At 37.1% G+C, this 144,179-nt stretch overlaps 1 protein-coding gene and 1 long non-coding RNA gene across 17 annotated transcripts; one reads left to right on the top strand and one right to left on the bottom strand.

The window, feature by feature from the left end:
• Positions 1-51,663: 51,663 nt before the first annotated feature.
• Positions 51,664-57,780, bottom strand: LOC132110635 (uncharacterized). Its single transcript, XR_009424667.1, has 3 exons — positions 57,646-57,780; positions 55,661-55,959; positions 51,664-55,062 (listed from the first exon to the last, which is right to left on the bottom strand). It is a non-coding gene; the product is annotated as an uncharacterized LOC132110635 (long non-coding RNA).
• Positions 57,781-63,025: 5,245 nt separating this feature from the next.
• Positions 63,026-96,719, top strand: LOC132110634 (paired box protein Pax-2a-like). 16 transcript variants are annotated; one of them, XM_059517387.1, is made up of 12 exons: positions 63,026-63,440; positions 69,424-69,589; positions 70,336-70,533; positions 73,556-73,641; positions 73,732-73,902; positions 74,726-74,770; positions 82,756-82,931; positions 84,838-84,958; positions 89,866-90,075; positions 91,828-91,929; positions 94,295-94,381; positions 94,731-96,719. In XM_059517387.1, exons 1-12 carry the CDS (start codon positions 63,416-63,418, stop codon positions 94,850-94,852), a joined length of 1,509 nt encoding a protein of 502 aa, XP_059373370.1. In that variant the 5' UTR covers positions 63,026-63,415; the 3' UTR covers positions 94,853-96,719. The 16 variants fall into 16 exon arrangements, with proteins under 16 accessions (XP_059373370.1, XP_059373374.1, XP_059373385.1 ...); XM_059517391.1 differs by having other exon boundaries at positions 63,039-63,440; positions 73,783-73,902; XM_059517402.1 differs by having other exon boundaries at positions 63,401-63,440; positions 73,783-73,902; positions 94,712-96,719.
• The last annotated feature ends 47,460 nt before the right edge of the window (positions 96,720-144,179 follow it).

Raw genomic sequence — 144,179 nt, 5'->3', positions numbered from 1 at the left:
AAAATTAAGAGCTAATTATGCAAATAAATTATGGAGAGGAGCAAGGGGTTGGTTTTTATCCCAATTTAGGAGACAATAGTCACTTGATAGTCCGAACGACATGGTACGCATTTTGCTTTAGACCCAAACAGTGGTGTTAAATATTCAAGTGGTATTTAATTACCAAAAATTAGGAGCTTATAATTTACAAGTGCTGCTTCTTAAGTACAGCAAGACAAACTCCCTCCCAGAGGACTAAGGTTTTCTTCATTCATATTCCCCCGATTCATTTAACATCGTAAGAGGATGACTGTGAAATACACACAAAACATGCAGGCTTCCTCTGAGCAAACAAACCACGTTTGCACAGTATGTTTTAATTGAACAAGATGAGACGAACCACCATTTCATTATATTTGAACCATTTTGATAATAAAGTTGACTATAAATCCATCAGTGTTTAAAAATGTGTTGAGTTGGTTTTGCAATCTGCTAGTGAAACAAGACCCCGGAGCCTTAACAAAGGGAAGCTCTGTGCATGGTTTGAACTCCACATCTCTACAGCTGACCATGCTGACAGAATACAATTTTAAGCTTAAGCAATAGATAAAACTAATGTGGGAAAAGATTTGAGGAAGCCTTTAACAAAAGACTTTTTGTCACCATAAAATTGCATGTAATGATGATTCTATGTTTTCTTTGGTTGTTATGTTTCAGCTGTTACAAAGTTGCAATTGCAATTGGACTGGTTGCCCGAGCTCTGACGGTGACCTACAAATGAAATGATGTAAAGTATTTTAAGGTATTATTTCAATAATTCACAGTTTTACTGCTCACCTCATCAACAATGTGACAGCAAGTCTGTAATTATTCAGATAAACATCAGTCCAAAACAGTAGCAAATGTTGGGTCGTCTGTATATTAAAACCTGTGATGAAATACAAGATGATGTAAAGAAAAAAAAAAAAAAAAAAAAAAAAAAGTGCTTCTGTAAAAACATTCGCACTCCTGCCCAAAATATCAAGAGATTTTAACTGACTTCCCTTTTAGAATAATAAAGCATTTAAATATCAAGCATGAAGTAAAACACTAGAAGTCCAAATGTAACAGATCCCGGTGGCACAGAGAAAATGTTGAGCCTCCAGCAGGGGTCCTCTCAAAAACAGTGAGCAGGAGGTACCTGCTTTAAAGCAAAGCCAACAGCAGTCAAATCTCTCTGTCTGTGTAAGGTATGACATCATACTGTATATTTTACTCAGTTAAGTTAGTAGGATTTAATACCATGCCATTAGGAAGCAGGAGCCTAAGATTCTGAGCTGGCAAATAACTTTTATATCGCAAAGGTCTTTTGGCAAAAATGAATAATTTAAAAAGCATACAGTTAAGGATATGTGTAGTCGGAAAGAGACAGGCTGAGTCTAAAATTAAATTGTTCCATTTAAGATTAGAAAGCAGCTAAAAATATATATTGTCCAACAGTGTGTGATAGTCTAAAAAGAAATAAAATAAATACATTTCACACACACACACACACACATAGTTTTTATATTTACATCATACAAATCATGTTAATATAATAAGGAATTAAGAGGTACTTTTTAAAACATATTAGAAATATGTTTTTATTTTGATTTCCTATTAATGGAGAAACACTTTGTCTAATACAATAAAACAATTAAGAAATATAAAAGGAAACTAATGTGAGATTAAAAGCCCCCTATAGCAAGCTGAAAAGGGGAATATAGATGCAACAGTGATATGGAAATAAAAATGTCACAAAATACTGTAAAAATAATTTGAAAGACATTTTCTCAGTAATAAGTACATCCTTCAATAAAACTACTTAAGAAAAGGTTAACAAACAGTGAATTTCTAAAGTACATTTTAATTTCTGTAGAAAAAAATACAGTGCTGAAGAATTTTCTTTTGTGTGATAATTTGGGTGGCTAAATATTTTTTTTTATAATTTTTTATACGCACTACAATACAAAAAGCCAATAAGAGTCCTGAATCTTGAGTCACATGTATCTCTCCTATTCATACTGGTAATTGACTATGGTCTAATGGAAAAGCTCCACAAACTTGATAAATGAATACTATTGTATCGTTTTGTGGAACTGTGATTCTTCGGTCTCTTGCTTTATTTCCACCTTTACTGTGATCTATGTGCTGTCAAAAAGCTCTGATTGTAAACATCTTTGCTCTGCATCATTGTTAACATGCCTCGTTCCTTGGCTAATTTCATAGGTTTGCTTTCAGAAATGAATCCTCTTAATCAAACTCCCTCGTCCTAACTCTATCAAAGGGAAATGTTTCAGTTTATGAAACAAATTGCCTGATAATGAGGATAATCTTGCAAATAAAAAAGGAGAGTGGGGGAAAAAGAAAAACTTGTGCTGTTCTGCCACAAGGGTTGAGTTAATTTAAAACATTTATAGAAGGAAATGAGCATCTCCATCAACCAGCCTTTCCTATTTACATCTCTTGCATATAAGTCAATTTGTGAGTGCCCTGTATCATAAATCAATGCCAGCGGATTCCTGTGTTTATGCCAACAGACACTGGCACATTTGAGGTACCTGGGAAAGACTGTTCATACTGATCATTTAAAAATTAATCGATACAAATTTTGTGAGCAATTACACATCTCATGAGGAAAGCCCTAAAATAAGATGTTCAGTGTCACACATTTAATGAAGAGCTTGTTGTATCAGTGTTTGACATATAAATGTTAAAAGAAGGTGTAAGCAGAATTCAGTCAACAAGTGCTCCCTTTGTTGAAGTAAACCATGTAGACACAGCAGGTGCGAAGTGGTCATGAGAGAGCTAGAAAAACACAGCCCCTCACACAGGGAACTGGAAAATAATTTGCCGTCTTAGTCATAGAAGAGAAGAGTGCTGCAGGCTTTCTCTGTCAATTCCACTCCTTTGGGTCAAACAAACAGCCTTCCCAGAGCCAGCTCAAAGCCTAGTGTCTGGTCAGCCAAGCTGAAAATGTCTGTTGTCCTGTGCTGCAATGTAGCATTTCATCTACCAGCTGTTTGCTCTTTGTCAGTGACAAAGAGTTGTAGTATGAAGCATCATATTTATTGATCTGATAACCCTAGTGTTCTCACAGGCCTTTCATCCTGCCACAACGGAGAGGCTTTGTTACTTTTTCATCAATTCAGATTCACAAATGTGTGTACAGAAACAATCCCGGAGGGTGGAAGGACAGCACACACACACACACACACACACACACACACAAAGGTGAAAAAAGGTATGTCTTGTGAGCATTGAATCAAAGGTTTGTGTTCGGAGTATGAAAGCGACAAAAATAAAACTTCAGTGGCACATATGTGACCTCAAGGCCAATTAAATGTTTGCACATTTTTGGTAACTTTTTTTTTTTTCATTTTACCTATCGAAATGAACCTACATGTTATGACTATTCATGCCACTGTACATTTTAATATGTTAATGTTCCTTGAACAAAATTTACAAGCTTTTAAATCTCGTTAAGAAATCTATTTAAGGTTGCTCAGTATATTAAGTAAATATATTGAGTAAACTAAACTAGACTTTAAGGCAATAAGTTTGCAAGATTTTGCCAAATAAATTTAACAAGCTGAAATTTACAATGATGGAAATTTTCCATCTAATGGAAAAAGCTCCATTTGTTAAATGAATAAATCAATAAACTTTTTTATGCAGTCTTGCAAAGGCAAATGCTGAATTTATCTGAAACTGGACACATGCAAAATTTTAAACAACTAGTATAATTTCCAAACACTATGTATAATATACAAATAAATGATAGAATCAGTGTGTCAGAATAATTTACAGATTAAATGAAAAAATGTCTTGCATGGCACAAAGTAATGCAGCAATGTTGAACAATAATTCGATTTGCGTACTAAAATAACTTCACTGTCAGAATAAGTTAGTCTCAAAATGATATCCCAGCTTAATATGTAAATGCATGACAGTAGCTTTTGACCTTCTATTTTATCAGGTTTGCATCTTAAATAACATCATAACACATTAGGCTTAAATGTTTTTAATTACTTCTAATAATTTTGATGTGGGAAAGAACATGAAAGGTTGGGTTACTGCATCATCCCACTACTTAGTTTACATTATCAAACTGACTCCTACATCTTATGAGCTGACACTCTTGATGTCCTCTAGCAATTAATTTTTCCATTAACAATGAACTATTCGGCAGCCAAGCAAACAGATCAAATTGGCGGACACTACAAGACAACTTCAACAAACAGAAAAAAAGGAGAGAGCATCAACTGCTAATGATAGATTATAAATCATATTATCTCTCAGGCAGGACAACGTGGTTAATTTTTTAAACAGCCACGATGAAATCATATGAATATTTGCAAATGCAGCACATTTTTTTTATGATTGTGCATCTACATAATATAATGGTCTTCTTTAAATTATTTTCTAATTATTTTAGTGAGTCCCATTAGTCATTTAGGCTAATGCACACTCTTGATTGAGATGCTGCCTCAAGGGTGACACACTGATTTTCTAAGTTTTCACTTTTTTAGGATTAAACTTGCATTTTTAATAAAACCTCTGGAAATTGGGGAAAAAAGGCCAACTGAAAAATGTACATGTACAAACAAGCAAATTAAAAATTATGAAGCACAAGTACTCAGACTCAAAATCACTGAAAGTACTTTTGGAAAAAATTATGATTGGCATGATTACAAAATGCAAAGAAAGACATGAACAGCCAAAAGGCTGTATGATGTATTCCCGCCATACAGGGCACAATGAGGTTGGCTTTCCCTTTCAGAACCCCCAAGAGCTATGCATCCTTCCTTTCAGGCTGCCTCTGCTTTTTTTCTGTTTGGCTAAGGGCCCTCTCAGGCTGTGGCAGTGGGGGTGGCAGGGCGCCACACGCTGAAAGACCCCCAGCTCAGAGAGTAGCATCTCCCCCAGGCCATAGGCTTGCCTCCAGGGGCTCCGAGAGAAAAAGTGAAACCAATAGTTTATCCTCTAGCAGCAGGGCCTGCAGCACGCTCCAAGGGGGGGCATTGTAGCACATTACCAAGACAATGCTGCCATATGGGGAACAGAAGGAACTCCAACTTGCAGCCCACCAATAGCAAGGCAAACAACCCAGCCTGATATGCAGAGAGTGGTCATTTTGGGTTAGCTGTTTTTAACATAACAACAGAATGAAACAGAGGAGTCATTTTGTTTCCATTAAGACTTATTATCGGGGTGGTGGGGTCTCAAATTCATAGGCCTCAACCGTATAACTGGGGAAGAGGTTCGGGGCAATAACAATAGAGCTTTGGTTACATTGGGCTTTAAATCCTATCTTAAATCCTATCTAGAGAAGACACTTCAATCCTTTTCATCTTTGGTGAAAATAAGCTTAAAAGGTACAAAGAGGAGGAAATGAATTCATGTGATATTGTCTGATTTAATGGGACACTTTTCTTCAATTTGCAGCTTAGAGTCACCTTCTTTGCACAGCGTTGTTATGATATAGACAGAGTGGAGAAAGAACAAAGCAAATTATGATTGTGTCGCTAATGATGGCAATGTAAACATTTTAAACTGAACAAATATATATATATATATATATATATATATATATATATATATATATATATATATATATATATATATATATATATATATAAATTAAAGACTGAAATAGGATCAATTTAATTTAATAATATAACTATTATTATTATTATTATACACTAAATCTATAATTAATAATACAATATTGATCAGAAAAGTGCTCAGAAAAAAAAAATTAAGTACATTATATCTACTATTAAAACTATTAAAATAATAATAATTTAGTAAAAAAAATACATTATACAGAAGATTATTGGATTACATTAGATTGCCAATCACAATACAACTAAAACAAATAAAAGAATTCAGAATCATATCAGCATTTTATATCGAAAATATAATTAACGCTTTTGACATTTTCGAGAAAAAAGAAAAGTTTATCCAATACGGTTGGGCAGGAGGTTAAAAGGGGGTTCAGTCATTAGTTTCCAAGCTGTCAATAATTATTGCTCCATCTGTAAGCCAAAAAAAGGACTCTTCTCATAGTCTGCCTCATGATTGTTTAAAAACACTATAGACTCCAGGAAAGAACAGCAGAACACATTGATCCCCAAGACAAATGCTCCTTAGAATGTTTACAGTCTCATTTGTTTTAATGATTTCCTTCCCTCCTAAGGATCATCAAGGGTCTAGTGTGCCAGACTAAGAATAAGTAAATAAAAGCAATCAGCAAACAATCCATATGTTTAGAAAAAAATATGAAATCTGAATTTATTTTCAATCACGTTTGTCAAATTCTCTATGTAATATATTCCATGGATATATCATAATATATCAAACTGGCTTCTTATACTGCTCATAATGCCCTTTCATTTTAATAGCAAATGAAAAAAAAGTATTAAAGATTTGTGTTTCCTTTCAGAATCGTGTGAATGCCTGATGGCAGATCTCTTGATCTTTCTGAAAATCCTTGCAACTGTTTAACATCTCTCCTTCTAATGCACCAACATCTTCAGTTGACAAACAGCTGAGGTGCAGCCTGAGTCCATGTTCTTTTTACTAGCAATTCTTACTTTTTATCATTGAAAGCAATGAGCCAATCTGCAATTTATGCTATCCCGAGCACTATGGGTGTATTCAGAACCTGGTCACACAGCCTATCTCTTGCTAAGGAGCAGCGATAATGTAATAATGCCTCACTGATGTGCGACCAGTAATGGAGCTGAACACCTCGCATTCATCTAACACTACCTGATCATTACTTGAACAGAATAATACATTACCCCTGCAAATAACTCAAGAGTCTGCATCTCTATCTCCTAAATGTGCACTTCTTTATTGTGAGGTGAGGGGAAAGCTTCTGTGTGTGTCTGCACTCACTATGGAAGACAAAGACTGAGAAAGATTATGCATTTAGTATTTGCTGCTAAATGTATAATATTTGTTTGTCTAAACATACACTGCACAAAGAAAAGCCTTTTCTTATTATCACAATAAAATATGGATTTACAATAAACATCACAACAATTAATAATTAGGAACAGGTGAAAAATAAACAAGAAAAAAAATTTAGAAAAAAAATAATATCAACAATTAGTAATGTCTAAATGATTAAATACATATAATGAATTACCATTTGCATTTACACAACTCAAATGAATGTGTAAGAATAAACTATTGATGATTTTTGTTGTTGTTATTAACATTTTATTAGAACAAAAAATGTAGTAATGAAAAAGTAAATGGAAAAAGTAATGAAACCCAGAATAGAATAAAATAGAATAGAATAGAGAATATAATTTTTTTAATGTATTTATCCTTTATTTAACCAGAAAAGTCACATTGAGATACAAATCTCTTCTTCCAGGGAGTCCTCATCAATACAGAACAATAAATAAATAAGTAAATAAATAAATAAAGCATTACACACATGGAAACAAAGAAAACACACAACTACTGAAATGACTAGAATGAAAACAGCCTTTTAAAGAATTTTTTTAATCATTTAAAAAATATACTGAAGTAGGGATGTGTCTCTAAATGAATATTTTTGCAGCTACTATAATAGAGAGAAACTGTAATAAATATATTTTAATGAGGAAAAAGATTTAAATCCAGAGAGTTACAACACCTGAAATACAAGATAGATTAGTCATCAACTGTATTTCCCAGTGACAGGTAACCTAACCTCAAAGCAGAGACAAGCTACCGGCACAAGACATCAGCTGTCGAAACTAAAAAACAGAGAGGGTTTATTTAGTCTCTCTATTGCTCTGCATTTAACCCACAACATACAATATCACAAAGTGCAAACAGTTTTTAATAACCAGAGGGTGTCAGGCTGCATCAGGAGGGCAGTCGACTGCTGCAGCATAACCAAATGTTACTGAGGAAAACAGCATGTCACAGTGCCGTTTGACATGGTGAAATGATATTAGATGGAATTCATTTCTAAGTGGAGAAAATTACAGGCCTACTCGTGCTCCCTGCACTCTGGCCCACCCCCCTCGCCCCACAACAGAAGCAGTCAGGCATGAAAGCTGACATGCTCGTGGAATGACCTGACCGCTACTGCCACAACCGTGACTACAGGAGTAAACTGTATTGTTTAAACTCTGGGAGATGCACTTTTCCGTTATAAATGGGAAATAATAAAATATTAAATATAATTTACAAAAATGCTATTTAAATATTATTATGAAGATTATAATGTGTTCAATGGCAGCCAGCTGGCTGGAGCATCATGACAAACAATAAATAAAAAAATAAAATAGAACAGAACAGAACAGAACATGCAATTTAAGTACAATATATATAAAATATATAGCTTATAATTTTGCTAATACACATTTTAGGGCAATTTGTGATATTCAAAATCTTCCAAGGAGACCTTCACCTCCTTGGAATTTAAATTCATGTCTCAGTAAAGCTCAAGCATCAAAATGACACCTTATGAAAGGGCCCCCAATCTTGTCCGAGCTTAGAAAAAAGAGGTGTCAGCCTCCCACAGAGAAGGGTCTGCTTGAAGGTGAGAAGGTTAGCAAGTCTTATTGGCCACACAGATCTTGGCCTTGGAGAGGCTGCCATAATGAATGCTAATTATATAGCCATCTGTGAGGTGGGCTGTGTTATGAAGACACCTGTTCATTAAGACAAAACAGAAGATTTTGTGAAAAACTTTCTTCTTCTTCTTTTTTTTTTCTCCGAAAGAGCTTAAGCGAGAATGATCAATGCATAAGCTATTGTGTACTTAAACAGATTTTAAAAATACATCTTCTAGCTGTATCAAAAATACTAAATCCTGGCAAATTGACAAAGCATCTACTTTCATAACTAGAATGAACATAAACACAACAAGTCTGACTGATGTCCTAATTTAAATGATTCATCCTAAAATGCCTGGACAGCAGGTGATTGATTTTTTTTTTTTTCTGTGATACCTTTACAACTTTTGGGCCTCATTGGGCTAACCACATTAGGTGGAGGAGTTGAAGAGGAAGCCAATAAAATCCTCATGGATGTTTGCGCACTAGAATTGGAGTCTGTCAATTGACTGCCCCTAAGAGGTGATTTGCCATTACTGAGCCATCGGAAACAAATGAGGCCATTTCCTCTGCCAGCTTCCCATCTGAGCTGTCAATACACACTCACACATGGCAAGATGCTGAGAGAAAACCTTTCCATTCCAGCCAGAGGTGGTATACATTCGCTTTTTTCTTTAAAACAGAAACAAAGGAAATTAACGTTGTAAAGAAATGTTTCAATAAACAACAAAATGCAGTATTTGAATGTTGCTAAAAATATTCCCAGTCAAATAATTTTGTATAATTTTACATAGCTTTTTATTGTATTAAAATAATTTTTTTTTTTTTAAATCATACAAAACTGGTATTCCTAGCCAAACATATTCTTCACTTATCAGGATAAGGTGGAAGGTATTAAGCTGTTAAATCTCTAAATCAGAAAGATATGCACAGCTAAAGCGATAACATCATCTTTAAAACTAAAGTGGTACAAATCTTGTTCGTATCAGTGTTAAAAACATCTCAAATACAGACAGCTCCAACTGGATGGAATGTGTTAAACTAAATGAACTGGAGGCATGAAAAATAAGCATTTAGCTTTAAATCCAGTTTAGTATTTTTAGATACGTTTATCTGTCTTAATGCCTTCATCTCAGATTTAAGAGGCTGAAGATGCCTAAATGTCACATAATTCAAGATGTTAGCTTATGACTGCTCAGTTTCAAATTACCCCAGCATGTGATTCAAAACAGAAAACACGTTAAAGCAGCCCAATTACAGCACTGATTTATTGATTTTACAGAGTGAGATGAGGTTAAGTTGATGACAGGCTCTTTGACATATCAGTGCCGCACTTCAAATTAAGCACCAAAGGACTATATTTCACAGCGATCACATGTGACGATTCCCAGTAAGGATATATTTTTAAAAGGGTTTGGAAAACAGTAAATCGACTTAATATCTGCCTCACAAAATATATCACCCAACCTGGTTACTCTGATACATGGAATTAAATATTACCAACATGCAGTTATCTGACCTTTACAATAATAATGCAATGCAGCAAGAGCGACAAATGTAACTGGGAAAAAAAAGAGTGAAATCATTCTGTCGTACAATCCCACAGCAGATTACAAAAATAGGGCAAAATGTTATAACGTCTGCCACCACATACAAAAAAAAAAAAAGCCTGATTCTAACATATGCTCAGGTGAATTGAGTCCTCAGGCTCCAATCTGCCTTTTCCGGATCTCAAAGACAAATTGAAGTGGCCATCTCTCTCATTAAAAAGTCTAAATAACCACCATATGCATTGCTATTATTAGAAGAGTAACAGAACACTTCCCATTTTCAAAGTTAAATTACCAAGTATAACCTTAATTGGTGGCAAGCGTTGTTTAGTGGATAGCATCAAGAGGACATAGAGAAGAAAATTCAACAGATGGCTTAGTCTTATGACTTGTGTTAACACCTTCGATGTTTAATGAAGTGATAATTGCTTTTCTAATATATAATGGGACTACCAGAATAACAGCAGTAATGCAAACAGATTAACGCACTGAAGACAGATAAACACACATGGTATTCAATGTCACTGTTAAGTAGCATGAAAAACAAAACAAGACGGGGGACACAAAGACCGGTCACACTGAGAAGCACATAAACAATAAGGCTGAAGTTTCTATTCACTTCCAGCGGCATTCTGGCCTCAAATGCTCAGGAGATTAGACCGAGCACAAGATGACATGAGAGGAGAAAAAAAAGAGCAAGGAGACCTTCTTTATCCATGTCAACTAACATCTCAAAGGATCATTCAACTCTAAAAGCGAGCTGAAGGAGGATGGTTAGTGAGCTACAAAAGGATGTAAAAAAATTAGTATGTTAATAGATTTACTCTCAAGGCCTGCCTCCATGACCATACGAATTAATTATATACTTAATCGTGTGTTCTTTACAATTATGAGACCTATTCCTGCAATATTTCAGTACAACAATACAATATCTTGATGCCACACACACACACACACACACACACACAAATAAATACAATGTGGACACCTTAAAAACAGCAAGTAGCATTATGGAGAACTATGTATGAAAACACAAATTTTAAGCCCCCCAATTTTTCATATCACTGGCAATTCTGTAAGAAAAATAATTAAATTGACAAACTATTAAATTGTTGCCTTACCTTTAGCATTAAGAAACAGCTTTTACACTTGAATGCCATTTCAGGAATAAGAAGAAAAGTCCATTGTTAACAGTCCAGCTAACTCCAGTTCATTCCAACAGATACTGAAAATGTAGATAACATTGAAAGTTAAACAAAAGCGCTAAAGTCACCAACCCAAACTTTCTGATTTCACTAGTTGCATTTAAAACATTTTGAAATAGACTTTTTTTTCTCAAGTAAAATGCTTTACCTGAAAAGCAGCCATCTTGATGCTACAAGTGCTGACAATAACTGGAAAATTGTCACTATTAAATAAACAGCTCAGAACAGTTGTACAGTCTTTAAACAGAGGATAAAATAATTGAAATCATTGTTGTCAGAGCATTATATATGTTCAATTACTATCAATTCTACACCGGAGGTGGTGGGGGTGGGGTGTTACATTATTTTAAATATTTATAATTAATGATTAATAGTGCCAATAAATAGTAACACAGAGAACTGTATAAACAGTCCACATTTAGTGGATATAAACATAAAAACTGAATTAATAATAGTATAGTCAGCTCTGAATAAAGTGTTCAAAATCAAACAAATTATTTATCCTAAAACATCCCTCTGTAAAATAGTGATTTTCTATCATTGTCCTTTTTTTTTTTGGCCAGTCTCAGAGTAATGCCACCTGTGCAAACTGCGGTTTATTAAATTAAGTGCTTTTTAAGGTCAATATACTTTCCTTATAGCTTGTCACTTTTTATCACCATGGGTTTAGCTGTACCTTGACCCCCGTCCCCCCCTTCAGTAATTGTGCTCAACTCTGTCAGAGCTAATAGGCTCACCCTGTAATGTTTTTCAAATTTCAGCGTAGACCGAGCAAGTAATGCTTTGCATGCTTAAAATCTATTTCCATAAGTAAGTGCAATTTCCGTACAGTTTGTTGCTGTTTAATGAAGTGAAATCTTGTTTGTATTCATCCCCATTTCACAAGAAAAGCCACTGGAGCATAAGTGTCAGAATTAAAACAAATTAAAATTAAAGCTCTCGCTATCTTCAACCGAACACAACTCCACTATTCAACTGAAACATGAGCCTTTGCATCAAATGCATTAAGAAAATTTAAAGACCTGCTTTCCACTCTTTAAATGCAACCGGTACTTTTATTATTATTTTATTATCAGAACTATTTAAGTAGCTTTAATGATTGAATATGCAAATGGTGTGGAGTAGAGAAAATGGCTAACATTTATTTATCCTAGCTGTTCCCATGTCTTGTTGGTGCCATTAGAACAGCTCGCTGCATCCCATTCGCTCCCATTATCTCAGCTATCAGCGAAGCCCAACCAGATTCAAGCAGGGCCATAAATACTTCCCTTGGACCACATACGGCTTCCACATCATCTCCCGGGCACAGCTTAATGACAGGGAAAAAACACAATGGGTTTTTGCTCTCTTTTCCACCCTTCCTTCTCGTGCATTTCATATCGATGGCACAAAATATGTACAGAGGCATCAACAAAGTTACATGTAGTTAAAAAGGTACATTAAACCATCATTTCCAAATTCTCTGACATGATTGATGGATGCAATCATGGGGCCCTAATGCACAATACAGGCATTTATGTTTTACAGCACCGGGGTAACAGACCAGAAGGTACATAGGGATTGAAACAGCACTGGAGGGGGAAAAAAAGAAAGAGTGAGAGAAGAGAGGGGAACTGCTGGCATCAAAAAAGCAGAGTTGGGCATACACAATGCTTTAAATGGTGAATCTAGGAGTGTGGATTCTTTCATTATAGTTAATGAATCCAAGCAAATGATATTTGATGAGTTAAATGTCTGCTAGACAATTAGACATCACAATGAGCCTCATTAGAGCTCTCTAGAAGATGGCATTACAAAAGCACTCAGGTACAGCTCTCAACTGGAGGGTCAAATAAATGGTCAATGATAGAGCATTGTTAAACAGATTGTTAATGGGATGAAAAAGAGAGAGAAAAAAATTGGTTGGTGTTTACCAGTGTTGGGCAGTAACCCAAGGGTAGTGACACTACTAACTTAACACTTTCAGTATTTTGTGTAATAAATTCATCTGTTTTTAAGTATCCTGGTGTAGCTCATCCATTTAACATGTTCCTTTAACAAGCTACATCGCTCAACCCTCCTTTAGCAGAAAAGGGTTTCTGTTGTGCCCCAGTAAAGTTAGGCCTACTGAAAAATCCCTGATGGTGGAGATTACATTATAGCCTACTGAACTGATAAGCAATCGTGTAAAGTGTGTTTCTATCATTATCAGCTGTTTAAAACCAGAACTAGTGATTTGCATATGAATCCCTAATACGAGTTTGCAACAACAACTAAAAAAAGGTAATAGTGTGCAATTCAGTTTGATTCATCCGGACAGTTCACTTGTGCACTGAATCGTCTGCATCGGTTTCTCAAACTGATAGAAAAGTGCTGTTACTGGGGACACTCGCAAATATCTTCTATTGTTCGTATGTCAGCAAAGAAGCAGTTCTATCGCGCTTGCAGCTTGTGAACAACACGCCCTGGTTTGGAGATAAAGACAAATCCATATGTCCAAAAGTAGTATCAACAATATATAGGGTGAATTCGGGTAAATTAGGACACTTTTTCATCAGCAATGCATCAGTGAACTAACTACATATAAAGTTATATTCCTTATCAATATACGACTCATATAATATCAATGAATGTTCACTGTACCAACTTCAGGAACTTTTTGATTTATTATCATTAACCATAATGCGTGCTCGCTCCAATGTATACATCAAGTAATTTAATCAAGTAATCAAATAACGGTGTTGCTCCCTAGTAGAAAAAGAAATTGTAAAGTAAAATATGCCAACTTTCCTGGGTTGGCACCATTTCCTAAAGAGAACCATCGCACCAGAGGCTGTTGAACTGTCTGAGATGAGGAAAATGAGGAAATGATTTCAATTTCTCAGAAAGTCCGATTCATCTGACGTTGCCAAAAATAACGTTATTTGGTGTAATGCAAAGGTTAAAAAAGTATTATTTTCCACAAAATTTATATTATTGTAGCTCCTCTGCGCCCCACCTTTCTGAAACGCATCGATTTTTACAAAGCTCATCTTTCTGAAAAGCGAGGTGTGTGCTGATTGGCCAGCTATCCAGTGCGTGTTGATTGGCCAAATACCTCAAAAAGATGGCATCTGAGAGTTGCATTTGGTGGTCAACTTGTGTGTAAATGTATATTTCTGACAAAATTTTTGAACTTTTGATGGTAGTTCAAGTGAGAAATCAGTAATAGTAATTAAATATTTGTTTAGTTATTTTCATGAGATGCTTTCATGCAAAAAGCTGCCTGGAAAGTTATTGCCTCATACGGCAGCGAGCAGGGCTGGACTGGGACAAAAAATCGGCCCGGGCATTTTTGCCCAGACCGGCCCACTATATGATCATAAACACCACCCATCTTTGCACGCCCTTAATTATATGCATACCAACTCCTATTCATTAAAACCACTAATGCCATGTAATGAGTGAGTATAGGAACGAGTGAGAGTTAACAGATGAAATAAGTCAAAATTTTATATTTATTAATACAGTTGAACTATACTCCACAGCAGTGAATCCTAAAACAAGCTATAAGCGGCTCTGGCATAGCAATACCAGTGTTTCTTACAGGATTTTTGTTAAAACTATGGTGGTGTGTCCTCGGTCCTTCTAGGGGGGTTCGGGGGCATGCCCCACCGTGAGAAAAGTTTGTGCATTTTAATGTTAAATTCATTAATTTGGCGCACTTTGAGAGTTCAAAATTAAAAGCTCCAACCCATATTCAGTGTGCAAATTAAACAAAGAAAAATTCAAACCTCTTTTAGTTACAGTGTCTATTTACATTACACCTATACATAATAATAGTTATAATATTAATCCAATGACAGTAATAGCCATATTTTGTAAAACAAATGCACAAAAAAATAAAGGAAACTTTCTTAATTAGTTGTACCAATTTCTATACTTGAAAGAGATAAGCACATGATCTTTTATTTTGACGCAAACTGCATCAAGCTTTTATTTTGGCGGAAAACATGGTTTACAAACGCCTCTTATTAAATTTCTAGTGAATTGCGGTAATCGTCAACTATAGAGATGTGGAAATAATCTACACTCATGACATGGCCTAAGTGTTTTGAAAGTAGTTATGCTTACCGCAGGCTCTAAACTTTCTCATCTCTCTCCTGATCCTCCGTCCTCACTACCATCATCTGCCACAGGAGCTGATGAAGGTCAGAAAACATATATTTTGACACAGTTTACAGTGTCTGCTTTAAGGGCCTGGTTCTATTTTTTCACGCTATTTATCTGCACATTCCTTGCGTTTCTTCTCCATCTTTTTTTACAGGTACACACTGACACTGCTGCCGCTCGCTCACTCGTTTAAAGTTGTGATTGGGCCAGCCCAGTGTCAATCAAGAAAAGAGACAATGGGCCGCTGATCTACGTGTTTCATGGGCTGGTCTGTCAGAAAAAAAACTAACACTGACTTTGACCAATGCATTAAACCGGCACAAACCCAGCGCCGCCAATTAAGCAAAACAAAACAAAACGAATGGGCCGCCGATGTACAAATTTTATGGGCCGTTTAAAAAAAAAAAAAGAAAGTAGTAGTATGAGATATCGGCCCAAAAAGCACGTCGGCCCACCGGGCAAATGCCCGGTATGCCCAATTGCCAGTCCAGCCATGGCAGCGAGGCAGCATGTCAGCTACCGTTTTCGGATGCAACCCGTGTGACCCAGCGCAATGAAACCAAACCAATAAAACCCAATACAAACTAGGCATTTGTTGCATCCAGTGGGGACATAATTACTGATTATAATGACTTATACTGTCTTTTAGGCATTGCATTGCATATCGCACTGCGTAAACATAAAACCATGTCTACATATGTGATCGAAGAAATGACAAACAACAAGCTCTAACAGTTACTCAGTGGCAAATCCTTTACATTTGAAAACGTAATCACAGACTGTGTGTCAGAAGCGCCAGACTGTTCTTGCAAAGTTAGAACTGCCCCACTTTATAGAAACAAATACTTTAGTGTATTGTAGGCTACTCTCACAGGAAACAGTCCTTGTCCACTGTAAAATTCACTGCATACATGGGTTGAACTGTTCTGAAACAGTGTTGTAAATACAACTTAATCACTGATTTCTAGTTGTGTCCACTTTTGGAAGGCCAAACAATGTAGTTTCACTTTCACAACAAAACACAGCGTCTTCACAACATGGCGCCGGCGGCAACAGCGAGAATCAAAGTAATGCCTTCTTTCTTTGCATGAACATTTTGAGAGCATTATGCAAATCTTCCCACATTGTGATGTAGACATGTGGGGCGTGTTAGAATGAGCCGTTTTAGGTAGGAGTGGTTCACTCTTAACTTTGATAAAAAATATCTATTTGGATTTAAGACTTTAGTCTTTGCAACTTTACAGATTTTCTTTATGCACCAAGAGCTTGTAACACTCCTAAGAGAAATGAAAAATTTAAATGCATCATATGACCCCTTTGAATCAAATTTACCGGTTCCATTGCCTCTACAAATCGATGTACTGCATATTCAATTCGGCTATGCATATATGCTTTGTCTTATTTGAATCATGTTTCTGGATCATTTGAACCTATACAATCTATACTTAATGTAAAACTGCTTATTGATTTTGTGCCTGCCCTCATTTTGACCCCCTTAATAACTTAAAGATACTTTTTTGTTTGTAGCCTGTAGCTAATTACACAGATAAAAAAAAAAAAAAAAACTAGACAGCTTGTAGTAAATTATGATTTGATTGTATCTTGGCAAGATACAGTTTCAAAGCATCTTCCCCACCATTTCGATTTACTAAATTCACTAAGAAAAACATTTTATTGTTACTAATGGGTTATGAGAGGAGGTTCAGGAAATACTTTGTAATGACATGATTTGGGGAAATTGTCTAAGATAAATGTCATACAAACACTGTGCAGGAAACACTTTCATTAGATAGGGGTGAAGAAGTAGAGAAGAAGTCCTGCACCTTGACCTTTTGGTGGTATATTTGGCCCCTTGTGCATTGCAGGGAAAAATACACGGTAAATGCACTGGGCTCCTATATTAATTTGCCTCCCGTTGCAGGTGACACTCGAAAATGTGTTTAAAAACATACCAGTAGAACTTAACTAAGCAATCATTTCCAGCCAATCCACATTTGTTTTGTGGGGAAAAGCATGCACTATGACTTCCGTGTTCGTGAGTGACACAGGTCTGAAAGATACTCAGTGACAAGTCTGAGCTTGTCACTCAAGCAGCGCTGTGGCACAATGTCATGTGTTTGTTTGGGTAATGCTTGAGAGGCGTATCTAACGCCACCCTCTAAAATGCGCTCAGGTGTTGAGGACTGTACACATTAGGACCATGAGCCTTCCTCTTCATCAACCCAAAGACCCTGACACAGAGGACAAAGTGTGTGCCTAATTTCCTGCTCCTAATCAATGTTTACACCCATTGGCGTGGCGACAAGCTCATAGGGGTGCATATAAATCACCAGCTGACGGCGCTGTGCAAAGCATCAAGAGATCTGGCGCTTCTCTTTTCCTCTCTCTCGCCCCTTTTTACTGCTTATCTGTTTCAGTGGTGACTCTCTCTCTCTCTCTCTCTCTCTCTCTCTCTCTCACTCGCTAATGGGTGCAGTGGAATTACAGCTAATTATGGATGTAAATGGACCCGAAGAGTGACAAAGAGCCTGCTTGTAATTCCACTCTAAATTGTCTCTTACCTCAGCAGAAAATTTATCACAGGAGACAATGTCAATTTTTACAGGGAAGGGCTATTTGCATTTGCGCATTCATTAGCAGGACATGATCACAGGGCTGGCAGCAATGGCAGGAGAAATGCTGCCCACCCGCTCCCCACCAAGGCACCTGATAGGGGATAATCTGATAAGTTCCCCCTCAACAGACTCAAAGGGAGCAGGAGAATATTATGGGATGGGCGGAATGGGATCTGACACAAATGCCTGATGTTCTGACAGCCTCTGAAAGCCAAAGCGAAGCACTGTGTAATCACATTCCATTTTACATGGCAAAAGACCAGTGAGCACAGCGCCACACAGACAGACACAGAGCGCAGTCAAACCCTGATCCGAGATCCACACAAAAAAAGACGCTCTCTACCACGATGACTGGTGCGACAGGGAACCTTGTCGTGATTTATGTTGCTTTAGATATGACTGCTACTTACGCAGTAGCAAGACATCGATCTGACAAAGAAAAGCAAACAATAAAGAGAGAAGGAAGATGATGTGCTTAGTGAAGTGAAGAAATGGAAAGTGTACCTATAAGAGCTAATTATCTGCACACATAATTCTTCAGGTTAAGACAGGGGGCTTGAATGCAGGCCAACAGCCTTCGGTTCTGGGAGATGACTGTGTCAGAGGTCAGGAATGAAAGAGGGGGGAACTCTGAGACCCTGGCCAACCAGACAAAAATGCATTACAGCAGAAAGACGCATTTATATCACCCCACAGACTGTCATCTAGATCACAGTCATCTGAAAATATATACATAGCTCTTAAATTTTCTTGTGATCTCACAAGGCATGTTGTCTTCCAAAGAGACTTACGTTGCATTCAAGTTCTACGTTTTATCAGTTCATGTATTCCCTGGGAAGCAAACCCATGACTCGCTAGCACGATGCTAATTGTTTGGTAGACAGGTGTGGACTACAGTGACAAAGTTTTAAGTTTAGGTTTCAATAATTTACCTCATTCCCAAATAAACAATCTGTAATAAATAAAAAGAGGCTTTGAAATAAGAGAGCTGGTAGTAATAAAAGCTGCTGCAGAAACCCGCAACTTTTACAGTGCTCTATAACAATCATTGAGTGAGGTCACAACCCACAGTGCGAATACAGATAGCCCATTACAACCCAACGTCCAGAGGCAGTGTGGAAAAAAAAAATCACATTATTTGCTATGATTATATCATATCTTTTGGATTCATTCCTCGCTATAACTGTTGGAGGTTTTAATTAGATGTACACTCTGGGCGGTTAGCATTGTGTCATTAATAATAGTATATAAAAGCAATAGAAGACAACCGCTGACACTTTTAATAGTTGGAGAAACAAGATGCAGTATGCCAGTGGTGCCAGGAACAGCTCTATACTTCATGAGAGCAAGATTATATCAAAAGCTTAGTCATTAACACTGAGTTACACAGCACAGCATAGAGGTCAATAGATGATTACTAGATTCTGTCGGGAAGTTCCATAACAGGTGCTTCACATAATGACATCAACTCAGAACCATGAAAGATTCACTTACATTCTTAAACAGATTTCAGCATAATTCTGATACCATTATTTTTAAATAAATGCTCTAAATCAAATTAATTGCAGTGTAACTGTTGGAGTGGTTTAGGGGGAAGATGTTAACTAGCCTATAACATTGCTATTTGTCCTTTTTTTTTTTTTTTTTGCACTGAATTAATTCATGATTTACATAAATCATACATTCTGAGAATCCTGTATTCCCACATTAACAAAGACTTGAATCCTGGGAAAATATCCAACTGAACATTGGCAGCAAGTTTACTTGGACATGTCCTTGCACTACAGAGGAGTGCTAAACAGTATATTTTTTCAACACAATTGCACCACAATTTCTGTAATCTTTTTTATACAAATTATTTTAAAATGATTATAAAATCATTAAAGAGGTTTTAGAATACACACATACACACACACACACACACACACATACAATAATTATAATTTAATAAACATTGTTACAATTTATTATAACTTTTCTATTTTAATATGTTTTAAATGTAAATGACAAAGCTGATTTTTAGCAGCTATTACTCCAGTCTTTAATGACTGAATTTACTTCAAAAATAATTCTAATACGCTGATTAGAAGCCCTTTTATTAACAGTGTTGAAAACAGTTGAGCTGCTAAATATTTTTTTTGGAAACCATGATCCTTGCAGAATAAAAAATTCAAAAGGGCAGCATTTATTTGAAATAGAAAACTTTTATTTATTATACATTTAGAAATGTATTGACTTTTGATGAATATGATGCTGTATATTTTATACATATTATCTTATAATAATCTATCTATCTATCTATCTATCTATCTATCTATCTATCTATCTATTCTCCTCTCTCTCTCTCTCTCTCTCTCTCTCTATATATATATATATATATATATATATATATATATATATATATATATATATATTCTGTTGTTATATAATTTAAATTTTTAAATATAAATTTCAAATGCTTATATATGTTTATATATGTTACACATGATTATATGAGCGTACCGAAAATGAATGAATAAAGATGGAATATTAGATAAAAGACAGCTTGATTGCCAAAGAAAAACAGGCAAACTAATTATTCTACTGTATGTTTCACAGTTCTGCATTAGGGAGGTTGCACTGGGGCTGATCTGCTCTATTTAGTCATTAGACAGAAGCAGAGCATTGCACTTCCTCAGCCTTTTGGCAGACATGCAACTGTGCACTTGCTGGCATTCCTTCTCTGCCGCATCTAAAGCTTGGGCTCACACAGCTGTACAAACAGCGCACAGCTCCGAGCGGCCATCTTGACTAAAGCATTTATGGGATGCCAGCAGTCATAATTATACTTTGATTTGTAGATGCTCGTTTTGCACTGTTATCTAACCGTGTCAAGAGTCACTGATAGAGGGGAAGTAGTTTGCCCGGCCCACTCCGTCGGAATTCAAAGTGCTCACTAATTTCAAGGAGCGATTCATCTCCCTCCTCTTTGCATTAATTCATGGGTGCCGCTCATCGCTGTGCCATAGGCCGTGTTACAAGAGAGGGGTCCAGACTGGGTGGCTCTCTGAGCAGATGTGGTAATCTCAGGTCTTCTCTGACTTTCAGTGACCCTGGTCGCCCTGGCAAGTGTCTAGGGCCACTCTCCCCTCACACTTCCATCAGAACCCTATTTCCTCCCCTGTAAGGCGACCCGAGCTGAAACTCTACCCCTCATACTTCTGATTTTCAGTGCTCATGATGGATGAGTCCCACTCCGACTCCCTCAGCCTGACTATCAGACTCCCGCGATTAAAACGTACAAATGGCCGGTAACACCCCCCCACCCTACCGCCATCACCTCCACAGCCCCTTCATCCCCTTCCTGCATCACACTCTCTCTCCCTCCTCTCTAAAGCCCCAAACACCGCTATTCATCTTGCTGAAAAAAACATCATTTATTTTGTACTTCCCTGATAATTTACTTTTTTCTTTCTTTTCCTTTCTACAGGAATTCTCCATTTCCCTATAAAATGAAAATTCATCTAGAATTACATCTTATGTCATCATTATGTTTATTAAGCGTGGATGATGTATATGAACAGCGCTGGCTTGCCGCTGAGTGCTTAATGATGCATAAGATTAAGCCGAGGCTCTCAGCTGTGCTGTGACTCCCCTCTGGTTCCCATGCTGCAGTAGCATGCTGGGAGAACAAGCTCCAAACGGCCATCAGGTGAATGGAAATAGCACTTTGTGTGTGTGCGTGTGTGCATGTGTGCCCATCTATCCTGCATTTTTTCTTTTTTGCATGTGAGCACATGACAGAAAGAATAAAAGAACAAAAGAGGAAACAGATCGCGTTTGGAAATCTCCAACTCGCACCTTAAAGTTTGTCCAGTCGCATTACAAAAAACTATGTTGTCTCTGCTCCACTTTGTCTCCATGTCCCTCTATCTATAAAACACCCACATAAGCGAGAAGCTCTTTTCTGTCTCCCCATATCTGCCTCTCACTCTGTCTTTTTTCGGTCTCATCATCTTTCTTCTCTCCGTAGCCAGACTAGCGCGCTCCGGCATTCTCTGACAAAAACATTATCCTTCTGCTGCTAAACAATCCAATAAAGCTCTCTACGGGGAAGAACTTAACCTCTTGTGTCGTCTGCTGATGCTTTTCCAACCACGTGACGCCTGCAACAGTAAATTCAAATCATTAGTCTTCTCACCCCATCAAAAAAAGGGAAAAAACTTCTATTAGTAATGGAGACCTCGTAAGAGACCTTCCTCTGAGAGGACTGCCTTCCCAATTCCCAGTGGAAAAATCCAGCGCAAAAAACTAATTCTACTTTTAATAATCTGTCATGAGGACCAGAGGCAGTCATAAATTATGTGGGGAGCATGTGCAAGAGCGAGCCACAAGAGGGGAATCGGAGGAGGGAGGAGAAAAAAAATAAAAATCAAAGCCTGACAAAGTTTGCTGAAGATAAATAATAACTTACAAACAGGATTAGTTGTAAAGTCACAGGCGAGCGCAAAGCCGAGTGCTTCCCATCAGCCCATGCAGAATGAAGAATTTACAGCTACACCTGTCATTAGCCCCCCCCCCCCATCTCATTCCTCTTTCCAATGCTGCCCCCCTTTTTTATATTCATTATCCCCCTGCGTTCTTTCCCACACGTGCTGTCTTTTATCATTAACCCTTTGTGAGAAGCCCACGATAAAGGTCCCAAGGATGTGTTCAAGAGTTGTGTGGGAGGACAGGGAGACACTGAGAAACAGACCAGGGTAAATAAAGACGAGAAACGCCACAGACATTCACAGCGTTAATCGCTAGCTGAATGAGTTTGTGGTGGTCTTAACGACTGCCTCCAGTCACCCGGGTGCTTGGGCCGATTCATCAATGGGATATCAATGGGAATCATCCACGGGGGATACTTCCACGATGACTGTGTGCGTATGTCGCTGCGTGTTGGGAATAGATGGGCTAGCAGCTGCAGGCTGTGCTCTTTGTCCCTGTGTCAATATCCCGGTAAACTATCGACATGCATCATAATCCTGCCTCTCGATCAAGCGCAGACTAAAGAACAATCTCCATTAGATGACGGCACCAGGGTTGGGTGATAAATGCCCCCTGACGGTGGGGAAGGAACTGCGTAAAATAAAGAGGCATGTTCCTACATGTCTTGTCAAAACTGTATTGATTTAATCATCTACAGAACCACACATTCTTGGCTACTGTAGCGTGCAGTAACCTGGGCGCAGTTTGCAGTCGCCAGGCACACGGCGCTCTCCCTCATTGGCTTTGCAGGTGATGAAATACACAGCGAGCGGATCTCTAATTTTTTTCCCTCCGATGTTGGCCCAACAAAAACACTGGCAATCCCATTTCATTTCTATTTAGAGGCTGAGGAAGTCTATATACAACACTCAAGCCTAAGCACCTCGCTGGTGACACATCCAGTGAATAGAGGGTTGGATAAATAGCTCTAGTTCTTCATCAAAGAGACAAAGCCAGTGAATTCTCTTGGCCGGAGAGCACCGGCCAGAGGTCTGCCCCGCTTATTTAACAGCAGGTGTTTGGAAAAAACACTCACCTTGGGAAACTAGATGCTCTTCTCCCTGAGCTCCCAAGCAAACAATCAGTCTGAGGGGTCTGGAAGTCGCGTCCCTCAGTGGGACAAAGTCACTGAAGCAGGAACTTCTTAGTCAGTCGAATTATCGCACTATGATCATCCCCCTACAAGACTCAGACTGCCAGAACTTGTTCTGTTTGGGAATACAAACAAAACATACATTCTTGATCAGTAGTAAAATACTGTGTCTTAACTATATTTTAAATATCCTCAATGCATAAGACTTCTTAAATTACAACAATGAAAACAATAATGAAGCTGTTGTAATAAAATGAGATCCTAATGGTTTCGTGCTCACAGTAGATGAGACTATATACATTCTGAAAGCTAATCTTGTTCGTAATGTCAGCTTAAAATCCTCCATAAAGTTTTTATGAAACACTTCACTACTCATAATATAAAAAATGTGTAAAATGACCTAGATGGAAATGAGATTACTGATTCCTACTGAAACACACAGCTCAGAAAGTCAAGTCCTCAATTTTCATCCTTTCTTCAATTCCAGCAAAGGAACTCAATCATATTGGGACAGTAATACAAGCCAAGGACAGCTCACTCATTCTCAATCCTTTCCTGGTTAGAGGAACGCTTGCAGAGCACTAAAACACTCTGTGTTCAATTCAAATGGGAGAAGGCAGAGGCCAGCTAGATTCACCATGATGTCTGTGGTCTGATAGATCACCTTCCTCAGTAAGGACAAAGAGAATGAAGATGACTGTGCTACCAGCCACAATACAGATGAGACCAACGCCTCTGAGTAAGTGGAACACTAGCTGTCTGGCTGTCCATTTGTTAAACTTCTGACAACAAAGACAGAGTGGCTAGAACATTGCTTACATGGTGACACAACCAATGGTGAAAAAAAAAACCTGCTTAGATTTGGTAACCAATTTATGGATGGAAATATTGTAGTCATGGCAGCCTTTTTTTACTTTTTGTCTCTTTCATAGCACAGGAGACTTAGAGTTAATTCAAGTACGTATTAGCTTTGGCATTTTAGCTTTTAGATGTTTCTCTAGAGGACAAAATAAGACACTACCAATTGTTAATATACAATTATATAGAGCTAAAATGAATGTGGATGCATATTTCTGCAGTCTGCTTCTTATATAAAAATGTTAAACAAAGTATACATTCACTATCCATTTAGTCTATATGACAAAAACTGGAGTAAAATTCTTCAGAAAATGCAGCTTTTGCCATCACAGGGAGAAAATAAAAAATAAAATGATTTTATATAATAAAATATATTTTATTATTGTTATTATTAAAGCATTTTATTTTAAGGTCTTCTTGTTAAAGTGCAATTATACACATAAGTACTGAGTAATATTACTTAACTACAAGTACTTATTATATGGTTAGGGTTGGGATTTGGATTTGGCTTAGAGTTACTTGCATGTAATTATGCATAATGAATTGTTATTATAATAGTAAGTAATGTGTAACACCACTGTTAACAAGCATTTTTATTGATTTATTTTTATTTTATTTAATGTATATTTTATTATTTTTAATTACATTTATATTACTGAATATATATTTATGTTTTTTGCATGTGTATTTTATATTTAGTATCTATATTTTATGCATTTTATAATGTTTTTAATTTGACAATATGCAATTTACGTTCATTTACGATGTCATAAAGACAGTATAAAAACTTTCTATGGGTCTTGTAGGCAAAATTGGAAGAATATCACCTTTAAGTTCTGCTAAGTTTCTTTATCCAGGCACAGCAAAACGAGATGAAGCAGAGTGGGTTGGGGGTGAGCTTTCACTCTGTGTGTGAACAGTAGTCATATATTACAGTGCTGCTGGATCAGCCAGGGCAGTAACTCATTCTGTTCCTGCTGCCTGTTCCGTCCTACCTTACTGCCAAAGAGTCACTTCAGAAGGTCATCCCTTTCATCAAGTATTCTATTTGCATCCAAAATTGTATGTACATGAAAAATGTGCTGGAGTGTTTGCCGAGGCCCAGAGAGGCAGATGAAATTTCTGTAGCCTGATGCACGCTAACCTTTGCAGATGGCACCGCTATTGCTGAAAAATGGATTGCTTAATAAAGCATATCATCCGACATATTTGCTGCTTGGCTGACCAAATAGAGGTTGTTTTTTGTAAAAATTTCTTTGTCAAATTTGTCATTGTTCTTGTCATTTTTGTTTTAGGTCATGGAATGCGGCGGAAATTCCAAACGTGGCACGCAGGACCAATTTGTAGCCGCTTCTGGGGATGAACCGATATTTTCCACAAGGTTTATTCCATAATAAGACAAAGCTGGGTCCTGGCTCGACTAGAATTTCTTTATGTATTTCTGATTATTGCCTAGCCAGCGGTGGACTGGGTGGACTGTAATAAAAACCAGCCAAGCTGATTAATAAGAACATCATAAGAATATTACCGATAGCACCTCATCTTATATCTGTGTGTAATTTAGTCTGTCTTTCTGGACATGCCCATGTAATTATGAGCAGCGGCTCGAGTAAGGTGGAACATGCTAAGGCACCGAAACAGACTTAAGCAAGCATCTTAATTCCCAACCTAGTGAAAGCCATCGCTGAACATCGTATTCAAAGTACCCCATAAAAGTGAAAAGCAAGTGATGAATGGCTCATGCCAGCATGTGCCGCTTTCATACTTTCGCCTGCTCTAAAGTGTACACCACTCTGAGACATCTGATACAGAAGAAGCTCCCCAGACTCTGTTTGTGAATGTCTTTCATCAAACTTACATATGAGAGCAGCCACGTGCTACATAGGCTCTTAGCCACACGCTTTGCCTCCTCTGATGGTCCGGCCAACCAATCCATCTTCCTGAGTGCTCCTACAGATGAGAAGTGGGCACTAGGCACTTTCGTCGCAGAGCTACAGCAGGAGATGAATTGGAGTGCCATAGCCCACCTCCAGACTGTCCCAGTATAGCAATCTGGACCCCAGCACTGTGCAGTGAGGGACGGTCTTATCCTCCGATCCACCCAGAGAGGAGGCAGACTCAACCAGCCCCAGGAGGCCCAGGAAGCACGGAGGCGGCCAGAACACTGCCTGCTGGAGCCTTCCACCCGTTCACAGGGGCAGACCGCGGGAGATGAAGCGGACACATGGATCTCTAGGCTAGTGCAAGATGCTTTGATTGTTGTCCTGCTGATAAAATCTGACGATGTACTAAAGTAAAAGTTGACAGAAGTTGCATCAACAACACTGATCTGAAAGTCAAAGCAAATTGTTTTTGTGCGTTTGTCCCACTGTGAACATCTAGAAATATTAGAAAAGTGTGTGGCACAGTGACTGTAGAGCCCATAAAAATACATCCTGTCAATTTTAGAATAGTGTATCCTTAAAATGCAACCAACTAGCCATATTAACATGGTTACTGTTAATGTGCATATAATATATATATATATATATATATATATATATATATATATATATATATATATATATATATATATATATACTGTACATGAATAGAACTCTATAATATAATATATCATGTTTGATATATCAGGATTTTATGGCACATATACTATGATATAGGAGAATAAAACTCAATTTGATGCCCAAACTGAGAAAAAGATAGGCAATATGGTGCAGTTGCCAGTATTTATGGCCGAAAAGGTAAGAACAATTTGTTATAGCTTGTCATGTAAATAAATTAGATTTTTATTTCATTATAGCACACTACTTACTTAAAATACATATAAACATTGATTTTGATCTTTTTGTATGATTATATACATGCTTTGTTTTATGATCTAAGCTCTGTAGTTTTCATTGTGGGTGGCAAAACAAATAATGCAATGCAATACAATCATGATTGGGAGATGTGCAAATAATTGTTACTGCAAGGCCTTATGTATCATTTTTGGATACTCATATTTTAACATGTTTTTTCCAAAAATAAAGTATAGATAACATAAATTGCTTCTGTCCGGTAAGTGTTGAAATATTACTAACAAAATAAAATGTATTCTTACATTTACTTAATTTTTTTTTTTTTAAATAGACACAGGGTTAGTAATTAATTTACAACGACATAAATTGACCAGAAAAAAAAAACGGTTATATATCTAGGCTAAGGAATAATATTAATGAAACTCTTGATACCCAAACAATCATGGTGCTACCTGGAATGATGGGAAGATAATTGAAGTAACACACCGAGATGCACTTTGACCGTGTAATGCTTCATTTATGTGAAGAGAGATAACTTGGGTAACAGATAGACATGTTAAGGAAAGAAAAACAAACAAACCTGATCAGCCAGACACATGGAAACATATAGCACAAACAAAAGTTTAGATGGACCAACACACAAACACAAGCCAAATAACATGCATGTGGAGGCTATCAAATTTTTATTACGCCATCGCTGGGAAATTCTCCGGTGAAAATAAATGCACAGCAACTAAATACCTGACCTCTGTCAAGCTTTGTAAAAAGCCTATGTCCTATCCTTTGGCACTGTGCTACTGTCAGTCTTTCTTTCTTGCTGATAGCATCAGGCAGCAGGGTGGCCAGACACGCAAGACAGGGAGCAAAAGTTCTAGAGGAGGACAGTGTGTTGTATTACCTCCTCTGTCTGGTATCAAGTGTCCTCCATCTGATGTTAGGCATGGCCTCTGATCAAAAGGCCCCCTGAAGCAAAGGATCACTGTCTAAAGAGAGCTGCTACAGGTAAGAGTCCAGACAAAAAACATTGCCATGCCTCTTTGCCACTAGTGCTGGTCCAAAATGCAGTTAAGCCCTTGGGAAAATGCTTTTTCAGCACTGTCTTACATGCAATAGATCTTGTGATAAATTGACTCCAGAGTCAAAACAAAGTGTATTTCAGACACTCATTTTTAAAGGGACAGTTCACATATTTAAAAAAAAAACAAGTTTTAGATGTTTTCCAAAAAAAAAAATACTATACAGTGAAGATAATAGTAGAAGATTTAAAAAAAATAGTATTTAAAAAAAAATTTATACAATAAAAAATAATATATGTAAAAGAATGACAATAGCAAGTATATGTTAAAGAATGATAATAACAAGTAAAATGCATCAGGTAGGAGGAATTTTATATAATGGTCTTTATTCAGGCACAGTTACACTGATGGGGACTGGAACTTTAAAAAGAATGCAAAAGTATCATAAAAGTAGTTGAATATTATTAGTTAAGTTAAACTCAAAACCAAAACCATAAAAACATTCTGTAACTTGAAATAAAATAAACTTCAACTGAATACTTTTTTTTTTTTTGAGCTAGTTGCCAAAGCAAAATTTTATCATTTTCATTTAGTTTTAATTAATGTACTAAAGTAACTAAATTTACTTGTTCTAAATAAAACTCTTTAGATATATTACAAATATATTAAATAAAACAAAAACTAATAACAAATAAAAAAAAACTAATAAAAAAAAACTAATAGTATCTTAATCCTTATGCACTGTATACTATTCTTTATATTAGTCTTAGGGATTCATAAAATTGTTTTGTGGGGTGGGGGGCTTAATTATCTTTCGTTATTTATTGATAATCTTGCAATCCAGTGAATTGTTATCATCGGGCCAGATTATTGAGCCATGAGTTGAACTTGAGGACTGGATCAGTTCATTTGGTAAAACGAATCATTCAGTGATTTTGTGAACCAAATTAACTAGATCAAGAACTTGGACAGATGTCAAGATTTTCACAGAATAATAACATAAATTCCAGTTCCTTAGTCTATTAAAATCACATGCGCTAGATGTATATACTACTTTTATGTGACTGATGTTTTTGTGACCTCTAGCAAATAGCAGAAGAAAGCAAATCATATGAGTTCAAAGTCTCATGAGTTTGAGTAAATGATGACAAAATTTTAATTTTGGGTGAATTTTCCCTTTAAGACTATGAAAACATAAAACAAATATATCCCAAAAGCTTCAACTAAGTTCTGTCTAGTGTCTGCCTCCATGCCACCAGTGTCCATTTGTCCTCGCATACATTTATCACCCATCTCCAATCATCTGTGGCTCACGGTGGTGCCGTGAACCCAGCATGTAATCGATAGACAGATACACGGTCTTCATATGTTATGGTGTGGGGACAATATCTGTTCACTTCCCGTGCCATTTCACAGTTCAGCCTTCCAATTAACCTGCCCATGTTACCACGCCAATCATGGGGAGGGTGGCTTTATCGACAAACAGCATAGAAAGAATAATGCTGTTAGGATGATGTAGCTCACTGCAGGGGGGCTCCTCTCCAGCTGGCGACAGGGAAGTTTGCTCCAGTCATTTATCAAGTCCTGGCTGGCCACCGAAGGGCTGCCCTGTCCCCTCGGTCCGCTTGCCACTCCTGGGGGAGGGGCAGCACGCAATATGTGCACTTCAGCGGTGAAGAGAAAGTGCTGATATGCCCAGCGCCGCTAAGTTTGATGGATCTGTTGTTGTCATTTGCCCGTGCACCGTCCCCCCCTCCACAAAACAAAAGGAATCATTAACTCTTTTGTGCCGCTCAGGAGTTTTATAGGTTCCAGATAATGCAGAAAGAGATGGGCTACAGATGGGGTCGGCTAAGGGAGGGGGGGGCGGGTCTTGCATTCACAGGCAGGCCACGCTAAGACTCCGCTCTCAACATGCATGGATGGATCCGCACAGAGAGCTGATTACAGGATGATTTAGTGACTGCTAATATAGGCTCTCTCATCCTCACATATATATATAAACATGTCTGTTGTACTCTTAAAGAAGTACCTCAGAAAGAAAAAAAATTCTATCATCATTTATTCATCGTGTCATTCCAAACTCATATTTATTTCCTTCTTTTTGTGGAACACAAAAGAAGATATTTTGAAAAATGTTTTAGCTGCTTTTGTCCATACAATGAGTCAACCTTGAGAAATTAAGTAAATTCTATAATTAAAAAGGAAATAAATATGAAATAAAATAATAAATATGTAACGAAAAACTTGAGAAACTAAGATTAAAATATATTAAGATTTTGGGCCTTGGCAACTACCTGAAAGAAGTTTAAGTTTAAATTCTAAATTAACTAAAAGACACACACACACACCCACACACACACACACACACACATAAATAAATAAGCACATAAACAAAAGCACATAAAATCACTAAAACTTAAAAAGAAAATGTAAAAAAATATAATTCAAAATATTAATACGTAAATAATTCTAAAATAACACTGCAATGGAGTCTAAAATTTTCAAGCTCTCAAAAAGGACATTAATGTAGTGTGAAATTAATTGGCATTCAGTCTTCTTAAGTGACATCACTGACATAATCACTTTGTTTTTAATATAAGCCATAAATCACCTTCAAATCAAACCAAAACCAATTATCCACTCATTCACAGATTACATCAAATATGGCAACAAGAACTGTCAATCAACGTAAAACATCACTTGTTTTTGTGCATCATGTGACCCATCATGATGAGCATTTTTATCACCATATTTGATAAGTATGCATGCACTGATCAATGTTTTGATTTGAAAATGAGAGCTAAAAAGTGAGTTGAAAGTGAATAAATTCTTGAATTAGAAAAAAAGTCCATAAGACTTTGCAAAATGCAGTTAAGTCATATGGATAATTTTTGGAGCTTTATTTTAGAGCTTTAACGTTTCGGACCCCACTGACTTTTACTGAATGAAGAAAAACTATTTAAAAATTGTTTAAACTGTCAATATAAGGGCGGGTACATGATGCCAAAATTATCTTTTCTTTGGGGGGGGGTCTTGGGGTCAAACCAGCCCTCACAATGAAGCCCCTTTTGACTTCGTGTAAAGTCTGAATGTATTCATTCTGTAAATCCTGGCATGAAGTCTAGCAGACTGCTGGGTTCTCTATTGCAATCTAATTGTGAGCACGCCTCCTTTTCTGCAGTAAACATAAGTGTAATTCTCCACTCCCTATGGGAGACTGCAGGAAGATGGGTAGCACACAGCTCCCACTCTGTGCCGAACATTTAAAAAACATGCAAAGTAATTCACGGCGGCATTCCAAATAATACAAGCTCATTAACAGATGTAATGCAGTCAAGAGTTAAAACAGTGTTTCGGCAGAGACTATATGGTTTGTAGAGCTGCTGCGGTATAAAAACTAAATTACACAAATGAGCAGGGCCTAGCAATGTGAAAAATATACAAAATACATCAATGTAAATTCAATTTATGCAAATCAAGCAAATAGAGCAAAACTGAATAATAATATACTGTACTGAGCACGACTCTAACTAAATTATTCAAAAACAAGACAATAATTTCCCTGTTAGGATAAGAGGATAAAAAAAACAATATCTGATAATACAGACCAAAAATAAAAGCATAATCATCCTCATTCAAGCCATTCTTCAAATTTCTTGGCAATTAGTTTAACCTCTTAAAAAATCAGACTTAAAGACGTCTGGTGATGTTTTGTGGTGTTTCATTCCAATTATTTATTCTTTACATAAGTCTCAAAAACAAGTTATCCCGCCTCCAGGAAGGATATATACTCAAACGATAGATCAATCCATTCATTTTACCATGTCAAGTAATAACAGCCCGAGACAACATACAAATTGAGATCATAACGAAGGGCTAGTACTGCAGCCAAGTGTGGACTGCTGGGTTCCAGGGGTGATTGAGAGTGTGTTTGAATGCTCAGGGCCAAACTCAAACAGCACTGTTACATTGACAAGGTCAATTCAGTGGAAGAATTCCCTCACCTCCCCCTTCTTCATACAGCTGTGCTCTTTTGGTCGCTTTGGCCAATGGCGACTTCAATATTGATTATTGTTAAGAAAACTGCTACTCAAGGAATACAATCATAAAGATAAATGATATTGTGCTCAATGTCGATAGCAAAGACTTTGGGGGAAGAAAACGATGTCCAAAAACCATGAAAAAGATACATTAAAGCAGCTAGACTTCCAGAATCACACAAGATTATTGTAAAATTTGTAGACCAAATTGTACATGCATATCCCAAAGTAGGCTAAATTGCATAGAAGCTTATCACATCCCATCAGCTAACCAAACATGACTCTACCCTTGTTTGTGAATTTTCATTTTCGAACCAAACCTAAGCAATAAAAATCCTCACTCATCCATAAACCTAATCTTTTCTTTCCTTATTGCATTTTAATGAAACAGTGGTGCTCCTAAGCCTTTAATTCTTTTCATTTGTTATGTTTGGACAACTCATTAGCTGTCATTTGTTATCATTAGCCTGAAGTTTTAAGCCTTCTCGGCCTAGAAATAATGCAGTTTTTTTACCGAGCAACAGCTTCTATAAAGTGAAGCAAAAAACAGGGAACGCAGTGTAAAAAGTGAGCTTTTATCATAGCTATATTTTTTAATTTAGTATGAGACCATAAGTTTCTCCAACATCTGTGTCTTAAGACTTGATATTCATAATAAGTTCTAAAAGTTCACCCGTAAGCATTACTTTGCAAGACATTTGTTGTATCAAAACTGGAGTCATCCTTCTACGAATTGACACTCTTCAGTCCACATCTCCAATTTTAAGGTAAGTGGTGTGTCTGATTCATTGTGTCTGACAAGAGACATGATTGATAGTTTCCTTAATCTATTCACCATGGTAATCGAGCCCCTGTGTGTAACCTTGCATAAAAATGCATATGAACACAAGAGAAATTGCATAAAATACAGTGGACTGCCCAATGCAAAGGTCCTTGGGTTGAGGGTGTGCATATGTAGATATATATATATATATATATATATATATATATATATATATATATATATATATATACATATATATTGATCTGGAGTACATACAACCCGAATTCCGGAAAAGTTGGGACGTTTTTTAAATTTTAATAAAATGAAAACTAAAGGAATTTCAAATCACATGAGCCAATATTTTATTCACAATAGAACATAGATAACGTAGCAAATGTTTAAACTGAGAAATTTTACACTTTTATCCACTTAATTAGCTCATTTAAAATTTAATGCCTGCAACAGGTCTCAAAAAAGTTGGCACGGGGGCAACAAATGGCTAAAAAAGCAAGCAGTTTTGAAAAGATTCAGCTGGGAGAACATCTAGTGATTAATTAAGTTAATTAATATCAGGGCTGTAACATGATTAGCTATAAAAGCTTTGTCTTAGAGAAGCAGAGTCTCTCAGAAGTAAAGATGGGCAGAGGCTCTCCAATCTGTGAAAGACTGCGTAAAAAAATTGTGGAAAACTTTAAAAACAATGTTCCTCAACGTCAAATTGCAAAGGCTTTGCAAATCTCATCATCTACAGTGCATAACATCATCAAAAGATTCAGAGAAACTGGAGAAATCTCTGTGCGTAAGGGACAAGGCCGGAGACCTTTATTGGATGCCCGTGGTCTTCGGGCTCTCAGACGACACTGCATCACTCATCGGCATGATTGTGTCAATGACATTACTAAATGGGCCCAGGAATACTTTCAGAAACCACTGTCGGTAAACACAATCCGCCGTGCCATCAGCAGATGCCAACTAAAGCTCTATCATGCAAAAAGGAAGCCATATGTGAACATGGTCCAGAAGCGCCGTCGTGTCCTGTGGGCCAAGGCTCATTTAAAATGGACTATTTCAAAGTGGAATAGTGTTTTATGGTCAGACGAGTCCAAATTTGACATTCTTGTTGGAAATCACGGACGCCGTGTCCTCCGGGCTAAAGAGGAGGGAGACCTTCCAGCATGTTATCAGCGTTCAGTTCAAAAGCCAGCATCTCTGATGGTATGGGGGTGCATAAGTGCATACGGTATGGGCAGCTTGCATGTTTTGGAAGGCTCTGTGAATGCTGAAAGGTATATAAAGGTTTTAGAGCAACATATGCTTCCCTCCAAACAACGTCTATTTCAGGGAAGGCCTTGTTTATTTCAGCAGGACAATGCAAAACCACATACTGCAGCTATAACAACAGCATGGCTTCGTCGTAGAAGAGTCCGAGTGCTAACCTGGCCTGCCTGCAGTCCAGATCTTTCACCTATAGAGAACATTTGGCGCATCATTAAACGAAAAATACGTCAAAGACGACCACGAACTCTTCAGCAGCTGGAAATCTATATAAGGCAAGAATGGGACCAAATTCCAACAGAAAACTCCAGCAACTCATAGCCTCAATGCCCAGACGTCTTCAGACGTCTTCCAAGATGGCCGCCGCACGCATGGCAGTACGCACGATTGTTAGTTTGATGTGAATAGTGAATGTTTGGAGAGGAAGTTTTAGCTGTTATTGATTTTTTTGTTTTAATTTTCGTATTTGAGTAGATGCAAAATAGATTATTTTGCGCAGCGCTCTTTTGATTTAAGTGAGTAGTGGAATATTTTACATTTAAAAAGGGGCTGTGGAATTCCCTCACTGATAACGGGAGAAGGATTATCTGTCTGGCTTTGTCTGGGCCCACTCTGGATCTGCGGGGAACAAACTCTGCTTTGTTGTGTCATACATTGCATTGCTGGATGTGGTTTTTCCCTTCCTCGTGAAGTCGATTGTAACATCATTAGCTACTTCGGAGAGTGCGGAGTAGTGCAAAATGGCGTTTGTAACAGCAGCCTTTTTTCTGCTGATTGTAATGGATTACACGGGGAATAAAAAGGCACTGGTGGTTCATTCTCAAAAGGTATGGACAAACTTTTACATCTCATCTGAAGGAACGTTCTCGGACATTGGTCTTATTATGGAACTGCATCACTCATCATCACTAAGGGCTATTGACTCTGTTCGCTTGGATTATAAGGACTACTTTGTTGTCATGAATCGCATCTTGATTCCTAGTGCCTACAATGATTCAGGATGTACACCTAGGAAAAGGAAGTGCTTGGTTCTTATTTTATTGTTAATCTCAGGAAATGTACATCCTAATCCTGGCCCTATCATTAATAGTCTTAGTACTCCTGAAGATTTTAAATCTAGGACGGGGCTTGGTTTTATTCACTTAAATGTTGGTAGTTTGTTACCAAAAATGGACTTGGTTAGGGCATGGGCTATTCAAACAGATGCAGATGTCCTATTAATTTCTGAAACCTGGCTTAAAAAAACTATCTTAGATAAGGACATTGTGATTAATGGCTATAGAGTTTTCCGTTGTGATCGTTTAAAGAAAGGGGGTGGTGTTGCAATTTATGTTAAGACTAAATTTAACACCAGGATTTTAGCTTCACAGTCTACTGTTAAACAATTTGAGATTTTGGTGTTAAATCTTGAAATAGCTAAAGGTCAGCATATTACTGTTATTGGTTGTTATAGACCCCCTTCTGCTGTTGCCGATGCTTTATCAAATTTGATGAAATTTTTAAATGAATTTGATTGCAGTGATATGGTTTTAGTGGGAGATTTAAATTGGGATTGGTTATCCTCTGTGTCTGATGATTTTAAAAATCATTGTAATGGTTTAAATCTTACACAGATAATAAATACTCCTACTAGACCTAATGTTAGAAATCCTAATAAAGCTACTCTTATTGACGTGTTTTTGACAAACACACCTCATAAATATTCAAATGTTGGTGTGTTTGCTAATGATTTGAGTGATCACTGTGTTATTGCAGCAGTAGGAAATACAAAACTCTCTAAGACTAAACCTAGAATAATTTTTAAAAGAAATTTGAAGCACTTCTGTGAGCAAGCGTTTTTGCATGATTTGTCTTGCTTTGAATGGGATAGAATTGCACTGATTGATAATGTGGAGCTTGCTTGGAAATATTTTTATGATGGTTTTAGTAGAATTGTGGATAAGCATGCTCCCTTCCGGAGGTTAAGAGTAAAGGGACGGGATAACCCATGGTTTACTCCGGAGTTGGCTAATCTTCTTCGGCAGAGAAACCAAGCCTGGGCTAAAGCAAGGCAATCTGGGACAGATTCAGACTGGCTTAGTTTTAGACAGCTGCGCAACCGCTGCACATTTTGTATCAAAAAAGCAAATTCAGATTTTTATTTAGCAGCTACAACAGAGAACCTAAACAATCCCCGTAAATTCTGGAAAGCATTGAAATCGGTATGCTCCATGAATGCTTACAATGAGTTACCTCCGTATATTATCAAGGATAAAGCCGTTATATCAGATAAGCCTGCAATGTTGGATTGTTTTAATAAGCACTTTGTGGAAGCTGGTTCCTTGTTTGAGCATCAGCTCCTTGTAGGAAATTCAAACGTGACAAACTGTTTTAATTCATCAGTACCACCAACGAAATCTGTGGCAGGTAAAGAGGTATTTTGTCTAAAGCCTTTCACTGTCGCAGATGTGCAATCAGCTCTTGTTGCTTTGGAGCCTAGTAAATCCCCGGGCCCTGACAGGCTAGAGCCTTATTTTTTGCGAATAGCTGCTAATTTTATTGCTAAACCAATTTCAATTATTTTTAATCTCACTTTAGTCTGCAATGAGAATCGGCCTATGTACTCCCTCTTTTGAAGGGTGGTGATTCTGCACATTTGGATAATTATAGACCGATCTCTAAGTTACCAATTTTAGCTAAAGTTTTAGAAACTCTGGTTGGTGATCAGTTAAAGGATTATTTGGTTTCCAACCACATTTTGTCTGACTTACAGTCTGGGTTTCGAAGGCAGCATAGTACTACTACAGCAACAATGAAGGTCATTAATGACTTTATTGAAGCAGTGGACTGTAAGAACAACTGTGTAGCTCTTTTTATAGATTTATCTAAAGCATTTGATACAGTGGATCATTGCATTTTATTGGAAAAGCTACATAATATTGGTTTTTCTGACCATACTATAGATTGGTTTACCAATTATTTGACTGATAGGACTGTTTAGTGGATCATTGCATTTTATTGGAAAAGCTACATAATATTGGTTTTTCTGACCATACTATAGATTGGTTTACCAATTATTTGACTGATAGGACTGTTTACTCGGACAATCTCAAATCAGCAACACTGACTGTATTTAGTGGTGTACCGCAAGGATCAGTTTTGGGTCCAATTTTATTTACTATTTATATTAATAACTTGGGTCAAGACATCCCACAAGCTCATTTTCATTTTTATGCGGATGATACCGTTATTTATTGTAAGGCTGCAACTTTACACCAAGCTTTTTCACATTTACAAACCGCTTTTAATCTTGTTCAGGCACAATTGTATCATCTTAAACTAGTTTTAAATGTTGAGAAAACTAAGACTATGCTCTTTTCAAAATCTAAGAAGTCCCTTGAAAGTCTCCCAAATATTTTTACTATACATGGAGAGCAGATTGAACAAGTCAAATTGTATAAGTACTTGGGTATATTAATTGATGATCAGCTCTCTTTTAAGTTGCACATTGAAAAATTGGTACAGAAGCTCAAATTAAAAATAGGATTTTATTTTAGAAACAAAGCCTGTTTTTCTTGGAAAACCAGGAAGAGATTGGTTGCTGCTACATTTCTCACTGCACTTGATTATGGTGATCTGCTCTATAGAAATGCGCCTGATAAATGTTTATCTTTATTGGATACTGTCTTTCATAGTGCACTAAGATTTGTGACTGGATGTAAAGCATCAACACATCATTGTACTTTGTATAAAATGACAAATTGGCCTTCATTATCAATGAGGAGGCACATTCATTGGCTTATGTTTATTTATTTGTTTATTAAGTCTATGTTGGATATGCTCCCTTCTTATCTTTGCACTTATATGTCTCGTAGCAGCTGTTCCTACAATTTGCGCTCTGGTAATTTGTATTTGTTGTCTGTACCTACGGTCCGTACAGAGCTTGGTAAGAAGGCCTTTAGTTATGCAGCCCCTTCCACATGGAACACATTGCAGATTGATTTGAAGTTGCAAAATCTGATTTCTTTTGGTCAATTTAAACACTACATGAAATCTTTAGAAATAGATGCTATAAATCGTTGTCACTGCTTTTAATATGTATTTTTAAGTAGTCTAATGTTGTCTAATTTTTAAGTAGTGTAATGCACACTGTTTATTTTTATGTATGTGTGTTGGTTGTTCATATTTGTTACTGTGCGCTGTCAATGCACTGTCATCTTGGCCAGGTCTCTCTTGGAAAAGAGGTTTTAAATCTCAATGAGATCCCCTGGTTAAATAAAGGTTAAATAAAAAAAACTGTTTTGAAAAGAAAAGGAGATGCTACACCATGGTAAACATGCCCCGTCCCAACTATTTTGAGACCTGTAGCAGAAATCAAAATTGAAATGAGCTCATTTTGTCCATAAAATTGTAAACTTTCTCAGTTTAAACATTTGCTATGTTATCTATGTTCTATTGTGAATAAAATATTGGCTCATGTGATTTGAAAGTCTTTTAGTTTTCATTTTATTAAAATTTAAAAAACGTCCCAACTTTTCCGGAATTCGGGTTGTACATTACAATGAAAGGTGAGGCCATTTAGTGGTCTAATGAATTTAAGTGACAGTCAATTTATAAAAAAACTTTTAGAGAGTCTGAGGAGTAAAATTGTGCTAGGCCTTGAAGTTCTTCCCATTTGCAAGTCTCACTCAAAGCTGAGAAGTCAAGCCTGGTCAGTGATCACTGTAAATGTTGAAGTTCTCCTACACACAAAATATGCACACAAAAACATTTACATAACAATGCAAAGAAACAAAATTGAATGGATTACAGTAGTCAGAAAAGAGAAAAGTGCCAAATTTACTGTCATTCCTTCATCAGCTGTATTTTTTTGGTAAATATTGTAAATATTATCAATAATTCAAGAGATGTTGCTAAAGTCAATTCAAAGTAAGTTGCAGTAGTTTTGGCTAGTTTTCCGATATTTTTAACTCCAGTGTAAATATAACGCAAATTGCATGTGAAATGAATAAACAAAGCAATGCAAATGTAAACGTATACATTTAGATAGAGAAAAAATCTTTGTAAAGTACAAATCTACAGTATTAAATTAAATGGAATTATGTTTTCAAAAAGAGTCAGATATTAAGAGACAAACTGCTCTGTCAAGTTGTGCATGGACAGTTTCATTTTTGCTACATAATCATTAAATATATATATATATTTATTTTTTTAATAAATCAGTTTACTTTATGGAAGCAGTCATCTTAATGAAAGCTGGTCAAAGTCTCTCAAGTGTAGCCTATGTTATCCTTTCTCTGGTTCTCCACAGTTCCTACACTGTTTTAAAAATGGTTAATTATTTTATGTAAAAGTATGTACATATTTAGCATATTTCTAAAAGTTTATATGATTGAGCGCGTCTGGATTGCTGAGGCATTTTGATCATTAGGATTTTTTTTCCTTACCGCATAAATAAAGTTGATTAATTAGCAAGTCAAAATTACAGAGGATGATCAATGTAGAATACATCACTGTCAAGGGAGTTACTGAATTTTTCATTTACAACTCAAGCATTCTAATTTCTGTGCTAGTTACTTCCAGGAAGACTAGAAAGGGATAGTTTTGTGTGGCGATCAGCTTTGCCTTGTCATGTTAAATCTTCAGGAGTTTTTGCTACAGTATGTGATGAGATCAAAAGCAGTTTCTCAACAAAAAAAAAAAACCTTGACTTTTAAACTGTCAGAGTCCTTGGCCCTGATTGACCAAGAATTCAATTGTGATACTCAATGACACTAGGTTATTTCAAAGGTTATTTTACTGACAAGTAATTTTAAACAGGTGTAGAACAGGTAGCCGTAATGAAAAGCTTCTAAAGATCACCTTTCCAAAGAACCACAATTTAACTCAACATTTAAGTTTCTTTATAGGACAAAAAGGGAAATGTATGTATATAGGCTCATAGGATATAGGCTCATAGCAACTGATTTTTCTTTCTTCTTAAAGTGGCTTTACTTGCCATCTGGGCTCCATTAGCAGCTCTCGTGGGAACAGTAATGAAAGACAGTAATCACTCATAAGCAATTTACTTTCTGAATGTTTGTACTTGCAGGAAACAATATGTCGTGAAGTTTAAAAACGAATGAGTGAGATGCTCAGAGACGCAAGTTCCCTGTAGACATATTAAACAATGATCACAATAATAGGAGAAGATCATTTACTCACTCGATTTTGACTCCTAAATGTAAAGTTGTGGTGTTGTTCTGCATGCAACAAGTGTTCCACATGCAACCACTCGACTCAGTTTAAAACAGAGCAGAAAACCCTGCAAAATTTAAACTGTATTTCTGTAACAAGTATCATTCATTACTCCAAGTTTTAAAACAATGACTATGGGAACTAGATGGGGTTTCTTATTCTCCTTGATGAAATTCTTCACGGTTTCCACAAAAAAATAAGCAGCTCAACTATTTTCAACATTGATGATCATAAGGAAAGTATATTAAGCTCCAAAGAAGCATATTAGAATGATTTCTGAAGGATCACGTGACACTGAAAACTGGAGTAATGGCTGCTGAAAATTCAGATACACTAAGGAAAATGGTGTAGAAACAATTTTCGGTCCCACTTTATATTAAGTGGCCTTAACTACTGTGTAATTACATCAAAAAATATGTACAATGTACTTATTGTGTTCATATTGTATTTCAATACACTTTTGTTGCTAATGAGGTGTGTTGCTTTTTAACATAAAAAAGATTTAGACTGATATCTTATAAATGTGTGTGTGTGTGTGTGTGTGTGTGTGTGTGTGTGTGTGTGTGTGTGTGTGTGTGTGTGTGTGTGTGTGTGTGTGTGTGTGTGTGTGTGTGTTTGTTTGTGAGTGTGTGTGTGTGTTGTGGTGCTGTCATTGCGTTGAGGTGGTCGTAAAGTGGTCTGTGGTAGCTCACTGTGACCAGTTCCTAGTGGTCAGTGGTCCAAATCCAACAGACTAGATTGAATTTATTGCTACTGGGCTAAAGGTAACAAATACATGCAATATAAAGAGCTAGATAGTGCTATTATACCTAGATGGATTTTGAGCCCATCTCAAAAAAGCAATCAAATGGAATAGATTGATACTGTGAGCAATATCATTATATCATTATATTTTAAGTGGACATCAGCACCATAGTGGAATACGACTGGGTGCACTTTAATTCTGTGGAAAAAAGTAAGATGTAAAGATTTTAAGCCCTACAAATGTTTTATTTTACCCATATATTACAATTTGGCCAGTTCATTGCACCTTTTGCACTTCTATTCCTTCTTTATAGGTCTTTGCATGATTGTAACATCTGTGCATTAATATGCTTCACCTATTTGATGTTATGCATGTGCATGTGAAAATATCTTCATCAGCTGAGGCAGTAAATAGGGATGTTAGGATGCCACAAAGGCCAGAAAAAAGGTTAAAGGAGGTCATGTAGAACGACTTTGTGTGACAGAGGCATCAGATCCCCTTGCTCTCTAGACACAGCCACGCTAAACAATAGCCAGCGAGGAAATTAAACACAAACAAAGTCCCCGAGGCAACTCCAGCGTCACCACAGCAGATCCCCTCATCACCACGGATACTGAAACATCAAAACAGCAGCAGAGTGTTTAAAGAAGATGACCTCACACTCAGACATCAACAAAGCCTTGTTACACAGTTACAATGGACCACAGGAGAACAATGCGTTCTCTTGTTGAATGTGTTGTAAAGGTGGACTGAAAAGAGGTAATTTATAAAGTAAATAGCCTATATGAATACATAAAATACTGCAGGTTCTGGGAATAAGCAACTTACAAAAGGCTTTCGCTAATCAAAATAAATAAAATAAGTAAATAAATGTATATATATATATTGTACATGTACATACTGCAGAATCTGTTAATAAGCAACTTAGGAAAATCTGGCTAAATAAAGTAAATATGGAAATAAATGCAAATATTTATTTTTTTAGAATTATAATGAATTAAATATGTTGTAAATGTAGTTAAAATGAATGTAATAGTAAATATATATGAAAAAGCATATACATATACTGAAAGTTCTAGGAATCTAGGAAAAAGACTTATGAAAATAGACTAACCAATTAGCTAAGTAATTAATTTATATATTTATGTAAGAATTTTAACTGTATTTAAGAATTTTAATTGGAAAGGTGAGTGGGAAACATAATTAATAGTGTAAATGAATAGCTACACAAAACAGTCTGCACAGTTCATAGCAACATTTATTTTAAGTTCTAGAAATAAGCACTAGAATAAGATCTAGACTTATGGACATAGACTTTACAAAAGTTGGCTTTTATAATAAATCTATATAATAATAAATATGCTTTTATCTTAAATCTTTATAGTAAAAAATGCATAAAATATATATATTGGCAAATATTTAAATATGTATAGGTGTTAATAGATTTATAATGTTCATTTGTCTATGGCCTGGAGGCATGAATCAGTGACATTTCAGATAACTGTTGTTACAGACGTAATCTCCAAGGGGAAATGGTGCAAAAGCAGAGAGAGATTTAAGTAAATGACTGTGTCAGCCTCTATTTATTTGTGACATGACTGCCAGAGGCAGAGCCTGAGGGTAACCATTAGGACTTAGACCATAATGGAGTCAAATGCAGAGCTATTGCTGAAAAGTTAGTATGTAATGCAGCAACTTATCAGCAAAGTGTTCCCTGTGGAGAAATAGAAAGAAAGAGGGACAGCGAGGGAGGCATTATGGGAAATGAATGCCATGCACTAGCACCTTAGGCCAAATGCATCCACTCTATTAGAGTTGTTATCTAAAGGCAAGAGGATCATACAGAAATGGTCAGTCAGTGTCACCCCAAGAAAAATTATCTTAATAGGTTACAGATTATAACTTTAAATTTAAAATGTTAAACATCTGCATAAAATAACGAAGTCTCCATTTATAGCCCCAGGGTTCATATTGGTCCAAGATGACGCTCAATACAATTTATCGCAGCAATTTAATTATAACAACACTCCACTTAAGATAATTACATTTGTTTACAAGAACATGCAGAGCACGGTGTTTCCTTTGGAAAATAATTTGCATTCCATATATTTATATCTAGTAAAATTTTGTGTGTTTTACCGTGACACCACCAGGGAGATGTAAGTGAAGATGAAACGAGAGCCTGAATTAATTAAATGACACTAATGCTGCACGGAATAGAGGACGCGGGGTTGAAACCATTTGTAAGGTCTGCTAGACAACTGGCGCAAGTCCCCGCGGGGAGAAGATTATGATGGGTTTGGTGTCACTCAAACTGAGGGAACACAATAACTTCTCTAAACAGAGGAGAATGCAGCCTGAGGCAGGACAGCCTCTGCCACTGCCTCTTCCTCAGAGGGGACCGCAGCAACCCTGGCCCTCAAAAAGAATGCCTGTAATCTGCAGGTTGGCTGGGGGTGATGCTGGGCCCGGGCTCTGCTCTGCAGCAGGCCCGCTGCTATTGTCGGCGAGCCTCAAAGATGCAGGCTGGGAGGAATTTGGGGGGTACAGCGCTTCAGGGGGAAGGGGAAGATGTCGGGAGGACATTGTGAAAGTATTGTTTGAGCATTACAATTGCACTTTTTCTAATCCTGTTGACAGTGGACATTAAGTAAGCAGTCCGACATGGAAAGGATATGACTCCCTCTTCTGTCTTGAGGCCAAGAGAGGAAGAAGGCTGCCCGGTTTACTCACTGCAGATAGAGTGAAGGCGCAAAAAGGCATTTGAGGAGATTATGCTAAAAATGAGTCTGGGTGAAAGGGGTGGAGCAGAGACCCGAACAAAGACTGAAGAGAAATCTATGGTTGGCATGTAAATGAGCAAGTGAGAAAGAGAGAGAGGTAGTACAAGGAAACAAGAGAAAGAAAGAGCAGAGACTTTTTCCATCTTGGCAGACACTTTTTCTAGCTCCTCAAACAGATGCTGAGGCAGATGGTAGCGAATTAACAGAAAATGAGAGAAGAAGAAATGAGAAAGCTCATGACTGGTCCAGGGAGGCAAAACATTAAAAAATAAAGATTAAGGCGTGTGTAAGTGCTTCAGAGATAAAAAGAGCGAGTCAGTGAATACAGTAGGTGATCATGCCCATATTTGTGTGTGTGGGAACAGAGCAGGAGGTGGGCTTGTCCTGTTAAAACAGCAGCTCAGCTGGGGAAGAAAAGAGAATGGGTGGAGGAGCAGTGCTTGGAGCTACAGTGTGCAATAATAATCAGAGGCATGAAATTACAAGGGTGATATTTGTGGGACCCTAGGGTGTGGTGTACGAACTCTCCTGGAGCTCACCTGGGTCTCTCATCACATACTCCATACTGGTCCGCCATCATTAATAATCAGAGGAGCAATGCACCCACATTGCAAGAACTCTGGCCATATTTATATCAGCGACCCCATTTTTGCCAGCGATGTTGCCGTCACAGGTTGGAGAGAATGTGCATGTTGGTGCTTTTAATGGGCCAGTGTTGGCAAACACAAATGGTGAGCTCATATGACAGTGGGAGGTATGTGATATTTATTTTTTAATCAACATTTATATGGCATGGACCAATAGAACCAGCAGCGAAGCATGAAAATCAATCATCAACTAGCTCAGTTAAAGAGTTTATGGCAGAGACTAGCTCCCAACACCTGCTCCAGTGTGTTTTACTCTAAAAGATGAGAAGATAATTGAAAAGTCACAAATATAAAGAAACTGATTAACTGGGATTTTAATTACACCATTCAAACAAACACACATTGATTGATATTTACTTACTAAACTGAGTAAAGCTGAAGTGTGTAAATTCTGTGTCACCAACAAAATGACCTGCAAAAATGTTATTGTTTCAAACACATTTTATTGTTTTCCCAAACACATCCCTTATCTGCCATTGGTCAAACAAACCAATAGCCCCGCCCCAAACTCACACCATTGGCTGAGCAACTGTTGCTATTTCTGGCTGTTCAGAATTTTTAAACATACAAAAAATCATTGTTTTGTCACCAGCACTTTTTTGAGGGGAATCAACCAATTCTTGTCTTGTAGTTGCATATTAAACTGGGATATGAGAAATTATTTTAAAATAAAATGTATGACACCTTTAGAATAATACCTGCATGAACTACTTAAAAGAGAAGCACTTAGATTGCAGTGCCGATGACGGCATATGAAACTGCACTTCAGTCAATGGTCCATTTCTCAACAGGGACCTCCATCTTTCCTTCTTTCTGGTGAAAGTTACAGACCAGGGTGTTGTCAGGGTAAAACTGATAATAACAGGCAGAGAGTGCGCTCCTCCCGCTCAGAACAGCCCCATATTTTCACCCCTAAATGGCCTAATGACAGAGTGAAAGGGGCACTGTCAGCTCTGCTCTGACAATGTGCTGAGTGGACAAAATCAGCTATTGGCCAAAATAGACCATTCTTTCTCTTTGGCATAGAAAATCGCCTTTGGTTTATTGCTGGAACTCTGTCTTTCATCTCAAGCTTCACATTCACTCTATTGAATTTTCTTATGTTCTTATCTTATATGTGTTTTAGTTTAATGTTTATACAGCCAGATAGTTAACCATTTTATCAAACTCATATTCATGTTGTTCTAAACAACACTCAGGTATTGTTAGTACATTTCACAAATAATTAAAGGGGGGAAAACAGCAACTAACATATTGAATTAACTGTGAAATTTTGAAGTAAAAGGACTTAAATAGTTTTATTTTGTAAAGCATATTCCAATAATGTTGTTAATACAGTGTAGAACATTTTTTAAATGTACATGACAGTGAGCCAATTATGACAGAATTCTTCCTTTAAACGTTTCTATACAAGTCTAAGATTTTATACCTTTGCACAGATGAGGTGTAGTGTGATATAGCCAAGTTTTGCATTAGAATATAATAAAACCTTACCATTTTGCCCCTGATCTTGTAGGCCTCGCAACAATGGCTCCCTCCAGTTTGGAAATACAAGCAGGCTCATTGGAGACCTGCAGATTAAGTGCATATTATAGCGACCATTTTATCAGGCCCACAATGCATTCCTGGAGGCCGGTGATTTTCCCGGGATTAATGCCAGTACCGCCACTTTTCCTCTGAATGTGCTGTCATCTCGGGGGTCTGAATGACTGCCACTCATTCTCGTAATCACTTCACGAGCTCATTCCCCTCTGACTGTCATCACCATTCTGCTGATGGAGGCATCTTTCACAGAGACACAGCATGGCACAACAAGTCAAGAGATGCTAAATAAAGGGCAATAGGCGACGGACACTGGTCAGTGTGAAACAGCCAACCACTGTAAGAAAGCGCTTTAAAAGGAAAGTATGAAATTCTAGGAGGCTGAAGGTGGCCCTATTAAAAACACGATAACAGCCTGCAGAATATGTTAAAGCATATATAGCACAAGCTAGCCAAGTGGCAAGAATGCAGTTTGTCTTTAGACATGAAAACAGCAGCAGCTGCGTTACAATTCTTTCAGGGGCCAGGGCAAAATTGCTATTTTTACATTTCTGTATCATTTTTGCCCATAAGGAATTTGGATAACAAATAAAATATTCAGGCCTATTGTCTGATTTATTTCTTTTATTATCCACAAATATCAGGAAGGCAGTTTAAAGCCTAGCTCGCCTCATTCTGGGCCCTCTCGCTGGGGGCCTGACAACCTATCAAATCTGCTTGCATAAACAGGTCAGGATTGTCTGAACATATACCAATATGTTATACTTTAAGCTTTCAGCATGCAGAATCTCTAAGTAGAGACTGGGGAGGGGGAAAAAAGAGGGAAATATCCTCAGGGGAACAATGGAGGCTGCTATCTCTAAGATGACAAATGTACGCTGAACATCCTGAAATTGAGAAACAAAATGGAATTAATTTTCAAATAACAAGGGACCAGGAACTTGCAGGTTTTCTGGCATCGTCTGGTTAAGAGGCTGTGATTCTAGCCTTTGTGCATTAAAAGGTTTTGTATTATTTGTTTAGGAGGCAGCAGGGATTGGTTAGGCTAGAAAAGAGGGCTGGCTAGTGTCGCTGTTGATGACACAGTGGGGCCCATGAGCTCTAAGTAATTGACCATTAATGAACTACAAAAGAGTGCCCACTGAGGAATATCTACAAGGGCTCATGGGATATCATAATAGAGGCAATAAAGAGGTGTGGCTTCTACCCATTAACATTACTCCCGGAACTACAATGGTATTTTAAATAGCCAATCAATAAAAGGCATCATGATGTTATGCTAATCACATGACCTTTAGATTGAAGAAATCTGTGGATTTCTGGAGGGACTGAAAATAAATAAATACAAGTTGATGATATTGTTAAGCTACATTCCAAGTCAATAGAAATAAGTCCAAAAGCCTAACAAAAAAAATAAATAAAAATTAAACCATTAAGTATATTTAATATTGCCCCCTACCGCCCCCTTAAATGTAATTATTCATATATAAGTATTTATGTTCTTAAAAAAACTATTTAAGATCCTCGAAGAGGGTGCAAGGACAACACAAATTGTGTCTGACATTCACTATTTATTTCAATAGCTCCAGCGGAATATGAATAGCATGCACCCCAGTCAGTTTTACTTTTAATTTTTCCACCAGGTTATATGACACCATGAAATGGATATCATTATATATAACACCGCTTCCATACAAATACCAAGTAACGTCCTTGAAAGCTAAATAAAAAATGGTTCATCATTGCCGAACAAATGGCAAGAGAAATTTATGGCCGCTGATGTCCCTCATCATTACTGCAAAGTAGTCAGTAAAATTTCATCGTTACTTTCAGGGAAATAAATAAATTTGGCCCTCTGACCTTGAGGAAAAAAACACCAGAGCGGTGATGATGGCCCCTCTCTCTTTCCATCACCATCTCTCATTCCCACAGTGTTTCCAAACATACAGACGGGCTAAAGATATTCCACCTTGAATCGCTCTACATACAGCCCCCGGAGAGAGAGCGAGTCCCTGTGCTGAGGAGCCCTGTGCTGCCCAATCTCAGGCTCTGGCAGAGGAAAGGAAATGACAGCACAGGAATATGCAGTGAGCCTCACTTTAAATCAAGATAAAAGACAGAAATGGAAAATAATGGGACGAACAAACCCCTGGACGGCTCAGTCACCTAATGGAAACACATGGCTGAAGGCTGAAGTGTTGTCAGCAGCCCACGCCACGACATTCCTTTTTGATAATCGGGCCTGCCATAAAATTAGAATAGCAAATAACTCCTGACAAAGATGCATGTTCCCCCTCTATTGTGCCATCATAAAAAAACTCTGCTAGTGACTCAGAACGCCACAAACTTCAATTTAAATTTACAGCGCCGCGAAAGAAGAAGTGATATGCGCTCAAAAATTTTAATAACCTATTAAGATACTACTTCAATTTCATTTTATGAATATTTTCCTTGGGGAGCACAGCTATCACCAGAGAAAGATAGAAATTTAAAAAAGATAAATAGTGCCATTAATCTACAACATTTCTCTTCCATTATCCTTGAGATGAGGAGTTATTTTTGCTCAGATCCTCACATAATTAACTCCTTACACTTGATTCACAAGCCAGAAAATGACCGTGTTCAGAAAATTAAAAATCTGTCATTAAGTGGAATTTAACATAATACCATTTATCTTTATATATTCCCCAGCTGACAAGCGTCTGCAATGGAAGTTGATCAGTTTTCAGTGGCAAAGGCTTCAATGAAACAAATATACCTCAAAACAAATGGAGACAGACCCTTTAAGCCCTCCCTCTCTCTCTCTCTCTCTCTCTCTCTCTCTCTTTCACTCTCTACTTCAAATAGGTGTCATAGGGACATGATTAGTCTCCAAAACATTATAAAATGTAAAAAATTAGAAAACATGGTAACCGTTTAAATGTAAAATCTAAATTATACAATAATATTCAAAATTATAAATAAAACATAAAAAAACGTACTATAAAATAAATCTGATCTAAAAATTTTGATTAAAAAAAAAGATTAATTCAGATTTTGTCAGAAATAAGTATTGGTTTCTCACTTAGACCCCCCCCCCCCCCATTTCCTTGAGGGTGTTTTTCCCCACTAGCTACAACAATATCACTAATATCTAAAAATTAAGTGTTACTCACAAAAAAACTTGTTAGACTTTCAGATGAGAAATAATGTCATGAAGTTTTTAAAATCTAGTTATTGTTTGTCTCTTGGGCATTAAACACAAATTTGGTAAGATCATGACTATGGAGCTCACAGCAGGCTACCCCATAATATCTAATGGGTCATCAAAGGGAATTGTTGGTGGAGAGCGAACATTTACTCAAATAGTTATGGAAAACCCCATGAGGTGTCACATGACTCATTACCGCCAAGCTCTTTGCTTAGTTATCAGACTCATATGGCTAATAGAAAGGCAGGTTAAAATAGACAGGCATTTGGCACTCTTCTTATTCTATTAAAAAGCTCAAGCTAATGCTGATTGTAATGAACTGGTGTAATGCACATGATCATAACCATAAAATATACTGCCAGCGTAGCAATAAATACAAAGACCTTATTATCCACAAGTAAATTGGTGCATCTACAGTCTTTGCAATTATGATTTATGACTGCCAAGCAAAATCATGGCAATGAAGACTACAACATAAATATGACAAAAAAACACAAAACAGAAGATTTAGGAATTGGTGGTCTCCGATTGACCCGCCTGTTTATCTGAGGAAATAACGAGCCTTGACTGGTGCTTAGTGAGTCCCGAGTGTTCAGTCTAAATACAAATCAAAGGCAGAACTCTCCTGGAGTTCGGGACTATTTTATCACCACTGAAACGAGAGCTCTTGCCAGATTTACCAAGTGAGAGTTTCAAAACGGCATCATCAAGCCTTCATGACTCTCTGATCCATGCTTGCCTCACTGAAAATAGCACAAAACCCTAAAAACAGAGATGCATAACCAGTAGATTCAAAGCTAATATACTCATTTCAGAATAATATTTGTGACTATGCTGGCAATCAATCAAGATGCGGAGTCTGCGCTCTCCTGATGTTGAATTGAGCCGTTGACCCCAATCAGTCCACGTGGCAAATATTTGGAATTACAGTGGGTAGTTGATTAATTTTACACAAATTCGGTTGCAAAGGAGGGTAATATATTCTGGTAGCACATAAGGTCTAACTTCAGCATAGTGAATCGCTCAGCCAGATTTTGTGTGGGTGGGCTGTCTAAAGATTGAAGAGGGGCTCTCAGTCATTATCCTGGAGCAATTTTCATGTGATGTTTCTGAGTATGCGAAGCAAACCCTATTTTGTCCACAAATAGGAACAATTTCGAGGGAACAGCGGTCCACTCCTGAAGCCAGAATAGAGTTTATTTTGTGATGCCTGATTAGATGGACCTCTAAGCAGGACAATTTATCTTATACGCACATATTGATGTGGTGATTTAATAAAATAAATATATTAAATAACTATATATCCACGAAAAACACTATAAAATGCCATGCCTGTACATGGACCATCATGGGGTTGCTCATGAGACTCCACGCAGCTTTCACACAGGCCTTCACAAGCATGCTGCCTGTGGCCTAAGAGTGCTCAGACAGGCTGGAGAGATGAATGGAACATCCAACGTTTGGTCCTCATTACATTTGGCCACAGAAAATGGATTTTGATTTTTGTCACAGCTGGTAACCTCCTTGGGCCATTTCAGGAAGACTTGAGGAAACCTGGAGCTCAGAAAAACAAATCAGAATCATGGATATAATCTAAAAAAGATTTGAAAATATGTAACACTACCCAAAATTTAGCGGGAGGGGACATTTAATATTCAACCTTAATATTCAATTCTCAGTTTTAAGAAATATATTAATACAAGTTTTATACAAGTTCATTAACAGCGTTTGTGGTACAATGTTGATTATCACAAAAATGCATTTGAATTAAAAAAATTAGACCGTAAATGATACCAAACCATAAACATTACAATACTCACTATTTCAATAGTATAATAGTGTAGTTATGCATACCAACTTGACTTTAATGTGACAAAAATAGGTTACTATCATTTTCTATGTAATTTTACAACGTCATTAGCATGATAGTATACACCTAGAAACATAAAATGACCATAAACATGACACGAACATGTTCAATTAAAACGTTTTAAGTGTTTTAATAAAAAATTATAAGCATCACATTCATGCTTTTAAATTCTTCAAATTGCCCTCTTTATTTCCACTGTAAGTGATTCACCATAACCGTAATTGTTTATAAAGATGACAGACAGATAGATTTATTTTTACAAAAAGAGACAAGGAAATATTTTTTTTTGCCAATTATGCCCAAAATAATATTTTCTGTGTTATACTATAGCAGAATTGTATTCGTTTATTAAAAAACAAATATGTCATAGCCTTATATCTCTCTCTCTCTCTCTCTCATTCCACACACACAAAACAACAGTGCACTGCTTACATGCTACTCACATCGATTCAGCTCCCAGGGGCCCAAACCAATTTCTCTTGTTTTCTGCCCGTCTCCCTGCCTGAACCTGCAACAGCCATCAGACCCATTAATCCTTCCACCCAAGATGACTATGACTGATTTGGCCACCAAACAATCAATTTGTATCTCTCTCACTCCTTCACTCATTCCTTCTCTTTTGTGGATGTAAAGAATATCATGAAAAAGTGTCAGCGGTAACAGTTTCACAACAGTGTAGTAATAGAGTAATAAGGCAATCAGCGTTTGACCTTGGAAGACAACTAATTCATCTGCCCATCTATCTTAATTATTTTACTTTTCAAAGCACAGTGAAAGAGAAACAGTATCAGTCATTCATCCCTCTGTGGCAGCCGCATCTCTTCATCCATGTTGATTTTTAGTTTTAAGTTTTGCCGGCTGAACTCAAGAGCAATGTTTGATGGACGTCAGGTAGTAGGAGATCTAGAAAGTAGTAAAGAGAGCTCATAAACACATCTTATCAAGCAGTTCATAATGAATGCATCAGAGGGCTGTTATGAATACTTCATTTTGAGTATCTCCATCCGATGTAGCTTTTTATGCCCTCTTTCAGTGTTATTCATGATACCAGTACAAAAATTATTCCTCAACACTACAACATTACGCATTTAAGTAATAGTCTGAATGGCTACCACTGCAGATTACCATGCTCATCTTGTGAGAGGAACATGAGGCCAGAACCCCCCTCTGAATGGCGAGGAGCAGAAGGTAGGGTCGGCCATGTCTGGGAAAAGCTGCAGTGGAACATTTGTCAGGAGACAGTGACAAAAAGGGGGTGGAAAGGTGGGGAGGCAGAGCTCCACACTATTCAGAGACAATTTGTAAGCACGGCTGTTGAAGTCAGGCCAAAGACTGGCGAACAGCTGGAGCCCCACCATGATTGATAAACGTGGGCCCCAAGAACTTCATTTCGATGTGAATGAAGACAAAAGCCCGACAATGTTCAGCGAGTGTGTAATGTTAGCGTCATTAAGTGTCAGCTCTGGACATGCCCTGGCTCTCAGATGGGCGACTGAGAGATGCCATGAGGGAGGTCAAGACCCATGCTAATTACCATTTTAGGATAAAACACTCTTTTGTAGCTCTACAATTATTGATTTACCTCTGAGGGGAGATCATTATGGAGCGTTACGAAGATTGTAACATGCATGCATGTAGAGATTGCAGTCACATTTCATAGTGACTGCATAGTGATTTCCACATGAAAATTCACCTGTAAATTAAAATGTTGTGGTTTACCTGGAGTTGGGATTTGTATGATGGACAATATTAATACTAATTTAATAAGTACTATTTTGCAGTATACTCTTATTTTACAGTAGTCCTGTATCCAACAGTGAACATTCTCACAACCTTGGCCAATGTTCTGTCAAGATTCTCTCAAAGTGTTGAACAAATTTTCTTCCAAGTAAAATTTATAGAAAATGTATTTAAAGTATATATTTATTTTATAATTTATTTATAAGTAATATTAAATGTTAACAAAAGGTTAAATATATATGTATACATCATTCTTGAAATTATCTTTTTTTTTTCGTTTTAGTTGGATGTTAGTCTAACATTTTGTAAATGTTACTACTGTATTCACTATTTGTTTTAGAATGTTTGGGTAACATTCAAAAGTAATGTTTCCATAATGTTTGCAAAATGAATCGAACCTTTCCTTTACGTTTGCATGGCAAAAAAAAAAAAAAAAAATTATGTTTTTAATGTTGTTTTTAATGTTTAATAAACTGAACATTTTGATCGTTAAGAGAACATTCAGAAATAATGTTTTTGTAACTTAATGGGAATGTTATTAAAAGGAACATATTTATAACATATTTTTGTTATCTGGGATATTGTTCACATATGATTGTTTTTACAGGTTTGTAGTGGAAACAAATGGAGCAGGAAAAATTCTAAATAAAAAGATTTTCTCACCTTGAGGTATTCCTCTCAAAGTGGTTCAGCGATGTATGTCATGACCATCACCATCATCATTTGTGTTTGCCTCTTCATTTGACTACTAAGGAGTTCTCGGAAAGATGAACTAATAGAGACATATAGCTGTGGATATACTAACAGAAGCGCAAACCCGATTGTCAGTGCATTCTGCTTGTAGTAAAATAGATTTTCCTAGTGGATGTTTTAGTAAACTGAAATAAGAAAAAAAGGAAAAAGAAAAACGAAGTTTGGTTTTTAATCATTTCCATAATGAAAAAAAAATCTGAATCATTTGTGTTGTCATGGTACATAACATGTTACATAACACATATTGCATTCTCTGTGTGCACATTGCAACTGCAAAGACATTTAAGACATTTTTACTTTTTGCAAGTTCAGTTTGATAACAATAATTCTGTACATTTTGATATATGCATCTTAAATACTGTGCGCGAGCTCAGCAATACATACTGATTCATGGCACCTTTCTTTAGCAGTAGTTTCCTTCATTTTATTTGAAAAATATTTCCAAGTAAAAAAAGAAGCAATTTAATATTTGGCAAACAGTTATAAACCAGAACAAAGTAGATCTATTCTAGGCTTATTAAAGGGATGGCTACTCTTAAGAACTTGCAGAGCAAATTGAGAAGTTTTCTGTCACATTAAATATATAGATGAGTCTGAAGTTCATAAAATTGTTTATTGTTCTGTTTTAACCCTATATTTCAATATTGCAGACAACCTCATGGCAACAAAGTGGATCCCTGGGTCATCCATTCAGCAATACTAGGCCAAATTTCAGCTGCCATGGCTCACAATATATAAGTGAATATTGATGAACATGGAAGATCTACAAGGGTAATCTTTTTCCCCCTCTTTGGCGGAACGAGGGAGGAGAGAGGCGCCTTGGCAGTCCCGTGGGAGGAGTGCACCTCTCTCAATATTCAGAATATTCTGGTTGAAGTTCAGAGAGAGATATCAATCTCACTTTGAAGCGCCAGGCCTTCATTTGTTTGTGAGAGATGTGAGGTGTTCGCCAGATGACTGTGCCAATTCTTCAAAAGCCACTTACAGTAGAGACACTCACTGTAGCGTTTGCTTTTGTTGTCTGGGCTCAGATGACTCTCAAACCCAATGGTGAAGCCTTGATTGAAGCAGTGCACCCAATTCACCTGTGCATTAAGGAGAATGTGCAGCCTTTGCTATGATAGAGTGAAGATAAATGCAAAGGGTTTAGCTGGGAAATAAAAATACAAAAGCTGAAACATGATTTATTATTATAAAGCTAAATTGTATTTATTTTGGCAAAAAAAAAAACTGATTTCTAAAAGTGTAAAAACTGTCCATTAAAACACTGTTCTTTTTCCTCTTTTAAACTAAGCAATTGAAATTTTTCTTATTTATCTTTTTCTTATTATATTTCTTATTTATATTTTTCTTATTTACATTCATGCATTTTTATTAAAATAGCAAAATTAATGAAGCTAAAAGTCATTGTGAATCAGTGTTATTTTAGTATTGTTTATATAATATTATAGTTTTTATCAATATTTTGAATTAGCTTTTATTTTTATAGTTTGTTTTAATTAATTTGTTTATTTTAGTTCAATTTAAAGTTTCAGTAGTTTTGTAATATTGTATTTTTACATTAAAACTAAAATAATAAAAAAGTTAAAATAATTAAAGTTTAAATTTCAGTTTATGATAATAATCCTGTTATGAATAGCATGAGTACATGAATCTCAAAATTCTAACATTTATAAACACATGTCAATTTGATTCAATTTTGTGTCACTTCAGAGAGGATTTCATCACCCTGGAGGCTCTACACTTACCGCTGAGGTGCTGTTATTTTTCTTCTCTTTGTCATCAACACTTGTTGGTGGCATGTGTTGTGTGTGTGTGTGTATGTGTGTGTCAGAATGTTGGTTGCGGTTTTAGCAAAGCAATGGGCCATGCCGGCCTCTCTGTGAGTGTGTTTATAAGGGGAGTCTTCATGGACACTCAGTTGAGCCTGGTTTACCAACACTATTGATTGCAGGTGATGTTCTGGGCAGAGACCATCTGACCTCTTAGGGGACTTAAATACATCATTGTCCTGGAGGGGGACCTCGAGAGACTTTCCTGACCACAGCTGAAAACACACAGACATGCAACCACTGTGACATTGTTGGGGAAATAAAGTCATCTTCACAGAGAGAAACTACAGATCTGTTTAAAATGTTAAGTTACATTTAAACACTATAGAGAATTAAAAAGCAAATACGGATTACCTGGAAAATGGTAACTATCATTTTAGATATGCATTATCACAACATCATGCATCATGATTCCCTTGAATACTAATTAGATTTCTTAATATGCAATTATGTTACCATTCAGGCTAATTTGTGTACCATGCATCTTTGTTTTCAAACACACCTTTGAGCAATTGATGGAAATCCAATGAGACGTAGGCTTACCTGCCATGAAACAACTATGTCTAGTGCCGACACGAGGCAGGGACAGGGGAAGCACGCTTTAAATTAATTACCATCAGGCCCCTTGTAACTGTTCACTTTTGTAAACAAACATTCTAATATGCAGTAATTAATTAAATCTGCCACTCTCTCCCTCTCCTCTCATTGATCTTTCTTGGTTTTAGCTTCTAAATCTAGTCAAGGTGTTTTTCAATGGTTATAAACTGCCAGGTGAGAGTCTCTTCCTTTCCTAATTTCCAAGGATCTAGTAGAATTTGAAGACATCAGCGGAATGTTGGGAATATACCAAAGATTTTCCTCAGGAACTTCCTTTGCGGTCGAGTAGAACTGGTCGTCATGGGTTGGAGAATAGAGCCTGTTGGTTTTGGCTGGAGCTGAGAGCTTAGGGGCCTCCACCGCTTTTGGCCAAATCATCAGGAACCCTGGGCAGGCATGACTGCTTCTCATCATGAAGAATAATGTTTGGCCTGGCAGACCATTAGAGATGCTAATTTTTGTTGGCTTTGTGATGTCACTTCTGATATCCTGGCAATCTGGCGGGGATTACCCGATCCGAACATACAACCCGGTTTGCCAGGTTCTATTCCTAGTCTCGGCCCCAGTCGAATCTCTTACGCCACCTGCCTGCTAATGAGCGCTGGCGTTGGGGATGCCCATCTGCGCCATGCGACAGGAATAACCATACACCGGCATCACCTAAATCTCTATGTGAGCGATTGTGGAATGCAGCATGACAGATGTTGCGAGGTGTAGGGACTATCAGAGGGGGATCAAAGGCACAGATACAAACAAACCCCTGTATGATTCACCTCTGGCTCTGAATCATCCATTTAGATCAGAAATGATTCGTCTCCTCACTCCTAAGATGGCTAAAATGGTTTACAAATATTGCATTTCACCTACAGAACAGTCCTGCTTTATTTCAGAGAGAGAGAATTTTATATTTCATTTTATATTTTTTATTACATATTTCATCTGAGAGGCATTTACAGCTATTAAAATATATGAAAGAGATGAAATTCTTTCATAACTTACTCTCTCATGTCATTCCAAATCTATAAGATATTTTCATCTGTGGAACATACAAAAAGATCTTTTTAGAAAAAAAGAGGTGAGTATAAATTAAGATGGTTTGAGCAGCTGTGGTCAGTGGAGAATGTTTATTTGTAACATAAAGCAGCACTACTGTAATTCCGGACCAGAGTGATAATTGCCAGGTGAGCTACTATTGGAGAGTCCATGCAAATCCGAAAAAAGTCAAAAAGTCAATTACACAAGCAGCTCAAGCATGCACCATTGAAAGCTGGAGATTTTTTTATTGAAGAGGTCTTTTAACTCACATGAAATCCAGTGCGGTGCACCTTCTCCAGAGCACTGGTGTCAGGTGACCTTCCAGAGTCCAGAAAACAACTCTCAGGTGGTCTGCCATGCTCCAATAGGCTGCCCATTACCCCCGTACACCGGAATGCATCAAAGGAACCTATGAGCATATCAAAGTAGGGTCAACTTCACAGCATTAGCTTTTAGCGGTTTCTGATAATTATTTGCTGTGTAGCAGGTACTGCCTCTCATTCTCTCTACTGGGCAGTGCTAACTAATTAAGGCACAGCAAGACTAACAAAACACTAATTAATTACAATTACAAAAAGATCAGGTGAAGCTGCTGTCTTCAATCACCAACAGAGAAAAACTAACATTGTGTTTTAGACACTGGTCAACCAGACACATTCAAGTATTGCATAATATAGGAAGGTAGCTGTCGGAGCGATATCATAAATAAAAAAATAAATACTTTTTTTTTTCTTAATGTGAAGAACATTTTAATAATCTAAAGAATCTTTTTCCACTAGAAAGGACCTTGGAAGGTTCTTTGGATTTTAAAGGTTCTTCATGGAACCATTAACACCAAAAAAAAAACTTTATTTTAAGAGTGTAGAGGGTTGCATTTAGCATTTACTACAGTGGCATCCTTCAGACAATATCTAAAAGATAATCTCTGTACTCGCATCAAACTATATGCCAAGCTGTTACAGAGGGCAACATGCTGTCACCACAAATCGATCTGAAAACAGAAGCATCTGCATCTGGAGATGGGGCTAATGGAGGCATTGCCTTGGGTGTGTGATGTAGACAGCTTATTTTTTCCATGTGATTATCTTAACAGTGCTGCTTATATACAAATGTAAATGGGCTGCTTAGAAGCTCCCCCTCCCTCCGTGTTTCTCTCTCTTTCTCTCTCTCTCTCTTCCATCTGCTAGACAATAGTTTTTAATCTTTAATCCATGAGCAACCACTGAACACCAGTGAATTGCAAATTACAGATGTTTTACTGTCTCAGCTATTTTTTTCTCCCCCGTTTTGCTTTCCAGCTTCCCACTGTCAGTCAGTGTCTCGCACATATACTGTGCCATCATGGCACCATATGACACTGTCATCATTTGGTAATTAAACCCGTACTGGCTTTAAATATGAAAAGCTGGCAAGGGGAGATGAGTTGATGGGACTCGCTGTTGTGGGGACCAGATTTCACAAAAGCGTCCAGATTTCCACAGGGAGAATTTTCTACAATTTCCTACATTATTTCTTTTTCTCTTACAACTGTTTTTGGTGCCCTTCAACATTATGCCGGGTTACCGTGTTACATCTTGCTGACTCCGTCACCATGTCTGATTTTGAGAAATTGAATTTGCCCTGAATACAATATCTTCATAATAACATATTTTATTCAAACTAAATATTTAAAAAGTGACAGTTTACCCAAAATAAATAAATAAAAACTGCAATCATAGACTGTTGTGCCAAACCCATTTGATGCTTTTCTTTACAAAAAAAGAAGTTAAATAAATCTCAATAGATGTATATACAGTACACTGTATGGACAAAAAAAAGAGACATTTTCAATCATTATTTATGTATTTTTATGTATTTATTTATTCATTTTTGATTTACATAAAAAATAGAAATGTTAGATTATTATTATTATTATTATTATTATTATTATGTTTTGTGCTCCATAAATTAATAAAACAATAAAGTATTATTATTATTAGTAGTAGTATTTTATGCTCAACAAACATAAATTAATAAAACAATAAATAGATTCAAAAAAATAACTAGGTCAACATGCAGGTTTGGAATGTTGACAATTTTAATTTTAGGTGAACTATTCCTTTAATATTTATCAAATTCTATACAGCCTTTACCAAATATATATATATATATATATTAAAATAAAATTCTCACATGGAATAAGATTCACATACAGTTTCCAGAAGTTTCCTTCTGCATCACAAGAGGAGTCTATGACACTGTATTGTTCATCGTTTCCAAAAGAGAGGGATGATAAATGATGAGTGCTGAACTCATAGGGTGCGTGAACCCACTGCGCCCTTCTTCTAAGAAAAAGAAGGGAGGGTGAAACTTATTTAAAGCTAAATGTGGCAGGAACTGGGACATATTCAAAAAGCCTTGCTGAAGGGAAGGAAAAGACTGTATGTCCGAGGGGGCTGGAGAGAACAGAAGAGCTGCCCCATTAATCCACCACAGTCTCTGCTTTGAGAAACAGTGTGTAGTGTTGACCAGTGTAATGGACTATGCAATAAAACCATAATCAGCCACTCCCTGAGTTTTCAATCTGGAATCACGTTGCCTTCAGTCGATGCCCTATCCAAATGGATGATAACAGGAGAGATCTCGCATCCATTACAGACACTCCAACAACCAAATGGCCCTGTTCTGAACCCTCCTTTGGTTCCCCTGTATGCAGTGTTTCACTGTTATATCATAGTGAGGAGTGTGGGAGACACTCTCACTTCTCTATTATGGCTTGCCATAGATCAAGGTCACTGTTTCTGTGATCATTACACCACTGAAGGTGACAGGCTGCATTTACAGGGCAATGATCAGAGGCCAGTGTGGGAGCCGAGAGGCTCTGTATTTCTCAGAAGGATAATAGATATGCACTCACACAGACACACACACACAATTACAGTGAAACAAAGCATCTCTATGGCATAGGGAAATCTGAATGTCTCTTCTATCACACTGCAGGCACACATTACAAAATGCTTCTGAGTTACTGCCGAAACAGATCAAGGTCCTATGAATTATCTCCAATATATCAACCATACGATGCTGTTGAAACTATAAATGACAAAACAAGGTAAGATATTAGACCATTTAACACCGCATTTAACAAAAGTCATGTATGTGAGTGTGTGCTTGAAGAACAAGAGGAGGGATATTAGAATCATGCCATGGGGTGCATTGAGGAGGTCGCTGCTTTCCATATTGCAGTCATGTTAGTGGAAGCTGTTTCCTGTCTGTTTTAAACAGTGGCAGCTGGCTTGAGAGCACCCTGGGCTGCCTCAGGGTCCAACACACACACACACACACAAATGGCAATTGGAAACTCATTATATAGAAATATTAAAATACTTTGTTAGTAAATTAATGAGAAATTATATATTGTACGTATTTTTCTTTTTCATATTTTACTCACAGATTTAAAGTGTATGCATGTATACATATATACATATACATATATATATATATATATATATATATATATATATATATATATATATATATATATATATATATACATAAGACACACACAGAGTTTCATAAATCAAAAGAAAAAATATGTTTAATATAATTTTTCATTAATTTACAAACAATACAATATTTTAATATTCCACTATGAGTTTCACAAAGGCACACACATATCCCAAAATCACTCATTTCAAAAATCGAAAGAAGAATCAAAAACAAAAACATTAACAAAATTTTTTGATTAATGATTTTTGCGTTTGCTTTATCACATCATTAAGAACGAAAGAAAAGAAAAGAAAAATCAAAAGAAAAGAAAAGGAAAGGAAAAAGAAAAGTAAAGAAAATAAAAAAGTTCATAAGCTATACTATCCATAAATAATAGTACCTGATCAACCGTTACTGAAAAATAATTGTATCTACGTCTACACTACATAATAAACTCAGTACTTTTGGGATGTATTTATTTCTTTAGATCAGCTGTGCACTGAAAGATTCTTACAACGAATAATACGCGTATTCATCTGATTCGACATAAAAACCATAGATGTGGTTTATTGCAAAATACCAGCTATGCGAGGAGAATAGTTACGCGGCCACTCAAGGCATCAGTAGGCTACATTAAGTAGCAGAATGACACGGAATTATGTTGTGAGCAATATGGTTCAAATGTTCGATGCAGATGCATGTATAGCCCCATCACAAATGCACATATAAGTAGAGCGGATGCGTGGAAACTTCAGCCAGAGCTTAACAGCGCGAGCAATCACAAAAAGAGGAAAGGGATGATAAAGTCTAACTGGAACATTAACAGACAAGTAACTTGCAAATATGTCGTATTACAATATCTAAAATTACGACAGAGCGTAGAAAAGCCATAAAACTGTGCATTAAATTATTATGGCCCCAACTTCACCTAGTTAACACACATTTTCTGTGAATCAGCTGTTGTTTGAGTTTAGGGATCCAAAACGTCAGAATTGTGGAAGTCAGAGAGGGCCCGAGAAATCGATTTCATTAAAACATGGGTGGACGCCTTGTTACATGTGCAATGCCCTACATCAGACTAATTTAATTGTCCTGAATGTTAATTACGTGACAGGGATGTGTAACTATTATAACGTTTCAGGCAATAAACCCAGATATAGAAAGGAAGGACTTGTGGTTTAATTCAGACTTAAAATAATAGACTTAAGGCTATACAGACTCGACATTATCAAGATTTTTTTTAATATATATATATATATATATATATAAATCGAATCCCTAAGCGACACGTTATTTTAAACTTTAAAAATAATCCATGCGGAGTTGGCCTACAATTTTTCAGATTTTCTTTTTTTAACTGACTTTTAATACTATATTTATTAAGATATTAACAATATGTATAATTATACAACAAACCTGTAAATGATACGAACTGCAGAGTTATTGTAGAGCAAAGCATAAAACGTTAGATTGGTTTAAAATACAACCAACTACCTTCCCCAATAAAAAGAGTATTTGCTTGCTTCCGTGACAGGGGGGAGCACACCTTTGACTGCTCAACTGAAAAGTTTGGCCTTTCCTTTTTTTCTGCGGGCTGGTGAGGCTGGTATGGATACGGATTAATGTGCTGTAAGGTGGCTGTAGTCTCAAAGCCTTTCAGCTGTTATGCCTTATTTCAAAGCCTTATGAAACACTGATGTGACGTATTCATGGGTAACTAAATATAGTGTACAGTAATAAATGTAAACATCAATGCATTAATTGCATTAACATTAACCTGCTAATTAATATGTAAAATATTCAACAGCGTATCAATTTAACAATTCCCACATTAAGGAAATGTATATATATAAGCCAACCCCCTATACGCCCCCTCCCACAAAAAAAATAAATAAAAAATTGAGATCACTAATCTCTACAAAACATGTCAAAACTAGCCACTTAATATAACAACATGTAATTAATCTGACCTCGTAATATATTAACATAATTCAGAATTCCGTATTAGTTCGTTTATTTAATCAGACCCTCCTACTAAGAACAGGTTCACCTTAAAGTTCAGCCAATGAGCAGCACGAATCACAACAATTCACACAGCCGTTACGCGAACTTCTGAGCAAACTTCATACAAGTTCACGATCGGAACATTTCAAGCTGATAAGTGCACACATAAGCATATAGATATATTTTCAAATGATCATGAATATTCATCGGCATGTCCTACCTTTGAGTCTCTTAAGCGTAAACGCCTGCGTGCGGATCTTAGCATATCTCCATACTCTTAGCCCCCTCTTTACTTCCATCAGACAAGTTTTATTCTTTTTATATAACACCTGCAACGCTTTATTTGCTTTGATTGCTATTTTCCCTCCTTTATCAATCTAGTTCAGTGGAGCAGAGGTTTCTCTCCTTTTTTTTGTCGTCGTCTAACCCGTTTAGTTTTGGATGATCGGTCAAAGGTTGTGAAAAGCAGCGGGGAGAGGCAGGACGCCCAGCCGAGGAGGGAACGCAGGAGGCCGGACAGATCTAGTGGGCTGCATCGACGAAACAGACCATTAGACAGGGAAAAGCATGGCTCACAATTTTGGTCGATCAGGTAAGCGCAGGGCTCTCTTTTCGTCTCACCAAACAGTGTGAGTGTTTATTTTCTAGCGGTAGGGGTGAGTCGCCGTCAGCTCAGGTAAGAACATACAGTAGGTGTACTTTACAAACGCAAACTTGACCAGCGACTAACCTTTATTGACCGCCCTTTAATGTTGCAAGCGCAGTCTGCTCTTACGTTCGTTCTTTGCGTGCTGAAAAGTCTGACATTTGCCTCTTCAATCGGTAGCCTATATATTGAAAGTGGCAACTGATTCACACTGGCATTATGTTATTGTGCGATTATTAGCTGGGACATAACTGCTCACTGTAATCCATATTAGCTACTGCGGGATCTCCCATTTCATCAATCAAATATTCATTTCCCCCAAACATCCGCCTTTTTGCGATCGCATTATTTTATGGCAATATTACATAACATAATTTAATATTGCCAATGTTGTTATTATTATTAGGCTACTATAGGCTACTGTCGTTGTTATCATTCATATTACTGTGGTGTTCCTTGTTTATGCTGTTCGGTTAATTGAAAACATAGATCATATGCTAATTCAACTTTCTATTTTGGGTGTAAATGTGAAGATCAATATAGGCCTACACTTGTAATAATCTAATTAATTATAGTAAAAATTAAAAGCAAGCACAAAATCAATCTCTGATGATGCTGTGGACTGAACTCAATTGATGGTCCATCTGTTCACATGTAGACATCATGAATGGGTAATCTAAAAACAGCTGATATCATGACTGGCTTTGTGAATGCAGTTTTGTTGTTCTGGTTACAGCGGTCACATTTTTGGAAACTTAGTATTTTGGTTTATTGAAGTATTGGATTCTAAAAAATCTTAAAATCAGTTAATTATTATTTTGTAGGTATTTTGCAAAACATAAAATTATCCATAATAGGCTAATAATAATGGCAGTGTTTGCAAAATGTAGCCTAATCTATTCAATTTCTGTGATAATAATCTAAATTTGACTAGAGATTGTTTAAACTTCTCAATTTTAACTTTTTTTCCCAAAGGTAAAACAGCTGGCCACACTGGGCAAAAAAACGACTTCTCTATTTTTTCAGTGTTTGTGATAACTTGATACCTCTCGAAAACACAACTAAATACGCTATTTTCAAACAGTCCTGCGACTTAAAATCGCATTAAGCGATTAAGCAGACTTCTTAAAATTCCGTAATGGGTTACTCCTGTTGTAAAAGCTAAGGATACTTGCATTTAGCTAAAGCACACTAACGTGGACAGCAGGTCTAGTGGAGTGGAAAGTATCGATTGGTGACGTTGAGAATATTACAGTGAATGAGATTAAACCTATGAACTTCTTAAAAGTGGAAATAGAAATATTGGATAGAGGAACAGAAGTGATTTTCTGCGTTCTCATTGGACGTTCATCGCTTTTCACTTGACTAACAAACTTATATGTATAGCGTAGGCTACAGCAGAAGCTGTCAAAACAGATGCACTTTACCACTGCACCTTCTCTCTCTTTCTCTCTCTTTGACACGTTCGATCACTCTCTCCCAATCGTTCTCTTAAGAGTAAAACCTCCTGGGCTGGTCTAAAGAAAAGAATACAAAATGTAAACAGAAGAAAACAAAATTATAAAAACGTTGCAGGAGCCGCATGAAATATAATTCTATATTGTAACAGAAACAGTCTCAGTATCCCGCCTTTAGTATTCAATGGCCGCTATGATCAGTTGCAATTAGTTTTCCTATCATTTAACAGAGGAAGTAACTAATATAGTAAAGGGGAGTGGAGGCAAAAATCTGGGGTCTTGCGGGGAAATAAAAGCAGCTTTAAGGGAAATGTGTAGTCGAGTGTGAAATTACAGCCCATGGTGTTACATATTGTACCAGAAGCTCCCTCCAAAAATACTAACAAAAAGAAGAATCGTCCCCAAATTTGGCCGGGAGGCATAACATAACATAGCCCCCTGTTCTTTTAGCCGAATCTACGGTCACAGTGCGAACACTTCATAAATGTGTAAAGAGCCGTCTTCTGTCAAACCAAAGCCTGCACTTTTTACTAATTGCTACAAGTATTTTTGTTTTTTAAACACAGCATTTAGGTTGCTTAAATTCAGATTTGTGCGTACCTGCCATTTCATAAAAAAGACAAAAAAATTATAATAATAATAATAATGGCAACAACAATAATAGTGTGATTATAATTACGTGCGATATGTAAAACGAGTGCATACAATTGTATTTGAATTTTAACAGTTAAAATAATAATAATAATATTACATTTTCTCAGAAAAATTTGGAAATTTAAGAAGATGCTTCAGAAGTGATAAAAAGTAAACAGGATCAGGGTATGTTCCAGGATCTAAAAACTTTTCTGAAATAAAAGATTTTCTGAGACAAATATTTAAACATTTTATATCGATTTCTTAGAAATGTAGCCTTTATAGATAGATAGATAGATAGATAGATAGATAGATAGATAGATAGATAGATAGATAGATAGATAGATAGATAGATAGATAGATAGATAGATAGTTTTAAAATAAAAAGCGAAGAGATAAGTTTAAACAAAATAGCGACAAGTGAAGCACATGGTACACTCAGTGATAAACTAGCATAAATAAACTGACAAAACCACGAGTCAACGATGAACATCCATCTCAGTTTTACAAAACTTTTTTTTAATATACGTCTGAGTAAATATAAATAAGTAATAAATAAATAAATAAATAAAATGAGAAGAAACAGAAATAAAAACTAAAACTCACTAACAAAGATTATTCATCACTTGTCAACAATCAAAAATTTTGTTGGAGAGCCATAGAACACCTTCAAGAGCCTGCCTCAGTCAAATAAAGCAAACTAAGCAGCGCCATCTACAGAAATACCTACAATATAGCAGCCCAAATAACATGGTCGAAAACACAATCCTTTGACTAACATGTGACAGGCCAGCGAACTTAGTAGTGTTGTTATAGTATCAAAAGCAATGATAATACAGTAATCCGCGATTGTCACATAGTTGCAGTAAGATGCAGCAAATAGGCCTATTTGTCAGAAATGAGTGTACATTTAGGCCAATTTATATCTGCACACTGCGCATATTAATACTTCATAGTAAGCTATTGTTTACATTTCCTGTTTTAGAAAAGAAATGCATCAATCTTTGTCCTGTTTTAGAAAATAAATGCCAAAATATTGCTTAACAATTTAACGCCAATACATTATAATCGATGCTCGTGAAAACACCCGACAAGACCTAGTCTCATTGAAAGAAAACAGTAAAAATGTAAAATATTGTTGTAAAGATTAAGACCTTCTTTCATCTTCAACTTATCTCATCTTGACAACATTATGCCCATCAACAAAACACGCACACAATAAATAAATAAATAAAATTAACAAAAAAAAAACTTCATTATTACATTCAGTCTACGTTTAGGTCACATATATGATTCAGACATGATTCATGTAGTTTGACAACATACAGTTTAGAAATACCACGATGCCTGGGCCGCTGGTGATAACGCTTCCTTTCCACTTGTCTTTTAATTTCCTCGATTTTTTTTAACCCATCTCTCCTCATTTCCCTGTTTGCATCCCTCCCCTTCCGAAGTGTCAGATGAAGAGACCTCCTCATTTGGTGCTCCAGCTTTTTGCGTTGGCGAATCACAAAGTGTTGGAATCTATTGCCTTTGTCTGACATGTCATCCATCTCTATGCGAGGGGGGATCTGGGAAGGAGGGGGGGCGGTGGACTGCAGCTTTTAGAAACAGACACACTAAGAAGAGGGGTTTCAGTCTCAGCCCAAAGCTTCTAACAGGCACATCCCATTCTTGAAGAGAGGGGGACCGAGAGACACTCGCCGTGTCCATGTTTTTTCCTGTCATCCCCGCTCGAATCTGACTGTACCCCTCAGACTTTACCAGAAACGCTTCTCCATATCGAGGAATTTACACTGCAGTTTCATCAGAGGACACTGGAGGAGACGCAACCACTAATGCTTGCGTTCCCTTAAATATGTAGCAAACAAATATTAACTGAACGACCGATTACGCTAACGTTCGTGCGTAATTTTTTTTTGAGAGACCAGTGCAGGACATGATCTGCACCTGACCAGCCTCGTGTCTTCACTAAATGGACTGATCAGCACGAGATAAAGTTCGTCGCGCGCCGAAGAACTTCTGCACACTGGCATCGGAAGCACTGCGCTTTGAACGGATAGCGATCTTTATTAATTCAAATTAAAGCTACATAATCAAGGCGAGACGGCGACCTCAGTCGATTATCTTTCCTTTCTTTGCTATCCCATGGATATTCACTGCAAAGCAGACCCCTTCTCGGCGATGCACCGTGAGTAAAATATGATTTTTTTTTCCTTAAAAACCTCTACCTTGGTTAGAATAAATTAAGTCTAATTGTTCATCGTTTCGGTTGAGTTGGCTTTGTAAGACTGTATAACCTGCGCGAATTAAGCTATTTACTCTTACTAAGTTTTATAAAGCTTTTACAAGAAATGTATAAATGATTGTTTAAATGTTTTATACTTCAAGCTTAGTAAAGCGAATAAGAAAAGTAGTCCCGCGGGGAAAAAAATAAAAATAAAATATGATCGCTTCTTATATGTAGCGGCCTTTAAATCGTTTGTTCCGACAAACTGTCGTTCAGAAAAATCATTACAATATTTAGCGTAATTTAAAATGAATGACTCTGCCTTTATGTAAAACGTAAATGATTGGTGAATATTTCAAACATCACATTTCTTATGTTTAAGTTCAGTGCGAAAAATAACTGGTACATGTGGGATGGAAAGAAATGTAGATAGTTACAGCAAGAATATACATATAAATTAAAATAGCCAGAAATGTCTAGCATGTGCCAACGCAGTAATACCAGATGAACTGCAAAATATTAAATTATGAAAAAAAACCTGCCTTTAAAAACGCATTTTAAAGCGATACATTTTTAATGAAAATAAATGCGGTCTACATATTGAAAATCAGAGAGAAAATGCTTGCTGTTTGGCATAATAATAATAATAATAATAATAATAATAATAATAAATAGTTGTTTGTGCGATATTTGTTGAAAACACCGTATTGTAACAAGATGACGAAAGGCCTGGGTTTAATTTAAATAATTAATTCTTAATTATTTTGCAGTAGCCTACTCCATGGTTGTAATATGAGTTATCAAAGCTCTTTTTAATTATTTACAATAATTGTGTAAGGAAAATTAAACAGGTTGAAACATAATCTATGCGACATGTGTTTGGCTGCAATGGAATAGTAGAGGAAAATACTACCTAACTGCAGCGGGTCTTGTGGCTAGAATAGCACATGACGTTTGCCATTGTTTACAATCATTGAGTGTGTATAAAAAGATTGTTATGTGTGGAATATTATTATACAGCAATTTAACATAATTATCATGCTATATTGTACTGTCAAAAGTTATCTATAAGCACAAAGAACTTAACTGAACTAGCTATAAATTAAAAACTACTGTCCAACTTGCAAAATTAATTAGTTTTAAATGTATGGGGAAAATATTAACTGCCGCCCGATGGACATTTTGATAATATATATACGCTACTATATAGGCTATTTTTTATTTTGTCAAAGTACAAAAATAGTAAAAACAAAATATATTAATAATAATAATAAAAATAAGACGTCAAGGCCTTTTACGGATACATTTTGCATCATGTTTCTTAGCTAATATATACATTATAGCATAACTATCGTATTGTTTATCGTTGTCCACATGAACACATACAGGTAGCCTAGTGTGTGTGTGTGTGTGTGTGTGTGTGTGTGTGTGTGTCGCGCGCTTCCATGCGGAGAGTGTTAAAAGGGAGAAAGAGAGAGCGAGGGTGAGGGTGAGGGGAGAAAGAGAAAATTAAACGCTTCTGTGTGGTAGCCATGTTAACGGCGCAGCCTATCTTCTGTATGTATGTAATGTTATGCTTTTTGTGTCTATGTTGTTGTATCCCATATAGGGCACGGCGGTGTGAACCAGCTAGGAGGGGTGTTTGTAAATGGCAGACCCCTACCTGACGTGGTCAGGCAAAGAATCGTGGAGCTCGCGCACCAAGGAGTCAGACCTTGTGACATCTCAAGACAACTACGGGTCAGCCATGGCTGTGTCAGCAAAATTCTCGGAAGGTACGAAAAAGAACAGATGTGATGAATTTGTCCAGTTATACCCGTGTAGAAATAACAATAGTAATGACATGTTATTGCTTAATGTAAATAAACATCTTAAACATTATTGTACTGTTATGTGTCGTGTTATTATCTTTTTCCCTTTTAGTGAAAGGTCTAATATTACACATTTCTGACCTTAAATTAATTGTGGAAGAGAAAGGATATGTTTTCTAGGAAACTGTTATAGATTTTTGAATTTTCTGAAATATTTTTCAGCTATCAAAAGGATCTTATAAGGTATTCTGCACTTTAAATGTTCCTTAGAAAATATGAGATATGTGTTGGTGGCATGTATTAATCGTGGGGTGCATGGGACATAAATCAGTCGCTAAAGAAGCCGTTTGATAAATGGATGATCCCGATATTAGATCGCAGCATACGAATGTTCATAATTCAACACGCAAAACCTATTAAAAGTAGGTGTTAAAATAATAATAACAATACAATAATAATGCACATTTCCCGACACAAGGGTTGGGGGAAAATCACATTTAGCTATAATTTGAAACTCATAATAATAATAATAATAATTAAATAAACAGATTATATAACTATTATGGCATTATGGCCTGTAGCCTATTCATAATGCACTGTTTATAAATATGCTCAATGCCCCACGCTAGCAAAAAAAAAAAAAAAAAAAAAAAAAAAACGGACATGCAAGGAATTTTTTAAATAACGAATTATCGTTCATCTTTTTCTAGATACTATGAAACCGGCAGTATTAAACCTGGAGTTATTGGGGGGTCCAAACCGAAAGTGGCAACACCCAAAGTTGTGGATAAAATCGCAGATTACAAGCGGCAGAATCCCACAATGTTCGCCTGGGAGATCAGAGACCGACTCCTGGCCGAGGGCGTTTGTGACAACGACACAGTACCAAGTGTTTCATCTATAAACAGGTAAAGCCGTTTGAAATTCGATTTTCACTTTTGAAATTTCAAATTAATTTGAAAAGAATGATGTCATACCAGAACAGAACAGAACTATTAACTAGGCTCTCTACTGACCTTCAGCAGTAGCCTACAGCGAATCCTAACACTAGCGGCCAAACTGTCATCATCATCAGCTAATTTGAAAACCCTTCAGAGGCCTTGTAGCCCAAAGAAAACTACGTATCGTTTCCAGTTGCCGATGCGCATTCAGTGGCAGAAGTTTTTTTTTTTTTTTTTTTTTTTTTTGCTTTTTTAATTCTTGCTCTCGGGGTGGTCTCAAAATGTGCAATTCAATCCCAAATCTGTCCACAGGCTGCAGAGGATCTATATTGAGGTCGCGAAAATCACATCTGTCTCGATGAAAACCAATCAATACTCTGTAACAAGATCCAGTAGCACTGGGAAACACGCGACAAGACATCACTGCCTTATACGAAATCTCAGTAGTTCTAAATAAGTACAGTATACAAGACAAAGTTAAAGTTTTTAAACGGGTTTGAAAAGAGGCAATTTATTTTTTATTTTATTTTTTTTTTCAACTTATTTTAAGTATTAAAATAATAATGATTAAAGAAGAATAGTGTAGTAAAATTAAGGAATATTTTTTTAAATAAGCTGGATGCGTAACTGTGCTACTACCTCAGCAATTTCAGTGAGCTATTAAACTTAACAAGGACTAACAAACAAGTCTTGTAGTTCTTGTAGGGAGATCATAATCAACCCCACTTTACATGCTTACCTACATTAAATCAGTCAGTAGAAAATGAAGAGTCCTAACCATTAGTTTCCATTATTTTTCTTATTTCTTATTAAAATACAAAGACTGCAGACTAGCAAGACTGTACCAAGTAAGATGGAGTCGTGGTGGTGGGAGGGGGGTGGAAGAGCGGAAGAACAAGGTGAAAAAGGCCTACCTGCAAGCAGGAGTAATGAACTTTGGTTAGGAGGCACTGTTCCATAGAGCTGGCCAGCAGCATTACATTTTAATGAGCTGAAGAGAGATCATGGGCGACCCACACAAGACATTTTCCTAGAAAAAAAAAAAAAACAGGGTAGAGAGAGGCTGAAAAAAATTCATTTCATGCACTATGGCTGCTTAAAAAGGGCAATTTGAACAGGTCTCAAAATTTTTAATCTGCATTAATGACATGAAAGAAGAGCCAATAAACCTTCGTTTCCAGTGTTGTTCAAGTTGTCATCTCAGAGGAGGACATTGTAAGGACTTCTGTTATTTATAAAATTAATATGTATAATGATGTAACAGGAATTTATTTTGAATGCTATTCTGAATCGTACAGCATTGGGTTTTCTATGCCCAGGCAACACATATTGGATAAAACTAGCCTACCTGAGCTAATAATTTCAAAACTTGCCTGTATTATTTAATAAAATTGGATTTGCTACAGTAAACATCTGAGGGCTTGTATTTTAAGTTAACTGGGTTACACTGAAAACAGAACATTTAACACAGGCTGCAGTTATCTAATCAAGCTGTAAGCCTTGTGCAATTTCAAACAGGTGTTTTTGTACCCTGTCAGAAAGTATTCCCTCACCAGTGAGCAGACTTCAGAGGCAGGACCCTCATGCACTGAACGCTTAAGAGGTTGACCTCTGCTCTGTTGACATTAGAAGATGTCCCAGCTTTAAGCACATTTTCTCTGCATGAATTATTAAAGATTACACAGTGTCTGAGGTGTTCTCTGTGTCCTCCTCACAGCATGAAGTCACTGGCACACAACCAGTTCTGAGCCCTTCTATCGCCCTGAATCCTAAGCGTCCTTTCAATAGCATCGATTCATATTTTAATATTTCTACAGGGAATTCTCAGCACCCTGGCAAGTCATTAATTCACACATTCCAAATAGCTCATTCAATAGCGAGAACATGGATCCAAGCTATTGAATTTGTGTGGCTAACGAAGTTGCAGGGTTAAAGCATTGTTTTGGCTGGATGTTAAAGAATTCACAAAATACTTGTATGGTGTTTGTCTTATGTGCTTTTTTTGATTGCAGAAAAATTAAAAGAAATAAAAACATTTTGGAACACACACACACACATATATATGCATGTACATACATATATTAAACCTTCTAAGTGCATCAACACATATGGAATGAGAATTTCCTTAGTAATGAAATTTACAGCCATAGTATAGTTTATACAAATGTGAAAATGTGTAGCCAACGAGTGTAAATGTGTTCCTGGAATAAGGTGACAGCTTCTTCTCTATGAAGCGTGCCCCAGATTAAAGACATCAGATGCTGCAGAGGGCTTTGGTGAAACAATGAGACACTATTGCTTTCCTGTCACATATAATTTATAGCCCTCCATTTGCATCTGTTCTTCTCTGCCTCTAATTCCCAACGTATTTTTTATCCCCAAGTCCCAATCAATAGGGGCTCATCCGCATTGGCACCCCTGAATGTTTGTGCTAGAAAAAAAATGTCGGATCTGGGAAGTCTATCCACACTTTACAAGCAATCTTCACTTGCTTCAGTGAGGAGGAGGATAGAGGGAGAGATTGAGATAGATAAAGAAGGAGAGATGGAGAGAGGGAGATTATTAAAGCTGAGGCTAGTTCGAGGCAGTGAAGCTCATCATTGAGGTGAATTGATGTGATTTCATGCTTTGTTTGCAAGATCATTCAGACCAAAGTGCAATGAAGACTTTCCCCCATATCACACCTTTAAGGTAGTGGGACTTTATCATATTTCTAAAGATGGGATCCCATTTGATTGAATCCACTCTCTCCGCGGTAACTCCCACTCAGCCTTGCACATCTACTCCATAATTGGTCCTAATACACCAAGATTGGTTATTTGTGACAGAATCAGTGCATCCATATAGGAAGGCCCTAAAACAACACTAGAGTTTTACAAACATAATGGGTCACATCAAGCTCAAAGTTATGCAAAATCTTACATAAAAGTGATCCAGCCAACCAACTGCATCTTTAACTCATCGTGTTCTTTTAACTGCCATTTCGTAGGATAATTCGAACCAAAGTTCAGCAGCCTTTCCATCCATCCTCTGACGGCACAGGAACGCCTCTCACCACAGCGGGACACACTATAGGTGAGACAGCATATATTTTGCATTTAAACATAAAAATCGCAATGACATAAATTATGCCTGTGACCTAATGTTAATTCATTTTCTTTTAAGGTGATCTTGAGAGCACTCCATATACGTTAACCTATTCCTGTGCTCTTTCAGTGCCCAGCACAGCCTCCCCACCTGTGTCAAGCGCTTCCAATGACCCCGTGGGGTCCTACTCTATTAATGGCATCCTAGGAATCCCTCGCTCCAACGGCGAAAAGAGAAAACGCGATGATGGTAAGAGACTGGATTTCTCTCCATCGCTTTTATTCCCCTTTCACTCCTTTTTTAGGCCTATATACAGCCCCCTGTAATTTCCAATTTGTGTGGGGAGATAAAGATGGCATTTTGATAGAACTGGACAAAGCATTTTGTAAAAGAAAAAAGAGCGCTCTCAAGTGACTTGTTATATAGTAAAGCAGATTGGACTATTTCATTGAGCCGCTTGATACTATGGTGTTTGCATGGATGTTGCACATTTTATTTGATGATACAGTAGCTCTGCACAAACAAGAATATGCCTACATGCTATCCTTCGGTCCAAATCATGACAGCATAATGCTTAGGTAGGGCATCAGGGATATGGCTTTATGCTGTTGTAAATAATACAGGTCAACAAAATGAAGACAAAGAAATCAGCAACATAAATACAAGAGATGCATTATGAAATGGCAAAAAATGTGCTCAGAACAGACTGGAAATGCAGAAAATAATGAAATAATCTAAAGACATATCCTGACATTTTAATTTCTCACAATTTTCTGGCTTTGTATTTTTGCTTTTGAAGAAATGAAATGGGGCTGCCAACCTGCACATGCCAACATTCTCTCTCCTTTTCTAAATGAGAGGGCACATTCTGCCTAAGGCCTAATGGGTGATCGGTTCTTCATACAACCGCCTTTTGAATGCTAGTGAATAAACATCCATGTGGCACCGGGCCGAACGGGAACACAGAAAGTGCTGTAGTCAAAGTGAGGGAGGTTGAAGCGGTTGGAAATGATCTCTTAAAACATTTATCAAAGCAGGGCTACTTGCTTCTTTTATGTTTCCATCTCTTTAGTTCTCTGGAGTGGCAACCACTTGGATGGGAGGAAAATAGGATATTGTAAGTTCCCATTAGCCCACCTTCTCTTTGCTTGCTCAATCACAAGTCACTCGATTCTGATCAAGTGCTCTGTGACAGTGTGTGCGTGTGTGTGTGTGCATGTGTGGGGTTGTGTGTCGAGGGGAGGGGGATGAGACGGAGTGCACTGACACTTAATGATATCTTTATGGCAAGAGTTCTGGATCATATATAAACACTGCAAGAAAGCGACTGTGGCAAATCACATTTGCTACAGCATAGCATGCTCTTACCGAGACTGTCGTGGGGCTTTTCCTGTCAGTGTCATAGACCGTTTGTTCCTAAAAACAGAGAAGGGACATAACATAAGCGAGAGGGGATTACCCAGCCAAACGGCAGTGGCGGTAGTTATTCCTGGTTTGATTAGAACTGACACGACATGAAGAGTGGATGAAAGCCTTGAGTGTAATTGCATCATAAAACACTAGGCGGGAAAACATGAGTTTACTTGCCCGCGCAATATCAAATTTAATAGCGCTTCAGCAAGGATTACCTTTCATTACAACGACTAGAGTAAATATTCCCATTGTTGCCAATATGTTTCCCTCCTCTGGCATCGCACGACCTTATGCAGGTCTCTCAAGGTGTACCAAGACATTTGTAGGGCATATGTCATGCCATGTCCCTGATGAAGAGCTCATGTCTGGTAATTTGATACAGTGCCAAATGTCTAAAAAGCTTTGTGTTATTTAAACTTAGCCCTTATTTCACACCGAGACATCAGGGAGGCAGAGCGACAGCCAGTGTATGGTTTCAATTTCATAGCCGCCCAGCAGCCTTGGGCTACCTGAGCCTTATTTGGCTGGGTGCAGCCAATCTTCCCTTCATTAGATGATGACATAACAGAAATATGCTAATCTGATTTTAGGAAGAGCTGCGCAGTTGCACTTTGAAACACGTAATATGTGAAACCTGCCAGTTCTTGGGAAAAAATGTGGGTGTAATCTCTTAGCATTTGATTTAAAAGATGTAGGCTTCTGCAGTCTTTATACTTGATGATGCTAATGCCCTTTAAAAAAAAGTGAAGTGACATTCAGCCAAGTATGGTGACCCATACTCAGAATTTGTGCTCTGCATTTAACCCATCCGAAATGCACACACACAGAGCAGTGAACACACACACACACTGTGAGCACACACCCGGAGCAGTGGGCAGCCATTTATGCTGCGGCGCCCGGGGAGCAGTTGGGGGTTCAATGCCTTGCTCAAGGGCACCTAAGTCGTGGTATTGAAGGTGGAGAGAGAACTGTACATGCACTCCCCCCACCCACAATTCCTGCCAGCCCGGGACTCAAACCCACAACCCTTCGATTGGGAGTCCGACTCTCTAACCATTAGGCCACGACTTCACGACTTCCCGAAAAAGGTCCCCATTACAAGATTGATATGGAGATAATGTAGTGTGACGTGTTATGTACAGCAGGCCTTTGCAAGAGGAGCTTCAGGGACACAGGTGTCATAAGAGTCATTAATCTGTCATTTTCATGTGTTACTGCAAATTAAAAGTAGCACGTTACTCACCAGCTATGGGTGACATTCGGCATGGTGCAGACCATCGCAGAGAGGGAGAGACAGAGAGGGAGGTAGGAGTTGGGGGGAGCCTCCCAAGATTAATTCTTTGGTGGCAATAGCAACCCGCAAGTTGAACATAGTGACATTTAAGAGAATTTGCAATTGTGCAGAGAAAAGCTATTAATTCACAAATTAGCACCCCCTTCCTCTATCATGGATGTGCAAGCTATTGAGGTGACAAAAGAAATAGCCTAAAGGGGAAGAGAGAGACAAAACCCTATCTGTGTAAAGATTGGTTTATATGTCTGCAAGCAGTGATACCAATTATGCCAGCACAGAAAATGCGCTTCAACCTTATTGCTGTCTTCACAGGGCCTTCAATCCATTGCCAGATTTATTTGTGTATCTCATTATGGAAAATAGAATGCCTCTCTTGCCAAATGCATTAATGGCAAAAGAGGGAAATTAAGCCAGTTTGGGATTTCTCATTTGTCAAAGTTAATACTTTGTTACAAAATGACACAAATGAATGAACTGAGTTATTTACTAGTACAGGCACAAGTCGTGTATTTCTATGCCATTTCGTTCTCACCGGTCCTTGCGTTGGCTGATTAGCAGGCAGTGTTGGGGAGTAACTAGTTACATGTAACGGCGTTACGTAATTTAATTACAAAATAAATGTAACAGTAATCAGTTACAGTTACTAAGAAAACATGAGTAATTAAATTACAGTTACTTATGAAAATTGTAACGATTACAAAGAGGATTACATTTGAATATTTACACACATCCACATACAGCTTATTTCTTTCCCAAATTGCACTAAGACATATGGCCCATAATCTCCGAGACGCGGAAAACACATTCGTAGAATCCAGTCATAAAAATGGAATTCAGCCTATAATGACGCAATATGCCACATTTTGGACGAATAAATCAAAAGTAGGTCAGTACACTTGAATCAAACCCCGATAAGGACTGATGTCTGTGAATATTAAGCCACAAAAAGACTGAATATGAATCCTGCACGTTCTGCGTGTCTGTGGAAATCAGGCGCTGACTGGACATCGGGAGAACCGGGACTATTCCTGGTGGCCTGGCAGACGATTTGGCCTTCTACTTTAATATTGTTATTGTATAATTGCAGGCCGAATATACTAAAGCGATTATTTCCGAATCCGCCATTCGATAATTTAATCTCTAATAAATCATGAATCGGTTAGTCGTGACTGGCAATGGTTGGGCTCGCGCGCTCTCTGCGCCTCCGCCGAACGGTTTGGATCAGACTCCGAGTAATCAATGCGAGAGAGAGAGACCGGTGTGAATTGTGTAAGCGCACAGCTGGAGCAGAGAAGCGACACTTCTGTTCAGGGTTTCAGGTGCAGGTCAGTTTCATCTGTAAATATGCTATTGTAGTTTTGTCTTTGTTTACTTAGTCAAGCAGCAGCAGCACATTGCTCACAATCACTCAAAATACTGTATAAACGACGTCATTATTATCTTTTGTAATGTTACAGTAGTAAGTTAGCAGACAAATCATCATATTTTATCATAGGTTTAGGGGGAGCTAGTGCATACAAAAACACAACCCTTAGGAAAATTAATGTAGCCTATGGTATGGCACTAACCGTGGTTTAACTATGGAATTTGTAGTAAAAATAAATACAAGTGGTAATTCATTTTTACCAAAAAAACAAAATTGCACTTACAAAACATGGTAAAAGTCAAATAAAAATCTTCAGTATTAAAGTCATGAGAGAGATGGGTGGATAATGGAAGTGAAGGTGCAGTTCAGGAGAGAACTCTTAATTACGTTGCAAGTCCCCCAACCTAAGGATTCAAATCTTTTTGATGTCAGGTCCAAAAAAAATAGGGTTGTCCATGTTTCAGAATGGGTTGTGGGTGTATGAGTGTGAGATTTCCCAGCCTATTTTTTTTCCCAGTCCGCCCCTCATGGAAATTAATCTCTAGAACAGTCACTTCATGAGCATTTTTTACTTATTTTGAGAAACTATCATCATATCATATACAAAGAGACAGCAGTGTTTCAAAAAGACACCAATGTTTCAGGAGTAGTACACAAAATAGGACACATGCTTATTAGATAACCGTATTTGAGTTGATGTATATGCTTTTATTTTTTTATTAACTATTTTTCCCCAAACCATTGTTAGATGCAGTTAGATGCCTGTAGTTATGCAAAGATTTGGTTTCAAAAATAGTATCTATAAACTATTTCTTTTGATTTTAAATCTGCTTTGAACTTCAGATCAATCTCTAAGTAAAAGGCAGTACTAAAGTCTGATTGTGTGGTGGATGTGTTCAAATTTGATCATCTTAATTCAAGTGATGAAGGATGGTGAAAGTCTGACAGTATTGAGCTCTACTGTTAAGGTTAAACCTGCATGGTGTAAAATGGTTGAAGATGATTAACAGTTGCAAATTAACATTCATTAGAAATTTATAAAAGTAATCAAAAAGTACTCAAAAGTAATTAGTTACATTACTTTATTAAAGTAATTTAAAAAGTTACACTACTATTACATTTTAAATAGGGTAACTTGTAATCTGTAACCTATTACATTTCCAAAGTAACCTTCCCAACACTGTTAGCAGGTTGGTGTGACCCGGCTCTCTTCCATCTGTATGAAACCAAATATATCCTACATAGGGAGTGGGCCGATTGCGATAAATTGCGTGCAAAACCACAGACTGAGGCTTGAATCATCTGTGGGAGCATGCGTTCACATGAAATAAATTATAGTGGGATGATTTATAAGGCCTAGTTGCGTATTTATTTGACGTTAGTGGGATAAAGATATTATATCCGTGCCATCGTGGTATAAGAACGTGGTACAATAGCTTGTTTGTTCATCTAAAAGTATTGCTTTGAGAGTAAACGACAACACACTTGTTTATACTAGTTTGGCCCACAGCTAGAATGCTTTAACCTGTGCTTCCATTTCATGGCTTGTGAGATTCTATTGTGTCAATATGGATTCTACTTTTTAAAAGAATAGAAATGAAATACATCCAAACCAAGAAATGGATTGGCCTCAGTCTAAATCGAATAAGAACATCCCACCGATCTCATCATGATGATGGCCTCTGTGTGAAAGAGAAAGACCAGATTTGAGAAAGGCTGCAGAGCGTAACCGGCAGAGAAGAAGGTGCCGGGCTCCTTATCAAAGGACACAAAAGGTCTATGCCCCCGCTTGGCTGATACATCTGCATTCAAGCAGACCCGCCACCCCAGCTTGGCCGATAGCTCAAATGTGAAAATCTGCAGCACAAAAACATCTAAGCACAGGGTGGTTCACTCGAAGAGGAATTGTGTCAGAGAAAAGTCAATTATGAATGCTGATGCTGAGAATTAATGTGGTGCACATTACACAGATTTTTAAAAGGAAATAGAGCGAGAGCGAGGGAGATACGCATTCATTAATCGCGTTCCAGAAAGCTGCGTCACATGAGGCCAATGTGCTAAATGACGGACCGGGTGTGAGTACAGTAAAGAATATGTGTTATAGGTGAGAGGAGAAACCCATGCTGACAGTGGTAGCCTGAGAAAAGAAAAAAGGAAAAGGAGAGAAAGTGCAGCTCCTACTGGCAGCCTACACACCCTCAGCAACACTAAATTGAATTAATAAAGCCTTAAACACGCTGTAACATAACAGGAAATTAACAGCCCCGGTTGTGCTGCTGCTGCCACCTCGCTCTTTCTCTCCCTCCATCTCTCTCTTGTTCTTTCTCCTATTGTCTCATATTCTTCTGATTTAGTTATGTGCTGTGCAGCCTTGCCTCACTGTAAATTTCATAAATAGAAGTGCCAAACCTCTTTTTCTTTTTGCTACTCCAGCCTATATAATTCATGCACACCCACACAAATTCCTAGTTTTTGAGCAAATATAAAAATGTTACTTTTTCATTAGATAAAAATAATAATAATAATAATTTAAAAAAACTGTAGAATCAGAATTTTTCTTTATAACATTTTGATGGAACACTCAACATCAGACTTATAGGGGAATTCTACATCATTTATGATTTTTTTTTTGCCCCATACATTGAAAGTCAATTAGGTCCAAAACAACACTGGACCCCAGTTACTTTCATTGTATGAAAAAAACTGAAACAATTCTTTGAATCATTCTTATAGGTTTGGAACAATATGAGGGCGAGTAAGTGATGACAGAAGTTTCATTTTTGTGTAAACTACCCCTATAAGAGCGGATGTGTGATACCAGGTCAAGGGTCACAGGGGTCACGAGACCCTCATTTGCTTTTTAAAAAGCTCTCTCGTCCAATCCAGCCTTATCTGATGAGATGAAAGCAGGAAACTCAGCACTGTTCTCTTAAAAGAATGTCACACCTGCCCGGTCAACCCTAAACACACACTTTTTCCAAAAACCTAATATATTCTATCAGAGTCCATATCACAAATTTAGGACATTTCACTTTAAAATATTCAAAAGCACATGTACAGACTTTAACTACATACAGTGCATGTATTAAAATGACAAGTTCACCATTATAAGCCCTTGACTGTCTCTTGTTCTTAGTTTTATTTGAACTGGACTCTCCAGAGGAGGAAGCCCAAGGGAGGCCTTTTTTATGGACTCTGGTTATCTGATCTGACAAAGCTCTAGTCCCATAGCACCAGAGTGCTAATGCAGTGGGATGTCAAAACAAACACACTCAAGTGTTCCAATGAAATCAATATACTGTAGCATGAGCACTGATGTAAACAGGAGCCTTATACATAGCCTAGACAAAATCACTGCATTCACATCGAATAACTGTTAAATGTTCAAAAAATTCCAGTCAGAAATGCTGATCTAACCTTGCTCTAACCTAAATCTCCCTAAATGTAACATAACAGAGAGCAGCCCAGCCCCCCACAGCTCAAACCGCAGCTCCATCCCCTGTGTCAACTAGCGGCCCTGCACGCTTTGGGCTTTTGAGTATGGGTAACATGCTGCACTGAAGCAAATGACAAACGCCTGCTTATTGATCGCAGTTTGCACTTAGACCAGCTGATAGAAAGTAATTAATGACTCTATTTTCTTCTGTACCAAAGAGAACAATTGAGGTTTATACGGCAACAACACGCAGCCTTATAGAAGGCCCCCAAGGGAGCTGTCTATAAAAAATGCCTGCGTTCAGATATGGAATGACTCAGATAATGTGGAGAGAAAAAAACACAACAAAACAACCACAACTGGAATTAATAGGAAGAGAAAAAATGTCACCTCAGTGTAGCTTAAATACACACTCCCACACACATAATATCTCCCAGTCTCTTATCAGACCTCTCTGTGGATCTATTTCTCCTGAAAGGCAGTTCATCCTGTGGCCTCAGCCATTGAAAAAAGGTCAAGCTGGCGGGTAGAATGGCAATAAAGCCCCTGAAATGGTACTATCAGTGGAACATGATTGATCAATTGAATTCCATACCACAGAAAAATGTGGGATTAAGTAGAGTATTATACGCACAATGAGTTGAGGCATGATGTTCATTTCAAGTTCATTTCGCCTCTCTCCTGCCACCAGATCAGGCAATCAATAGGGGCCTTGCATATCATATATCACTATGCTCTCGCCGACGAGAGAACATAATCTGCTGCAAATTTAGAATGACAGATTTGTAAGGGAGCAAAAAAGCCCCTCCACCACCAGAGACACGAGAGGCGGGAGGCTGTTGGCGCAACTGCCGCGTTTGTGGGATGTTTGCGGAAGGGCTTCCAGAAAAGCAAAATGAGGCGCTGTGGAAAGAAGGCTACCTGCTTCAGCAGGGTGATGAGGTCACGGTCTGAGGGGAAACTGTTCATTTGTTTATAGAGAGGGAGATGGAGGGCAATACAAAAGCTGGCAGTCAAACTGTGTAATTGTATTCCAGCCGGAACTAGCCACCCATTTTTCCCGGGGAAAAGCAATCTGAAAGTGAAAGCAGCATTACATTCTAAAGGAAATTGTGCCTTTTAAATAATAGCTCTCCATTTTCTACCAGCCCACTGACGGGAAAGAGAACAAGGTGGCTCATGCTAAAACACATGGTGTTTCCAACAAGTATATATTTGCTCTGAAGGTAATCCATCAATTACTGCAGGCCCATCAGATGATGACGGTGCTGATGCTGATCTGGGATGGGGGAGGTGTGGGTCTTCTCTCTCCCACTTTGCACCGTCCACATCTTTCCCCCTCTCTCTTTCTCTCCCAGCCTCAAGTGCTCTATCTTTCCACAGCTATTAGGATCAGTTTGAGGCTAGCGCTGACTGAATTTGAGCTGATATACTCCAATCTTTCATTTAGTGGTGCTGAGAGGTGCACTCCAGCACTAGACGTAGCTGTTGTGTGGTGGGCGGGGAGGGAGGGATGGGGTGCCTATCCTGGGGAGAAACGAGACCATAACGACTGGTACTAGCATGTGGCCTTGTCCCTCTCTCCTCTCATAGATGGTTCAGATGGCTCTGGCCCAAACAGTGATTCTCAGGGTAGTGCGGAGAGTTTACGGAAGCACCTGAGGGCCGATGCCTTCACTCAACAGCAGCTGGAGGCTCTGGATCGAGTGTTTGAGCGGCCGTCATACCCCGACGTCTTCCCTACGTCAGAACACATCAAGCCAGAGCAGGTTAGTAATATTGAGGCAAATGGACGAACACTAACAAACTAATACTTTTAACAAAAAATCTGGAGATTGTTGGACAGTCTGCAGTGCTGATTTTAAAATGAAGTGTGCGTGGACAGCAGAGATTATTCGAACTGACAAATGTTTATTTTTCTTAAGATGAACTAGTGAAATCAAGTCACCATACGATTTAATCCCAGACAAATGTTAACTGACGCATCTTGCCCAAGCATCACTAATATGTGCATTAAATAATGTAAGGTGCAATAAAGCCAGATTAATTTAGTTTTAAATAATTGCACATCAAAATGAATCCACTGATAGAAATATCAGTCTGAATAAAGTTGCATGAAACATTATGCTGTGAAAAAGGATTAAAAAAACACCACCTTGTATATACAAGCTCTTATTTAAAGCTTTTGGCTTATTACAGGAGATAAGCTTTATTTACTTTCATTATACTATCAAACAACCAGTGACTATTAATTTTTCCCTTGAAACCCCAAATAGAGGCCCATAAAGCAGAAGCAGTGGCCTAATTGAGTTCATTTTAATTTCTCTCCAATCGCAGAGAATTACACTGGTGATAAATCAGGGGGACAGCACTCACCCCTAGTAGAGGGCCTAATTTGCAGCTAATTACCAAACTGATTTCTACTGGAAGATCAATACCAAAACGAATTGGAAATGACTTAACGCGGGGGGAAAAACAGCCCTGGAACAGTCCAGGAAAATCACTTTTAATTTAATGTAATATTAATCAGACTACATTCCCATTTATTGGTCCATTTTCGTGCCCCCTTTTTAACTCTTGAAAGAGCGGACCTATTAGCCATGTCTGGTGTTTGAGGCCAGGCATTAAAAAGCCATTTTGGAAATGCTAAATTCAATGGGCTCTCCCCTCCCACACTTGTGCCTGCCATTTGGTCATCCTTTTCAGATGGCTCTTCAGTAACCCCACGCCCCTCTTGCCCCTATCTGCATGATAAAATAGCTGTTGTGCATCTGAGGCCAGACCAAATAGAGAGGAACATCCGCTACTGGCGAACTGAACATTTGTAGCAGACAATAAAAGTTTATCTGGAATAGAGACAGACAAGTCTGGGGTCACCGCATTTCCCATTGGGATACCGACCCTATTGTGGTGCGCAGATGCACGAACACACACATACACTCAGACGTATACGGACATATGTACGCTCGCACTTTAATACGTGAGGAACAATGGTAGCCGGAAATCTATTCTCATTTGTCGCGTTACAAAGAAATCTATTTAAAAAAAAGTCATAGTACCACAAATGCAGCTTAATCCAAATTAAGTCCAGAAAATATAAGCGTCAATGTTTTAGCATTTCAAAATAATAATAGAAAGCTGTTTTGGGATTATGTATGTGTCATCATTTTCTCATCCTAAAGAAAACAATCACAAATGGTCTCGAAACGAGGCCATGTTGTTAATCGAACAAAGCAGACCTGTCTCCTCCCTTGGCTGGTCAGAGGAATGACTGCAGTCAAGCACAAAGAGACAGCTGACACCCCTTCCTTTCAGTCTGCTCCAAATCCTACTCTCTGTCCCGCTCACATCCTTAATGTATGCACACACAGTTCACATTAACTCCTCCAAAACCCACATGCACTGACTGGGGGAAATAAAAATAATGTGCAAGTTTAGTAGAACTGGATTTCAGGTGCCCATTTACAAAGCCACAGTAACTGAGCAGCCACTATATCAAATCCCTGGTGTAAAAAATTTTCCTTAAATCATAAGAAATATCATAAAAAGAATGGAAATAAAATAACATAGGACTGGCAGCTCAGAGGCAGAAAGCTTTCTAATTGGACACCTTAAAAGTGATGCTTGGATCCCAAGATATATCTACTTAAAGTGTCCCCCTCCCCTCATTGGCAGGCTAATGAATACACGCTACCAGCACTGAACCCTGGACTGGATGAAGTCAAGCCCAGTCTGTCAACCAGCGTCAGCTCAGATTTGGGCTCCAGCGTGTCACAGAGCTACCCGGTAGTGACAGGTAAGAGCGCTGGATCCACCATCCTGGCTGACTATTAGAATACTGGCAGGACGTTCATATTCAAGACTATGTGACTGTTTTATATGGGAAAGTGAGCGGACAGGTGAGAGTGGAATGTGACATGTTGATCTATAGTAGATGGATTAGTGCTGCCTGCTCTGAGGGGCCGTGTAAGAGAGGAACGATCAAAACAGACAAGCGCTGTTGCTTACAAGAGCCAGCGTTCAAAGTGATTATGTAGAATTGTTGGCCAGTGTCACTGTTCAAAAACTGATGATTTGCTCTACTATACCACCGAAGCAGTACCGAAATGTTTTCTTCAGCCTAAAGCTCCCAGAAAGAAATATGGCAGTCTAACACAGTTTGGCCTTTTAATGTTGCAGTGTTTTGTTTATTTTTTTCTCGTGGCATGCGGTGGTTAATGTCAGCCTGGCTAATTGAAATATTGTTTCATTGTTGCGGCTGTTATTACCTCAGCGAAGGTTAAGTTTACTGATAGTCAACTGTCGTGCTGTGATTAATACGCTGAGCTTTTAATAAAATTCACATAATTATGCAGGAGCCATCAAAGCCAATGAGTTCTGTGTGGGCGGAGGACAGGATGATTGAAAATTGCTGTGCCCCCTTCTCAAATGATAGCTGGATAATGTTATGTGAAAAGAAAGGGCTTTTTTCCCCCTCTGTAATATGTGGGAGTTCTAGAGTTCCCTCCAGAAAGTTGGGCCTCTGGAGAAGAAAGGTGTGTTTTTGTCCTTTGTATGAAAGCAGTCTCGGTCTAGGGAGCACCCTCATGGCAGGTGGCCTTTCTTGCACCTGGGACGGGACACACCGGGGGTCATAGTGCAGACCACCTCTTGCTTCTGGTAGAGATATCCAAATGGTTATTTAAGTTTTTATTGTTGTTAATAATTTCACAATGGTGTTGGTTCATGCATGCATGATGAGAATACTTTCTCCTGGCAACCTAAATTCAGCATTAAAAAAAAAAAAAATATATATATATATATATATACATATACATATATATATATGTAATTACGTTCTAAAGTTTTTTTCAGAATGTCGAGGTTCAAATGACAGTCTTATATATTAACTGTTTCATGTCGTATTCTAAATTAGTTTTGGCAGTAATAACTTTATTTATTAAAAAAAAGGCAAGAAGAGCAGTTCAAAGATGCAATAGCGCAATGTTATGATGTACTCGCATGTGATAAAATGGAAATAAGAATAAGGACAGAGTTAAAGGAGGTGCTAAATTACCCTACGCATTTACACGGAGAGCCAATTCTGAATAAATTACCCCCTCTCATTGTAGAGAGCTGGAGATTATGCTCATTCCCAGCAATGTTTTCCTGAGCCAATTAAAATTCACGCTACCATTGATCTTGTTGATTTTATGTCGTGTGATTTGCATAATCTATTAAAGATGAATGATTAATGAACTCTTCATTACAAAACAGAAATTGGAATTTTAAGGGCACTACAAGGCATAGGAGACGTGATTTTTGTCTTAACTGTTTAGCCAATTAGTTTTAGGGGTTACAGCTCTCTATGTACCTAAAGTCCTAAAGGAAAATGCATTTGAAAATAGCTTGTCTATTCGACCGAAATGTATGATGCCAGATGAAATCTAATTAATTAAATAAAAAAAAAAACTTGCGTTAAAGTTCATTCCTTTAAATAATGGAATAGATGCATACTTTAAAATATGAATAACATTTTTTAGATAAATAAATAATATAAAATCCTAGAACGTACAGTTAGAGTCGTTGTAGGATTAATCTGTGGTACTGTTGTTTTAAAGGCCTTCAGACTTATCAGAGGCAATACTTGCCCTTATGCGTCATGCACATTCCACACTTTCATGTATTAACTGTAGTAGAGGGAAAAAACAGTGGCATGATTTATTCAAACTGCAGTAAAAAGTCTGGATGCTGTCCAGATATGGCTAGCCTTTTAAAAAGGCCGTTTGCACATACCTTCACAATGAATGACTAGTGTGGATTCTTAAGCGCCGTCCCTGCCGAGCCATATAATGGAAGCCTTCCTGGTGCCAGTAGGATGGTACCGTGTAAATAGGCACCCCTCCGATCCACTGAAAACCTGAGCAGGTGCTGAAGGGATCCCCCTTGTTCCAAATCTCTTCAGAGAGATGGGAGGAGAGGAGAAGGGGGGAGAGGGAGGAAAAATGAGCACCCGGGCCTGAAAGCAACAGAGATCCATGTCTGAAAAAAAAAACAAGCAAGAAAAGTAAGAAAGCAGTATACGCAGGCAGAGTGAAAGAAAAGACTGCTTTGTGTCGACTTATGCTGCTGATGAACTCCGGCTGAAATATATCTGCCAGAGAGCCATTTTTTAAATGTGGCCCGCTATTCTCCAGTGAGCAGCAAACAACACGCTGCCGGCTAGACTGAGGTATCTGATGTGTGGCCCAGTGACAAACTACCTCTGTCTTGAGTCACCAGAAGCCCCAGCAGGCCCTAGAGCCCAAATTAATGTTTATTTCACACTCATAATAGCACACTAACCTTTGAGCACACATTTGATAATGAATGACTTTAGGAACTTATATTGGGGATTTAAGCAATCTGGCCGTCCAAACATTACATTGCTGTAATTGATCAGGCTGAAGCAGTCTATTCCATTTTTCCTGTGACAAAATGTTGAGAATTGAGGTCAAAGATTGCAGTACTGTTACAAAACATTAAAGCGTCTGTGATAATAAGTTTTCTCTAAGCCAAGTGACCTTGCTGAAGCGGGTGTTTTTTTTTTTTTTTTTAAGTCATTCATCTCGCTCTCTCTGCACCCATGTGAAACCGTGCATTCATGGAAGCGCGAGACAGACATGGAGAACTCTATACCTCTGGTTCGTGTTGAGATGTGATGCGCCTCCACATAGACCAGTGTTTATCTTCCATCTCGGTAATCAGGAGGTTGACAGCCTTCCTTTTTGCAGGTCTTGCTTGTTTCCAGGACAATAAGCAACACCACTTCTGATTAGTTTCAGAGTTCAGTGATCTTGAACACTGGGCTTCGGTCAGTGTAGCAGACGCCCTTGTCTGCTTTACAGCGGCAAAGCAGAGGTCGTGAAAATGCGAGGCCTAATTCCTCCGACAGCCTCTCTTCCTCTTCTCCTTTATTGGCCTCTAAGGTTTTTTATTTTTTGAAGTTAGGCTTTATTGCCGTCATCTTCTTCTCTGAAATATAGTCATCTAACTGCCTCGTTTCTGTATGTGTCTCTCAATTAAAAATAACCATGTTTATCCTGATCCTGCTGTATGAAGATTTGGCTGTTAGTCCCGGAAAGGAAATTCTGGCATTGATTTGTGTGGGAAAGAGGCCAGTTAAGTTGCCTGATTTCCTGGCGTAAGGGTCAGAACGGGTTGTCAGGATTGAGTCTGACAACAAGGAGGCCTTATCTTAATGAGCGACTCTCTGCACATAGCTCAGTTGTAAAACAACAATAGTGGGGAAACAGCTAATGAGGCTATCATGAAGCTGTGAGAGCCCTCCCCACAGACCATGTTAACAGCAGAGGATGTTAAAGAGGATGAGTGGAGGGAGAGATGAAGACAGAGCTCACATTGATTGCTCGAGCTGCAGTGGCAAACCCGCTAAGATGAAAAATGCCAAACCTCATCAGCCAAATGATATTACAAGTGGCGATGCAAAGGGGCTGTGTCGCAGTTTGCAGGCTTTTTGTTTGGAGATGTCTTACCTCCAAACCTTAGGGAAATTTCTCTGTATTTGAGTTTGATTGATCTACAAGCCAAGCTGCTGTTTGCTGATGCTATTCTAGAGATATTTACCTGTTTATATTTGCTCATTTTAGCTCATTCGATGGATAAATAAGGGTTTGTATGAAAATGTAGCTTCATTTAGATTTAGATATAAATTTAAAGTTGATAGATGACTGTGAAAGTCTTTGTTATGGAGCAAATTATATGTTGCTTTCCATTCTGTGAAAAAACTGTATAGAAAAAACAAAAAAACAAAAAAAACAATGACCCCAAAGATTTATCTGATCTGTTTACAAGAAAATAAAAATCACTTTTAATATGTTCTCTTTGTAAGTGTGAGTGAAAAGAGCCTCGCCAACACTCGCCAAGTTGGTAAAACGCAAAGTAAAATATAGATGGCCTATAACTTTCCAAAATGTTATGCTTTGATGAAATTGCAAATGACAAAAAACTGTGATATTACAATGTGAGTGGATCAAATCTCCTGAAGATCAAATCAGTGACTACAGTAAATAAACATATTATTTAATTCATGTTGAAACTTTTGAATTTGTTTAGATGTATTCCTGGCACAACGCCACAAAAATAAATCACATTCATGTTTTTGTGTTAGTGATGCTTCCCTGATAGATGCTTTCACTGCCAGCTGTAAATATGCTTAAAAACAGAAATAACTATTTTGTCATAGAAAGAAAAATATAGTTTTACCGAAATATTGCAAAATATCTTTTTATAATAAAAAATATAGCCGGCAAGGCGACAAAAGTTATAAAGCATCTTTGATGTAATTATTTTTGGATCAGGGTTCATACATAAGAAAATTCTGGCTTTTAATGACCAAATCCCCTCGTGCATGTAGAAATGTTGTCTTCTGAGCGTGTGCCTCTGAAGGCTCTGTTAAAACTCCTGAGCACATCTGAGCAACTGAGTCAGAACACCACAGAAGTTGTGACTTCACATAAATCCTTCTTTTCCTACTAAACGCAATGTAGCATCACAACAACACCAAACACTGTCAGCCACACTTCATTTTCCTTTTCTTTTACTGCTTCCATTCAGTACTTCCATCTGTCATGAATCATCTTTGTTTTTTTTTTTGCTGAGTGCGAGTGATTGTGCATTGTCTGATTGTGTGTGTGTGGCTTTTTTTTTTTTTTCACCTGGCAGAGTCATATTCATCCTCCATGTGCGTTAAGCAGGAGCCGCATGAGGCTTCCCTGGCTCCTTTCACCCCTTCCTCACTGGCAGTCTCGGGCCTAGCAGAACTGTTGTCCCTCCAGCCCAGCGTGTCAGTAGATGCCTCCACCCCCTGCTACGGTGCCTATGCCCATCATGCCCCAAGCTACGTCCAGTATGCAAGCCAGCCTATTATAGCAGGTACAGCCCTATAAAAAATTAATTTAATTAAATTAAATTACAAAGAAAGATTAGAAAATGTACCCTGTGCTGGTAAAGGGGGAAACAGCCAAATCCGTCATGGCCTTTTTTTTTTCTTTTTTTTTTTTGAGGGGGCAGCAATGGCAGTCCAAGGTCATTTGCCCTACACAAATTAAGACATTACATCAATACTTTTAATTAGCAAATATGCATTAAATTGATTAAAAAAGACTGCAAGGAAAGTCTTACATTATTTTACAGTAGAAAACGATATATCAAATAAATGCTGTTCTATTTAACTTTTTAATCACCAAAGAATCTTGAAGAAAATGTTTCTACGAAATTAAGTAGCACTACTGTTTTCAGCACTGATAATAATAAGAAATGTTTCTTGAGCAGCAACTCAGCATATTAGAATGATTTCTGTAGGATCAAGTGACACTGAAGACTGATGGCTGCTGAAAATATAGCTTTGTCATCAAAGAAATTACTGACATTTTACATGAACAATTTACAAAATAGTTTAAAATAGAAATTTAGAAAAAAGAAAAAGTTTTTTTATTTTTATTATTGTCAAAAACAACTTACTGACACAAAACATTTGAAAGGTATGGTGTATATAAAAAAGAAAGTGTATATATAAAATTGCAACTACAGTTTCAAAATATATAAATAGTTTTTAAAAAATCTAATTTACTCTAAAATACTTAGATTTTATTTATCTAACATGCTTGTTAATGTGTGTGTGGGATTGTGTGTCTGTCATACTTGCCTGCATGCATTTATATTTTTAGTTAATGACCAAAAACAACAACTCAGTTGTAATTTGCCCTTTTTTCCTATTAATTAAATCAGAAGCACAATATCACACTAAAACACAGATTTTCACATTGCTTACCATCCTAGTACGCCACTTTGACTGGCAGTTCTCTTATTAGTAACTGGACTGGGGAAGCGCTTCCCCCCATCCCTCACTGATGCCCTTTCAAACAATGAGGCAGGACCTCGCGAGGGCCCATTCGGGACTGACGAAGGCCTACGTGCTGTAAAGTTTGCGCCAGCACATCCAGCAGGATTGCTAGCTGTCACCTCCAATTACAGAACTGAATATGGAGGCAGTGTGTGCTTTGCACTTCCGTGTTGTTCTGGGCTTTTTTAGCAGCAGTGATGCCACCAGCAGGCCGAGGGCATTCTGTGCTTCTCTCTGTCGAGCAGTTTCAAATCTTTCAGTCAAAACAGGCCAGCAGCGCCACTCTGTGTAATAGAGGAAGTTTCAAGGCAGAGTGATCTTGAAGAAAAAAAAAGCAGAGAGTTGTTTTTAGATTCTGCAGGGTCATCAGTTTTTCCAAGTTGTGAATTTAAGGAGAGGTGATTATTACCTTCTGTATGTTTGGCATGTGGATTTTTTCTACAATAAAAAGCTGAAAAGGGTTACAAGGTTGGGTTTCTAAGGAAATATCTGATTATTTTTATTATTAATGTGCATGGTGTAACACTTTAATGCATGGGATGGTTTCCACTTTATTCTATGTATCATAATTTTTAATGTAATAAAATATGTGAAGGTTGCTGTATCTTTTTTTTGCAGAATATCTGAAAGAGACTATTGAAATACTGAATATATATATATATATATATATATATATATAACCATATATCCAGCACCAATTTAATTTTGCTTATTGAATTTTTTTATTTTTTGTGTGTGTGTTTGTGTGGAGCTGCCCTCACAACTTTTGACTTTCTTTACAGGTCGAGACATGGCGAGCACAACCCTACCAGGATACCCACCTCACGTTCCCCCCACTGGGCAGGGCAGCTACCCCACCTCTACACTTGCTGGAATGGTCCCTGGTAAGTGTAATTACTATTTTTATGAGGACGTTAATTTTAAGAGAGCTCGTAATATTTTCAGCGAACAGTCCTCGGCAATTGATCATCTTCAGGAAACCTGAGGTCATGCAAAGCCAATTTTGAATTTCCACTGCTGCACCTAGAAAATAAAATTGTCATTTGATAGCACTTTTGCATTAAAATTCAATTAGCATTGTCCCAAAGCTTCCTTTCCTGCTTGAATATATTAGTGAAGAATGTCAGGTAACATTTTAAGAATGAGAGTTGTGAAAGAAGTGACACAACCATATTGCTCATGACATTTCTGGTGATGCTAATGTTTATTAAACAGGATAATATTAATGAGGAGCATAATATTAATGAGAAAAAGATTAATGAGGAGCCGTAATTGCAGGATGGCTGCAAAGACAACAGCGGGCAGCGTGAATCTCGATCTCGACTCGTCAATAACCTGAGAAGTAGCCTTAGTTTATCGGCTGCTGAGGAGAAAATTAGCACCTCTCAATAGGTGATCAGGGACATAAGTGCGGGAAATAGGACAATTCCTCTCAGTTCCACTTGGGTTCCAGCACTCATTATGCCCCTCCCTCGCTCTCCCTGACCGGTCGACGCTCTCACAGGCCATCGATAAACACAGCTTTCTCCACCCTGCCTCCAGTGCTGCAGAGCGTATCTCTTTTCCCTTCTACTTAACCTGCAGTTCAGGTTCACAGCAAACAGTTAAGGGTCACAAAACAGCAGGCGGGAAGGCCTGTAAATATTTAAATCACTATCTCTCAGAGGGACCCGACTTGAGTTTCACTGCCAGGACAGGATGCAATCTGGCAGCAAGACCGGTGCCCTCTCCCCAAACAGCACAAACACACATACGTATGCAAACAGACAGTCAGAGAGGTGCTGCAGAGAAGTTGGAAAAGTGTAAATGCAATTGTACGTGGAGCCAGGGGATAACATCAGCGCTCACAAAGTCCAAGCACAAACATGCAGTGTGCGAAAATTGGAAAACAAATATTTTACATCAAACACAGAGAGGGATTCTTCTCTCGGTCACCGTTGAGTGCCTCAGATAAATTCAAGTCTGTCTTGGGGTTCCACAGCCCACAAACTTGAATAGTTCGCAGGGGCAAATTTAATTCAGTGACAGGATTCATTTGCTGGGCAAACATATCTTTACAGGTACATCAAATATGTTTTCATCAAAGATTCATTTTCATTGGTAACACAGGCTGAGAAATCCTCTTAAATCCTAGAGCCATGGGTTTTGTGTGCACTTCCATTCATCTGGCCCTCGAACGACTAAGATTTAGTGACAGACCCCAAACACTGTTAAAGCAAAAGCCATTCCTCACCAGCTTCATATAAAACCCAGCCATTATTGTCTCATAAAAGAAAGAAACGTGGGGGACCAACAGCATTGCTCACTGACATGGACAGAGCCGATTCCTGAAAGTAGAACTTGGTGGAATAAAAGGGCCGAGTGTGAGTGAGAACGAATCCATTGGGGAGGTTTTTTGAAGACGGGCTTTGGTGCGGCCAAAGAATAGAGAATCTTAAGAGCGCAATAGCAGAATCAAAGAAAGGAAACTTCAAAACCCAGCTCAGGGTTAATGTAACAAATTCAGCCAAAATGGCCAAGCACCAGGGCGTAGGAAAGAGGACAGGGCGAGCCATCTGCCTAGCTAGTGCTGTGAAACAATGCCAGTTACTTTAGTTCTGATGTGCTAAACTAATACCGTGCAATATTTCAATTAATATTAGCATTACTTTAATTCTGTAGCATTACTTTAATTCTGTACAAGTTAAGCCCAACTGACAGCCCTTGTCATTACTCTACCTTAAAAATTAATTTCTACTTGTGCCTCCTTTGAATTTGAATTACACTGTAAAAAAAATAATGTTTTAAAGTTGCAAAAAAACAACCATTATTGGAGTAGATTTTACAAGAAAAAAAAATATTTCAGTCTTTTCACTTCAGAATTATACATTTAATTAGCTTTCTTTGGGATAAAGGGAGAGTAAATTATTTAAGAAATTTACAAGCAATTTTATTAGAAATTATTTCAAAGTAAATCCTAAACCACTTTTTTTCTGTGTGTTAAAGAAAAAAAAAACGATTTAAGCTCAAATGCAGTACTTTTATGAAATTGCTACATTCTTTCTAATCAAAATTGGCTTCAAAAATATTTACACAAATTTCTTCATCATAACCTTGATTTTTGCCTTTTATTTAATATATTTTTTGTGGTGATCAACTTTATTCCACAAATGCTGACAGTTTGAGCTTAATTTATCCCGAATGCATGGATATGCCTTTAAGATACACAATTTGCTTCATTGCTAACCTGTCATTTGTGTTTGATTTCAGGAAGCGACTTTTCAGGAAATCCCTACTCTCACCCGCAGTACACAACTTACAATGAAGCTTGGCGGTTCAGCAACCCCGCGTTATTAAGTGAGTATTAACCCTTTTTGCTTATCCCTTATGGTATTAGCCGCTTTAAAGTGGGATTAATATAATCACATTTTACAATGACATTATTTGCATACATCTTTACTAAACTAGCTACATTTTTATTTCTCTTTTTGATTAGCGAGGTCATAACACACTGCATCTCAAAATTAAGATGTGCATAAGCCCTTCGCAAGTGCTTTTGTGCATGCCGAGGTTTCCGACCTAATAGAATAGTCTGACAGTCTTTTACATAAGCAAAAAAATTAAGAGTGGACGTAAGTGTTGCTCTTGCTGTGGTTTCAAACGCTCCGCTCTTCTGTTAACTTCCAGGTTCCCCTTATTATTATAGTGCCGCATCACGGGGCTCCGCCCCTCCCACTGCTGCCACTGCCTATGACCGCCACTAGTTACCGTGGCAACCCAATCAAACTGCAGGACCATGGCCGCGGCCTACAAATCGTACCAGTCTGAATGGAGTTAAGGTCAGAAGGATTGAAGATGGCTACGCAATCTTCAGTTTCACAGGGCCGAGATCGGATTAGGAGGGTCAAGTAACAGTGGGTCCCCCCCGACCCCCCCAGACATCGACTATACCCTCCTCACGCAACATCATCACTAAGGCTTTCATTCTCTAAATCACTGAACAATGACTGAACTATTTCCTGAAAAGACTTTGAAAGATTCTACAAAAATATATATATTATACAAAATATAAAACAAGTCGAACCGTGTGAAGAAGTACGAAGTAACAATTGATGTGTTGTTGTTTTTTTGTTTTTGTTCTCTCTTTAAATCAATCAATACATTCCTTTACATACTGTATTTAGTATAACTAACAGATCAAACACACACACACACAAGGTTTCCTGAGGCCTTTAACGTAATTTGCCCTTGTCCTACACCATTTCACTAGTGTCTTACCTCTCACGGACAGAACAGCGACGTGTCAGCTGAGCAGGAAACTGCAGTATTGCTCCATTTTCTGTCAAACAGACAAGTGTAACAGTCTTAGAAGCCATCTCTGACTCGTGGTATGAAATTACCAACATGATTTAACATTTTCTGTGATACACAATCAAAATGGGGAAAAGAAAATAGAAAACAAAAAAACAGGTCAGACAGTTGTAGTTGTAAACTGTTGCTGTATATGACCTGACAAGAAAACCATATATTAAATTATTGTTTTGGTTTAGCTGATGGTTTGTGTGTGCATTTGTGTGTCATACCTTTTTGGGACATTCCATTTTATCATGTGTAAACTCCAATATCATGATCGGTGCCGCTCTTTTCTCGTTTGCACTATTTTGCATTACTAGATTTATAAGTACAATGAATTGCAATTATCTCTGAAAATTTGTCAGATTACATGTTCTATTTAAGTAAAAAGGTCATCTCGAAATGACAAAGCAACCACAACATGGGACAAGAATACATTTGCTATATGCTAGAAACTAGTATATTCCTTTTTTGTGTGGATTCCTTAAAAAAACTTCCTTAAAAGGACCATTTTTGTATTGTGTAACTGAGACCGAACGACTCTGATTGGCTCAGTACCAAAGTAATCATTAACAGTCAATTGTACAACAATTTCAACAAATGCCTTACAGCTTTTTTAATTTCATTTTTTTATGGTTTGGCTATGGTCCTGAGAGGTAGACATGCATGTAACCCTTCTGTGTAGATGAACAAACGTTTCTCCAAATGTTATTTGGGACACCAAGGATAGAAATGGAAACGGTCCATACATACGCTCCTGGAAATGTAAAGTGAATGTACTTTATACCACGTTTGCCAAAGACTTAGTTTGATATTTAATATTTTATTTGCTGTATCTGTCAATAAAACAGTATTATGTTTCAATAGTAGTCAACACTGATTGTATGTGGTAATGGTGAACGAAAAGGAAAAGATCCATCTTAGCCCCACAGCAATCTACACAAAAAGTTGAATTCTGTTACTTAAACCTATGTCATTTGCAACAAAATGCTGCTTTGTAGAATGATTTGTGTATAATGTGGAAACAGTTCCTCTGTGTATATAAGATCACTTACATTTCACCATTACAGAATCCTACTAATTTACTGATTCCATTTGTAGATATAAGAATTGAAAGAAAAAAAAAAGATTGACATTACATTTGTGTCTTTAATGTGTTTTGCTTTGCAGAGATGCACAACAAAATTTTTGAAACCCGTCCTGCGTCGGAGGCTGGGTTTCAGATGCTATCACCACGTGCAGCTGTTTGTATGTTTTGTTTTGGCTCACTTTTACTTAACTTGTTCATACTGTTTAAGTCTCTATGCAAATCAAGTAAAATGGTATTCTGTATTCTCCTTTACTACTGCGTTCAATTTTAGCCTTCATTTTAAATGATCCCTAAATCCTGTATAGAGGATAAGCCTGTAGAATTGAACAAATACATTTCACATGCCTGGTTTCGTGGATTGTTTTTGTACTTTGAAGCTCCCTGTACTCAATACATGACTTCATAATTCTAAAGCTTTTTATTGCCAATATCAAGTTAAAGTTATTTTACTGCAGGACCAGATTATTGAAAAATAATAACGTGAAATGAAAAAAAAAGTCAACAGATAACTATGCACACACAGGACAAGTTGTAATTCACACAATAACAAAAAACAAATAAATAAATGATTTTGCTCATTTAGAAAGAAGCTATTGTTACCCACTCACTGCAATCCTCATTTGTCTTTGGCTTCTGAAAACGTGTTCTCGACAGAATTCATTTTAAAACAAGTCCACAGCAGCAGAATCACAGACAATTCTCCTCTCTAAAACTGTATGTATCACAAACATCATTTGTTACTGGCAAATCAATATAGCCTCAGCCATTACCTTTATTCCACCTGTCTGTCCAGTTCGTTTTTTCTTCTTTTTTTTGCATATGAGAAATTATTTCTTTTTTGTATGTCAGCCTGTGACCGTAGTAGTGATTATTAACCCTTTCGTGAAAGAGTCATTCAGAGTTCAAGGATACGCTGAGCTGTAAGTATTATTAACACCAGTTATGAACATATCACACTGGTTAATGTAAAGCAAATGAAATTACAGTAAAATCTAGATGACAGGGAATTAGAAATATTAAGAATATTAAAAAATAATAACACCTTACAATAACACAAATAACAAAGTACAATATAAATTGTAATATAAAATACATTATTTACATATATTTTTATTCATATATATACTACAAAAATGTGTATAGAAAATTACAATTCTATTACAACTGATATTATATATAAAAAAATAAACAATGTGTGTATAAACAAATACGTATATATTGTTTTTATATTTTATTAATATTTATTTAATATAAAGTAAATTGTATATGCATATTTTCTCATGTGTTTGATAATTTACAATTTATAATCCAAATTATTTGATAAACTCATATTTTTAAACATACATTATTGATTTTAAACAATTAATGTATATAAAACATTTTTTATATTAAAAGAAATACAATAAAATAGTGTAAAAACAGATGTTTAAGGCAGAACGAAACAGCGGGAGCAAACCTAAAAGTTCAATTGAGGAAGTACTAGAGGAAGTCTTAGAGAGAGGGAAATCGTAAGCAAGGAATGGGAAAAGTGGATGAACGGAAGCAGAGAGGAGTCACAGTGAGGGTGTAAAGCAGAGTGTGGACTATTTAATGATGCATTGGGTTCCCTCTGCAGCTGACTGCTGCCTGCAGCAGCTCTCCTCCTGCCCGAGCAGACAATCCTACCCTGCTGTAATTCAATTTTTCTGCCTTTTGTTTATTTCATAGCTCCCCTGTGAAGCATCAAAAGCTGCTGTTCTTTCAGCCTCTTACTGTCGTATATGTTTGTCATGCAGCCCTTGTTAAAATAACGAAAAAAAGGCCTGCCTCTGTTCTTCCCCCAGCTGAGAATTCCCAGTGGTAAAATTATTCCATTTAGATGGAAACTTTTTTTTGTCACTCCCCTGTCTAAATTGGCATATCTGCTTCTTTTGCTGGAACCAATAAACTGTGAACCCGGATGCATCTGTCAATCAGGCTCATCTTTACTTTAGCATGCCAGATGACAACAGGGGAGATGGGGGGGAAAAAAGCAGCAGAATGGAATCAGCTGATTGGCTCTCATCAGCAAGGCATTACAAAAAGCACCTGTCATCCTCTCGGCTCCTCAAACACTGCGAGGGGCCCGAGCTCAGTTCTGCTGGAGACAACTATACAAACAATTGCATGACGGTTTAGTCTCATTCTCAACTGAAATTTGAGGTTACGTGAACTACTTTTGGAAAGTGAATTTTAAATACCAGTTCATAGTTTTTCAATGTTTATTTGTTTACACTTTATATAAAGGCATATATATATATATATATACACAGAGGTGGGTAGAGTACCCAAAAACTGTACTCAAGTAAAAGTAAAAGTACTTATAGAAATATTTACTCAAGTAAAAGTAAAAGTACTAGTCTGAATAGTTACTTGAGTAAGTGTAAAAAAGTATCGGATAAAAAATCCACTCAAGTAGTTAGTTACTAGTTACTTTGGGTCATATATACTGAGTCAATTTTTATTTAGATATATAAAATGTATGTAATGTATGTGTGTATGTATAAATATATATATTTCATCAGCCTTTACTCAAGTCTTCAATGTCACATAATCCTTCAGAAATCATTCCAATATGTTGATTTACTATCAGTGATGTTCTTTTTATCATAATCCTAAACAAAATGTCACAGGTTCCAAAAAAATATTAAGCAGCAAAACTGTTTCCAGCACTGGTAATAAATCAATATATTAGAATTATATTTTTAAGGATCATAACTCTGAAAACTGGAGTAACAGCTGATGAAAATTTGGATTTGCATCACGAAAAAAATTGTATTTTAAAGTATGTATTAGATATGTCTAAATAACCTCTGACACAGAGAAGAGAGAATCTCCTCACATGACTGTTAAGTTACAGAACATCTGTCTGTTTACTTAAGTCACAGATATAGGTGTCATGCCATAACATGTTTTTTATTACGACTGACTTTATATTAAATGTGAATTTAACATTGAAAGTCAATGTGATATAAAAACTGCTACTAATCTTTCATTGTTCATAAAGAGAGCAAATAACATTTACATTATAAAAAATCATTATCACTGACAGTCTAGAGTTCAATCACTCTCAAAACCTCCCATTAAAATCACTGAAACTGTTAACACTGTGAAATCAATATCTTATTTACCGATTCGTACAAACATCTGCACTTTGTTGTTTCTGATGAGAGAATTCGCCAAAAAGAGGTCTCCAGGTCAGCGAGCGAGTGAAGGAAGCACCTGATTGAACGCCTCTGATTGGCCATTGCATTCATAAGCTCAACATAATCGTGTGTGATTGGCTATAATGAGCAGTGCTGTAAAAACGCATCTATCTCTGGCTCAGCGCCAGCCAGCAAACACAGATCTGAATTTAGCAGCGGATGATATGACTCGCTGAACGTACTTGCGCCGGTGTGATTGTATTAATATTAATAAAATATTAATCGGCTATTTTTTGTCTTTTGGAAGCTGCATTCAACTTGGTTCCCTTCTGTTATAAGTCACACGTACAACAAACTAATGTCACAGGTAGGCCTATCGTGTACTGTAATCGAATGTAGCCCAAGATATTACCTGTTGAACAGTAGACAGCACACACAGTGTTCATCTAATAAAGATCTTCATCGCTAGCAAATAGCCTTTGCAGATTTGCTTTCAATTCAGTGCAGATCCATATCCACGTTTTCAACACTGCTGTGCTGATGTTAAACGTTACAACTCTGAGTGAACCGCTTCAGACGCTCAGCGCGTGCGGCAGGGAACTGAACGAATCATTCAAACTGATTCATGAACCAATTCACTCGTTTGCCAACTGGTTTGATCAAGCCTTTGCACAGAATTGACTCAAAAGAATGAATCATTCGCGAATGGGCATCACTCATTGCCCAGAGAAAAGTAGACGGCGCGTTTGGAATATAACATTTTGTGTGTATGTGTGTGTGTGTGTGTGTGTGTGTGTGTGTGTGTGTGTGTGTGTGTGTGTGTGTTTCTTCTTCAGTTGTACAAATATGGTACAAGGATCTCAATTGACAAGATTCACAGCTGTTCAGATGATTACGCTCACGGATGTTTTAGATAGAAACAGGGCATGTAAAAATATAAATAAATGAAAACTAAAACTTATAATACTGTAAGAATTTTATTGAATGATAATTGTATTTATTAATTTCACAAGTGCAATATTTACATTTACATTTATTCATTTAGCAGACGCTTTTATCCAAAGCGACTTACAGATGAGGACAGTGGAAGCAATCAAAAACATCAAAAAGAGCAATGATATATAAGTGCTATAACAAGTCTCAGTTAGGTTAACACAGTACACCTAGCATGGGATTTTAAATAATATAATATAAAGAAAACAGATAGAATAAAAAAAGAATAGAGCAAGCTAGTGTTAGAGGTCTTTACACATACACACACACACACACATACAATTGCATAATTAATGAAAAGAAAATAGAATATAAAAAGATTAGAAAGGTAGTTAGATTTTTTTAAAGAATAGAATTAGAATAGTGAGTGTTAAAGTTAGAGGGTCAAATAAAGATGGAAGAGATGTGTTTTAAGTCGAATCTTGAAGATGGCTAAGGACTCAGCTGTCCGGATAGAGTACAAAACTACCACTGGCTCTGCACCCATTTACCTAAATTTGTTACTTCAGACTTATGTGCCCTCTAGAAGCTTGCGTTCTGCAAGTGAACGTCGCTTGATTGTGCCATCCCAAAGAAGCACAAAGTTCTTTTAAATTAAATGTTCCCTCCTGGTGGAATGACCTTCCCAACTCTATCCGGACAGCTGAGTCCTTAGCCATCTTCAAGAATCGACTTAAAACACATCTCTTCCATCTTTATTTACCCTCTAACTTTAACACTCACTATTCTATTTCTATTCTTTTAAAAAATCTAACTACCTTTCTAATCTTTTTATATTCTATTTTCTTTTCATTAATTATGCAATTGTATGTGTGTGTGTGTGTGTGTGTGTGTGTGTGTGTATGTGTAAAGACCTCTAACACTAGCTTGCTCTATTCTTTTTTTATTCTATCTGTTTTCTTTATATTATATTATTTAAAATCCCATGCTAGGTGTACTGTGTTAACCTAACTGAGACTTGTTATAGCACTTATATATCATTGCTCTTTTTGTTGTTTTTGATTGCTTCCACTGTCCTCATCTGTAAGTCTTTTTGGATAAAAGCATCCGCTAAATGAATAAATGTAAATGTAAATATATACACTTGTGAAATTAATAAATACAATTATCATTCAATAAAGTTCTCACAGTATTATACACTTTAATTAGTAAAATGCAACCCTCAGTCCTAAATAAGCAACTTACTCCATGTATGCACATGCAAGTGCTATTATCTGACAATCCTCAATGACACTATGTATTACTCAGGTCTTACAAGAACAACCTGATCACTGACATAGAAACATTCACGTTACCAGGCCAGCATGACATTGCCTGCATCTCATCAAGCATTAGTCACATTGGTAATCGCACGGCAAATGTGCCCATGTAGTCCTATGTACATTTCATACAAACAATAAAGATTTGTAGACACATTATTCATAAGAAATGGAAAAATGTCTAGTGTTTTCTGAGGCTTGAATGGGGAGAAAACAGCATCATCTGTCATGGGGTGTCACACTGGAGAGAGAAGGAGCACCAGAGGAGTTGCACTGGACAGCATTCACTGTTAAGTCCTGTCAACCATCTATGTGCTCGTCATCATCACTGCTGTCATATTTGATGCTGGGGAGGGGAAAGGCCAACCTGGGGCCGTCAATCAAATCCACCTCATTAGGGACACCGCTAATTTTGAAATTTTCTATGATGTCTGGGAATGGAGTCTTTCTTAGGTACTGTTTGTCATCAAGACAAGTGTAGTTTGTGAGATGACAAGAACTGATTTTCCACACTGCTTAGGGTGTGCAAACTAAAACATTTATGAAAATAACACAGGCCCACAAAGTTTCTGAACAAGCAAGCTTCCAGTAATTTCTCCAGATTTCAATTGCACATTCTGGAAAAAAAAAATGTGGATAAATCAGTTTGGTCATTTTTGACTATTAAAAACAAAACAAAAAAACTTGCATACAAATTACACTATTGGTACTTACATCTGAACTGCATGTATTTAAGTTTTAGTTTTCATTTATTTCTATTTTTACATGCCCTGTTTCTATCTAAAACATCCGTGAGCATAATCATCTGAACAGCTGTGAATCTTGTCAATTGAGATCCTTGTACCATATCTGTACAACTGAAGAAGAAACACACACACACACACACACACACACACACACATACACATATATATATATATATATATATATATATATATATATAGCAAAAAAGTCTGAATTCATTCAGGTCAAGTTTATATGTATAGCAGTTTTCACAAAACACACTGTTTCAAAGCAGCTTTGCAGAAAATCACGATGTTATAGTTTTGGTGATTCACTATTTAGCATATATGGCATTACATGATTGTACTGATTATACTGTACATATCCAACTTTATATAGAGAGCTGTAAGATAATACAGTTTAAAAAGATTTGCTATATAGCATTTACTGCTTTACTTGAGTTTATTTTATGTATTGCATACAATAAAATACACGTACTAAATCTAAACTTTATAAACAGTGTGATAACAGTGTGTTTCAATTTGTATTTAACATAATTTCTTTATTGAAAGTGGCAGTGACGGGAATAAAAAAAGCACTATTCCTAGCATCATCGCAGTGGCTGTGATGCTCAAGCGCTGTCTTGATGGCTGCGCTGTGATTATGAGGTCATTCTTACTCAAGCTGCGTGAGCCTTACATAAGTTGGTGTGCGCCCTAATGAGCAAGAACTGATTGATTTTGCTTTGTAAAAAGTGCTGTGTGGGTGGCACTGAGAGGTACCAGGTTCGGCCTTTGCTCCAAACAATGGGGTGGTTTTATTAGTTGTATTATTAGCACAGGAATCTTACAAAAACTCGTCAGATTTGTGACCCTCTGCATCCAAATCTTTTCCATCAGCCGCCACATCTCATTTCTTTTATTGGCTAAATGATCACTTCTAATGGCCATTGTGTGAGACATTATGTAATTAAATGCTAATGCAATCTGCTTCTCTGTGAGATTATGTCACCTAGCCCATAAGGAAATGAGAAAACAGACTGCCTAGAGTGGAGAGATTTCCTCTGACCTAACCGTCCAATCAAGTGAAGATCTTCTGAAAGCCTTACCTAAGGGGGTTTGTGTGTTTGCAACCCCAGGGCACACTTAACGTCTGAGAGAGAGGCTAAAACAACACAAAATCCCCCTTTACAGTCCTCAAGACTCCACGCAGAGGCTCATCTCACCCGTTAAGTGTCTGAGTAGAGAACGAGAGCGAGACAGAGATGGAGAAAGACAGAAAAAGGAGAGAAAGTGAAGAAGCACCAAACCCCCAACGTCCCTCCTAACCCCAACCTCCCCCTGGCTCAGTGTTCCTCTCTACACCCCCATCCCCTCCCCAACACCCAGTCACTGTCAGGCCAAACACATGATGAATTGCCCTGTCAACAGAATTCATTCAGGGACCAATTAATTCAGCAGAAATGAACTAGAGCCATCAGTCGCTGAAAAACTCAGTGCAAAGTAGCTTACTTTGGAAAAGAGAGAGAGAGAGAGCCGGAGGAGGAAGCCACGGAGAGAAGGGAGAAAAATAGTGAGCGAGAAAGGGAGAAAGAAAGAAAGAAAGAAAGAGAGAGTGCGTGGTGGAAGTTAGTCTGACAGAAATTGGTCATTTAATGCTTAAGCGCACTGGAGACAGCCCCTGTCATAGAGAAAGGCATGGCAGGGTTCCCCTGGTGCTTTATTTATTAATTATCCAAAGCAGCGAGGGGCATTTAACTGTCTCACTCCAGGCCTGTCAACCCCATTTCTTGTCATTTCCTCTCCATAACAGATCCTTTAACACTGCACTCAGGTTAATAGAATAGAATCCCACCCCATCGTTTTGAATTCTATAACTACTCTTTTATTGGAAAACAGGCTTTGATTTATTACATATGTATACAGCCACTGCCATATGTAAAATGTCTTTATGGAGGAGAGGAGGAACCTTTTACTCTACATGCTGATTGTTTCGATTTCATGATTAATCACAGGTCTGGGAAAACAGGATATATAAACATAGTGGTAGGCTTACTTCCATACCATGTTAGTATGTGAAAAGCAGCATGTCAAATGAGTAGTATGTCTGACTACACAGGATTCATGAAACAGTAGGTGAAAAATACCCAAATGACTTTCACTGCTTCCACTGAGAAACTTCATCATTCCATGAGGAGATGCCAGATTTAAAAAGTTGAAAAATTAGTTAGGTTGATAAGTACTGTGCTAAAATGATGCCATTTAAAAATGTTTTGAAAGAATATTTGTCCGTTGAAAAACAAAAAGTTTCTCTTATAGCCGATTCAACTAAAGTAGAATAAGATCATATTTTTTGTTAAATATTTAAATGTTTTTTTTGTATGTTTTTTTTTATCGGACAGAACCAAATAATGATTCATTCATGGAGTAAGTTGTTCATGCTCTGTACCTAATTCAAACCAAAACTCAAGAGACTGTTTGAAGAATCATAAGAGTCAATTGTTTGTGAATTGGATATCCTGCCCTGTGCTGTGTTGTTTGTTATAGACACACACAAAGCTTAACTGACTATCACCTTGGTGACTAGATTTTATTTTACTGTAACAATTTTTTTAAATTGGCGATATTTTAACCACAATCTGGAGCCCTGGAATGCATTCATACTACACACCTGCATACCTAAAAAACAGAATTCATGAACGGTAGGGGAGTCATTATAGTAAACTTAAAATTTAAAAAAACTAAAAACTTTTGGTAGAAAATTCCAAATATTGCATTAAATTATTCATATATGACGTGACTGAAGAAATACCTACTTTTTGACTTTCAAATTACTTTCAGTAATTATGTATTAAACATTACAATTTAAAGCTTAATACATGATAAACAAAAATTCAAATTAGGTCACAGACTGAAATTTCTTCACTCACATTTTCATTGCGCACATTTCCAAAAATCGATTAGAATTAATTAGTACCTATGGTATCCTGCCTATCAGAAAACATCATTACATAACCAGATTAGCTCAGGATGGGATCTGAAGCAGCCCAAACTAATTAAGGTTTTTATGCCTGGTGATCAAGAGACTGTTGCTTCATCCCACTGGTAATTATGATGTCCATATGGTCAATGCAAAGCTATCTAAGCATGGGAAATACTACCAGTGTATGGAAGCATATGGGTAGCAATATTCAATTTGGGATGTAATATGCAAAATGACAATGCAATATGTAAAATGACAATGCATTTCTGTATTTACATTTACATTTTCCAATACATTTGTGCAACTTTTGGTGCAAAATGAAAATGAAAATTAAATTACATAATTTTCATTTGCCATTTCATACACCAGTTTTAATATGTAAAATGAATACTAATTTGAATGCTTTATAAGTTGCAAAATTAAAATGAAAATGTATTACAGAAATGATTAGATATGTATAACATGTTCAAGCTAAAACTGTGGCAAAATTATCATTTAAATGCTATTTTTCTTAAATGCAATAACACTCACAGTCAAGACACTTCCGATTGCATTTTCATTCAATGTCCCGCAATGAATGTAGCAAAATTCAATGTGCACATTGAAAATGCATTCTGAGCCGATCACGTCTCCGCCCCCTCCCACCATGTCAATCACTGCGTGAACAAGGCGGGGCTTGCAGAAGGTCAGAGACTCAAATCTCAAGAAGAGGATTCAAGTGAGAGAACATGGACAAGACAGTTGGTCCGTGTACGTTTTGATCATTTCGGTTGATGGCTTCAATATTTCATTCGCACTTGTGGGCGGAGCTTAAACACTGCTTTCATCTGATTGGTCGAATCGCTCTACTTTCAGCTCGGTCTTTTCATTCTTTCAGACAGAATAAGTGTCAGTGCGAGTGAAGCACTGTAATGTCTGAAACCACTGCTCACTGTTAATTAGCATAATATTTGAATCAGATGTAGCTGGGCACATAATTCGTGCTGCTGAGACCTGCAAATTATTTCTAGGTTGTTGTATTGTATGAATATTGTCCCGCTGATAAATACAGTGCAAATAGTTCTGTTTCTTTGGATAACAGTGAAGTGGAAATAAAAATCAATAATAGACTGAACAGTTCCATGTCTGTAACATTTACCACTCTCATCTTTTAAGTCATAAGGCGCTATGACTTATGACTAGGTATGTGTGTGTGACATTAATAAATAATTGTAAAAATTAATATAGTTACATTTCTGAAATAAAAATAGTAAAATTATCTCTATGCCACTCAGTGCTCCTGTAGCCTACCCCAGAGCGCCCTCTCGCGGCTGAAGACGGTAATGTTTTCTCTTGGTTCTGAATAAATGCGACTTATAGTCCAGTGCGACTTATATATGTTTTTTTCCTCGTCATGACGTATTTTTGGACTGATGCAATTTATACCGAAAAATACGGGTAACATTATTATTATTATTTATTATGAGAGTAATTGACACAGACTAGAACTTTAATGTTTCACCAAATTCAGCTCAGATCTTCAGACTCGTCTGACTCGTGTTGCTGTATAAGTGGCCAGACTTACCTTCCATAAAAATCCTATTTAATTTTATTTCATAAATTTAACTATATTTATTTCCACTTCACTGTTATCCAAGGAGACAGAACTATTTGCACTGTTTATATCAGTGGGACAATATTTATACAATACTATAACCTAGAAATAATTTAACGGGGTCTTTTGCAAGTCGCAGCAGTACGAATTATGTGCCCAGCTACATCTGATTCAAATATTATGCTAATTAACAGTGAGTGTAGTTTCAGACATTACAGTGCTTCACTCGCACTGACTCTTATTCTGCCTGAAAAAATGAAAAGACCAAGCTGAAGGTGGAGCGATTCGACCATTCAGATGAAAGCAGCGTTTCGGCTCCGCCCACAAGTGCGAATGAAATATTGAAGCCATAAACCGAAATGATCAAAACGTACATGGACCAACTGTCTTGTCCATGTTCTCTCACTTGAAACCTCTTCTTGAGATTTGAGTCTCTGACCTTCTGCAAGCCCCGCCTTGTTCACGCAGTGATTGACATGGTGGGAGGGGCGGAGACGTGATCGGCTCAGAATGCATTTTCAATGTGCACATTGAATTTTGCTACATTCATTGCGGGACACTGAATGAAAATGCAATCGTAAGTGTCTTGACTGCGAGTGTTAATGCATTTAAGAAAAATAGCATTTAAATGATAATTTTGTCACAGTTTTTGCTTGAACATGTTATACATATCTAATCATTTCTGTAATACATTTTCATTTTAATTTTGCAACTTATAAAGCATTAAAATTAGTATTCATTTTACATATTAAAACTGGTGTATGAAATGGCAAATGAAAATTATGTAATTTAATTTTCATTTTCATTTTGCACCAAACGTTGCACAAATATTTTGGAAAATGTAAATGTAAATACAGAAATGCATTGCCATTTTACATATTGCATTGTCATTTTGCATATTACATTCCAAATTGAATATTGCTTCCCATATGCTTCCATGCCAGTGTGACGTGGTTGCCGTCATGCCAAAAGTTTGTTCTTGCCCATTGTGGAAGATCTGATCAGAGGCTGAATTATTGATGGTGCCCTTTCTCTACGCGAGGCGCTGGGACTCAGGCATCTCTAGAACACCCCATCTCAACCAGCAGGAAGTGAAATTTGAAGCTTTTTCCACCACCAGAATGAAAGCCCAGGTACCTTGGATGGTCTTCCATAGCCATCTCTTAAATGAAAATATTGACAACTTATCTGCCAAACAGTGGAGTCTATTTTTTTGCGGGTGTCCAATATGGAAGCACCACATGAAATTTTCTTGTGGTTTATCTTCGCCATATGCAGAAGACATTACTACAGTCAACAACATAGAGATTATCAAGAAAACAACAGCACGGGATCAAGTTGTTTATGAGTTTAATGCAGTAACTTGAGAAATTGTTTTCCCAACAGAGTTCTACAACTGATCTCGAGATCTGTCTGAACTCTAACTCCACTGGAACTTAACCAAAATCCCTTATCGCAGATCAAATGATGAGTGATCACCCAGGCGCTCGCCAATCTAAGTCAGCACATTAGGCCCGGTTGAATTCTGGCTCCTCTACAGTCCAGTCCACTGAAAAAAACACTATTTATTACTCCTTCAGTAAACCTGATAGACAACATCGGCATGCAGGCTGAGTGAATCTGACAAATGAAATAGAGAAACTAACTGAGAAGAAAGAAGGTGTTTAGGTAAACTGTCTTTGCTGAAGTGCGCTCCTGACTGCGGCTCACTTGCCGTGTTTAAAGTTGACTTGTTTTCTTAGGTAAGGTAAAGAGCCGGCGGATGAGTGTGTCAGTAACTAAATGCGAAGCACTGAGGCCTTGAGCACGGGGATTGCTGACGGAGGGCACATATCAGATTGACTCTAAGTGACTGGCAAATGGACAAATGAATAAACTGGCAAGGAAAATTTGGAGGGACCAAAAATAGGCTTAGAAATACAAAACAATACAGCATTATCAGTATGGATTTGAGCTAAATGACAATTTAATCTGGGGCCAAAATAACACTGATTACCCCTGGGCTGACAGCTAGTTGGTCAAATTCATTCTTTAAAGGGTTAGTTCACCCAAAAATGAAAATTAAGCCACAAATTACTCACTCTGAAATCATCCTAGATGTATATGACTTTCTTCTTTCAGACGAATTCAGTTGGGAGTTATTTTAAAAATTGTCTTTGTTCATTAAAGCTGTCTGATATCACTCAGCTGGTGTTGCACTGCATCGGTCTTTGAGAAGTTAAATAAAAAGCTCATCCATTAAAAAAAAAGTTTCTCACATGGCTGCGGGGGATGAACAAAGGCCTTCTGTAGTGAATCGATGCGGTTTTGTGAGAAAAATATCCATATACAAAACATAATAATCACTTAAATCTAGCTTGTCCTCACAGTAAACAAAGCAGTTCCGGGGGAATGATGTATGAGGTCAGCTGTGCATATGCGCCGCTCAGAAGTGACACACGTGGAAACGCAGCGGAGAGATCAAAACAACAGTCACTAATTAGATGTACAAAACAAGGATTTGTAAAGAAGAATGTCAAAGGATGTTGATATAAGCCAAGAGGAGATTAGTTAAAGTAAGGCAACTTTGCTTCCTATGCTCCTGTTAACAAACGCTGGTTTTCACGAGAATCACCGCCACATGCACAATGCTGACCTCATACCTCATTCCCCCGGAACTGCTTCCATTTAGATTAAAGTGATTATTATGTTTTGAATATGGATTTTTTGGTCGTACAAAAAAACATTGATTCACTACAGAAGGCCATTGTTCACCCCCCGGAGCCATGTGAGACACTTTTTTTTAAATGGCTGTGCTTTTTATTAAACTTCTTATGAACCGATGCAGTGCAACACCTGCTGAGTGGCATCAAACAACTTGAAAGATCAAAGACAACTTTTAAAATAACTCTGACTGGATTCATATGAAAGAAGAAAGTCATAAACACCTAGGATGACTTCAAGATGAGTATTTTATGGGCTAACTTTCATTTTTGGGTGAACTAACCCTTTAAGACATTGTCTTAACATAGAGGCTAAGTTTATGCAACTGCCCCCTGGATGTCATTCATTGCTAAAATATTTTTGTTTTTAAACATTTTTTGTTGTTTCCCTTACCAATATTCTTCTATTCTAATTTATATTGCAGTGGACAGAAAACTCTCCAAATATATTATTGACTGAAAAATAAATAAATAAATACATATGTAAAAATTTATTTCTCAAAATTATAAATGTCCACTGCAAAATAAAATAGAAATGTGGGTCATAGTTCATAAATGCATTTAAAATAAACATTGTTTAAGTAATATTTTGTGCAATGTAATATGGTATTGTTAATAGTTTCAAAGTACAAAGAAACATTAAGACATTTTATTCCCAAGTGCTTAATAATTCATGCAACAGAGGGTTACTGTCGAAAAAGTCACTAGACTTCCTTATATTTGAAGGGGTGTTACAAGGGCTACATTTCTTTAAATTCTCCACACAAAGCTGGGGAGCTCATTTCTTAGCATAATGTTAATGAAAAAAAAAAGAAAAGACTAAACCGAGAGGAAGATAAGGAGATGTGCAGCAGAATATAATTAATTAAATGAGACTAATTAGGAACATGAGAGCAGGTGCCAGGCTATGGGCTGACAGCACAGACAGCAAGACAACATGAGAGACAGAGAGAGAGAGGATGAGAGAGAAAGAGAGGGGGGAAAATACTCCGGTTAAGGGGTGTAACATGACAGGAAGAGGGACAAAACAACTTTCTACATTTTGTCATGTGAAACCCCACAGGAATAGGTATGACAGAAACCATAGACCTCAGCACCATTTTTTGGCAATTGGAAGTTTGCATAAGCGCTAGATTTATGCCCCCCCCCCCCCCCCCCAATTATTCCAGCATATGCTCAGCACTGGTGGCGGCATAAATTTCTCTTGCTCTCTCTCACTTCTGCTGTAGCAGAGAAAGGGTGAAGCATGTTTCCCCTCTGGAGAACTTAAGTGAGATTTCATATTTAAAAATCAAGATGACAAGACTTTCTTACTTTTATGCCCACCTGTACTCACTGAAACACAGCGTGCTTCCAGCACACCTGAATATCGAGATTATCATGGCATGATATTAATTTAATATTAATATTCAAATAAACATACAATATTAATAAAATGAATAATGCATCAATTCTATTCTATTCTTGATGTTGTATAATTTTACATTTATTATTTTATATTAAAATAATCAAATCAACGTTTGTTTGTTTGTTTGTTTGTTTGTGTGTGTGTGTGTGTGTGTGTGTGTGTGTGTGTGTGTGTGTGTGTGTGTGTGTGTGTGTGTGTGTACATTCTTAAAGCAAGATGCATTTTCTTGGGAAGCAGCATAGCAGAAGATTTGCTTTCAGTGAACATACACATTAAGTATAATATATAATTTGTATTTATTTATTAAAAAATATAAATAAATAAATGTATTAATATACATATTTTTTGTATTAATAATACAAATTCCAGTGGAGTATGAAAAAATATCTGAAAATTCTGATAAATTTTCTGAAAATTAATCTTATCTTACATAAAAAGCAGAATAGCAAAGATAAGTCCCAGTGAATATATTATAATCAATTACAGTAGCATAATCTTTTATTTTATTTCATACACACACACACTTTAAAGATGCTTCAAAGATGTTTAGATTTTTACTGTAGCATAAGGCAAAATTAAGCAAAGTGTTTTATTATTGATGTGCATTTCATGTGTAGTAAAATGTGTTATTTGTAGCTGTTTACTGACCTATATACATAACACACTTTGGTAAACACTGTTGCATTTATACTAGTCTATTTTACAGAGATGTGTAATTAAGGCCTTTATTTCTCTTGACACAAAGACTATTAACAGCAAAACACAAAATACTATAGGTTAAAACAACAAGAAGATATGATAGCAGCAGATGTATCCCTCACTGAGAAGAACTCCAGAGAAAGCAGGTTAAAAAGTCATTTCTGCCAGAATCCAAATGAGTTCATTAAACAGACTTATCTGTTCATGTTATCTGTTTACTACAGATGAGGTTCAGCACCTCCGACAACCCTCTCCAAATAAATGTCATATTCTACATTTTGCTGCAAAGAAGATCAGTGAACTGTAGTTTTCATCCAGATGCAATGTATTCTCATGTCAGGCTTTGAAATGTGTAAGATATGGCATCATGGCAGAAACGGCGGCGAATATAACAGGGCCAAAGCCACCCAATTAACCCTGTGCTGCTCTTCTCAGAACGGAGAACATCTCTGTGAGAGTGGGTATAGGGATGGGGCATCAGCTGATTTTAGCACAATTTACTCGCCTAACAGGTTACAAATGTGGCATGTGATGAATATAATGAGGCTTGATGTCATTTAGCCTGTGGTCACGTGTGGAATAGAGCAAAACACTTGCTGAGACAGAAGGAGAAGATCAAGAGAGATTTTAGAAGGGTCATCAGGAAAGGAGATTTCTACTCTTCTTCCTATTCACTTTTGAAAATAAAGGATCTTTATTGGCTTCTATAGTTTCATGAAGAACCTTTAACATCCAAAAAATCTTTCTGATGAACAAAGGGTTTTTAATAGAGGAAAAGGGTTCTTCAAAATGTTTTTCACACTATAAATACAATGATTATTTTAAGAACTGTTCACTAAAAGGTTCTTTGGGGAACAAAAATGGTTCTATGGCATTGCTGTGAAAATCCCCTTTTAGGATCTTTATATTTATGAGTGTAGTTTGTCGCTACTGTTGGGAGACAATCTCCTAAAATGCATCTCATTATCACATTATTATGTTGCACTGATTGCTTTAATATTTATTTTTATTTAAAAGAAACTTTTTACTGTGGACTGCAGTATTTTGTAATTAAAGAGCAGGTCATATGGTATTTCAAAGTGTCCTAATATTGTGTTGGAGTCCCCTACAACAGGTTTAAATGAATCTAAGATAAGAAAACATTGTCATTTTCTCAGAATATACATTCAATATTAGAATCATTTTTCAATTATTTTGAAACGATTAGTTCGAATCGGTATTGGGCTTATAGGGTTACTCCACCCTAAAATAAAATTTTGTCAATCACTTACCTCCATGTCATTCCAAACCTGTAAAAGGTTTGTTCATCTTCGGAACACAATTTAAGATATTTTGGATGAAAACCGGGAGGCTTGTTACTGTCCCATTGACTGGCAGGTAAATTACACTGTCAAGGTCCAGAAAAGTATGAAAGACATCGTCAGAATAGTCCATCTGTCATCAGTGCTTTCTATGTGAAGCATACCAAAAGACTTTATTCAAAAATTTGTCTCCTCTGTGTTTCTCTGCATCACTGTAGCACCATTTTGGAGAATATCCGCTGAACGCAAACTAAATACCCTTACGCCTATGTGTCTTTTTCATACTTTTCTTGACCTTGACACTGTAATTTACTTGGCTGTCTATGGGACAGTCCCAGTTTTCATCCAAAATATCTTAAATTGTGTTCCGAGTGGGGACAAGTGATTAATGACAAAATTTTCATTTTGGGGTGGAGTATCCCTTTAAGGTCTGTTAACTCTTCCCTTCCATAAGTCTACTCTGCTCTGATTGGTCAGCTGGCCAACTGTTAAGATTGGTCTTTCCGTATGCAATGCAATGCGAAAACGAAAGGATTACATGTAAACAAAGATGCCATAAGCTGCTACAAGCTTACAAAAATGGCATCGATATTACCTTATCAATTCGAGAACAAGACCGAGGATGATAATGATGCAGTCGCTTAAACGAAAACTCCATTGTAAGCACAACTTGATCAGGACATTTCTCAGTGGTAAGTTTAAACTTGGTACAGTATGTTGTACTTTAAATGATGTCTTCATGTCATCATCTTCCGGCAATGAAAACAAAACAAACTTGCTTTCACAACACAGAACACCTCGTCTTCTAGACCTGATGTAAACACACTAACTAGCGGAAGTGTTTGTGAGAGAGTGTTGGTATTTCGTGGGCAGGTGGGGATTATGCAAATGTGTTACCTTTTTGACGTATATAGGTAACGGGCAGAAGATTAAAAATAAGATGACTCATAAAGGCAGATCACATTTTTTTTTTTTTTTTTTTTTGAGGGACAATATCTTTATTTATCATGCACTTTTTACATTGAAGGATAACTATGTTACAAACTGCAAAAATATTTTTTTTTTCGAAAACCCGTATGACCTGCTCTGTAATGTTTACCATAAAAAATGTACTGGAAAAAAGGATATAGCTGAAAAAAAGTATAATATGGGCAGAAAACGTATTGTTCTGAAGAACATTTTAAATAAAAGGAAAAAATTTACTCAGAACTTTGAAAACTTTGTCATGGGATTTGAGTGAAAGGTACACAGCCAAAAACCAGAGTGCATATACAGACTTCTGTCAGTCATGAGTAAAAGACCAGAGACCCATATATTTTTTTTATCTCTTGAAATAGAACGAGAGACCATTTGAAGAACTTGATGCTGGCATTCAGGATGCTGCCAAGAGGACAGCTCAATATTTTTTTTGTGCTCAGCTGTCAATGTGCCAAAAGTAAAGGCTTAGAGAGAGAGGCAGAGCTTTTTTTAATTATCTCTAACCCAAGCCCACTGTGCATCATCATTAGAGAAACTAAATAGCACTGGTCACTTACTCAGGTAGTGGTAAACGGCACAATTATTGGACTGAGAGGGGAAAACTGCATTCAATTTGAAAGCCTTCTCTCCTAATCCATCTCCACTGATCACGCTCTGTGCTGAGCTACACGCTTTTACATTCAATTACAATAATCAGGTTAATTCTGAGTAAAAAAGTCAACGTTTTAATCAAGGACTGACAATCTGGTTATCTAGTGCAGTGACAAAGAATGTGTAATGAGTGGGTAATGAGTTCTGTTTAAATGTGAATTAAAAAACAAAACAACCACAAGAAATAGATATACAGAGAGTGAAAGAAAAAATATTATTAGGAGAATACTTTTTGTTATTTTTTTATTTAGTACTACTCGAAAGATTAGTAAATAAATATTTATGTATATATTCCACAGGATAATGATAATAATAATAATTAATATTATTATTATATTAATAATAATCTGTAATATATTATAATAAAATTATAATCTGTACTGTATAAATAAATGTAATATGAAAAAAAAGGAAAATACTGTACATTTTATGGTATATAATAAGATGATAAGATCAAGAATGGAGTAATCCATCACAGGAATAAATTACATACATTAAAATAGAAAACAGTTAAACTTTTAATATTTTTTTCCACAATATATATATATATATATATATATATATATATATATATATATATATATATAGTGTACTAGGAGCACAAAAACACAATTAAAACCCTTTGCCTCATCCCACAAATAAATAAATTAAAATCCAATAAATGTAACAAAAGTTCACCCTGAGCACATCATGAGAGAGTGTTATTGCAATACATTCTAATTAAAACAAAACAGTAACATCAAAAGTCCAGTTTTAATAGAAATGCCAACCCATAAACTTGAATCAAAACTTTGTAAGGACTAATATTTGTTTTACCATGCGTAATGTCTTTTACTAGCCTATGCATTTTTGTTTTCGACAGTAAGTGACCCTGAAACCTGGTCCTGAATAACTAGAAAATCCACAGCGTTGTGTTTAATCAGACCGGACAGAGGTTAGAACAGCTCAATATAAGAGATAACCACTCTTTGATTCAAACAGCCATGCAGAACCTAAAGGTAGCAGTGTCAGAAAATGTACTGTCAGGGATTTCGTATTTAAATTTGACCTTTTTATCACCACAGAGATAAATGGAGACGTGCAGGATAACACCAGCCGGACTGTATTTACATCTTATCGCTACTAAACAGGAATCTGAAGACATGAAGTTGAATTCAATAATGCTGTCCTATAAGTTGCTAAACAAAAAGCTATTGTAATATTTCAGAAAGTGACTTAACATTTTTTGACTTGTTTCACCAGCAAATACAAACAAAAACGTTCTCGTCAAGCCATTTCAAAATGTCTTTACATTTATGACAGTAACAGAGACATAAAATAATTTCCCACTAGACCTAAGTGTAAAACATATTCATAGACATAACACGATGATCCTTTTATTATAAAGAAGCAACACGTCTTTAATTAATTAATATATACCTTTTAATCATACTGACATTCAACAGACTGTCAGGTTTCCTCCTCCTCTTACAGACTGTGTTAATTGCATGGATATTGTTAGCTGTCCAATTCCCCCCGGTTACTTAGTTTATCCTCAGGCGACCAGTGTGAGGTTTTCCCTGCCTTCTCACCACTACTGAAACAGGCCTTCACTAGTCATCTCCTTCTCAAGCACAGCGTCCTCCACTAACACGCACCTCAGGGGCAGTCGTCAGACGCTGCTGTTGATTTTCATTAATTCACAGACACTAAATTTGCCAGTTTGGGGCTCGCACTTCTCCACCCCATGTGTATCTGTGCTCCAGGGCAGGTAGAGAGTAGAGCTCACCCCATTGTCCCCTGGCAGCCGAATTAAATGAAAGCCGCCTGATTGCCGGAAATCACAGGCTGGGTGATAAAGCAATTACGTTTCTCTAATTCTTTCGCCAGGAAAGGGTTGGCCCGGGCCTGGGAGGTAATTAACTATATGTAATGAAATCCTTTTATTACCTCTTTTTTTTATTCGATTTTTGTTTCTGACGCTGCTCGCTGCATGGGAGTGGAGGTCTGTGTGGCAGGGGTCTCTCCTGTCCTAAGTTGTCCAGCAGATGAAAACAGATCTTTAGTTAATAGGCTCTCCAAGGACAGATGAGGTCTATTAGGAGGTTAATTTGAAAATGAATGGAGGGACCGAAAGAGAGAGACCACAGACAGAGACAGCACAGGAGGCTCATAAACAGTGTCCACTACAATGAGCCTTCTTGCTTTCAAATGACCAAACAAGCTTTTCAGAAACCGAAAATAAATTTGGAATAAAATAGATGAATGATTTTCAGTTATTCTTTTCAAACTGAAGCTATTTTATATGTGCAATTAAAAACGAAAAATAAAGAAATAATCATTTACTACTTGATTATTTTGAAGCTATTTTATATGTAATTATTTTTAAGCTATTTTATTTGTAGACTAAAAAATAAAGAAATAATCATATATATGCTTTCATTATTTTGAGAAATATTCCTTAGTAAAAATACAAATATAGTATTTTAGTTTCTTGATTTAAGTCAAAGTTTGATTTAAAAATATGGCAACATTTACTTTGCCTAATCAGAGCCAGTTTTACAATATTAACTGTGGTTTAAGAATTGGGGGCATAAAAGCACTCTAAAAATACTGAAAATGCAAATGAGATGTCTGTACGGTAACACGGGATCTGAACTTCTCCGCAGAGTCATTTTAAAAAACAGCAAAGCATTGTTCAAATGCATGGCACCACCCTCCCTCCCATTTCCATTTTTTCCCACTGCCCAGGAAAATATGATCCGAGTTCATTGGTGTGTGTATAATGAGGAGGTTACGGTGAGCTGAGAGAGGTCGTGTAATTCCCCGTACCGAGGGACAGGCTTTTTGGGGGAGCTGGCTGAGCACTCTTGCTCTCTGATGCATGCACTCGTGTGTGCCAGCGACGACCCTTCCAAATCCAAGGTTCTTCTTAGGCATCGGCTGCATAAAACTCATACAGCCAGACTGTATCAATATCAGTTGCTATCTGCATGACTTTTCAAACCAAAAACCAGAAATGAAACTAGAATGAATGATGTATGAATTGAGAAAATCAATGAATTATCTGGAACAGCAAGGATACATTAAAAAAAATAAGTTTCAGCTTGAAGGCTTATTTTGGCATTTTATATATAATAATGCAATTTATAATAAATATAAATGCAATTTAAAATATATAAATAATATATTTGTGTATTTTTATGTATGTATATGAATTAATGTATATATATGTATCTGTGTGTGTGTGTGTGTGCGTGTGTGTGTTAAATATGTATATAAAGTGATATTATATGTAATAAAAAATATTGTAAAAAGAGAGAGAGCTAATTGAAAACCTTTAAGAGATGTTTTAATTGTAGATCTGGACATGGATCTGGGAGGAATTTATCAAATTAAGAAAGAAAGAAAGATCCTAAACTTTCTTTAGAACAGTATAGTCAATAATGAACAAAATAAAATCTTACTGATAGCTTTCATTTTCCATTACACAAATTAACCAAATGGAAAATAATAAAAAGGCATCCTAAACTTCATTAAGTGGGCTCAGTTCATGAGAGTAACCTCTCAGATGTGGGAATAGTCTCTCCGAAACAGGGGTCACTTCCATTAGCATATTTTTTGACAATATGGCCGGCTTTTGTGGGAGAGCTTCCCCTGAGGAGGCCTGCTTGTGCCTCCCAATGGACAAGAGGAACCACATCATTCCAGGGTTAAGTATCCCCACTTAATTATGATAAAGACATACGGCACAGTGCTATTCAGTCTCCCTGGCCTGTGTCAATACCCCGTATGGTCAATGCTCTTTTTCCTTTGACCACCTGACCTCTTAAGAAAGCTTCATCCATCATCAAACTCGTCACCCCTGATCATTGCAAATCATTACGCCAAAACATGGCTGGCCTCTGGTGGTCGCAGCCGGGACTAGGGGGGTAATCTGCTTGGGGTGATCAATCATGCCTGTGGCACCCTTATATCAGGGTCTTGATGAAATCTTGGGCTCTAAAAGCATGGGAGAAGTGAGCCATTCAACTCAACACATGCCAAGCCAACACTGTTATACTTCATCTGGAGTCATTGATCTCACATTAAAACCTACTTAATCACTGCAACCTGACAGGATGGAGTCACCATTGTGATTTTGAATAATTTCAGATGATTACAAAAGACACTTCATACACAAAAATGTACAAAATGTGTTTCTTGTCAGTCACTGAGCCAACATATCTTTCTTTGTACTTTATTTGCCACTGTCTTTTAAAAGGTTTGGTTCACCCAAAAAAGAATCTAAAATTGTAATCTAAAATTGTGTAATCATCACAAGAGATATTTTTAAGAATGTTTCAAGGTTTTTTTGTTGTTGTTTTTTCACTTTTAGAAAAAAAGGTACAAAACTTATAGAAATTACCCTTTGAAAAAGTACTAATAGGTACATTTTAGGTACAAATATGTATATTTAAGATACTAATACACAGCTTTTAGGGGTAAGTGAGGTACAATGGTGTACTTTTTGGAAGCGTACCACCTAGTAACAGCTTTTGTAGCTTTTTTGCCTGAGCATGTACATTCAAAGCCAACACATTTTGGACCCCACTGTCTTTCATTGTATTAACAAAAACACTGAGGAATAGTTCAAAATATCTTCTTCTGTGTTTTGCATATGAAAGTCATAAAAGTCTGGAATGACACAAGGATGTAAACAATGACCATATATTCATTTTAGTTGAACTATTCCTTTAAAAAGACACTTTGTATCTGCTCATTTATCAAAAATGCATATTGGAGCCAAATATGAAAGCAAGAAGGACACCATCCTTCATCCTCTCTTCTGTCTGCGGAGGAACCCCTCCTCCTCCTCCCCCTAGCGCTGAAGATGTGCTCCTGACCCCGCTTGCTTTGCAAAACTAGCGCAGTGCTCTAACCCGAGGGTGTGTGTTGTCATGCAAGCAAGATAAGTTTATTCGGCGTGCGGCCTGCATTTGTTCCATCAGGCGGTGTGGGCTTTGGACCCTGAGCGCTAGCAGTGGGGAGCCCAGCTCTGCACCTGCAGTGCTAGCGAGGTGGCTATGGAGATGCTTTGGCCACTACCCAAATATCTGCCTCTACCTTCTGCGCCGAGCCCAGCCTAGGGAAAGCAGGAGGCAGCAATATTGTGGAACAAATGTCCTCTAATGTGAGCCTGCTGGTCGGAGGCTCCAGTGGGGCCTGCCGCCGTACGGCCTGAATTTACCCTTCACGCAGCCCGGCCGGCAGCATGACGGAGGAGGTGCTAAAGGCAGGTTAATGCTGTGGGGACTTCCAGATGCTCCACGGCCCAGGCACTTTGGCCCAGCAACAAACAGGTGCTGACAGTTAGAGCCAGGCTCAGAGTTTAAGCATGCCAACGACTATCTGGGGTAACTGAAGACCTATAAATTGCCAGAATGATGTCCACTTGCTCTATTTACGTCTGCAGTGGGACAGGTTTGGAATGTACTTTTGAGACTTAAGATCAAAGTAACCCTCATCTAACCTATCAGTTTAAAAAGTATCTACGTAGTCATGAACCGACTGTAATTGAGAAAGCGGAGCGCATTGGGATCGGAATGTTTCTCCTTTAGTGTAAAGCACTAAACCAAGTCTTTGAAGTTAATTTTTACGACTCTCTGAAGAAAAAACACAATTACAAGCACAGCTGCAGATGGAGCTGTTAATGTTCACCCTGCAAGAGACGAGCCTCTCACTAGAGGAAATGGTTTTGTTTGTCTGCTTGTGTTGCTCTGTGATTTGAGAAGATTCTGAGATAAGCAGTGCCGTCTCTCTCAGGGTTTCTAACAAACAGAGGTTGGATGTACTAATTTGGAGCTAAAATTGACAGCGGTGACAAAAATTAATCCATATGAAATAAATTAATCATTACTGAAATAACAGTGTTTCTAGAAATAAAATGCCAAAACGAGTTTATATCTACTCATTTGTTCATAGATCCCTGTACATAGTCCAGCACAGACTGATTTTTATTACGCAAAATGTGGAATGCATTTGCACTTCACACATTGAGTTTGAGCCTAAAAAACTATAAAAAATTAAACAAATAAAATAATAAAATAAAATGTTTATAATATTGTACAATGTGTAGTAATGGGCAGAAAGATATAAATAGGCCAAACTTAATTTGTCAGTTCTTTTAATGCAAATCAAATATATAATACATTTCATATTATATTACATTACAAAATGATATTTAAATTAATCCACACAAAAGAAAACACAAATACAACATATATTTATAATAATAATAATACAACAACATATTATTATTAATATTACATCAATAATAATAATAATAAATGATGATGATTATTATCATACACTAAGTCACAGTATAATAAAAAAATAAAAAAATGAAGACGACTTATACGTATTAAGACTAATAATACTAATTATTAATATTATTATATAGGACTTCATTTGAATAAATATGCCTACATTTACAATTATCTTAATAAATTCCCATCACAGAACATCCATAAACATGCTCATTATTCCTGCTCCATTACGAAGGCCAATGCTGTGGGGAGAGTAGTGGTGAAAACTATTTGAAAAGATTTTCCTGATCAGTGGCCTCACTATCAATTGGAAAGCTTCCATCTGCAATACTGTGCTCTGTAAGAGAGAGCAATATAAACTGGAGGAAGGATGTCTCAAGTGAATGTAATTTACTTTTAGTGTTCCAAAAATGACTTTCCATTTTTTATGCGATTGCTTTCATTTGTGTGCAATTAAAAGTTGCAAACGCGTGAAAACAAAGCAAGTACAGTTACAGCCAAATGCCATAAGCAAAGTAAAGAGTGAGAGAGAGAGAGAGAGAGAGAGATGGAGGGAGGCAAATGGCAAGAAATCAGCCAGTCTGGAAGTTTACGGATCTGCAAGTCTGGGTGGTGGACTGCTTCTGTCTCAAATGAGCAGTCTGGGGCACAGCAATGCAACAGAAGGAGCGATAACCATAGCAACGGCCTAGTCCCCAGCTGTCACGCAGGAGTTGAGATGGGTGCTGTGAGCACAGAGACCACTTAACCTCGACCGCACTTCAACTTAGGGGAGTCAAGATGCTGTTCAAATCTTCACAGAACCCCAGTTAATATGGAGACAATAAGCCCCGTGTGTAGACAAAGGATGCTTTTGAAACAGCCAATGAATAAATGAGCTATGGAAGGGCTCTTCATGTACATTAAGTGCCTTATCAGAACATTGGATGTCACCTTTCAGAGCGACGGAGAGAAAGGAACCCGAGGCTGTGCTTGGTTAAGCTCTCAAAAATGTGCACAGCTGAGCTGAGCTCGCTAAAAAATAGCAGCACGTCTGCTTTGGGTATTCAATTACTGACCTGCATTCAATATGCGTAACTAGGTAACTAAGGTCAAGCCGTCCCATAATCGACAGCATGCATAATGTCAGCAATAATAATCTTCATTCAAAAAAAAAAATAATTCAGAAAAGACCACTGCAAAAATTAAGTCAAATTATTTTTTTAAGCCTTATAGGAATCATTTTCTTCACACTTTCAGAGCCTTTGAGTACTGTGAGTACTGATTTAGACTATAGTGACAGATTTATACTATTTTATATTTATAGGCAGCCATCAGACCTTTAAAAAAAAATGGGAAGATTAAAGAGACAATTTTTTCACCATACTTTCAGGCTTTACTCTATTTTATACTTTCAACAGACTGATGGGTCTTTCACACAGCTTGTCTTACACGTTTGTGTCAGCAAAGCATGAAGCAGATCCTAGCAATACAAAATAGTTTTTTAAAGGAAATCGAATCAAAAATAAAGTGTCTATATGAGCCATTCCACGGCCACATCTTCTTCTTTCTCCGCGTGTATTGAGCAAGCGATACCAGAGCCAGACCTTTTTGAATCATTTCCAAAAACACACAAGCCATTTGTTTTCCAAATAGATGTTTGCATGATTAATGCAGCATAAACAATGCCACCAACCCAAATTCATAACATATGACTTTTTGGGGATCGCAAGGTTATGGGCACCAATTTGAATATGACACTATGATGCATAAGTATTTTGCGGCATATCATAAATAGCAATTGGTATTCATCATAATTTGCAGCTAAGCAAAGCCCCCTCCTGAGAAGGTCATCTCCATATTAATACGAGAGAACAATACTCAGATGAGTAACGATCCATTCCAAATGACAATGTTTGTTTCTAATGACCACTTCACCCAGGCCTGACTTGTGGAAACTTGCCATATTGCAGCACATCAGCAGGGTTAGTGAGGCAATTGCCTCAGCCATTGGTTGAGTCTGATAAATGTACAAATGCTTTTTTTTTTATAATTTTGGTTGTTTTGTTTTATCTACATGTTGTTGGTTTAAATAAATAAAAAATACAACTGTTCTAACCTTATCTAAGGTGGATTTCTGTGGCTAAACCCCACACAGAGTGTGCATTAGTATTCTGTTTGGTAGAGATGAAAGCTCATGGTTCTATCAGATATTCTGCTGGGGGCTGAATACAGAGTGACACTCCAAGACTCTCAGCCCCCAAAAGCCTCTTCAGCAGTGCTATAGCTGCGTTTCCTATCTCTGCCCAGCTCAGTGATATACTGCACACACAATGGATATTGAATTCCCTGCACATCTGTACAGAAGAGCTTTTAGGAGGAACCCAGGCTGAGGCTTTTCCTTGCACTGCCTTTCCCGCAAAGCATTTTCCTCTAACTGCTACTATATTTTGTCATAAATTACTTACCTCCATGTCATTCCAAACCCGTAAAAGCTTTGTTCGTCTTTGGAACACAATTTAAGATATTTTGGATGAAAACCGGGAGGCCTGTGACTGTCCCATAGATTGGCAAGTAAATTACACTGTCAAGGTCCAGAAAAGTATTAAAGTATTAAAGTCCATCTGCCATCAGTGGTTAAACCGTAACGTTAAGAAGCAACAAAACTATTTTTTGTATGTGAAAGAAAAAGAAAAAAACTATTCAACAATTCGTCTCCTCTGAGCCTCTCCGCATCACCGTAGTGCCATTTTGGAGAATATCCGCTGAACGCAAACTGCGTACGCTCTTCTGTGTCAGCCATAACACAAGGATATACGTTTTCTATGTGTATTAATGCTTTGATTTGAATGAAAACAGCACATCCGTGCAGCGCGGCTGACACAGAAGAGCGAACGCTGCCTGAGTTCAGCAGATGTTCCCCAAAATGATGCTACGATGATGTGGAGAGACACAGATGAGACGAATTTACAACAAGAGCCATTTACTTCATAACTGAATGAATCAGCAGTATGAACGAATTGAAAGAATGAATGACTCAATGACTTTTTACATTCACCTCTTCCTACAGGCAGTTTTACTTTCTTATTTAGAGTATAATTTTGTTAAAAAACATAATAATAAAAAAAAAATTAAAAAAATTATAGTTCACCCAAAAATTAAAATTCTTTCATCATTTACTCACCTTCATGTCGTTTCAAACCTGTATCACTTACTTTTATGGAACGTGTTTCCAATGTTGGAAACAAGAAGAAAAAGAAGATTGCTGATAACCAAACTGATTTGATTACCTATGACTTTCATTGTTTGAACAAAAAATACTGATGTTTCTCAAGATATAATGCTGCATAGATTACGTTTTAGCCTAAAGGTTTATGTGTAATAAATTTCATGTTGAATCAAATAAAATGTTTGTTTATAAAGCTACTTTTTGTAATATCTACTTGATATTTTATCTCATTTTACATTTTGGAGTATTTTCAGAGAAAAATGTAATTTAAGATTAATAAGATCTGTAAGTGTTTGTGGGACGTTTTTTTGAACTTTCTGCCTGAAGACTGAAGATCAAACACTGTAAAAAAAATTTGCAAAGTATACTCAAAAAACACATTACCATAATAAAAAATCTACAGAGTGAGGCCTTCCTCTGCTCTGTTGTTTCTGTATGTGTGTGTGCATGTGTCATCTTCACAGTGACACACATTGGCGGTGACAGAGGTCAGATGGGCTGGCCTGTTGTTTTGAAAGGGAAAATGTGGCATTGTCCTGCTGTAGTCTCCTCTGGCTGGGATGCATGCTCTAATCAGGACTCTCCCCTTTTCACTCCTGCAACAGAGGAGTGAGAGGCGGCCTTCGGTCTCTGAGGGGACCTGCCTTCACCCTTCCTCTGGGACCCTTCAGTGGGCTTTAGAGGCCAAATGAGGTGTAAGTCTATTAAAAGGGGGTTTGTCTGCAGATTTCAAGCCCATTGAGGCTGTTTGTCGTGTCAGTCAGGTGCAGTTAATTCAGAAAGCATCGACTTTACTTTAAAGAAAGAAAACAATAGGTGGATAGACTGCATAAAAATTATAAAAACAAAATAAGATCATTCTGGTTGCTTGTTGAAGATCGTAAATGCACAGCCGTGTATTTAAATGAGTATAATTAAACAAAAAACAACTGAATGAATGAGCACTTCAGCAATCGCACAGTGTGGACCATATGCCCTACAAACAGATGAAGGAAAGATAAATTAAACAGACCCTGTTTATTCATATGGAGTTCCAAGATGAAGAACGGTCTCCAGCAAGCAGTGCATTTTGGAGAACACTGTCGTCACACTATTCATTATATAGGAGTGCCTGTGGGTCATCATGCTTTATCTAAATCAGGTTATAGCCCATTTTGCCCCAATACCACCAGGCAAGAGCCATGTGTTCTCTGATTAACCTACTTCATGTGGAGTCTTCAAGACTTGCCCTTCCAATGCGATCTCCTTGAGAATATAGAGCTATCGTGATCATTCTGGGTCATGTGATATGACAATGAGAACAATCTGTCTCTTCAGTTTTTTAAATCTCAAAGACATGCAGTTCGGAAACTTCTGACAAATGCATTACACCAAATGTAAGCTGATTCTTTTTATAAACAAGCTATCTAAGTGGGAATATATATCCATTTCCCTTTAATTAAGAGTCTACAGTATGCTGATAGTTGATGTCAATGTTCTCTTGGTGGATGCCTTACACTGGGACAAATGTTCTAGCCTTAAAGCTTTGATAAACAATACACACATGCCACTGTTTTTGTCATGAGGCACTGAAATGCACCATAAAGCATTGACGTGCCCCCTTCCAAAGTAAACTTAAAAAACTGGTTACGTGACAAGAGGCAGCAATCTAATTCAGCCCGGGATGGACTGTCAGGGCTAATTACATGTGACTGTGAAAGTGTGCCTTAGAGCCGAAAAATTTAATTTGCTATTGATTTGCTACTTAAATGCCTCACGTCCATTTTTATCATTATTACATGGAAGCCACAATGACAATATGCAGAGACCCAACACTTCAAAGTACAAGTTCAGGCTCAAGGTGCTTTCTTTAGCATAGGGAAAAAACAACATGAGACACTGGATTAATTCCTTTATACTTGCCCCCCCGATTTCAAGACCTCTGTCAGCCTGTTTCTTTGGGACAAGAAAATAAGCTGATTAATATTCATATATATATATATATATATATATATATATATATATATATATATATATATATATATATATATATATATATATATATATTAATGTTAGATTGTTCACTCACAGAAATATTTCACCCAAAATTTAAGATTCATGTAATTTTATTACATAACAAATTCCCATTTATATTTTTTTCATAATTTTAACACAAATCTACCAAATAAACTTTATACGATTTATTTTCATTAGGATAATAAAACCTATTTATTTTAAATGCATAATCCTCAGGTTTATTAGTTTATGTAAAGTGTAATTATTCTTAATTAATAATAAAAAGTTTATTTATTTAAAATACATAAAGTTTATTGTATAAATTGCATAATAATTAAGAGAACTAAATCAGGATAATTAAAAAAGTTAAATAACATTTATTTGAATCATGTTTAATGTATGCTTATATACTAAACCAAATTACATTTATACATTTATTCACTTAGCTGACGCTTTTATCCAAAGCGACTTACAATTGCCACATATGTCAGAGGTCACACACCTCTGGAGCAACTAGGGGTTAAGTGTCTTGCTCAGGGACACATTGGCGTCTCACAGTGGATTTCGAACCCGGGTCTCTCACACCAAAGACATGTGTCTTATCCAATGCGCTAGCACCACCCCATCTCCAAATTAAACAATGCATCACATTTATGCAATTGTTTCCCCATCTTATAAAAAAAATAGAATTAGACAAACACAAAAACAACTCTATTAGGTTATTTGTGAACTTACCCACTGTGCAAAGTTACGTCCAGTGGACGTCTTTTTATGTCTTTGCAGACGTTGAAAAGACGTCCACTGAGGAGCCAGAATGAAAGTTTTTATGACGTCTTTTTTGACGTCTTCTGTACGTCTGATTTAGACGTTGACAGAACCTCATTACAAGGTTAAAAACTAGTTCAAAAGTGGTCAGTGGAAATATTTCAACATCATTTAAGGTTCATTTAGACATCATTTATACTGTTTCTGGACCAAATCAACACTCTCAGGATGCATTAGATTTAGACTCGTGTTATTTCAATGTAATTTCCAGACACTGTGTTTGTCCTAAAATCAAGAAAATAAAATAATCTTCATGAAATAACTGATGATTGAGACATTAAATCTCTGAAGATCTCAGCAGAGGAGGATCAATTTACATCATTTACATCAACATCATTTGACGTCACCATTGTGGTGGACAGTGTTTGGTTTAGTTGGGATCTTGGTCCTCATGCTGCTTGTGTTAGCTTGTCTAATAACTTTATATAAGTTAATAATAATTAACTTTTTTAATTATCCTGATTTAGTTCTCTTAATTCAATTTATACAATAAACTTTATGTATTTTAAATAAATAAACTTTTTATTATTAATTAAGAATAATTATACTTTACATAAACTAATTACATAAACCTGAGGATTATGCATTTAAAATAAATAAGTTTTCCTATCCTAATGAAAATAAATCGTATAAAGTTTATTTGGTAGATTTGTGTTAAAATTATGAAAAAAATATAAATGGGAATTTGTCATGTAATAAAATTACATAAATCTTAAATTTTGGGTGAAATATTTCTGTGAGTGTTGCATGAGCTAAAGAATATAAGACCTTTATATAAATAAAAGCCTTTTTATTTTTAGTGGGTAGAAATAACCAAAAATACAAATACAATAAAATGAACATTATACACAGTACATATACACAAACTATTCAAAAGTTTGGAGTCAGAAAAAGTTTTTGAAGAAATTAATACTTTCATTCAGCAAGGATGTTTTAATTTGATCAAAAGTGGCAGTAAATATATGTTACCAAATATTTCTGTTTTGAATAAATGCTGTTCTTTAGAATTTTGTAATGATACAAAATCATTAATAATAATGATAATAATAAAGTTTCCACCCAAATATTATGCAGCACACCTCATTTCAACACATAGTAATAATAAATGTTCACTGAGAAACAAATCAGCACATTAGAATGATTTCTAAAGGATCATGTGACATTGGAGAAATGCAGTTTTGACATTACAAGAATAAAACACATTGTAAAATATATTAAAATAGATATACTTATTTGCATTTACAAAATTTCACAATATTACTGTTTTATACTCATTTAATTTTTATTTTAAGTTTATAATTTCTTACAATTGAAGTAAGCCTATAGTAAATATTTGACTTCCCCAAAAACGAAACACTGTGCCGCTGTGATGTTATTTAAACATTTCTCTGTAACCCAACCAGCTCAACACAACACTGGCTCAACCAGTGGCTGACAAAGTAAGTGTCAAGGAAACCCATTTAAACAGTCTTTACTTTTGCACCATATTCTGTTCGCTGAAGCTTGAGGAACTGAAACTAATGTTAATTACACATTACAGTTTTGAAATGCACTTAAAAACATACTGACAGTTTCTAATCTCGCTCAGAGTTGCAGGTTGCCGTTAAATATTGTTAGTTTCTCTAATCCATGCATCATCTCACTTTTAAGCCTTAGTTTGCTACCTCGTAAGTTAATTACTCTTTCGCCCTAACTTAACTGAACACATACTTCTTGAGGTTAAACTTCTAAACAAAAAACGAAATGGATGCTAACTATAATCAACAATTGTGATTTGTTGGACATGCAACATTGGCAGGCAAATATTTCGTATTTGTAGTGTTTGAACAGCACTGAAAGGGACATGAGCAAGTGTGTGAGAGAAGGGGGTGTGTTTTAGAGAAGATGAGGCAGTGGGTGATGCTTGGATGGCTGTGAATTAGAATTAGTAGCATACATTGACTGGTACACGAGCACTGGAATGATGTTCTACCTGTTACTGAGCCTTAAAGATTTCCCTTCAATATAAATCTACCACAGCTCCTCCTAACTCAAGTCGTCAATGGTGGAAAGGTTCCCACTAAACATTCAAAATCTGTCATCATTTACTAACCCTCATGTTGTTCCAAACCTGTGTGATTTTCTCTTTTCTGTGGACACAAAAATGTTGGTAACCAAACAGTTTTAGTGCTCAATGACTTCCATGGACCAAAAACAAACGAACAAATAAATTATTTTTCAAAATAGCTTCTTCTCATGTTTGACATAAGAAAGAAAATCATACACGCTTGGAACAACATGAGGGCCATTAATGATGAATCTATTATTGTTATAATTTTTTTTTTTTTGGGGGGGTAATAATAATTAACAATTATGGTAAGGCTTTACAATAGTTCTGTTTATTAATATTAGTTAATAGCTAACATGAAATAACATTGCAAGGTGTATAAATTAACTCAATGCTGTTTTATAAAATATATTATTGATAATTCATATTTGTTCATAATACCTTAACTAAGATCAGTGAATGCCTGAAATAATAATAAAAAAAAATGATGTTGATGCCTAATACATAAAACCATTAATGAATTGAACCTTATTTTAAATTCTTACTGAAATTATTTCAGATTATTAAACAAAGGTTTCTGTTAGTCCACAGACACAGCTATTACTAACAAACCTTCATATAGGATGTGTTCTTATATTACAGATGGAGGCAAAAAAGAATAAAGCTCAAAATGTAACTGCTTTTAACTTGACATGGTGTCTTGGTGCACTCGTGACGCAAGATGCTGAAAATAGCAAGTGACATAACCTGTAGAAACCATTTATGATCAATGTTAACAGACTGTATTAATTGTGCCATATACAGTATATAATTTACATGAGTTGAGCCGTTCTGATTTTTCCACCAAATTCAGACTCAAAAGACTGAGCTCTTTTGTTTGTGTGTCTGTCTTTGCCCCTGGAGACTGTGGATGCAAATGTAAAACCCCTCCATTCTTTGTAGTTGGGGCTGAGGTCACCAGACCAACACTGACCTTTGCAGTCCTATTTCAGCGATGGGCATTTGTCACTCTGTGGAGGCCGATGTGTGGTAATAGATTATTGACCATCTCACAAGTCTCATCTCACCATGCGTCCAGAGCCCCGCTGTTTTCTTTATCACCAGAACGGAAGCCTGCAGCCATGAAGAGAAGCACCTAATCCACATTTTACACTTCAAATGCCGAATTACACACATAATGCAGAGTAGCTATAGCATAAAGAAGACTCTGTAGAAACACGGACATCATGTTTAGTTATCAGGTAACGCTTCTTTTAGCATCACTGGACACATTTACTTGCTGCTTTTGACTAATTTAACCTTGCTGTCTCTTTCTGGCTATGGTTTTTTATGTAAATACAGCAAACTGGTCAAAAACAATAATCCAATTGCAAATTTCTAATCTATTCTCTAAATAAAGTAGGAGTAGGCTACTAATTATGCTCTTTGACTGCCAAATACATTACTTACTGTTTGAGATGTGTGTCATTTTCTAAAACCTACAGTACATCCACCTTTAGTGTACAGAAAAACACCAAATCATCATTTATGATGTGCTGAGAAAAGTCATTGATTTATAACAAATGACAAATATGAGCAATATTTTTTGTGTTTACGTAACCAAAAAAAAACTTTTCAAAACTATATGGAAATTTTGGCTGATACAGATATTGCTTTATATTTCAAAACAATGATCCATTTATTGGCCTGTTAAATTATCAGTCTTCAATTTTTTAAGACTGATTACAAAAGGAAAATGTTCACCTTAAAAGACAGCAAGCATGTACTATAAACCACTGGGGGGGGGGGATTATACATGTAGTATATCTATAACAAAGAACAATATAACAAACGAATAAAGATTAAACCAAAACATTTCAGTGTGTCATGGACATTTAAATAATCTGGTTTTGAATAAACATTAATTTGCGATTAAAGAGAAACTAGAAATAATGTGGGATTGCATAATATTTTACTGTGTTAAATTTATGCAGCCTATTTTACTGATACCATTAAAAAAAACATTTATCTGTCAATATCCATCTCATTTCTAGGTTTATCGACCTCTGTAAAGGTCTAACTGGACACATGCACACTGACAACATGAAAGTGAGCCCAATGATAAAAAAAAGCTATTGTTGGTTGTAATGTCTGGATTTGAATTCACTCAATTGTAACATAGCAACAGGGCTATGTTACAAGAACAATAACTTTAACATGATTACTGAAAATAAGCAATTCTGAGTGCAAATCACTCCTCAGATTTTATATGTAAATAAATACAACAAATAGGAGAAAAAAATTAATTTACAATCTAAAAGTGAGGAACTGAGCAATGAAACAGCAATGTGATTCGCTCTATGTTGTGTATTTTGTTTTTGGCGCAGTATGGAATTTTGATTATATGATAATTCATCTCTGAGCTCCAATTTACCCCCTGCTGCTCGCTTTCTATGTTGGACCATTTTGTAAACGGTCCCCCAGAATGCTAAATGAGCAACTCGTTAAAAAAAGCCTGTCTTCCAGCTAAACCACATATTTATGGACATATTTGTTAGCATTTTGTCAACATTAAACCTTTGGGCAAATGAGTGTCCATATGTGTTTTTTTTTTCTGCTCAAAGAAAAGTTCTGCTCAACTTTGTCTTGGAGTTCTTTCACAATTTGGGTTTACATTGGCTCCAATTTCTGAGTCAAAACAGTACAAATGATTACACACTGAAGGCTTTGACTTTGGCCTCGGCCCTCTATAAGTGATTCCCTGTATTGTAATGGGTTTGACGTGGGACCCGAGGTCTGCAATATGTCCCTCTCTAGAACACTGTATAATAACTACCCGAGTCTCCGGCCCTGTCTGTCAAACTATCTGGGGACATTTAGTGTTATTTCATCACTGCTTATTAAGCTACAGGAAGCCTATTAATGTCAGCAGGCTCCATCCTCTCTGTAAGCTATCAAAAAGAGAGCTTGTGTGCCATTGTTTTAATATATGTGTATCTGCGCCCACTAAACACTGATAGGCTGACAACTTTCTGTGTAACTCATATTACAAATATTAAAGATTTCAAACATGGTTCCCCAATGCAAAGACCCAATAATATAATGTTTGACATCTAAATTGCTTCTTTAGCACCTCCAGGTGTATTTCTGGCACTATCCCAAGCATTCCTTACCCTTTCAGTGAACCACATCCTCAACAGTAGCATGCAGGTAATAGAAGATTTTATATTCTATTGGTTGATACAATCTGCTGGCACAGAACACAACACTTTGACTGGTTGTGGTGGCAGTGCCAACAGAAAACATCATAGAATATTAACCCTTTTTGTTGTCTGGCATCAGTAGCAGATGGTGCCGCACAATGGAGCAAGATAACAGCTGTCAATTTCAAGGTACTGCCTCTAGTGGAGCAATTTTTTTCCCTTTTTTTTGCCTCATAGGGAGCTGGAGATGATTTTTTTAAAACATAAGCAAAACCGATGCACTTCTTCATCCTGATGAATTCCCTCTCCTGAAAAACCTCAGATGTATTACTGTATATGTGCACATGTACACAATAGATGGACTGGAGGTGGTGCACTAGGGAGAAACCGGTAGTGGCTGCCCTAGTTGTCTTTAACGCACATACGCCACAACTGTTCCCTCGAGTCGCTGACTCCTTTTAAATTAAAACTGAATCTTCCAAATAAATTCCTCATTGTGTGGAAGTTGCATTTCACCCAAGTGGCAGCTTGGGAATTGTCCTCCTAACCCACTCCCGGTCTTCTGATTTACATGAGAAAGGCAAGTGCTCGGAGAACTGGCCCCAGAGGTGAACCACTCCTCATTTATTCATTTCTTTACCAACATCACTTGCTTTCCATCAGGGGCTACTGAGGAAATCATAGTAGCAATTCAGATTTGGTTTAACATACTCCCGGGGAAAGAGGACAGGGAATTGCCTCTGTGTAGCATTTCTGCTTCCCAGCGCCCAACGTGAGCGCTATCAGTCGAAAAGGCAGGAGATCAGAGTGGCCTTCAGCCTCAGGTAAACACAGAGGGAAAACTGCACTTTCGCTGGTTCAGTGCTAGATTGAACTCCTTAAAGTACCTCAATATCAACATAATGACTTTAAAACCAAGTGACAGCGTAGTTAGGCACATTGGCTTATAGCCGATCATACACGCTACGTGGCTCAATAGCACACCTGGTTTGAGAGCATTTCGACACACCATAGTCAATTCTAATACAAGCCCCTGAAACAGATTTTCAATCGCAATGGCAAAGTCTCATGATCAAATGGAATGCATCAATTCAGCACTTGAAGGAAATCAATTTGGAATTGACCTCAGCTCTCTCATCATCCAGGGTGATATTCCCTCTTTATATGCCTGTCTGCTTTTGCACTCATCAGCACAGCTCAGTACTGGAATTGGGCTGGCTTCAAGATCACACAGAATCAGTCTGGGTTACACAATGCTCCTTTACAAAACCCAGTGAATTGCACTGCTGCCTTTTGAGACATACTAAGCAAAATGGAACCTCAAAAATGATTAGGAATGCTCTTCAATAAGTACATGCATGCCATAAATAGCATTATGCACATAGGAGACTCAACTCCCCATTGAGTGTGTTTATACACACCTGCCTCAGTAGAAACTGGACAAGAAGGATATAAGTTTCTGCTGGCATTTTGCAGTACTGTTTTTTTTTTTTTTTTTAGATTTTTTTCACATGATAAATGGAATAATCAGAGTCAGACACACAAATGTTTGTGTTTCGATGTCAATAATGGGAAATAAGCTGCTTTTTTAAAAAAGTTTTTAAAATCTTAAAAGGTATCTTAATTATGCTTGCACTTGAGGCATTTGTATGATACCTTAAAAGTGCATTCAGTAGGTCTTTAGTTAGCATTAGTATCGCTGTTCTAAGCATACTTTACGTAGCAATGGTTAAGCATGATTTTCTTTCTCAGGAGTTACTCTCCATTACTAAACAACACTATGCTAATAATGGATCTATGGGCGGCAGTCAATAAGCATCAGGATTCTCTCCAACATTTAGTGTGTCATGTAATTTTAGCATGGAATATTACACTGAGGAGTGACCTATAATTAAAACACTTTTTACAGAAAACGCCAAGAGTCTCATATGAGTGTACATTATTCCGAGTCTTCACAAATATACAGTTTATTTCTTAATGTGTAAAACTCTCTCAATTAGCGGCAAACTACTGAATACACCTTTAAAATGTGGCCTATATACCTCACTATGTTTTGAAACAGCTAATGTGTCACTAGTCATGTATTTTGAGTGTTTGAATACTGTTCGCTATTAAATTGCTGATCTTGTTAAGCAATGTGACCAGAGAGTGCAAGAGTACAATATTATATACAAACATTATCATAAGCTGACCTGGGTATAAATATTCCTTATGCTGAGGAGGGCTTTAGGCTACAAATAATTATTTCCTGCATAACAATGGAAAAATCTCTCTCGCCCTCTTACTAGGACGCACAGTACAGCTTAAAAGAAAAGTATTTCATTTACATAAAAAAGGTTTTCATTTTCATAATTAGCATACTTTACTGTTCAGTTCCTCAATACATCCTCCTTAGCTCCCCGTTATTTATCTTAAATGGTATCCTCCCCCAGAAAGATTAATTGAAGCTGGGATAAAACAAAATGGCTCCCAGGGGGTGGACGACTGTTTGCTATTCATGTTGGTCTGAAAACGGCAACAGTAAATCCTCTAAGTTGTTGTTAAGCTGGGGTATTACCATACGTGTGCCATTTCCACAGAGTGACAGCCCCCTTGGATCAACTGGGGACTATTGATCCTACAGCACTCCATTTCAAGTTAATTGTGCTTGAAATGAGGTGCACACTCTCGAGCATACCTTTGTTTGAAAGGTGGTTATTTATTTTTATTTGGCCGGATGTTGATATCTGGGAAACAGGAAAATAATAATTATTTTCTTTTTTTAACCAGTGCAGGAGCTGTGATTAGTCCGTTTCAGTCTGTCAATACTTGAAATGTATCTGAAGTTCTTTGTAGCTCATCTACGTCTCTAAGAACTTAATTGGCAAAACGTGTTATCACAGTCACTTTCTACTGATGGCTAATGACAAAAGGAACATGGTTCGATTACACCTCAAAATGAAAGTCATTAAGCATTTATTTTTAAAGAACCAATTCAACTCATTTAACTTTTACTGCTTTATTCAATGTAATGGATAAATAAAATCTTAAACAGTGTTTTAGGAAAAACCAACCCCTTACTTTGTGATGCAGATAACACATGAGAAATAATTTCCCAGCCATAAGGAACAAATAAATTGCGCACAAACCAGGCATTTCACTAAGAGGAAGATAATGTGCAGCCATTTATTCTACCATTTCTGGGGATTTTCCTCCTCCAGCCGAGTTAAACTTTAATTTCTGATCAGAGTATGTGTCTGCAGCTCAAACCCCAGGCAGGTGAGTCTGGGACACCACCCAAAGACTGAAAGTCAAAGCTCTATATGCTGTATAATCTCCATCATCATTAAGACCAAAGCCGATTAACGTATATGCCACATGTGAGGCTGTGTAACTTTGACTCCTAACAAGGCGGAAAGTAACAGGATGCTAAGAAATAAGGCAAAGTACACTCATTAGTTAAAAAAAGAGAAAAAGAGAGAGAGAGAGAGAGAGACAGAGAGACAGAGAGAGTGAGAGAGGGAGAAGAAGGGGAAAAAAACAGGATAAGATCAGTTACAGAGCAAACAGTGGCACTTGCTTGTATTAGAGTCCTAAGTGGTTGGCGTTTCCTAATCCCCACTGAGAGATGGTGGTGAATAGAAGGAAAATGAGAGTGGATCTAAGAAAGAGAAATGACAGAATATGACTGGCTCCTACATGATGATCAGGGCTCGTCCTTCGGCGTCTTGAGCCAAAAAACACACTTCATTTTCCTGAGCAATTATTGCTGCTCCATGGGTTGGGTGAAGGTACAGGGGCCCTTATCTGAAACAATATTACATCAAAACAAATAAAGAGGATGTAACAGACTACATTAAATAGACAAGCATATTGAGGTAGGATTTAATTTGCATGCTAGATTATCGTGATACTGGTGGCAGAGTGGCCTCAGGGGCGGCGCTGTTATTAATAGGATCTAGTCTCTTAAAATCCATTAAGTCAATTGAGCGGACCCATATGTAATCTGATTTCAAATCCACCATGAAAATGTTTAACCAGTAGCCTCTGCCCCAGGCTGGCCTCCTCTCCAGCATGCCAAGCAAAGACGGGTGATACAAACCACCCGCAGAGACAAGCCTACAGAGAAAAAAAAATCCTCATTCACCTCATAAAACTCACTAAATTATTACCAAGATTTATTATTACAAAAACAAAAGAAGGTATATGAAAACCAGCAAGTTAGGCATCGGTTATGCTTCAATCGTGTATCACAATGGAATCCAAGCCTTTATTAAAACGATAGTTCATATAAAATTGAATACTGTGTTATCATTTTCTCATCCTCAGGCTAGTAGTCACTGACTTCTAAAGTATGGAAAAAATATTATGGAAGTCAATGGCTACCAGCAACTGCTTGGTTACCAACATTCTTCAAAATATATTATTTTGTGTTCAACAGAACATACACGTTTGGAACAACTTGAGAGTGAGTAAATGATGACAGCATTTTCATTTTTGGGTGAAAACTGCACAAATCGCAGATAATTAAAATGGACAATGACCAAAAACGTCTATGCTACCTGGTGAGGAAGGTGTGTAATGACTGCTGCATTTAACACTTAATACAGCCAGTGATTTCAGATAGGACAAAGAGGATATTTATTAGTGAATAATGGCTTAAATCCAATGCGTTCCTCACACTGAGCCATCTTCAGAAGTTTCAAAATATAGTGAAATGTGTCATATTGACCACTTTTTTGTTGTTTTTTGCCCTTTGTGTAATTTGACGATTAGTGTTATGAACTTCTGTTGTATAGAAAAGACCTGCATTTAAATTAGATAAAAATCCATTTGTGTTCAAAAGACAGGTTTGAAACGACATGTGGATGAGTAAAATAATAAACATTTTCAACTGTCAATGTAAAAGAAAAAAAACTTGGTTAGAGAGATACTGGACTTAAAACAGGCTCTGTTGTTGCTGTCGGTCACATCCCAAAGGCTAGAGATGCAAAGCTGTGTGAGAGATAACCAGTTCTCTCAGGGCTGTATATGAAAGAAGCTGGAGAGGTTTCTGCTGGCAACTAAATCCCTGTTTGTGAGCTTGGTAAAACACACTGCTGGAGGCACTCAGTTCTATGCCCCCAGTACACACGGCCTGACATGGTCAGGGTCATGCCTGAGTGCCTCGGCCTGCCATCCTTTTCCAGCCACTCTCCCCTCTCACAGCTGGGTGGCAGGGGGATAGACAGCTACAGAGCAGAGCTTCACACCGGCCAGCTGTACAGTGCAGGAGGATGCACCCGCTTTGGGAAAAATTCTTGTTGTTTATAATTGGGGCCACAACCGAAGGGGGATGAAGAAAAGGGGAAATGAAAAACAACAAGACAAGACAGTGAACATTAAAGGAAAATTATTATATTATATTATATTATATTATATTATATTATATTATATTATATTATATTATATTATATTATATTATATTATATTATATTATATTATATTATATATACACACACACACTCACATAATCATTTTACAACATATTCAAATCTTATAACACTGAATATTTAAAAATATAAATGTTTACCTTACTACATATTTTAAAAGTATATATTAAATTTAAAATCTATTAAATATTAAATTAATTTTTATTTTAGAATATTTAATATATTTTATATACTAGACAGACAGACAGACAGACAGACAGACAGACAGACAGACAGACAGACAGATAGATAGATAGATAGATAGATAGATAGATAGATAGATAGATAGATAGATAGATAGATAGATAGATAGATAGATAGATAGATAGATAGATAGATAGATAGATAGATATGTTTAAATAAAATATAAATAACAAAAAAATGTTAAATATATATATATTTTATTTTTAAGAATATACACTGAATGTTTTAAAAGTAGCTCTATAGGACAAAAGTACAGACAAAAGCCAAATTTGTTTTCAATTAATATACCACCTCAGCTCTTTAGAACTTTAGAAAAGTACATTTTGATTCATGCAAAAAGTTTTTCAAATGTCTACCAGGGGCTTCCCTCTCCAGTGACACATTATGAACATAACAAAGCTGTCCTAAATTACACCCACATTCTTTACCTATCAGAATCTCATTATCACATATTGCAAGAGCAAGGTTTTGCTAACAGTTCATGCATTAACACACAAGAGAGAGAGAGCGTATACCAGCATTTCGAACACAAAAGCTCCTGAGTACCATGTTGTAGCAACAGTATCTTGAAAAATAAGAGTGTTTTGTCTGCTTCCTGAAGGAAGCCCCCCCCCGCACAACCCCTCCTGACAGCTGACCGTGCTGCAGTTTGCCCATCACTGATTAATAAAATCTCCATTCTCCCTGCTGGCACCCAACCGGCACATACCTCGTCTGTGGATGTTGACAACAACATCAGTGAGTGAACCATTCAGCGTGGATACAATAGTATTAAGTACCAAACAAGGCTCAACAGTGAACACAAGCGCCGATTTCATTTGTAAAACACAGACCACAAAAAAAGAAAAAAAAAGAAAAGAAAAATAAAAGTCTAATCGGACGAGGCAATTAGCAGCGTTCTTCCTGAGGACTTTGCTTTGCCCCTAACCTTTACACAACAGTTTATGTCAAAGGATTTGTCACCTCCACTGTGAGGCCGTCTTTGGCTTTTCAAAAATACATAATAGGAGGAAAGAAAGGGGGAGGGGAAAATTCTTCCAAACCCCCGCTGAGGATTTGGGCACTTATATAACTCCCAATTAACAAAACCTCTCCAGGCAGACTCACAGTCCTCTACACTGTTTATATGATTCACAAAATATCTTATACTCAACTGTGTATAATGCCACTGTGGCCACATGACTGCAGAAAAGGCTCTTGCGCTTTCTGCCCCACTGAATCAGGCATAATAGGTGTCTTGAAGGCTCCAGGCTCAGGCCAGCAATGCTAACAAAGCCTGGGTGGCTTGCAGGGAAGAGCATGTCTTCAAGCTACTTGCCAAAAACTCATTTTCAGGAGCACTCAGGGATTTCCTTAGGATGCTTTGGTGGTGCTACGACATGGCAGGCTTTAGATATCATGGCGCATGAGGGATCTAGGAGTGCATCGCAAAGAAATGACCAAAATAAAAGCCTGAAATTTGACAAAAGAAAAATCCAGAATGCTTGAATTTTTTTTTAATTTAAAGGAATAGTTCTCCCAAAAAATTATACTCATCCTCAGGCCATTAAATTTTTGTTCGCCATAAAAGTCAGATTTTTTTTTTTCATCGGAACCGGCTTTGAGAAATTTCGCATTAAAATTCTAAAATTCTAAACTTTGCTTTGTTTTATGAATTCTATAAATCAGACAACATTTGCACCTGCCTCTGCAGTCCCTCTGGATTAAAAACATTCTGTGGAAATCAACGGGAAAAAATAAGTATTAGCCTCAATGGAGTCCGCCCCCCTATCACTGACCGACTCTTTCACTCTCCCTCTCTCGCTCGCTCTCTTTCCCCTTGACTTTTGTTCTCTCTCTTTAGGCCAACGTTAACGTACCTGTTTACCTGATGGGTGGTCTTGAGCCGGGCTCAAATAAAGCCCCTTTCCCTGCAGATCTAAGTGTAGAGTAGCTGCTAATCCGATTTCAGGAAACAACCAAGCCGCCCTCTAGCTTCCCAGCTTATTTCTACACCGCCAGGGGGAGGAGGTGAGGCGGGGGTGCAAGGGGGTGCATCATTCAGCAAATATTCCGAGCCAGACTTCAGGACCACCTAACCTGTGGCTTTTATTTGCTGACCCCGTAATGAGGAGGAGAATATTACCTTTTCACTGCCTGTGCTTTCTTAACTATGCTCTGCCCTCGTGGGGACATTACAGTGGCCAAATATAAAGCCGGGTTTCATGAAGCCCAGGCTTATCTGGCCTCAGAAAGTATGTGAGACATGCCAGTGAACAAAGGCCCATCTCTCTGCCAGCAAGCAGGGTGAGGGGATCTCTTTCAGTGGCCACAGATTGCCCTGTGTTCCCTTAATTGACAGACCCTGGCTGGCTGGGACAAAAATGACATGCAGCTGCCCCTGGCCTGGCCTGCACAGGTAGACCACCTTTCAGCAGGGAAATTGTCTCCAATCCTCTATTCTGCATGGGGGTCTTATACATCAGCCATAGCTGAGAATTTATGACAACCCAAAAGCAATAAAATAGTCATTCCAGATCATCAACATATAAAATAATTAAAATACATAAAATTATAAATAATTAAATAAAAATAATTATATTGATGCATGATATTGGCCAAAAGGGGGAAAAAAATAATAAATAAAAAATAAAAATAAAAAAATAAAAAAAATTAAGAAATGCATGACTCACCAAAAAAATAAAATAAATTCATTCATAATCCTCGACAATAAAAATTAAAAAATGAAGTCAAATAATTAAATTAATAATAATTTTGTAAAAACTCAATTGATTCATGACTGACTAAAAAGCAAAACAAAATAATGGATAATCATTAACAAATAAAAAATAATATAGTGTAAAAATAATAATATTGATGCATAACTGATCAAATAAATACTTTCATTTATCAATCAATAAAATTACATTTAAACTTGACGAAATAAGATAAAATAATGATTTTTTTTTTTTTTTGGTTTTGTTTTTAATCTGCATAAATAACTTGATTGTCTATAACTGACTGCATACAGGAACACAGTGGCTCTGTATTAGGAATGAAGAGAAGGACTGAAAGGGGCTTTCTCTGTTTGAGAAGAACAGATGCAGACTATCCTGTCCTCCGGTCTCACTGTCTGCCCAATTTGGGGAAAGCACGGCCTCAACTGGTCAAACATAGGCAATGCAGTTCCTTAAACACTGCCGTCTAAAATATTTTACTTTATACCAAGCCATTATATTCATGCCTAAACATTATTTTAAATGACACTGAAAGATTTTACACTACATTTCTACTGTACACTGCTATAAATTCCATAAATCATGGATGTCTCATGCTTTAAACAGCATTAAAATAATGCACTGTTGTGTTTCCATTCTGGCAGGAATCAAGCCCATCACTGCTACAGGCACATTAGAGGTTTCAGTCCATACCTCACAGCTCCAGAATAACACATCTTCAGTGTACACTAAACAGTGAACAGCCAATCACATCAGGAGACAGATGACACCAACTCTTGTGTGTTTCAGCATGGGCCAGTACATGTGATCACTGACATACTGTATATGATGGCATCAGAACATTAGTGTGTCACTGCTGATCCCTGATGTACTGTCAGATGTCAGCAGACCCAAGGGGCGTCTCTTTCTACTGGGAATACCACCGACCATACAGCATCTGTCGCTGCCGCTCAAATCGCAGTCTCACCCACACCACGCCAGACCTGAGCTACAACACACACCACTCACGGCCAGTTTTATTAAGCTCTTTAAACCTTTACCTACTTTTTTTGGTGGGTTTTTAAGATTTTACTTCATATCATAGCAATTATAATTTTGTAACATTCTTTTAATAGTGAAACTGAGTGTAGCTGGCACATGGGGAAGATCACAAGTGCCTTACATCAATTAGGTTAAGGTTGAGTCAAAAGTCAAGTTGTACTAAACTTTGTTTTCATAAGCAGTGATTTTGTATGCTGTAATTACATTTTAAAAATTACATCTTACAAAAATAAATCATTTTTGCTTTAGCTGTTGGGTAAACAAGTGAACAATTAATCAGATTGAAATAGCATTCAAAAGTTTGCGGTCAGTAAGATTTTGTATGTTGCTGAAAGAAGCAATGTTCAAGGCTGCATTTAATCAATCAAAAATACAGTAATATACAGTAATACTGTGAAATATTATTAGTTTAAAATAACCGTTTTCGAAGAAATTATTAATAATGATTGCGTAATATTATATATTTTATAAGAAATGTAAATATGTATTCTAAGGTCACAGGTATTTTTTCATAAATATAAGCAAGTTGTCAAATTTTTACGTAAATTAATTTTAGTATATTTATTATTTATAGATTTTTTATAGAATATTTTCATAACTTTTATTCTATTTGAATTTATGTTGACAAGTGTAGAAAACATATACAATAAAAAGCTGTTGTTTTATATATATATATATATATATATATATATATATATATAATGTTTTAATGCTTAACATTTGTTGTAAAGCCTTGAGGCTATTTAAGGTTCCCATTGTTAAGGTTCCCAACAACTTGCCCCATAAAGTGTGACGACAAGCCCTACAACTGTGGCATGCTTTCACAAAAGGTCAATGTGTGTGTGTTCTGTGGTGTGTTTTTTTTTTTCCAGGGCAATGCTGGAAATAGCTCTTGTAGCCTTTATGATATGTGTCCATGCAGAAACTGATTTTCAAAAATAAATCATCCATCAGGAATATTCACAGAGAAAAACTAAAAAAAAAGTTATTTCTTTAGTTCGACACTATGGACCAAATTCAACAATACAAATGTTCTTTGAGATACAGAAAACACTACACTAATTTAATATTTAAAATGTTTTAGACCTCCATGCACACTATTCAAAAACATGTGCATATGTGGGACAGGTGAGGGTAAGGAGGTACATGTAACTCCCGATGGAGAGAGCGAGAAAAGGCTCCTATCTCAGCCCTGCTTCACTGTTACCTGAGGAACACCACTGAAGTCAATAAAAGCTCTCTTGTGTCTGTCAGAGCTCTTTCACTGCTCTCTTTGATGGCCCATGCTCACAGATGACCTTGATCCCACTCTTACTCCACTGCTCATAAACACTCACCACACAGTCCCGCTCTCAGCCGCTTAACAGCCCACACATGACAAACAAAGCTAAATAACACATGGGCATAGCTTTGAATGTGAAGTGCCATTTTCTTTGGTAGCCGTTTGTCTGCTCGGCCCCTTTGGGTAGGAGTCGTCTTTACCTGTGTCTGGAAATTACAGCATGGTAAGCATGGTAAATCAGCATTAACCATTTTACACAGTGGGCAGACAAGAAAACACAACAATATTTTTTAACATGGAAAATATGTTGTTATTGTTTGTTTGTGCACTTTTCAAAATGCATTGCTTGTGTGTTAGTCCAAAAATGCTTTATTCGTAAGATTCCAATTTAAAAAAAAGAAAGAAAAGAAATTGAATCAAGAATGAAACTTATCTAATTTGCGCCATTCCCATGACTTAGACTTCAGTTCAAGATATTGTCTGAGGACCATGTCTGCTTTAAAATAACTTGTTTTCTTTGCTTTTGTTCATCAAAATGCTGAGGAAGGCTGAGTTGGAGAGGTACCGATCTCCAGAGTGAGCGGTGGGTATAAATGACCTCCTCACTGGCTCCTGAGGAACACTCAAAGAAGTGAGTCTCGTCTCAAGCACATAAAATGTTATTGCGTGCTCAGTGGAGCTCTAACCAGGGCACCAACAATAGCCATCACCACTAAAGAGCTTTTTGGCTCCAGTGGGGAGCTAATGAAACTAAAAGGAAACGATGATTCAGAACTGTTTCAGGGCAAAGGCCTCTTTGGAGGTAACAGATGACAAATTTGCCATCTGAATGCCCTTATTATTTTTAGAAAAATTAACATAGATTTTAGTTTGCAAAATAAGTAGTTTTAATAATACAATTCATCTGAAATACATTTTTCATCAGAAAAATGTTGGTTAACTAAGTAAATCAATAGCAAAGATTAAAAAAAGAAAGATTGCATACTACATCACTGCAAATGCACTTCCTGGAAACAACTC

Source organism: Carassius carassius, chromosome 30 (genome assembly GCF_963082965.1).
Source record: "Carassius carassius chromosome 30, fCarCar2.1, whole genome shotgun sequence".
NCBI lineage: Eukaryota > Metazoa > Chordata > Actinopteri > Cypriniformes > Cyprinidae > Carassius > Carassius carassius.
Note: the sequence above shows the minus strand (reverse complement) of the source record. Positions and strands in the feature narration are given on the sequence as shown.

Excerpts from the sequence above, each read along its gene's own strand:
- LOC132110634 (XM_059517386.1), top strand. The coding sequence starts at position 67,733 with ATGGATATTCACTGCAAAGCAGACCCCTTCTCGGCGATGCACC. Across the intron at positions 69,590-70,335 it reads GTCAGCAAAATTCTCGGAAG|ATACTATGAAACCGGCAGTA; the intron begins GTACGAAAAAGA and ends ATCTTTTTCTAG. Across the intron at positions 84,959-89,865 it reads GAGCTACCCGGTAGTGACAG|AGTCATATTCATCCTCCATG; the intron begins GTAAGAGCGCTG and ends TTCACCTGGCAG.